Source organism: Scyliorhinus torazame, chromosome 9 (genome assembly GCF_047496885.1).
Source record: "Scyliorhinus torazame isolate Kashiwa2021f chromosome 9, sScyTor2.1, whole genome shotgun sequence".
Taxonomy (NCBI): domain Eukaryota; kingdom Metazoa; phylum Chordata; class Chondrichthyes; order Carcharhiniformes; family Scyliorhinidae; genus Scyliorhinus; species Scyliorhinus torazame.
Genome location: NC_092715.1, coordinates 54,982,082 through 55,126,260, shown reverse-complemented (window position 1 = coordinate 55,126,260; position 144,179 = coordinate 54,982,082). Strand labels below are relative to the sequence as shown.

General features: G+C 48.4%; 1 protein-coding gene across 4 annotated transcripts; it reads right to left on the bottom strand.

Moving 5' to 3' along the window:
* Positions 1-25,715: 25,715 nt before the first annotated feature.
* Positions 25,716-134,362, bottom strand: LOC140429212 (neurolysin, mitochondrial-like). 4 transcript variants are annotated; one of them, XM_072515930.1, is made up of 13 exons: positions 134,234-134,362; positions 131,000-131,242; positions 129,339-129,487; positions 121,796-121,903; positions 121,449-121,551; positions 119,962-120,122; positions 112,442-112,577; positions 105,350-105,716; positions 101,151-101,352; positions 82,796-82,982; positions 35,815-35,943; positions 33,734-33,870; positions 25,716-26,061 (listed from the first exon to the last, which is right to left on the bottom strand). In XM_072515930.1, exons 2-13 carry the CDS (start codon positions 131,172-131,174, stop codon positions 25,900-25,902), a joined length of 2,016 nt encoding a protein of 671 aa, XP_072372031.1. In that variant the 5' UTR covers positions 131,175-131,242; positions 134,234-134,362; the 3' UTR covers positions 25,716-25,899. The 4 variants fall into 4 exon arrangements, 3 of the variants coding, with proteins under 3 accessions (XP_072372031.1, XP_072372033.1, XP_072372032.1); XM_072515932.1 differs by having other exon boundaries at positions 33,823-33,870; XM_072515931.1 differs by lacking the exon at positions 134,234-134,362 and adding an exon at positions 133,798-133,967.
* Between the last annotated feature and the right edge of the window lie 9,817 nt (positions 134,363-144,179).

The following is a 144,179-nucleotide window of genomic DNA, read 5'->3' as shown; positions in this document are numbered from 1 at the left end:
TGGCTTCAGATGATGTCATTGTGTGGGTGGAGCTGGGCTGTGGCTCGGAGATGTTTTTTGGTTTCGCTTTCACATTTGGCTGCTGTGTACTCAAACGGAACAGAAGTGTTTTGGCTTGTCTCTCTATATTCATTTTAAAGAGTTGTTCAAAGAATAAAAACATTGATTATAGCGACCTGCTGTTTTGGTAACTTAAAAGATTCCGGAAGGGCTTAAACCTGCTGATGAAACGGGGTCAGAATCTCAGGAAAAGCTAGTCTTATTCAAATGAGAATGCAGAGTACTGGGCCACACCCTTAAAAAGGCTTTTTTTGGTTTATGGGATTTTGTTTTTGAATGGGAACAGTTAAGGGGGAATTCATTAAGTGTTATACATAGATTACTGCAGCTGTGTGGGGTCTTTATATTTGTAATTGATGAAAATTCTTGCTGTTTGTTTATATAGAAATGTTAACTAAGTTCTCAGAATAAAGCTTGTTTTTGATTAAAGTGTCGAGGGAGACTGTTGTATCACACCTCAAGTGATGGTTCTTTTGCTCATCTTAGCCAAATTCAACAAAAAGTTATAGGTCAGGTGAACTCCATAATATACTTTGGAGTTCTTAAACCGTCGACCATAACAGGGGCTTCCAGGCAGGGGTCTCTCATATGGGGAAGGCATGGTCTCTTGTGTGGGTCTCTGTAACTGGGGATCTGTGGTGGAGATCTCATGGAGTCTCTCATGGGGGTCATCGGATCACCCTTGTACTGTGGGGGGGAATTGCGTTTTGGGGGGAGGGGGGAGCCAGTCTCTGGACTTCACTATCAGGCTGCCCGTTCAAAATGGTTGCCCAATAGTGGGATTTGCAATGGAATACCTCACATTCCCAGTGCGAGCATAAATCAGTTGTGATTCATCTCTGGCGGGAGAACAGTCTGCCAAACAGAGAAATCCGGTCAGTAAATGAGAAACTAACAAATGAAAAAGAGAGACTGGACACCCTGTTTCCCGAGGGGGTTAGAGGATCAGCCAGAGGGCTGCCAAGGAAGCAGTGGCAGCGGACGTCAGTTTGGGCAGTGTCACGAGGAGGACCGCCGTCCAATGCAAGAAGCTCAATGACCTCCACTGGGCCACACGGGTGAGTTGATATCGCCCCCTGGCATTGGTCCCACCTGCCACCCTCAGACCCCCCCCCCCCAAAGCCCCTCCCACAGCACATCGCACCTGTGCACCGGCACACCCTGGCACCCACCACCACAAACCACCCATGCACAGGAGGGGTGCCCACACCTGCCGTCTGCCATAGAGCACCCCCCCCCCGATGCTCACACTGCACTCTCTTTGTCCCCATAGGAGAAGTTGGCACATAACAGTCGGGAAAAAGCCCAGAAGGGTGGCAGGGTGCCGGACATCACTGCCGAGAACCAATTCCTACATGGTGAAAAAGGTAGAAAAAGCTAAAGAAAAGGAGCATCAATCTCCTTCCCCTCCTCACCAAACTCCCCCACTCTCTCAAGTGTACACTCAGTTCCAAAGTTGCACGTTTGCCTTGGCTGCATGAAAACCCCCTGAATTTATAGTAAATTGAACTGGAGCTAGAGAACCACATTCAACCAGTTAGCTAAGTAGCTACTCAGTTCTCTCAGCAGTGTGTGTTTACCCTGCCGAAGGTTGGATGAAAGAAAGAAACTTAGTTTATTTACACAGTACTTTCCAATTACTGACTTAACTCATCAGCCAGAAAAGGTAGCTCATGCACCTGCACTGGACTAATGAAAGGTGTAAAAACTAAATGCGCATTGATGCCATGAGACTCAATATGATTAAATGTATTTATTTAATTCATTTTTTACGGGATGTGGGCTTCGCTGGCTAGGCCAGCATTTGTTGCCCTTCGCCTGATTGCCCCTGAGAAGGAGCTGTCTGCTTGAACCACTGCAGTCCATGTGATGTAGGTACACCTATGATATTGGGGTGGATTTACGGGCAGTACGGTGGCACAGTGGTTAGCACTTCTGCCTCACAGCTCCAGGGACCTGAGTTAAATTCTGGCCTTGGGTGATTGAGTGGAGTTTGTATGTTCTCCCCGTGTCTGCGTGGGTTTCTTCCAGGTGCTCTGGTTTCCTCCCACAGTCCAAAGATTTGCAGGTTAGGTGGATTGGCTATGCCAAATTGCCCCTTAGTACCCAAAAGGATCGGTGGGATTACTAGGTTACGGAGATAGGATGGTGGCGTGGGTTTAAGTAGGGTACTCTTTCCATGGGCTGGTGCAGACTCGATGGGCTGAATGGCCTCCTTCTGCACCGTAAATTCGATGATTCTATGATCAAGGAGGGAGTTCCATTATTTTGATCCACCGGCAGTGAAGGAACGGCGATATATTTCCAAGTGAGCATGATGAGTGACTTGGAGGGAAACTTCCAGGTGATGGTGTTCCCATCTGCTGCTCTCGTCAGATGGTAATGGTCATGGGTCTGGAAGGTGCTGTCTAAGGCAATGTTTTTCAAACTTTTTTTCTGGGGACTCATTTTTACCAACCGGCCAACCTTCGGGACCCAACCTGTCCGACCTTCGCGACCCACACCGGCCGACCTTCGCGACCCACGCCTGCCGACCTTCGCGACCCACGACTGCTAACCTTCGCGACCCACGACGGCCGACCGTTGCAGCCCACGCCGGCCGACCTTCGCGACCCACGCCGGCCGACTTTCGCGACCCACGATGGCTGACCTTTGCAGCCCACGCCGGCCGGCTTTTGCGGTCCACGCCGGCCGACCTTTGCAGCCCACGCCGACTGACCTTCGCGACCCACGCTGGCCGACTTTCGCGACCCACAACGGCTGACCTTTGCGGCACACGCCGGCCGACCTGTGCAACCCACCATTTTCTCTTACCTTGTTTGTTGCTGACAACAGTGAGGAAAATGGTTTTGGGTCCCTTTGGCCACCCCAAACTTGAAAAAAAAGGCCACGACCATATAAAAAAAATGCGGCCGCACTGCGCATGCGTGCCCGATCATCGGTGTGCATTCGCATAGTTTTGCACATGCGCACCGATGATCGGGCACGCATGTTATTATAAACAGAGTTATTATCTCTGGTTTGTTACCCGTGCCACATGATAACGAGACGAGGAATAGGGAGAGAGAGCAGTTGAACAAGTGTCTACAGGGATGGTGCAGGAGGGAGGGTTTCAGATTTCTGGATAATTGGGGCTCATTCTGGGGTCGGTGGGACCTCTACAAACGGGATGGTCTACACCTGGACCAGAGGAGTACAAATATCCTGGGGGGGAAATTTGCTAATGCTCTTCGGGAGGGTTTAAACTAGTTCAGCAGGGGCTTGGGAACCTGAATTGTAGCTCCAGTATACAGGAGGTTGAGAGTAGTGAGGTCATGAGTAAGGTTTCAAAGTTGCAGGAGTGTACCGGCAGGCAGGAAGGTGGTTTAAAGTGTGTCTTCTTCAATGCCAGGAGCATCCGGAATAAGGTGGGTGAACTTGCGGCATGGGTTGGTACCTGGGACTTCGATGTTGTGGCCATTTCAGAGACATGGATAGAGCAGGGACAGGAATGGTTGTTCAGGTGCCGGGGTTTAGATATTTCAGTAAGCTCAGGGAAGGTGGTAAAAGAGGGGGAGGGGTGGCATTGTTAGTCAAGGACAGTATTACGGCGGCAGAAAGGACGTTTGATGAGGACTCGTCTACTGAGGTAGTATGGGCTGAGGTTAGAAACAGGAAAGGAGAGGTCACCCTGTTAGGGGTTTTCTATAGGCCTCCGAAAAGTTCCAGATATGTAGAGAAAAGGACTGCAAAGATGATTCTGGATAGGAGCGAAAGCAACAGGGTAGTTGTTATGGGGGACTTTAACTTTCCAAATATTGACTGGAAATGCTATAGTTCGAGTACTTTAGATGGGTCTGTTCTTGTCCAATGTGTGCAGGAGGGTTTCCTGACACAGTATGTAGATAGGCCAACGAGAGGCGAGGCCATATTGTATTTGGTACTGGGTAATAAACCAGGACAGGTGTTAGATTTGGAGGTAGGTGAGCACTTTGGTGATAGTGTTGCTAACATTTGGTTGGTTCAATTGGCTCTGTTTTATAACCTTTGCTCTCGAGTCGCCAGGTATCTTTATACCGCCACGAGGTTCAAGTCCAAGTAATGATCAATAACTCAACACACCAGTTAGTAAGATTCAAATCAAAGCACATTTATTATACACAGTCAATCGCTACTCATGCATAAATTCTACTTCTAAGCTACTTCTACAACTAACAGGCCTATACTTAGCTTCGGACTGGCCCATCAGGTCAGGGGAACAAATGGCCTTTCGTTCGGATTCTGAAACTGCGGGATTCAAAGCCGGTATGGACTGGTAGCTAGGAGCGCCTATCTCGTAGCGAGCGTCGACTTGAGACTTACTTCAGTGATGAGGCAGCTTGTACAGTTCACTCTCAAGGGTTGGTTCACGTTGCTGAGTGACCCTGTCAAGAAGAACGATTTGAACTTGGGGGCTTATCTTTATAGTCCCCAGAGGCTTCCCGCCTTTCGGGGCGGACCCTGTACCTGGTTCCAGGTGATTGGACTTCGTTCCAATTGCTTGGTTTGATTTCTCCAATACTGGAGCGGTTCCCTGATCAATGGGCGGTCTTGAGGTGTTTGTTAACCTCTTTTGTATTGGCTTCTGCTGGCGCCGAGGAGTCTGGCTTAGCTTTGTTTGTCCCAAATGTTGCGATTGTTCCCGGGGATTGCTTATTAGTATGTAGATGGCTGCTACATTATTATGCAGATGACTGCTTGTATCGATGCTGTCTGGGCTTTTGCAGAGTTCAATACACAGTAACTTGCACCTGCTGGTTTCTGCCTGTGTTGGCTGAATTTCCCTGCAGCCTTTGATGTTCTCCATTTTAAATCGGGACTTGGCCAACTCAGGTGACTACAATAGTTTCCACAATTCCATTACGTTTACTTTTAGTGATGGAAAGGGATAGTTCTACACTGCAGGGCAAGAGTTATATCTGGGGGAAAGACAATTATGATGCGATGAGGCAAGACTTAGGATGCATCAGATGGAGAGGAATACTGCAGGGGATGGGCACAATGGAAATGAGCTTGTTCAAGGAACAGCTACTGCGTGTCCTTGATAAGTATGTACCTGTCTGGCAGGGAGGAAGTGGTCGAGCAAGGGAACCGTGGTTTACTAAAGCAATTGAAACACTTGTCAAGAGGAGACGGAGGCTTATGTAAAGATGAGACATGAAGGTTCAGTTAGGGCGCTTGAGAGTTACAAGTTAGCTAGGAAGGACCTAAAGAGAGAGCTAAGAAGAGCCAGGAGGGGACATGAGAAGGTAGGATCAAGATCAAGTGGGCAGCACGGTAGCATTGTGGATAGCACAATTGCTTCACAGCTCCAGGGTCCCAGGTTCGATTCCGGCTTGGGTCACTGTCTGTGCGGAGTCTGCACATCCTCCCCGTGTGTGCGTGGGTTTCCTCCGGGTGCTCCGGTTTCCTCCCACAGTCCAAAGATGTGCAGGTTAGGTGGATTGGCCATGCTAAATTGCCCTTAGTGTCCAAAATTGCCCTTAGTGTTGGGTGGGGTTACTGGGTTATGGGGATGGGGTGGAGATGTTGACCTTGGGTAAGGTGCTCTTTCCAAGAGCCGGTGCAGACTCGATGGGCCGAATGGCTCCCTTCTGCACTGTAAATTCTATGAAATAACCCTCAAGCTTTTGATAGATATGTCAGGAATAAACAAATGACTAGGGTAAGAGTAGGGCCAGTCAAGGACAGTAGTGGGAAGTTGTGCTTGGAGTCCGAGGAGATAGGAGAGGTGCTAAATGAATATTTTTCGTCAGTATTCATACAGGAAAAAGACAATGTTGTCGAGGAGAATACTGAGATTCAGGCTACTAGACTAGAAGGGCTTGAGGTTCATAAGGAGGAGGTGTTAGCAATTCTGGAAAGTGTGAAAATAGATATGTCCCCTGGGCCGGATGGGATTTATCCTAGGATTCTCTGGGAAGCTAGGGAGGAGATTGCTGCGCCTTTGGCTTTGATATTTAAGTCATCGTTGTCTACAGGAATAGTGCCAGAAGACTGGAGGATAGCAAATGTTGTCCCATTGTTCAAGAAGGGGAGTAGAGACAATCCCGGTAACTATAGACCAGTGAGCCTTACTTCTGTGGTAGGCAAAATCTTGGAAAGGTTTATAAGAGATAGGATGTATAATAATCTGGAAAGGAATAATTTGATTAGAGATAGTCAACACGGTTTTGTGAAGGGTAGGTCGTGCCTCACAAACCTTATTGAGTGATTTGAGAAGGTGACCAAACAGGTGGATGAGGGTAAAGCAGTTAATGTGGTGTATATGGATTTCAGTAAAGCGTTTGATAAGGTTACCCATGGTAGGCTACTGCAGAAAATACGGAGGCATGGGATTCAGGGTGATTTAGCAGTTTGGATCAGAAATTGGCTAGCTGGAAGAAGACAAAGGGTGTCACATGACACATCTTTCCATATTTTCAATAACACCCATCTTGACATTTGAAACATGGAAGTCTGGCAATATCTGGCCTGAGAGAAACATGAGAGGATACAGGAAAAGATCCCACAAAGGGTTAACAGCAGCTGCAAAGAGCAGGATTGTAAAATGCAGATATCCTTGGTCAAGCAGGCTTAGCAAACAAGACAAACAGGATTTTGAATGAAGCCAACAACAATGGCTCACACCTTCATTGAAAGTAACTATCTTAGTAAGCAGCTGGAAAGGAAAGGACAAGGTTCAGTTAAATTTGGTGACAATTCTAGGTGTGAAATTTTGCTAATACCAGGTAAATTAAAAAAAAACTGGAGACTATCAGTCCACGAGAATCATAATTCAAAGCCAAAATCAAAGTCAGAATTATGAGCTGAGGACACAATTGGAAAATAAAACTATAGAAATCACAGGAATTAAAAGTAACGCCTCTTGAAACCAAAGCGTTTTTGAATATCACAAAGAAACTTTGAACATCACAAAGGAAACAATGTAATCAGATCTATGAAGTCATGTCAAAATGAATACTTAGTTGGATTAGAATGTTTAGATCAAAGATACTTTTACAATCAAAGAAAATAAGAGTTACTTTACAATAAAGTCATAAAAACTTAATAACTGTTAGAAAGAGAATATAAACCTAGAGACCAGAGCAGGAACTACCAGAACCAGAACTCAGAGGGAGAGAGAGAGAAGCAGAGAAGGAACAAGCAGCTCAGAGTTAGATTACAGTCATCTCGGTCATGGGAAAGATAAGCAGCCGAGCTAAAATAGCTAATACATCTTAGGAAGACTAGAATTTAAAGAGTAGGCAGAGTCAGCCAGCAGAGCCAGCTCTCACAGCTCGGTACATGGGAAGGTAGGACACAGCAACCGAGCTCATCAGCGAATACATCTAAAGACCAGATTTTAAAAAGAAGATTGATTGTCAAGTTGGGGCTGAAGGTCCCTTCAACCAACCAGAGGGATCCAGAAGCAAAATCTTTTTACCTTTCTGTAAAGGCAGTAATTGCAGATTTTAAAAGAAAAAATATAATAAAATAACTTAATTTAACCTGAAATAGCGGCTATTCCAAAGTCTACTTTACTTACTTAGCAATGCGAGGCCCAGGATCGATGCTACTAGGTGGTAAGTAGATGAAACCTTTGGTGAAGGTATGGGTTATACCGGGGGATAACTTGAAAATATAGTTTGACCTGAATAGCACCCACGGAAGCCTGCATCGAAGTCAGGGAGTGAGAATCCCTGTTCACCATTTAGAATGTCGGCCCTTTTTGGTATAGGGGGACTCCTAAGAATAGTGGTGAGTTTTCAACAACAGTAGTTGCCAGTATTGTAACTGTACTGGAACAGCTTGGGCCACGGGATATTCTGGAGCACAAGACTTCATATTGTCAGGGCCCATAGCCTTTGCTGTTTCCAGTGCCTTCAGTGATATCACGTGGGGTAAAACGGCTTGGCTGAAGACTGACATCTGTGATGCTGGGGGGCATAGGTTTAAGGTGAGAGGGGCAAGGTTTAGAGTAGATGTACGAGGCAAGTTTTTTACGCAGAGGGTAGTGGGTGCCTGGAACTCGCTACCGGAGGAGGTGGTAGAAGCAGGGACGATAGTGACATTTAAGGGGCATCTTGACAAATACATGAATAGGATGGGAATAGAGGGATACGGACCCAGGAAGTGGAGAAGATTGTAGTTTAGTCGGGCAGCATGGTCGGCACGGGCTTGGAGGGCCGAAGGGCCTGTTCCTGTGCTGTACATTTCTTTGTTCTTTTACATCTGAAGGAGACCAAAATGGATCATCCACTCAGCACTTCAGGCTGAAGATTATTGTGAATGCTTCAGCCTTGACGTTTGTATTGATGTGCTGAGCTCCTCCATCATTCAGGATAGGGATATGTGTGGAGCCTCCTCCTCCAGTGAGTTGTTCACTTGTCCATCTATATTCACGACTGGGTGTAGCAGGACTGCAGAGCATAGATCTGATTGGTTGGTTGTGGGATCTCTTAGCTCTGTCTATCACTTGCTGCTTATGTTGTTTGGAATGAAACCAGTCCTGTGTTGTAACTTTGCCAGGTTGACGTCTCAGTTTTTAGTATTCCCGGTGTTGCTCCTAGCATGCCCTCCTGCAGTCTTCATTGAACCGGGGTTGATCCCCTGGCTTAGTGGTAATGATAGAGTGGGGGTTATGCTGGACAATCAAGTTACAGATTGTGGCTGAGAAAAATTCTGCTGCTGCTGATGGTCCACATCATTTCATGGATGTCCAGTCTTGAGTTGCTAGATCTGTTCTGAATTTATCCCATTTAGCACGGTGATAGTGCCACAACACGGTGGAGGGTATCCTCAATGTGAAGATGGGACTTTGTCTCCACAAGGACTGTGCAGTGGTCACTCCTACCGATACTGTCATGACACCTGTCATGGGTGGCATGATAGCACAGTGGTTAGCACTGTTGCTTCACAGCGCCAGGGTCCCTGGTTCGATTCCCGGCTTGGGTCACTGTCTGTGTGGAGTCTGCACGTTCTCCCCGTGTCTGTGTGGGCTTCCTCCGAGTGCTCCGGTTTCCTCCCAAAAGTCGCGAAAGATGTGCTGTTAGGTAAATTGGACACTCTGAATTCTCCCTCTGTGTACCCGAACAGGCGCCGGAGTGTGGCGACTCGGGGATTTTGACAGCAACTTCATTGCAGTGTTAATGTAAGCCTACTTGTGACAATAATAAGGATTATTATAAAATTGACTTCACTTCATGAATCGCAGAATGTCGGTTTGCAGGATAATCATAATAATATTTATTAGTGGCATTGAAGGCAATTCAAGAGGTTCACAGGATTGATTCCAGGGATGAAAGGGTTGACGTATGAGGAGAGATTAAACTGTTTGGGCTTATACTCGCTGGAGTTTAGAAGGATGAGAGGGGATCTGATCGAGTAATATAAAATACTAAAAGGGATTGAGAAAGTAAACGTAGACCAAATGCTCCCCCTTGCAGGACAATCTAGAATGAGAGGTCACGTATATAGGTTAAGTGGTGGTAGATTGAGAACTGAGATAATGAGGAACTACTTCTCGCAAAGGTGGTGAATTTGTGGAACTCGCTGCCCCATAGTGTGGCGGAATCGGAGTCATTAAATGGTTTCAAGAGGGAGATAGATATATTTCTGGTAAAAGACGGGGTAAAGGGATATGGGGAACAGGCAGGGAGATGGATTTGATACCAGGAAGAGATCAGCCATGATCTGATTGAATGGCGGAGCAGGCTCGAGGGGCTGAATTGCCTGCTTATGCTCCTAATTCCTATGTTCTCATGTCACTGACACAAAAGCAGATGATCGGAGGATGATGTGTGTGTTAGTCTCTGTCCTGCTCTCCAGTTGTTTTGGATTTCCCTGCCACTGGACCAAGATCACGCTCCACTGGGTGGTTGGTAATCCACGCCCGCTGGAAGGGATCAAGGCAAAGTGGGAGGAAGAGTTGGGAGAGGGTATGGAGGAGGGGTTCTGGTGTGAGGTGCTCCGGAGGGTGAATGCCTCCACCTCGAGTGCGAGGTTGGGGCTGATTTCATAGAATTTACAGTGCAGAAGAAGGCCATTCAGCCCATCGAGTCTGCACCAGCTCTTGGAAAGAGTACCCTACCCAAGCCCACACCTCCACCCTATCCCCATAACCCAGTAACCACACCCAACACTAAGGGCAATTTTGGACACTAAGGGCAATTTAGCATGGCTAATCCACCTAACCTGCACATCTTTGGACTGTGGGAGGAAACCGGAGAACCCGGAGGAAACCCACGCACACACGGGGAGAACGTGCAGACTCCGCACAGACAGTGACCCAAGCCAGGAGTCGAACCTGGGACCCTGGAGCTGTGAAGCAATTGTGCTATCCACTATGCTACCTTGCTGATACAGCTGAAGATGGTGTATAGAGCACACCTTACAAGGGTGAGGATGAGCTGGCTCTTTGAGGGGATAGAAGATGTGTGTGAACATTGCGGGCGGGGGGGGGAAGGAACCCTGCAAACCACGTTCATATGTTTTGGTCCTGTCCAAAGGTGGAGAATTACTGGAAGGAGGTTTTTAGTGTTGCACGTGAAACTGGAAATGGGCCCTTGGGAGGCCATATTCGGGCGCTGGGATGGTTGGGGGGAGGGGGGACTGTGTGTGTTAATGGGGACTATGGGTGATTCCCGATTCCTCTTTGTCATTTGTTTATGTTAACATGCGGGCTAATATCTGGGGTTTGGTGGGAGGATGGGATCGTTGTTATTGATATGGGGATTGACAATGCATTCATTACTGATTATTGTTTATTGGGTGTAAATTTGGGAGAAAATGTGAAAAAGGAGAATAAAAATATTTTAAAAAAAGAATACATGCACAGGCAGAACCCACCCAACCCCACCCCCCAAATTAATTTTGTGATCTACAAAATCAGGACACTTATGGACAACACCAACAGCAACAGACACATCGCCACCATATCCTGCGAACGCAGATGCCGCACACTTCAACATCACCACCCTGAGCGAGACACGACTGGCAGGAGAAGGCCAGCTTAAAGAACAAGGCGGTGGATACATCTTTCTCTGGAATGGAAAACCAGGCGAAGAATGCCGTCTTTCCAGGATCAGCTTTGCCGTAAAAATGTGAAAAAGGAGAATAAAAATATTTTAAAAAAAGAATACACGCACAGGCAGAACCCACCCAACCCCACCCCCCAAATTAATTTTGTGATCTACAAAATCAGGACACTTATGGACAACACCAACAGCAACAGACACATCGCCACCATATCCTGCGAACGCAGATGCCGCACACTTCAACATCACCACCCTGAGCGAGACACGACTGGCAGGAGAAGGCCAGCTTAAAGAACAAGGCGGTGGATACATCTTTCTCTGGAATGGAAAACCAGGCGAAGAATGCCGTCTTTCCAGGATCAGCTTTGCCGTAAAAACAAATTCATCTGACATCTCAATGAACCTCACTATGGGGCGAGAAAACATCTCATGACCCTATGACTCACCCTGGCCCAGAAGCAGCGCATCACAGCCGTCGGTGCCTACACCCCAACCTTAGATGCAATAGGCGAGGCAAAAGAGGCATTCTACTCCAGCCTCGACCAATCGCTGTCCCTCATCCCAAAGGGAGACAAGTTTATTCTCCTTAGCGACCTCAATGCGAGATTGGGAAGGATACAAACCTTTGGAAAGGTGTGTAGGGCAGGGAAGGTGTGGGAAAAACAAACGTAAACTGAGTTCTCCTCCTGACAAAATGTTTAGAACATGACCTAGTCATCACAAACACCCTGATCCGTCAGAGGGACAAGCAAAAGACCTCATGGCAACACCCCCATTCCAAGCACTGGCATCTAACAGACTATTTCATCGTCCAAGCAAGGGGCTGCAAAGGTGTCCACATAACCCCCGCCACGACCGGAGCCGACGACTGTTGGACTGACCACTGGCTAATCCGCTCTACCATCTCCATCATCCTGGCTCAAAACCAGCACAGGCAGAAAAAACTCTGCCGCAGGAGACTCAATGTTGTTGGACTCAAAGACCTGAGAAGAGCTACTCAGTCGGCGCCTCACAGCTAACCTGGCGATGACCAATGAGCCAGAGCCACAGACTGCCCACAGCACCTAGTCTGCCTTAAAAGCCACCATATTCAGCACCTGCGAGGAGACGCTCGAACTCTCGACCAAGAAACACCAAGACTGGTTAGACCAGAACGATCAGGCGATCCAGTATCTCCTTGACTGCAAACAGCTCCATCAAAACCCGAGTGAGAGGAAACAAGCCTATAGGAACATCCTCCCCAAATTCGGCTGATTGCAGAAATTGGTCACAATTTTCTGGCTGCTACATGACGACATGCAAGCCGCAATCCTCACCAACCGAACCATCACAGACCCAATACGTGTGCAAACTAGGGTCAAACAGGGCTGCGCCATCGCACCAATGCTCTTCTTCTCCAAATGTGGCTGGTTTAGCACAGTGGGCTAAACAGCTGTCTTGTAATGCAGAACAAGGCCAGCAGCGCGAGTTCAATTCCCGTACCGGCCTCCCCGAACAGGCGGCGGAAGATGGCAACTAGGGGCTTTTCACTGTAACTTCTTTGAAGCCTACTTGTGACAATAAGCGATTATTATTATCTTCCTCAGAGCAACATTCAACCCCATCATGCTGAAGCTCCTTGCTGGAGTGGAGCTAACCTACTGGACAAGCGGCCAACTGTTCAACCTCTGATGCCTCCAGGCCAGAACCAAGGCCACATAACCTCTGTCACAAGCTGCAGTACGCAGACGACACCTTTGTGTGCGCATACTCAGAGGCCAAGCTACAAACCGCTGTTGACACATTCACCGAGGCATATGAGAGAATAGGCCTCAGATTAAACATCTGGAAAACAAAGGCCCTCGACCAGCCCGCTCCTTCCACACAAAACCGCCCCCCGACCATCAAGACCTACAGTGAGCCCCTGGAAAATGTGGATCATTTCCGTCCATAGGGCGGCACAGTAGCACAGTGGAGGGTGGCAAGGTAACACTGTGATTAGCACTGTTGCTTCACAGGGCCAGGGTCCCAGGTTCGATTCCCGACTTGGGTCACTGTCTGTGCGCAGTCTGCATGTTCTCCCTGTGTCTGTGTGGGTTTCCCCCGGGTTCTCCTTCCACAAGTCCCAAAAGACGTGCTGTTAGATCAAATGGACATTCTGAATTCTCCCTCTGTGCACCCGAACAGGCGCCATAGTGTGGCGACACGGAGATTTTCACAGTAACTTCATTGCATTGTTAATGCAAGCCTACTTGTGACAATAATAAAGATTAAAACAAAGATTAAAAAATTCTCACTATGAAAGCTAAAATAAATTTGCCATCTTTACTGTCTGCTGTACCTGTGCGCTTACTTTCAGCGACTGATTCACGAGGACACGGTCTTGCTGAGTGTCCACCTCTCTCAATTTACACCCATTCAAATAATAATCTGCTTCCCTATTTTTGCTACCGATGCAGATAACCTTACATTTATCCACATTATACTGCATCTGCCATTCATATGCCCACTCACTCAGCCTGTCCAAATCCCGCTGAAGCATCTCTGCATCCTCCTCACAGCTCACCCTCCTACCCAACTTTGTATCAGCTGCAAATTTGGAGATCATACATTTATCTCCCTCGTCCAAATCATTAACATATATTGTGAACAGTTGGGGTCCTAGCACAGATCCCTGCAGTACCCCACTTAACACTGCCTGCCAATCAGAAAAAGTCCCATTTGTTCCAACGTTTTGCTTCCTGCCTGCGAACCTATTTTTATCCATCTCAAGACACTACCTGAAATTAGATGTGCATTAACTTTACATATTAATCTGCTATGAGACCTGTCGAAAGTCTTCTGAAAGTCTAAATAAACTACATCCACCGGTTCTCCCTGGCCAACTCTACATCTTCAAAGAATTCTCGTAGACTTGTCAAGCTTGATTTTCCTTTCGTAAATCCATGCTGACTTTGTCTGAAAAATGCTTTCCAATGAAATTCTTGAAAATGGACTCCAGCAAGTTTGATTTGATTTGATTTTTTGTCACATGTATCGAAGTACAGTGGAAAGTATTTTTCTGCAGCCAAGGGAACGTACACAGTACGTACATAGTAGACAAAAAAGAATAATCGACAGTGTACATTGACAGATGGGACATCGACAAACAGTGATTGGTAACAGTGCAGAACAAGGGACCAAACAAAGCAAATACATGAGCAAGATCAGCATTGGGCGTCATGAATAGTGTTCTTACAGGGAACAGATCAATCCGAGGGAGAGTCGTTGAGGAGTCTCGTAGCTATAGGACGGAAGCTGTTCCTATGTCTGGATGTGCGGGTCTTCAGACTTCTGTGTCTTCTGTAGAAGAGCGCAAAGCTCTTTTGGATTTCGGCGGCAGCGGTGCGCAGGGGCCTTCTTGGAGGTGAGTAGTGAGTTTAAAACCACTTACCTTTACAGGAGCAGCCCTTTGGATTTCGGCGGCAGCGGTGCGCAGGGGCCTTCTTGGAGGTGAGTAGTGAGTTTAAAACCACTTACCTTTACAGGAGCAGCCCTTTGGATTTCGGCGGCAGCGGTGCGCAGGGGCCTTCTGGGAGGTGAGTAGTGAGTTTAAAACCACTTACCTTTACAGGAGCAGCCCTTTGGATTTCGGCGGCAGCGGTGCGCAGGGGCCTTCTGGGAGGTGAGTAGTGAGTTTAAAACCACTTACCTTTACAGGAGCAGCCCTTTGGATTTCGGCGGCAGCGGTGCGCAGGGGCCTTCTGGGAGGTGAGTAGTGAGTTTAAAACCACTTACCTTTACAGGAGCAGCCCTTTGGATTTCGGCGGCAGCGGTGCGCAGGGGCCTTCTGGGAGGTGAGTAGTGAGTTTAAAAACCTTACCTTTACAGGAGCAGCCCTTTGGATTTCGGCGGCAGCGGTGCGCAGGGGCCTTCTTGGAGGTGAGTAGTGAGTTTGAAACCACTTACCTTTACAGGAGCAGCCCTTTGGATTTCGGCGGCAGCGGTGCGCAGGGGCCTTCTGGGAGGTGAGTAGCGACTTTAAAACCACTTACCTTTACAGGAGCAGCCCTTTGGATTTCGGCGGCAGCGGTGCGCAGGGGCCTTCTGGGAGGTGAGTAGTGAGTTTAAAAACCTTACCTTTACAGGAGCAGCCCTTTGGATTTCGGCGGCAGCGGTGCGCAGGGGCCTTCTTGGAGGTGAGTAGTGAGTTTAAAACCACTTACCTTTACAGGAGCAGCCCTTTGGATTTCGGCGGCAGCGGTGCGCAGGGGCCTTCTGGGAGGTGAGTAGTTAGTTTAAAAGCTCTTACCTTTACAGGAGCAGCCCTTTGGATTTCGGCGGCAGCGGTGCGCAGGGGCCTTCTTGGAGGTGAGTAGTTAGTTTAAAAACCTTACCTTTACAGGAGCAGCCCTTTGGATTTCGGCGGCAGCGGTGCGCAGGGGCCTTCTGGGAGGTGAGTAGTTAGTTTAAAAGCTCTTACCTTTACAGGAGCAGCCCTTTGGATTTCGGCGGCAGCGGTGCGCAGGGGCCTTCTTGGAGGTGAGTAGTGAGTTTAAAAACCTTACCTTTACAGGAGTAGCCCTTTGGATTTCGGCGGGAACCGGAAGTTCGACCTCTGGCAAGTCCCCCCCCCCCCAATAAATTCTGGTGGAGAGGAAACCCGAGACACTACACGTGTAGTGTCTCCCACCCACCCTCCTCCTCTAACCTAATAATAAGACCCATTGGTGTAAGGTAAGTGCCATATTATATTATTAGCATTGTGCAGGTCAAGGATTGGAGGTGGAGGAGCAGTCTCTGTCAGCGAGAGAACCTGAGAACATCTCAGAAGGTAAGCAAGTGATTTTTACTTTTATACCTTTTTTTCAAATTGTGTGTGTCGGGGGGAAACTGAAGTGACATCACAGAAAAGCTGTGACCTGAGTGGCTAGTTGGGATTCTAACCTAAATTTTTTTGAGTATTTGGGAACTAATTAAACATAATAACTTAATTATAATTTAGAGGATATCTAAGCCAGAGATCGGAGAATATTATAGTTAGCTATCGCATTTCTATTAGAAATCTAGTGCTAGGAAACAGATAGTTGACAGTAACTTTGTAATTTAAAAAAAAAAAGTATTTATATAAAAAAAAAAGACAAATTTTAATTTTAATTAATTGACGCAATGTCAGTTAGAGGGGTGCTGTGCTCTGACTGTGAGATGTGGCAGGTCCGGGAGGCTTCCAGCGTCCCGGATGGCTTCATCTGCAGAAAGTGCACCCAACTGCAGCTCCTCACAGACCGCATGGTTCGGTTGGAGCAGCAATTGGATGCACTTAGGAGCATGCAGGTGGCGGAAAGCGTCATAGATCGCAGTTATGTAAGTGTGGTCACACCCAAGGTGCAGGCAGAGAAATGGGTGACCACCAGAAAGGGCAGGCAGTCAGTGCAGGAATCCCCTGTGTTTGTCCCCCTCTCGAACAGATATACCCCTTTGGATACTGTCGGGGGGGATAGCCTATCAGGGGAAAACAGCAGCAGCCAGAGCAGTGGCACCACGGCTGGCTCTGATGTTCAGAAGGGAGGGTCAAAGCGCAGAAGAGTAATAGTTATAGGGGACTCTATAGTCAGGGGAACAGATAGGCGCTTCTGTGGACGTGAAAGAGACTCCAGGATGGTATGTTGCCTCCCTGGTGCCAGGGTCCAGGATGTCTCCGAACGGGTAGAGGGAATCCTGAAGGGGGAGGGCAAACAGGTAGAGGTTGTTGTACATATTGGTACTAACGACATAGGCAGGAAGGGGCATGAGGTCCTGCAGCAGGAGTTCAGGGAGCTAGGCAGAAAGTTAAAAGACAGGACCTCGAGGGTTGTAATCTCGGGATTACTCCCTGTGCCACGTGCCAGTGAGGCTAGAAATAGGAAGATAGAGCAGACAAACACGTGGCTAAACAGCTGGTGTAGGAGGGAGGGTTTCTGTTATCTGGACCACTGGGAGCTCTTCCGGGGCAGGTGTGACCTGTATAAGATGGACGGGTTGCATCTAAACCGGAGAGGCATAAATATCCTGGCCGCGAGATTTGCTAGTGTCACACGGGAGGGTTTAAACTAGTATGGCAGGGGGGTGGGCACGGGAGCATTAGGTCAGAAGGTGAGAGGGTTGAGGGAGAACTAGGGAATAGGGACAGTGTGGCTCTGAGGCAGAGCAGACGGGGAGGAGTTGCTGAACACAGCGGGTCTGGTGGCCTGAAGTGCATATGTTTTAATGCAAGGAGCATTACGGGTAAGGCAGATGAACTTAGAGCTTGGATTACTACTTGGAACTATGATGTTGTTGCCATTACAGAGACCTGGTTGAGGGAAGGGCAGGATTGGCAGCTAAACGTTCCAGGATTTAGATGTTTCAGGCGGGATAGAGGGGGATGTAAAAGGGGAGGCGGAGTTGCGCTACTTGTTCAGGAGAGTATCACAGCTATACAGCGAGAGGACACCTCAGAGGGCAGTGAGGCTATATGGGTAGAGATCAGGAATAAGAAGGGTGCAGTCACAATGTTGGGGGTATACTACAGGCCTCCCAACAGCCAGCGGGAGATAGAGGAGCAGATAGGTAGACAGATTTTGGAAAAGAGTAAAAACAACAGGGTTGTGGTGATGGGAGACTTCAACTTCCCCAATATTGACTGGGACTCACTTAGTGCCAGGGGCTTAGACGGGGCAGAGTTTGTAAGGAGCATCCAGGAGGGCTTCTTAAAACAATATGTAAACAGTCCAACTAGGGAAGAGGCGGTACTGGACCTGGTATTGGGGAATGAGCCCGGCCAGGTGGTAGATGTTTCAGTAGGGGAGCATTTCGGTAACAGTGACCACAATTCAGTAAGTTTTAAAGTACTGGTGGACAAGGATAAGAGTGGTCCGAGGATGAATGTGCTAAATTGGGGGAAGGCTAATTATAACAATATTAGGCGGGAACTGAAGAACATAGATTGGGGGCGGATGTTTGAGGGCAAATCAACATCTGACATGTGGGAGGCTTTCAAGTGTCAGTTGATAGGAATACAGGACAGGCATGTTCCTGTGAGGAAGAAAGATAAATACGGCAATTTTCGGGAACCTTGGATGACGAATGATATTGTAGGCCTCGTCAAAAAGAAAAAGGAGGCATTTGTCAGGGCTAAAAGGCTGGGAACAGACGAAGCCTGTGTGGCATATAAGGAAAGTAGGAAGGAACTTAAGCAGGGAGTCAGGAGGGCTAGAAGGGGTCATGAAAAGTCATTGGCAAATAGGGTTAAGGAAAATCCCAAGGCTTTTTACACTTACATAAAAAGCAAGAGGGTAGCCAGGGAAAGGGTTGGCCCACTGAAGGATAGGCAAGGGAATCTATGTGTGGAGCCAGAGGAAATGGGCGAGGTACTAAATGAATACTTTGCATCAGTATTCACCAAAGAGAAGGAATTGGTAGATGTTGAGTCTGGAGAAGGGGGTGTAGATAGCCTGGGTCACATTGTGATCCAAAAAGACGAGGTGTTGGGTGTCTTAAAAAATATTAAGGTAGATAAGTCCCCAGGGCCGGATGGGATCTACCCCAGAATACTGAAGGAGGCTGGAGAGGAAATTGCTGAGGCCTTGACAGAAATCTTTGGATCCTCGCTGTCTTCAGGGGATGTCCCGGAGGACTGGAGAATAGCCAATGTTGTTCCTCTGTTTAAGAAGGGTGGCAGGGATAATCCCGGGAACTACAGGCCGGTGAGCCTTACTTCAGTGGTAGGGAAATTACTGGAGAGAATTCTTCGAGACAGGATCTACTCCCATTTGGAAGCAAATGGACGTATTAGTGAGAGGCAGCATGGTTTTGTGAAGGGGAGGTCGTGTCTCACTAACTTGATAGAGTTTTTCGAGGAGGTCACTAAGATGATTGATGCAGGTAGGGCAGTAGATGTTGTCTATATGGACTTCAGTAAGGCCTTTGACAAGGTCCCTCATGGTAGACTAGTACAAAAGGTGAAGTCACACGGGATCAGGGGTGAACTGGCAAGGTGGATACAGAACTGGCTAGGCCATAGAAGGCAGAGGGTAGCAATGGAGGGATGCTTTTCTAATTGGAGGGCTGTGACCAGTGGTGTTCCACAGGGATCAGTGCTGGGACCTTTGCTCTTTGTAGTATATATAAATGATTTGGAGGAAAATGTAACTGGTCTGATTAGTAAGTTTGCAGACGACACAAAGGTTGGTGGAATTGCGGATAGCGATGAGGACTGTCTGAGGATACAGCAGGATTTAGATTGTCTGGAGACTTGGGCGGAGAGATGGCAGATGGAGTTTAACCTGGACAAATGTGAGGTAATGCATTTTGGAAGGGCTAATGCAGGTAGGGAATATACAGTGAATGGTAGAACCCTCAAGAGTATTGAAAGTCAAAGAGATCTAGGAGTACAGGTCCACAGATCACTGAAAGGGGCTACACAGGTGGAGAAGGCAGTCAAGAAGGCATACGGCATGCTTGCCTTCATTGGCCGGGGCATTGAGTATAAGAATTGGCAAGTCATGTTGCAGCTGTATAGAACCTTAGTTAGGCCACACTTGGAGTATAGTGTTCAATTCTGGTCGCCACACTACCAGAAGGATGTGGAGGCTTTAGAGAGGGTGCAGAAGAGATTTACCAGAATGTTGCCTGGTATGGAGGGCATTAGCTATGAGGAGCGATTGAATAAACTCGGTTTGTTCTCACTGGAACGAAGGAGGTTGAGGGGCGACCTGATAGAGGTATACAAAATTATGAGGGGCATAGACAGAGTGGATAGTCAGAGGCTTTTCCCCAGGGTAGAGGGGTCAATTACTAGGGGGCATAGGTTTAAGGTGAGAGGGGCAAAGTTTAGAGTAGATGTACGAGGCAAGTTTTTTACGCAGAGGGTAGTGGGTGCCTGGAACTCACTACCGGAGGAGGTAGTGGAGGCAGGTACGATAGGGACATTTAAGGGGCATCTTGACAAATATATGAATAGGATGGGAATAGAAGGATACGGACCCAGGAAGTGTAGAAGATTGTAGCTTAGTCGGGCAGTATGGTCGGCACGGGCTTGGAGGGCCGAAGGGCCTGTTCCTGTGCTGTACATTTCTTTGTTCTTTGTTCTTTGTTAAAGCCTGGGTGGGATTGGTCTCTGATAATGCTGTCTGCCTTCCTGAGGCAGCAGGAGTTGTAGACAGAATCAATGTGCGGGTGGCAAGCTTGTGTGATGCCTTGGGCTGAGTTCACCACACTCTGCAGTTTCTTGCGATCTTGTGCCGAGCAGTTGCCATACCAAGCTGTGATGCAACCAGATGGGATGCTCACTATGGCACATCTATAGAAGTTTGAGAGAGTTGATGCAGACATGCCAAATTTCTTTAGCTTCCGCAGGAAGCAGAGACGTTTCTGGGCTTTCTTAACTGTTGCATCAACGTGAGTGGACCAGGACACTGTTGGTGATGGTGACCCTCAGGAACCTAAAGCTGTCAATCATCTCCACTTCAGAGCCATTGATACAGACGGGGGGGGGGGGGGGGGGGGGGGGTCGTGCTATGCTTCCTGAAGTCGATGATCAGTTCCTTGGTCTTTCCAACATTTAGAGAGAGAGATTGTTTTCAGTACACCATACAACCAAGTGATTTATCTCCCTCCCATAGTCTGATTCGTCGTTGTTTGAGATAAGACCCACCAGTCGTATCATCCGCAAACTTAATAGATTGAGTTGGAGTTAAATCTTGCTATACAGTCGTGTGTGTATAGGGGGTACAGTAGAGGACTGAGCACACATCCTTGCGGGGCCCCGGTGTTGAGGACTACTGTGGAGGAGGTGCTGTTGCCTATCCTGACAGATTGCGGTCTGTTGCTGAAGAAGTCAAGGGTCCAGCTGCATAGGGAGGAATCAAGTCCAAGATTGCAGAGTTTGGTGAAACGTCTTGTCAGGATAATGGTGTTGAAGATGGAGCTGTAGTCTATGAACAGCAGTCTCACGTAGGTGTCCTTGTCGAGGTGTTCGAGTGTTGATTGTAGAGCCAGGGAGAAAGCATCTGCTGTCGACCGGTTAAGGTGATAGGCGAATTGCAATGGATCGAGACCGTCTAGGAGGCTGGCGTTGATCCGTCTCATGACTAGCCGATCAAAGCATTTCATGATAACAGACGTCAGGGCCACCGTTCGGTAGTCGTTGAGGCAGGCTACCTTGTTCTTCTTTGGCACTGGTATTATGGTGGTCTTCTTGAAGGAGGCGGGGGCCTCAGAGCAGATGGGTGAGGTGGTGAAGATATCTGCAAATATACTCACCAGCTGGTCTGCGCAGGGACTCTGTCGGGGCCTGTCGCTTTCCGCGGATTCACTTTCAAGAAGGCAGCTCTTACCTCTGAGGCTATACTAGTGGGTGTGTATATATCCAGGGCTGTTGGGGCGGGTGGCACTGATGCATTGGCTGAATGCTCAAAGCGGGCACAGAATTTGTTCAGTTCACCAGAGGGATGCTCCACCCCCAGATATTCCACCTGACCTTGCTTTGTGGCCTGTGATCTCGTGTAAGCCCTGTCATTGTCGTTGTGGGTTTGTGTCGTTAGCCTAGGACTCTAGTTTGATGCGGTATTGTCTTTTGGCGTCCCTGATGGCTTTCCGTTTGTCGTACCTGGATTTCTTATATAGGTCAGAGTCGTCAGACTTCAACGCCTAACCCGGAACTTCAGGAGGGAGTGAACCCTTTGGTTGAGCCAGGATTTCCGATTAGGGAATACCCGTATTGTCTTCTTTGGTACACAGTCCTCGACACACTTACTGATGAAGTCTGTAACGGTGGTTGCATACTCGTCCAGGTTAGCTGCCACGGCCTTGAACGTGAACCAGTCCACAGACTCAAAGCAGCTGCGAAGGATGTCCTCAGATGCCTCGGTTTTCTTGACTGGCTCAGCACGCTTGAATTGCTGTTTGTAAGCTGGAAGTAGGAGTACCGACTTGTGGTCGGATTTGCCAAAGTGTGGTTGGGGAATGGAGCGGTAGGCACCTTTGATGCGCGTGTAGCTGTGGTCCAGGGTGTTTGTACCTCTGGTGAAGCAGGAGATATGTTGATGGAGTTTGGGTAGAACCTTCTTGAGGTTCCCTACTACCAACGTTAGGCTCGGCTCACTGGTCGATCGTTCCGTTTTCTCTCAACATCCCTTTTTGAACAGTGGTGTTACATTCACTACCCCTCCAATCTGTAGGAACCATTCCAGAGTCCAAAGAATTTTGGAAAATGACCACCAATGGATTTACTATTTCTAGGGCCACTTCCTTAAGCGCCCTGGGATGAAGATTATCAGGCCCTGGAGATTTGTCTGCCTTCAACCCCATTAATTTCTCCAAAACTGTTTCTTTATTAATTCCTTCTGTTCCTCATTAAAATTTGTGCTTCTCAGAACTTCTGGTACATTATTCATGTCTTCCTTTGTGAAGACAGAAGCAATTCGTATTATTTTTTTTCTCTTTACATTCCTGTGGAAACCTTTACAGTCAAGTTTTTATGTTTCTCGCTAGTTTACTTTCAAATTGTATTATCCCCGTCTTAATCAATCCATCGTCTGCCCTTGCTGAATTTTAAACTGTTCCCAATCCTCAGGTTATATTGCTTTTACTTGCTAATTTGTATGCCTTCTCTTTGAATCTAATACTATCTCTAATTTCCCTTGCAAGCCTTGGTTTGGCCACAGTTCCCTTTCTACTCTTGCGCCAAACAGGAATAAACAACTTTTGGAGTTCACCTATTCGTTTCTTGAATTCTTGCCATTGCCTGTCCACTGTCTTTCCTTTCAGTAATGTTTCCCAGACATCATTGCCAGCTCATGCCTCATACCATCATAGCCACTTTTATTGAGGTTCAAGACCTTGGTCTCAGAATCAACTACCTCATTATTCGCCATGATAAAGAATTCTAACATATTATGGTCACTCATCCCCAAGGGTTCTCACAACTAGATTGCCAACTAATTCTTTCTCATTGCACAGCACCCAGTGCAAGATGGCCCGTTCCCTTGTTGGTTCCAGAAAACCATCATGTATACACTCCAGACATTTCTGCTGTATTGTACTGTGACTAATTTGAGTCACCCAATCTGTATGCAGATTAAAGTCACACATAATAGATGTTCTTTTATCACATGCATCTCTGATTTCCTGTCTAATGCTATTCCCAATATAATCACTACAGTTTGGTGGTCTATATACCACCCCTACGAATGATTTTTTCCCCCTTGATGTATCTTAATTCCACCCAGACAGATTCCACATCATCTGTACTAATATCTTTCCTCAATATTGCATCAATATCTTCATTAATCAATAATGCAACTCCAACACCTTTTCCTTCCTGGCTGTCCTTCCTAAAAACTGAATAGCCCTCAATATATATTTTCCATCCGTGTCTCTGTAATCCCAACTATATATCCCTTTACATCTATCTGCGCAAATAATACATCCATTTTATTTTGAATGCTCCGCGCGTTCAGGTATTAAACCGTAAAGCTAGTCCTTTTAATGTACCCTGTGCCTTCCATATTTCTCTGCATCCTCCTCACAGCTCACCCTCCCACCCAACTTCAGATTATCTGCAAATTTAAGATCATACATTTAGCTCCATCGTCCAAAGTAATATATAATGTGAACAGTTTGGGTCCTAGCCCAGATCCCTGTGGTACACCACTAGTTACTGCCTGCCAATCAGAAAATGAACAATTTGTTCCAACTTTTAGCTTCCTGTCTGCGAGAGGAGCCTCCTCTCGCCGCGAGCAGACATTTACAATGAAGTCCAGCATCGACTCCCGTGACTGAAGTACAGAGCGTTCGAAGACCAAGACCTCAAATCCAGCACCACGCTCATGGTCTACAGAACAATCGTGGTCCCTGAGCTTTGTATGCATCAGAAACATTGACAATATACAGCAGACACCTCAAATCCCTGGAGCGTTATCACCAACATTGCCTTTGCAAAATCCACTGGCAGGATAGGTGTACCAACGTGAGCATCCTCTCCCAGGCCAACTTCCCCAGTATTGAGGCACTGGTCACGGTCAACCAGCTACGATGGGCCGGCCACATTGCCCGCATGCCCGAAACAAGACTCCCAAAACAAGTTGTATTCCGAGTTCTGCAATTGCAAGTGATCACTCGGAGGGCAGAGGAAACGCTAAAAAGACACTCTGAAAGCCTCCCTAAATAAATACAACAACCCCATCGACATATGGGAACTGCTTGCCTAAGAACACACAAACTGGAGAAGCATCCGTGAAGGCGCTAATCAGCTCGAGTGTAGTAAGATGGAGCTCGGGGGTGGCTAATCGTAAACAGTGGAAAGAGAGCGCAGAATGCAGAGGTTCCCACCCATCTCATCAAATACCATCTGCCTAATCTGTGGCAGGGTCTGCGGATCCAGGATTAGACTATTCAGCCATCGCAGAACCCACCTCCCCGGAGTGGAAGCAAGTCAACCTCAATCCTGAGGGACTGCCCAAGGAGCAGGAGAGGTGCACCTGCGGCAGACAGGTGAAGATGAGGTCTAGTATGTTTTTCCCTCTTGTTGGTTCACTCACCACCTGTCGCAGACCCAGCCTAGCAGTTAAGCCCTTTAGAACTTGAACAGCATGGCCAATAGTGGTGCTACCGAGCCACTCATGGTGATGGACATTGAAATCCCCTATCCAGATTATATTTTGTGCCCTTGCCACTCTCAGTGCTTCCTCCAAGTGATGTTCAACATGGAGGAATTCTGATTCATCAGCTGATGGTGGATGGTACATGGGAATCAACAGGAGGTTTCCTTGCCGATGTTTGACCTGAAGCCACTTCTTAGGGTCCGGAGTCAATGTTGAGTACACCCAGGGCAACTCCTTCCCAACTGTGCAGCCACTTCTGTTGGTGGGACAGGACATACCCAGGGATGGTGCCAATGGTGTCCAGGACGTTATCTGTAAGATATGATTCTGTCAGGCTGTTGCTTGACTAGTGTGAGAGACTGCTCTCTAAATTTTGGATCTGGAGTCACATGTAAGCTTGACCAGGTGAGGACTGAAGATTTCCTTCCCTCAAGGACATTAGTGAACCAGCTGTGTTTTTTTACAACAATCAACATCATTAGACTTTGAATTCTAGATATTTTTGGATTCAATGTCCACTCTGCTGTGGTGGGATTTGAACCTGGGTCCCCAGAATATTACTCTGGGTGTCTGGATCCCCAGTCCAGTGACAATACCACTCAGCCACTGCCTCCCCCAGTGGTAATCTTCTTAAAACCTTAAGTACCATAAATCTGCAACAATATGTGAAAAATTTCAAAAGATAGTCTACGTTCAAAGTCTATCTTAATACTATCAGAATAAAATACATTCCCACATGGTGGATTTCTCGTAGAATATTTGTGTGATACACACTGACTGAACTTGTAATCAACAGTTAATCACTCAATAGACATGTAGCGATGGAGGTCACAACTATTAACCTTTCTGTCTGGCTTTTCCCATCAGCAACATGATCTTTATTGACTGCTGCATATGCCAGGATGCTTGCTGCAGGCCAAGAAACGATTAAACAGAACAGAAACGACTGCATGAAAATCAAATGCTGTGTGTGTGATTACATGGCTATAACTATAGTTTTTAAAATCTGAGTGAACGTTATAACAAAATCAAGCGTTGCTATTTGTGATCTTTTTATTTTAGTTCCACTGACTACTCAATACAGAGGTCGCAGTTACCCATTATTCTTTGCAGAAAATGAACAGATATTGGTATAATACAGTTAAAGGGTAAACTTGTATAATAGGATCAGTAAACTGTGACTCAATTCATCTGCACATTTATCTTACTTTTGGTGCGTACATTTAGCTTTTGCCAGGAGAGCACTGTTTTTTATTGACCAACAATCCTTTGCTTAGAAGGAAAGCCTGTTGATTCGGTTCACGTCCAAGGAAGCTTTTGAGCATGTCCATGCCATCTAAAGTTCCCCCCGGTTTGAGGATAGAGTCTCTGTAATTCATACCAACCTATTAACAGAAAAAGTAAATATTAGTATACTTCAGCAAGTATTACTTTTTAAAGTGGAGCAACAATTAACTATCATTTAAAGCCTGCCACCTTTACATATTACCCTTACAGTTGGCTGCTCCCTTTAATTCTTTTTTTAAAAATATATATTTTATTCAAGATTTTTTGGCCAAACATAACAGTACGTAGTGTTTCTTTTAAACACAATAAAGCAATATAAATAACAGTGGCCAGTTTTAAACAAATAAATAAATAATATATGAACAGAAACAAAAACAAAACTAAATGGCAACTGCCTTGTCAAAAATAGATACTCTCCAAAGATACAATCCAACAGTCCAATATACATTACCGAAAACAAATGCCTTTACATATACAATAACATCCCTGAGAGTCTGTCCGATTCCTCCCCCCCTCCCCCCTGGGTTGCTGCTGTTGTCTTCTTCTTTTCCATTCCCTCTATCTTTCTGTGAGGTAGTCGACGAACGGTTGCCACCGCCTGGTGAACCTTTGAGCCGAACCCCTTAGTACGAACTTAATCCGTTCTAACTTTATAAACCCTGCCATGTCGTTTATCCAGGTCTCCACACCCGGGGGTTTGGCTTCCTTCCACATTAACAATATCCTGCGCCGGGCTACGAGGGACGCAAAGGCCAAAACATCAGCCTCTCTCGCCTCCTGCACTCCCGGCTCTTCTGCAACCCCAAATATAGCCAACCCCCAGCTTGGTTCGACCTGGACCCTCACCACCTTCGAAAGCACCTTTGCACCCCCACCCAAAACCCCTGCAGTGCCGGGCATGACCAGAACATGTGGGTGTGATTCGCTGGGCTTCTCGAGCATCTCGCACACATATCCTCTAAACCCAAAAATTTACTGAGCCGCGCTCCAGTCATATGCGCCCTGTGTAACACCTTAAATTGTATCAGGCTTAGCCTGGCACACGAGGACGATGAGTTTACCCTGCGTAGGGCATCAGCCCACAGCCCCTCCTCAATCTCCTCCCCCAGCTCTTCTTCCCATTTCCCTTTCAGCTCATCTACCATGATCCCCCCTCGTCCCTCATTTCCCTATACATGCCCGACACCTTACCATCCCCCACCCATGTCTCTGAGATCACTCTGTCCTGCACCTCCTGCGTCGGGAGCTGCGGGAATTCCCTCACCTGTTGCCTCGCAAAAGCCCTCAGTTGCATATACCGAAATGCATTCCCTTGGGGCAACCCATATTTTTCTGTCAGCGCTCCCAGACTCGCAAACGTCCCATCTACGAACAGATCTCACAATTGTGCTACCCCTGCTCTTTGCCATGCTCCAAATCCCCCATCCATTCTCCCCAGAACAAACCTATGGTTATTTCTTATCGGGGACCGCACCGAGGCTCCCGTCTTTCCCCTATGCCGTCTCCACTGCCCCCAAATTTTCAATGTAGCCACCACCACCGGGCTTGTGGTGTATTTCTTTGGTGAGAACGGCAACGGTGCAGTCACCATAGCTTGTAGGCTAGTCCCCCTGCAGGACGCCCTCTCCAATCTCTTCCACGCCGCTCCCTCCCCTTCTCCCATCCACTTACACACCATTGAAATATTGGCGGCCCAGTAGTACTCACTTAGGCTTGGAAATGCCAGCCCCCCCCCCCCCCCCACCCCTGTCCCTACTACGCTGCAAAAATCCCCTCCTCACTCTCGGGGTCTTCCCGGCCCACACAATGCTCATAATACTCTTCTTGATTCTTTTGAAAAAAGCCTTCATGACCACCACCGGGAGGCACTGAAACACAAAAAGGAATTTCGGGAGGACCACCATTTTAACCGCCTGCACCCTACCTGCCAGTGACAGGGACACCATGTCCCATCTCTTAAAGTCCTCCTCCATCTGTTCCACCAACCGCGTTAAATTAAGCCTATGTAATGTACCCCAATTCTTGGCTATCTGGATCCCCAAGTACCGGAAGTCCCTTGTTACCTTCCTCAACGGTAAATCCTCTATTTCTCTGCTCTGCTCCCCTCGATGCACCACAAACAACTCACTTTTCCCCATGTTCAATTTATACCCTGAAAAATCCCCAAACTCCCCAAGTATCCGCATTATCTCTGGCATCCCCTCCGCCGGGTCCGCCACATATAGCAACAAATCATCCGCATACAGAGATATCCGGTGTTCTTCTCCTCCCCTCCACTTCCTGGAACCCCTCAATGCTATGGCCAGGGGCTCAATCGCCAGTGCAAACAATAACGGGGACAGAGGACATCCCTGCCTCGTCCCTCTATGGAGCCGAAAATAATCAGACCCCCGTCCATTCGTGACCACGCTCGCCATCAGGGCCCTATACAGCAACTGTACCCATCTGATATACCCATCTCCAAAGCCAAATCTCCTCAGCACCTCCCACAAATAATCCCACTCCACTCTATCAAATGCTTTCTCGGCATCCATCGCCACCACTATCTCCGCTTCCCCCTCTGGTGGGGGCATCATCATTACCCCTAGCAGCCTCCGTATATTTGTATTCAGCTGTCTCCCCTTCACAAGCCCAGTTTGGTCCTCATGAACCACCCCCGGGACACAATCCTCTATCCTCGTTGCCATTACCTTGGCCAGAATCTTAGCGTCCACATTCAGGAGGGAAATGGGCCTATAGGACCCGCATTGCAGCGGGTCTTTTTCCTTCTTTAGGAGGAGCGATATCGTTGCCTCTGACATAGTCGGGGGCAGCTGCCCCCTTTCCCTCGCCTCATTAAAGGTTCTCATCAGTAGCAGGGCCAGCAAGTCCATATATTTCCTATAGAATTCAACTGGGAATCCGTCTGGTCCCGAGGCCTTCCCCGCCTGCATGCTCCCAATCTCTTTCACTACTTCCTCCGTCTCAATCTGTGCTCCCAGTCCCGCCCTCTCCTGCTCCTCCACCGTAGGAAATTCCAGCTGATCCAGAAAGCACATCATTCTCTCCTTCCCATCCGGGGGCTGAGCTTCATATAATCTTTCATAAAATGCCTTGAACACTCCATTCACTCTCTCCGCTCCCCGCTCCATCTCTCCCTCCTCATCTCTCACCCCCCCTATCTCCCTCGCTGCTCCCCTTTTCCTCAGTTGGTGGGCCAGCAACCTGCTCGCCTTCTCCCCATATTCATACTGTACACCCTGTGCCTTCCTCCATTGTGCCTCTGCATTACCCGTAGTCAACAAGTCAAATTCTACATGTAGCCTTTGCCGTTCCCTGTACAGTCCCTCCTCCGGTGTCTCCGCATATTGTCTGTCCACCCTCAGAAGTTCTTTCAACAACCGCTCCCTTTCCCTACCCTCCTACTTTCCTTTATGTGCCCTAATAGATATCAGCCCCCCTCTAACCACTGCCTTTAGCGCCTCCCAGACCACTCCCACCTGAACCTCCCCATTATCATTGAGTTCCAAGTACCTTTCAATTCACCCCCTCACCCTTAAACACACACCCTCATCTGCCAATAATCCCATGTCCATTCTCCAGGGTGGATGCTGTTCTTTTTCCTCTCCTATCTCCAGGTCCACCCAATGTGGAGCGTGATCCGAAATAGCTATAGCCGTGTACTCCGTCCCCATCACCTTCGGGATCAGTGCCCTTCCCAAAACAAAAAAGTCTATCCGTGAATAAACTTTGTGGACATAGGAGAAAAACGAAAACTCCTTACTCCTAGGTCTACTAAATCTCCAGGGGTCTACTCCTCCCATCTGCTCCATAAAGTCCTTAAGCACCCTAGCTGCAGCCGGCCTCCTTCCGGTCCTGGACCTCGATCTGTCCAGCCCTGGGTCCAGCACCGTATTAAAATCTCCACCCATTACCAACTTCCCCACCTCTAGGTCCGGGATACGTCCTACCATACGCCTCATAAAGTTGGCATCATCCCAGTTCGGGGCATATACGTTCACTAAGACCACCGCCTCCCCTTGCAATCTGCCACTCACCATCACGTATCTGCCCCCACTATCCGCCACTCTGGTCTTTGCCTCAAACATTACCCGCTTCCCCACTAGTATAGCCACCCCCCTGTTTTTTGCGCCTAGCCCCGAATGAAACACCTGCCCCACCCATCCTTTGCGTAGTCTGACCTGGTCTATCAGTTTCAGATGCGTCTCCTGCAGCATAACCACATCTGCCTTAAGTTTCTTTAGGTGTGCGAGTACCTGTGCCCTCTTTATTGGCCCGTTCAGCCCTCTCACATTCCACGTGATCAGCCGGGTTGGGGGGCTCTTTAGCCCCCCCCCCCCCCCCACTTGTCGACTAGCCATCTCCCCCCCCCCCCGCTTGTCGACTAGCCATCTCCTTTTTCAATCCAGCTCCTCACCCGGTTCCCACGTAGCCATATCTCCCCCAACGGCGCCCTCCCGCCCCATACCAGCTCCCCCTTCTCCCCAGCAGCAGCAACCCAGTTAACCCCCCCCCCCGCTAGATCCCTCACTAGCGCAATTGCACGCTCCATGTTGCTCCCAGAAGTCAGCAAACTCTGGCTGACCTCGGCTTCCCCCCGTGACCTCGGCTCCCACTGTGCGAGGGTCCTTCCTTCCTGCTTCCCTGTTCCCGCCATGATTACCATAGCGCGGGAACAAAGCCCACGCTTCCCATTTGGCCCTGCCCCCAATGGCCGGTGCCCCCAGCTCCTCATCCTCCCTCCCCCCCTCCCCCACGACATGGGGAAGAGAGAAAAGTTACAGGGTCGCAGGATTAACAACTTGGGAAATCATCTCTTCCCCCTTTTCCCCCTCTTCACCCCACATATTCACCCCACCACTTTGTCCCAAACGTTCTTTTTCTAGCCCGCTTATTCCAGTTTCTCCTTGACAATAAATGTCCATTCCTCTTCTGCCGTTTCAAAGTAGTGGTGTTTCCCTTGATGTGTGACCCACAGTCTTGCCGGCTGTAGCATTCCAAATTTAACTTTCCTTTTGTGCAGCACCGCCTTGGCCCGATTAAAGCTTGCCCTCCTTCTCGCCACCTCCGCACTCCAATCTTGATATACGCGGATCACCGCGTTCTCCCACCTACTGCTCCGAGTTTTCTTTGCCCATCTGAGGACCATCTCTCTGTCCTTATATCGGAGAAATCTCACCACTATGGCTCGAGGAATTTCTCCAGCCCTCGGTCTTCGCGCCATAACTCGAAGGGCTCCCTCCACCTCCAACGGGCCCGTCGGGGCCTCCGATCCCATTAACGAGTGCAGCATCGTGCTCACATATGCCCCGACGTCCGCCCCTTCTGCACGACCAAGAATCCTTAAATTCTTCTTCCTCGCATTATTCTCCAGCACCTCCAGCCTTTCCACACACCTTTTGTGTTGTGCCTCGTGCATCTCTGTCTTCACCACCAGGCCCTGTATGTCGTCCTCATTCTCAGCAGCCTTTGCCTTCACGACCCGAAGCGCCTGCTCCTGGGTCTTTTGCCTCTCCTTTAGCCCTTCAATCGCCTGTAATATCGGGGCCAACAGCTCCTTCTTCATCTCCTTTTTAAGTTCTTCCACGCAACGCCGCAGGAACTCTTGTTGGTCAGGGCCCCATATTAAACTGCCTCCTTCTGACGCCATCTTGCTTTGTGCCTGCCTTCCTGGCCGCTGCTCTAGAGGATCCACCGCAATCCGGCCACTTTCCTCTCCTTTTTCCATCCGTGTCCAGGGGGGATTCTCTTCTGGTTTACCGCACAGTGTTTTTAGCTGTTAAAATTGCCGTTGGGGCTCCTATTAAGAGCCCAAAAGTCCTTTCCACCGGGAGCTGCCGAAACGTACGACTTAGCTGGTCATCGCCGCACCCGGAAGCCCGCTCCCTTTAATTCTTGCACACAAAGAGGCAGAGAGCAGTTTCTATTGTTAAGAATTGGAGGAAATCAATATTAAAAAATAAAATTGGGATAAAATTTTAAAGAGTTGATAAGGGCAAATGTCTGGAAAACATTTTGATATGTAAATAACATATCAGAGAGAAAAGCAAGTGTTTACCTATACTACTAGGGTTAAACAATTGAGTATAGAAGAGGTAACTTTAAAGTGGAGAGGAAATTGACAGTATATGATAATAGCTGGAGCTAAAGGGTAGGTAACATCAAAGGAAAAGAATGATATGTCAATAGCACAATAACTGGGCAGCATGGTAGCACAGGTGAATGGCACGGTAGCATAGTGGTTAGCACAGTGGTTAGCTAAGTTCGATTCCTGGCTTGAGTCACTGTCTGTGTAGAGTCTGCACGTTCCCCCTGTGTCTGCGTGGGTTTCCTCCGGGTGCTCCGGTTTCCTCCCACAAGTCCCGAAAGATATGCTTGTTAGGAGAATTGGATATTCTGAATTCTCCCTCAGTGTACCAGAACAGGCGCCGTACTGTTGCGACTAGGGGATTTTCAGTTTCATTGCAGTGTTCATGTAAGCCAACTTGTGACACTAATTTAAAATTTTTTTTTTTAAAGGAGTACCCAATTATTTTTTTTTCCCAATTAAGGGGCAATTTTGTGTGGTCAATCCACCTAACCTACACATCTTTGGGTTGTGGGGGTGAAACCCACGCAGACCCGGGGAGAATGTGCAAACTCCACACTGAAGTGACCTAGGGCCGGGATTCGAACCCGGGTCCTCAGCACCGTAGGCTGCAGTGCTAACCACTAGGCCACATGCCACTCCTACTTGTGACACTAATAAAGATTATTATTAACTGGAGAATGGGACATAGTAGCAGCTACCATTACAGCCTCATCGAGCTGCAGCAACAGTCTCCTGAAAAAAGTTATTGCTAAACGGGCAGCCAGTTAAGACCAAAAACTCAAACCGAGAAGATTTTGCTTTCTCCAAAATTGTGTGTGGTAATTATCTGCTGAATTTAGCTCAAAGTTATATAATATTGAATGCTGTTTAGCAACAAAGGGACATCTCAGAGTATAGGAAATACAGGTAGTTGGGAGTCAAAGGGTAATTTCATGTAATACTGTGTGTGTATGCTCATCAGTGCAATGAAGTGTTCTGGTGCATTAAAGTCCTTGCTGGGAAATTAAGTAAGTAGCGATTGTCATTTGAAATGATAAACAAAGTAGATAATCTATCTTAATTTTATTATCGTCCACCGGCTTCAAACAGGATACTGTCAACCACTAACCTCCTTGCAGACATCAAGGCTGGCAATAGCATCATTTTTTAAACTGGATCTCCCTTGGTGTTAATCAAGATAGGTCAGAGATTACGTTGTTTCGTATGAACAGCAGTACTTAATCATGTGACATAATAATTTTATTGCTAGGGTTGAAACTTTATACAATGGCCATTTGAGGATTAACATTCCCCATATAACTTTTCTTTAAAAACTTTGCAAGACTTTGATATATATACTTAGACGTATCTTGGAATACGTCTTGCATTTTGTTTTTAACATTGATAAGCTCTGCTTGGCTTAAATCTAACCAACTCACAAGATGCTGTGGAGGAATTGTAATGTGAGAAGAGTCATCCACATGGAGAGCTTGGGCATAAAAACCTAAAAGGTGCAGTCTCTTACCATCTTTAACCTGTTTACCTCGGGCGATTCAAATATTATATTTGCAGCATAACCAATTAAGGGAAGTAACCACTAAATGATATACAGTATTTTAAAAATACGACTGACAATGTAAAATTAGCAAATACTACTTCAACAGGATGCCAGTGTAAACCGCAGAGCTGCAATGTTTTACCATTGGATCCATTATATGATTATTTTTGAAGCGGCTGTAGAACATGTCCATTGAAAAAACTTCACTGTATAGGTACCCATAGTACTGACCATCATAACCATCTGCCAGGTGCTCAAAAGTAGCAGGCATATTCGTTCCTGCAAAACAAATCAAGGAACCAAAAAAACTCATGATTCTTACCATGATAATGTGCATGTAAATATAATAGCTTAGTCTCTCATACTTTTCATTCTGTGAATTAGTGCATTATCTATTCTGTGTTACAAGAATCAATTTAAGAATACTTGGAGACTTGATAAGCCAGATTGAGTTGGATGACACAGGAGCTCTTTAAAAACGATAGATGCAACCCAATTCCGGGATTCCTGACTCCATTCCCAGGGTTTCTGATTTCCAGGAGTGCCTGTTAAGGTTGCGGTCTAGTCTGGGTCAAAAGCCAGCATCCTGCATTCCCAACTTGGCTAGCTCCATTGTGGGCTGAGCATGCCTCAATCGTTCACAGTCTTCATGGGGTAGGGAAGGTTTTTCAAAGTGTGATGACTCATGGTACCTCAGTGATGTTGTGAACTATAATCTGCATGAGTGGCCCCACTATGCTAGGCTGTATCCCTGTCCCCCCAAATAACCCAATGCCCCCATGCCAAAATGTTCCTTGCAAACATTATCTTAAGGGCTATCATTATTATTAATGTTGGTGGCTGCTTTCCACAATCTATTATTACCTTAGTAGGGCATCCTAAATTCAGTTTGACTGACACTTCAAAGATGTTATTAAAGGATTAGCTATTTAGTTGTAGATTTACAAATAGAAATCTGTTTGTTGTTATAAGGGGTTGAGTGCTTGAGGGAATTATACGTTTTGAATGGGCTTTCAAAAAATGATTTTTAAAAAACGATATTTAAGGTTGTAATAGATGCTTGGACTATTATTTAATTTCATCTCAACCCAGCTCCTAAGTCTTCCCCTGGTGGATACTGAGTGAAATGACACATACAAATACGTCACAGTAGACCATTTGGCATTTCAAGTCTTCTCTACCACTCAATAATATCATGTTTGATCTGATTGTGATCCACAAATCCACATTCCCTAATCCCCGGTAACCTTTAATTCCCTTGCCTCTGCCTTCACCAGTACCCTGTGAAGAGAGTATTAAAGACTCACGACTCTCAGAGAAAACAAATCTCATTTCTTTCTTAAATGAGATACCCCTTATTTTTAAATTGTGTCTCCTAGTTCTAGTCCATCCCACAAGGGGAAGCGCCCTTTCAGCCTTAACCCTGTCACGTCCTCTCAGGTCTTATATGTTTAATTCTTCTAATTGATTAGAGGGGCTGTTTAGCACAGGGCTAAATCGCTGGCTTTGAAAGCAGACCAAGGCAGGCCAGCAGCACAGTTCAATTCCCGTGCCAGGCTCCCCGAAAAGGCGCCGGAATGTGGCGACTAGGGGCTTTTCACAGTAACTTCATTGAAGCCTACTTGTGACAATAAGCAATTTTCATTTCATTTCATTTTCATTGTCAATGGATACAGGCCCAGCCTGTCCAACATCTCCTCATAAGATAACTCTTGCATCCCAGATTTCAGTTGAGTGGGGTCATAAAGGCAAAGGGTGATGGGTGGGTTGCAATCTATTGGCATTATTTTGGCATGGCTTTAAGGGACCATGAAGGTGTTTGGGAAAAGATGGGTTGTCATGGAGGATATGAGGGGCCATTCCGGTGGATGGTGTTGGGTTGGCATCAGTTAACATGGAGGAGTGCGAGCTAGAGGGCCTAATATTTAACAGAATAACTAGGAGTAAGTCCCAGAGAAAGCCCACCGTGGCATTTCGTAGCCCCTGTGGCCACCACTACTCAGTGTCTGGGGGCAGCGGGCCTGACTCTATCCCGCATCTGGCACCCCACCCCCAGAGGGGAGATTCTGCTATTTAGTTGAGTTTCTCCTGAGGCGGCTCAATGAGTCTTCACGGGGAAGGAATAAACTAAGAATGGGATGGTGATGTATTAGCCTAAGGACTTTTCCGTTCCATGATGTATAAAATAAAATAGTTTTGAAATTTGTAATGCAGGGTATGTACCTGGTGGTGCTGGTATTCCCAGAATTTCTTCACGGAATTTGGCATATTCCTCTGCTGTATTAGCAGATGATTTTGTATGGATTGACTGGTCAACCTTACTCAAAACAATCTGCCGCAGATTTAGAAGACCTGTTTGGGAAGGAAAAAAGGTTAGTTGACTTGTTCCAAAATTAGATGGTAGCTGGTCGGGACTGTGAAAAAATGGGTTAATAGTCTGTATTACACAATTATAAATACTGCACCTTGATTAATATTGTAGAAGGATGGATGTTGTATTCCATTTTTTGTATCAGAATATTTAAAGAACCATTCAAAAAAAATTCTAATTGAGGACAATCTAGCATGGCCAATCCACCTACCCTGAACATCTTTGGGTTGTGGGGCTGAGACCCACGCAGACACGGGGAGAATGCGCAAATTCCACATGGACAGTGACCTGGGGCTGTGATTGAACCCTTGTCCTCGAAGGCATGAGGCAGCAGTGCTAACCACTGCGCCAACGTGGTGCCCTTTTAAGAACCATTTAGAGAACGGAATAAGTCCTGCTCTCAGATCAACAGAACATTCATTTGACTGCCTCATCTCCCTTATGCAGTTCCCATGCAGCAGTTACAATGCTGGAGGGCAGAGGAAAATGGAAAATATCAAGGGTAAAAAAAAATAAGGAGGTCAGAAAGGGAAGAGGACTAAAGGGAAGGTGAAAAATAAGCAGAGAAAGGGAAAAGCAAGTGTAGAGGACAACCTAAATGGTGAAAAGAGGAAAACAGAAATGAAAGGGGACAGAGAAAAGAAAAAAGGGGTGTCCTTCCCCCCACCACTTTCTGGAGGTTTAACTTAGGTGTACAGGTGCGTTTTGAGGTGTGACCTCAGCATGAAAAAATGTTTGACAAGAGTTTTGTTTGAAATCTATTAGCAATAATTAAGCAAGGCAAATTGGCATGCTTATGTTATTCCTGCTATAATTTTGGCAATGACATCCTGAATGATCAGGAAAAATCCTCAAGAAACTAACTTGTGTTTTGACACCATGGGTTGTATTTCCCCTTCAGGTACAATCAGAACAAAAAGTACAGAAGCATCTAGGTGCCTCATTGTTTTTGTGCTAGTGCTTTGCCGGAGCAATCCCAATCTAGTCCCATAGCCTGGGGGCGGGACTGTCCGCCAGCCAATGCTGGAATCGGGAGAGGCGATTAATAATAATAATAATAATAATAATAATAATCGCTTATTGTCACAAGTAGGCTTCAGTGAAGTTACTGTGAAAAGCCCCGAGTTGCCACATTCCGGCGCCTGTTCGGGGAGGCCGGTACAGGAACTGAACCCGCGCTGCTGCCTTGTTCTGCATTACAAGCCAGCTGTGCTAAACCAGTCCCTAGGTGGAGAATCAGTCGTGAGGCTAAAATCATGGCCGGCACTGGGTGCCCGCCAGAATGCCATGCTCTGGAGCCTTCACAGCGGCGTCAATGCATTCTACTCTGTACGTAAACGCCGTCTTGGTGGGACAGGGTGGGTATGCACCATACTAACATGTCTACCTTTCACCCCCAGTAGAAAATGGCCATCAGAATCTACATAGGAATAGTGGCCTTCATCCTGGCCGCTGGCTTGCCCCAGAGGAACAGCCCAACAGGCCAAGAAGAGGTGGGAAGGAGGCACTGCATCAGGCCTAGTGTATACCAGAAGTGCTCATCATTCGAGGACCTGCCAGACCAGGCGTGCAGTCGAAGACTCTGGCTGAGCAGGGGGACAGGAGGACCGAACAGCATATCTGCCGGATCATGGCATACCTGACACCGCGGGGGTATGGGGTAGGACACCCGCTCTCAGTGGTAATCAAGGTGACGGCTGCCCTGAACATTTACGCCACCAGGTCCATCCAGGCGGCGAATGGTGACTGAATCGCACAGACCTCGGTGCACAGCTGCATCTGCACCGTCACAGAGGCACGATGTACCCGGTCGGAACTATACATCAAATTCAATGTGGACGAGGCCACCAGGATGCTCGGGCAGCGGGGTTCGCTGTTATCGCCAAGATGCTTGGGGTTCAGGGGGTGAGCGACTGGACGCATGTCGCCCTACGAGCACTGGCCCATGACGGGCCATTCTTCACAAATCAATTGGGGTTCCACTCTATGAATGTGCCGGTGTGTGACCACAAGATACACATCATACATGTCTGTGCCTGATACCCGGTCAGCGTGCACGATGCCTTCATCTTGACACACTTAACGGTTCCTGACCTCTTTGAACCGAACCTTCAACTGAGGGGTTGGGTCCAGGGTGACAGGGGTTATCCACTGCGGTCGTGGCTGACGACGCCTATCAGAAGCCACAGACTGACGTGGAAACTTGCTACAATGATGCCCGTGCTGCGACTAGGGGCGTTTTCGAGCGAACCGTGCTTCAGCGTCCCGAAGATGCGGTTCAGGTGGTGGCCAGCTGTGTCCTCCACAACATCGTGCAGCAGAGGGGCGACGTGCTAGAAGAGGAGGATGAACACCAGGCCTCATCCGATGAGGTGGGGAGGGCAAGGGCGGGCAGGACATGGGGCCCAGGAAGGCCCTCAACGTGCGCGCCGGAGTCGATGCGCACGGGTCACTCTAACGGCATGGACAGCCCATCCCACCCTCCCATGAACACCCTCCCTGCACCACATCCACCCCATTGCAAACCCCTCCGTGATTCCTACCTGCCTCACTATGGGGTTCAAGTGGGTTGACAATAACAGTGGGTATGGTCCAAAGGAAGAAGGATGATGACGACAACAACTCGCTCCGTACCATTTGACAACGTCTGACTCCTGCCCAGCGAAGCATGTTCCACCGTCCACCTGGGTGATCCCAGCATGCGAGTTAGCCATCCCATCAGAGTCCACAGGAGGTGGGAACGGTGGAAGTTGGGGTGGAGAGGGGTGGAGGTGGAGAACCGGAGCGATGGGTGCTAACTGAACTGGGGTCCCTGGGCCAAGCCCACCCCCAATATCTGCCCATTTCCCCCCCCCCCCCCCCCACCGCGCAGCGCCCCCTCTGCAGCCAGCCCAGCCCAGACAATCCCTCACACGCTTCTGACAGAGCACCTCGGCAGATTGAAACTTTGTGAACAGGTGTTTAATGTTTTTTGTAAGGGCCACGAAGAATCCAGCACGAGTTTTAAGGATACAAAGTAATAACATTTATTTACAATAACATATATATATATATATGTATAAAACAGCAGCAGCAACTTCCCTTGCTGCACACTCCTTCTTGCTGGTTCCAAACTGGCCAGCTTTATTTATACATGGAGTTTACTAATGGTTTCTCCGCCCCCCCTCATTGGGAAAGCTCATACTGGGATTGTCATTAGTCCCCAACCAATGGTAAGCAGGCAGGTTATAACATCCCTCCCCCCCAAAGTCCAAGGAATCCACCGAAGACCCTGGCGAAGGAGGGCATCGGACTCGTTTTGCCGCAGGCCGGACACCATTTGCCCGCGGCGCTGGATCAGGCGGCATGTAACGAGACGGAGACCGGCGCTTCCATGATGAACGGCGTAACGGTTGTACATCCACGGCCCGTGGACCCGAGGATTCCCCCTCTGATGCGTCCGGTGTCTCCATCTCGGAGTCAGAGTCTGCTGCCTCCGTCATGTCAGCGTCTCTATCTCCATTCGGTGCTGTAACGACCTGCGCAGGCATTGAGTGAGGCACCAGCGGAAGATTGTGAGAACTACCTTCCATTGTCTTTGGTCTCTGCGGCTGTAGAAATGAGCTCCGTGGGCGGGAAATCTTTTGAGGGGATAGTCTTCTGGACCGAACGTGGTCTACTTGTTTGCGCTGGAGACGACCCTGGGCTTGCACCTGGTAAAATATAGGGCCCGTTTGGCGAAAGATTACGTCAGGAACCCACTGGGCCCCACCAGCAAAATTCCGAACGAACACTGGGTCACCGGGCGCAAACTGTCGAATCGGCCGATGCCGAGAAAATCTCTGTCCCTGCCGTTCTTGTGTGCGGCGTACTTTTGCGCCAATGTCCGGGAAAACCATACTAAGGCGGGTGCGAAGTCTCTGGCCCATTAGGAGTTCTGCGAGAGCTACCCCAGTCACCGCATGGGGGGTGGTCCTATACGTAAACAAAAAGCGAGCCAGTCTCGTGTCCATTGATCCGGAAGACTGCTTCTTTAGGCCTCTTTTGAATGTCTGCACTGCGCGCTCTGCCAACCCATTTGAAGCCGGGTGGTAAGGGGCAGTGCGGATATGGCGTATGCCGTTCAGCTTTATGAACCTCGCAAACTCCTCACTCGTGAATGGAGTGCCGTCATCCGTGACCAGCACCTCGGGGAGGCCATGCGTACTAAAAGACAAACGCATCTTTTCAATTGTTGCGCAGGACGTTGTCCCCTGCATCTTATGCACCTCTAGCCATTTAGACTGGGTGTCAATTAATAGAAGGAACATGGATCCTTGAAAAGGGCCTGCGAAATCTGCATGCAAGCGCGCCCAAGGCCGCCCTGGCCATTCCGCGGCCGGCGGAAGCTTCTGATGCTCCTGGCAAATGGAGCAGTTTTGGGCCTCCTTCTCAATGTCGGTGTCGAGGCCTGGCCACCAGACATAACTCCGGGCCAACATTTTCATTTTGGTCACACCTGGATGCCCATTGTGCAAGTCTCTTAGTATCAGCTCCTGGCCTTTTTCCGGGACAATCACACGCGTACCCCACAAGAGGATGCCGTCTTCCACGCTGAATTCTGACAGCTTGGAGGAAAATGCCCGCATCTCGCCTGGGAGCTGTCTATGCTGCCCACCATACAGGACTATGTGCCGAACCTTTGACAGGACAGGCTCCGTCTGGGTCCACTCACGGATCTGTGATGCCGTGACAGGCAAGGTGTCCATAAAACTTAGAGTTGCAACCACCTCACCGGTCGTGGGGGTCGACATGGGGCCGGTCGATAAAGGCAATCGGCTCAGTGCGTCGGCATTTGCTATCTGCGTTCCTGGTTTGTGCTCCAGAGAATACTCGTATGGAGCAAGCAACAAAGCCCAGCGCTGGATCCGTGCGGAAGCAATGGGCGGTATTGGCTTATCCTCTCTGAAAAGTCCCAACAGAGGCTTATGATGAGTCACGATAGTGAAATGGCGGCCATACACGTACTGGTGGAAGCGTTTCACCGCAAAAACCACTGCCAGGCCCTCCTTCTCGATCTGCGCATACTTTTTCTCCGCTGCAGTCAATGTGCGGGAGGCGAAAGCTATCGGTCGCTCGGCCCCATTCTCCATCTTGTGGGACAGGATGGCCCCAATACCATACGGGGATGCATCACATGTGACGAGCAAAGGCTTTCCAGGATCATAGTGGGTTAGTAACCCAGACGACGACAATTGTTGCTTTACCCGCCGGAAAGCGGTTTCTTGCGGCTGACCCCAAACCCAGGTGTGATTTTTCTTTAGCCGAAGGTGCAACGGGGCCAGCGTAGTTGCCAGATTGGGGAGGAACTTCCCGTAATAGTTTACGAGACCGAGAATCGAGACCGAGAAAAGAACGAAGATGCGAAGTATCAGTCGGGGCGGGGGCCTGTTGAATCGCACGCACCTTCTCTGCGACGGGGTGCAAACCTTCGCGGTCCACCCGATAACCTAGGTAGACTACTTCCTTTGCCTGAAATACGCACTTTGTGCGACGTAAACGGACTCTAGCCTCCGAAAAGCGTCTAAGGACAGCCTCCAGATTTTCCAAATGTTCCTGCTCCGACATCCCTGAAATCAAAACGTCATCTAAGTAGACAGCGACACGTGGTAAACCTCTCATAATGCCCTCCATAACACGTTGAAAAATAGGCAGGCAGAGGATACTCCAAAGGGCAACCGTGTATATTCATACAGGCCCCGGTGTGTATTAATCGTTACATATGGTCGGGAGGCAAGGTCCAGCTCCAACTGTAGGTAGGCGTGACTCATATCTAAGTTTGTGAACGAGAGTCCGCCTGCAAGCTTCGCGTAGAGATCCTCTATGCGAGGCATTAGATAACGGTCGAGTCGGGAAGCCGTATTCACTGTAAGTTTATAGTCGCCACACAAGCGAACTGTGGCATCTGGCTTCATTACAGGTACAATTGGTGCTGCCCAGTCAGCAAAACGGACGGGCCTGATAATACCCAAACGAGTGAGCTCCCCTTCTACCTTCTCGAGCAAGGCGTAAGGCACAGGGCGCACCCGGAAATAGCGTGGCGTGGCTCCTGGTTCAACTTGGATACGGGCTACGGCCCCTTTTATTTTCCCCAAACCAGGCTGGAATACATCTGGGTATCGTCCTAGCACCTCAGTCAACCCTCCAGAAACTGTTTGGAGGATGTGCTGCCATTGCAACCGCAAATGGCGCAACCAGTTCCGACCCAACAGGCTGGGCCCCTGGCCGCGCACCACGATAAGTGGGAAACGCCCCTCCTGGCGTCCATAAACAACAGGGGTCATTGTAGTTCCTGCAATGTCCAGTGGTTCCCCCGTGTAGGTGGCCAACGTGGCCTGTGAGTCGGTTAATGTAAGGGTCTGTATACCCTGCTTGATGCGGTCGAATGTCCTCTGGGCGATCACGGAGACCGCTGCGCCAGTGTCCAACTCCATCTCAAGCGGGTGACCATTGACCCGTACTGTCACCTTTATGGGGGCCACATGGGGAGCTGCCACACAATGCAGCTGCAGGCAGTCGTCCTCCGTCTCCACGTCCTCAGGAGTAGTCGCTGCAGGTTCATCCACATGGAAGGTACGGCCCCTGGGCTGGTCCCAGTTTCGGTCGGAACGATGGCGCCTCTGGCGCCCCCAGGACCGGTGTCCGCGACGGAGTCGGCGCCTACAAGTCTGACAGGGACATGGCTCCTCATCCATTGGTTTTGGAGAAGGCTCCATTCGCGGAGGAATGTCCGACGGCCACTGGCGTCGGTCCGGACGTCGCCTCGCCCAAGGTACCACAGGAGTGCGGCGGGATGTTTTCGGACGGAAGGGGTTGCGCCCCAAGGCATGCACTTCCATTCCCTGTAGCTCCTGCACTCCTCGTTCTGCGCTCTCTCGGGACAATACTATTTGAATGGCCTGTTGAAAAGTCAATGTTGGCTCAGCTAACAACTTTCTCTGGGTGGCCGCATTGTTAATACCGCAAACCAAACGGTCGCGTAACATTTCTGACAAGGTCCCACCATAGTCACAGTACTCCGCAATCGTGCGTAGCCTGGATAGAAAGTCGGCAAGGGATTCTCCTGGGGTCCTCTCAGCGGTATTAAACCGGTAACGCTGGACTATCGTGGACGGGGTTGGGTTAAAATGTTGCCCCACTATATTCACAAGTTCATCAAACGTCTTGGTGTCCGGCGCATCTGGGTACGTAAGGCTCCTAATCACCCCAAACGTATGCGGGCCGCAGGCGGTGAGCAATACGACCACCTGGCGCTCGTTTACGGTGATATTGTTTGCCCGGAAATAGTAACTCATCCGTTGTGCGTACTGGTTCCAGCTTTCCAGCGCAGCATCAAAACATCCAAACGTCTGTAGGGGCATGGTATAATAGAAAACAACTTCCAACCTGCATCCAACAAAAATCCAGGGAGGTGGCTTCAGCAATGTAGACAGCTATTCACTTTAACCCTCGTCGCCAGTTTTGTAAGGGCCACGAAGAATCCAGCACGAGTTTTAAGGATACAAAGTAATAACATTTATTTACAATAACATATATATATATATGCAGCAGCAACTTCCCTTGCTGCACACTTCTTCCTGCTGGTTCCAAACTGGCCAGCTTTATTTATACATGGAGTTTACTAATGGTTTCTCTGCCCCCCTCGTTGGGGAAGCTCATACTCCCACAGGATTGTGGGATTGTCATTAGTCCCCAGCCAATGGTAAGCAGGCAGGTTATAACAAATGTGCAAAGGTAAATATAAATATATACACAGGTCTGTGCCCTAGCCCCTATCGCGATACTGTGTGCTGCATCTGTGCCAACTTAGCTGGTCTCTACCTTTCAGGCCTCACGGACCCTAACGCTATGTCTAGGTGGATTCCCAGGCGGTACATCAAGAGTGGAGGCAGCCTGCTACGATTCCCACCCTGTGAACTGGGTCCCCTTTGGCGGCTGTCTTCTGTAGCGACCAGGCCTGGATGGGCCTGACTGTTGCTCATGTCTCCCAGGTGGAGTGGTGGCGCCCAGTTCTGGCCGCCGCCCATCAGATGCGCCAGGGACAGAAAGGGGTGGGGAGAGTCAGATACTGGGGTGTTCAGGCACCTCCCCTGCGGGTGTCACTGGCACGGGCCCATCACCTTCTCCTCCCCGGGGTGCCTGATGGTCACCGGGCTAGTCATTGGGATGGGGGTGTGAGTAGAGCTAACCCCTGATGCTGTCCTGCCACCTGGTGCTGCCAGTCCTGGAGGCTCCTGTCACAACCAGGGTCTTAATGCTCAAGGCGATGGCACACAGGGAGTGGCCCACCTCCCTCTAGGACTATGCCACATCAGCCAGTGATTGTGCCACCTCCATCATGCCTGGCTCAGATCAGCCAGCACCGGGCATTGCCACCAATACCCTCAGTGGCTAGAGCACGACTGCACAAAATGCCCCAGGCCTTGGACATCCAGACCCATCGCCCCCAAGGCCTCCACAACGGACGCCAGCCGTATGGTGTTGGTTTGGGTGGCAGGCACTGTCAGCACCACCTCCTGCACCTGCAGGCGGTTGGACTCCTCCAAATCACTTGCAGGCGGATGGTTGCTGACAAGCCCGCATGCAGTCCCTGGCTGTGTGACCTCATCTCCACTACTGATGGGACCGCCCTTTCCAGAAGCCCAAAACTCGTCCGGACGGCAGTTAGTCTCTGGAGTCGGGCCGCCTTCCGACCGTCCGCCCCTTCGGGGGTTTCTACCACGACCTGCTGTACCACATCGCATGTGTTGTGTGCACCAGATAGTACCTCAGGAGCCTCCTCGCTAAAGTGCCCAACCAAGGTGAGTGTCTCTGGGATGGTGGAGGGTGTTGGGAGACAGCGGTGTCGGGGAGTCAGTGTCATTACCGTACTGGTGCTCCAGGTGTCTTGGGTTGCAGTTCTCGGCTTCTGTCACTGTCCATGTCCTCCTCCTCGCTGCTACCTGCTTGGGGTTAGGGGACACCAGAAGAGCCCCCCTCATCGCCAAGTAATCCTACAAGACACAAGACATGGTGCATGATTAGGTCGCAGGTTAGGGTGTGGTAGAGGGTGTGGAGTGGAGTGGCATGTGGGGGTGGTGGTGACACATGTGCAATGGGGAACCCCAACTCAACAGGGTCTCACTTCATCCATCGATGCTGACCTCTGCCTCTGCAACTACCCACTCTTCGGGCACACCAATCAGTTCCAGGGCCCGCTGCTCCGCTCCGGTGAGGGGCCCCAGGTCCAATGGTCCCCCTCCGGTCTTTTCCCTCTCCTGGCAGTTGTGGGCTGCCTTCTCTTGGGGGCAGAGCGGGTAGAAACAGTGTTCGGCAGTCACATCTGGTGGCCTGTGTCCAGGGCAACCGGCATGGCAGCCGATATGGGTGCTGGGTAGGGAGTGTCTCCCAGGTGGTGCCCGGTAGGTGGGGTCTGGTTGTCCTCTGGGTGAAGGGGACAGGTTATGGATGTATGGCACAGTGCTTGCTACTCACCCTGACCGCCCTGAGGAGGTCATACAGTTTTTTACAAGATTGCTGTCCGGTCTTGGTGGTGGTGCCCATATGATCTGCCACCTGCACCCAGGTCTGGTGTATGGCAGCGAGTGACAGGCTCCTTCCCACCCCAAGGTACAGGATGGCCCGCCTCTCCTCCACCAGCTCCGCGTCTGCAAACTGGGGTGCCGCTCTCTGTGCCGCCATCTTTTTTTAAAAAATGTTCTTTATTCCAAACGTGTAAAAAGCAACATATACAAAAACACACTCCACAAACTCACAATCCACAGTTTGTACAATTGCCCCCCTTTTTACACCCCCCCCCCCCCAAACGACAACAGTTCCTCAAACATCATCATGACCAACCCCCACCGTGTCTCGAAGCCCTTCACTGACCCGCTCAACTCAAATATAATCTTTTCCAACCGGAGAAAATCGCAAAATCGAAAAAGTCCCCCAGCCAGGCCGCCACCCCCGGCGGCGTTTCTGACCTCCAATTTAGCAAGATACTTCGCCGGTCAATTAGAAGGGCGGAGGCCACAACATCAGCCCCTTTCCTTCCAGCAGCTCCAGCACTTCCGATACCTTAAAGATCACCACCATTGGGTCCGGCCAGACGTCCATCCCCACAATTTTAGATAACGTCCCAAACACCACTTCCCAGTATCTCTTCAACCTCTCAAAACCCCAGAACATGTGCACATGATTCGCTGGCCCTCGCTCAGACCTCTCGCACTCGGCCACCCCTTAGAAGAACCCACTCATCCTCGGTTATACGTACCAGGTCATATGTACACTGTGCACCACCTTGAACTGAATAAAGCTCATTCTCGTGCAAGGCGGTTGAACTCACCCTATTTACCGCCTCGCACCACAGCCCCCAGCAGATCTCCCCCCCCCCCCCCCCCCACGCAACTCCTCCTCCCATTTGTTCTTGATTCTCAACACCTGTGCCCTGCTCCCCCATATGACCCATAACCCATCCCCCCCACCCATATATATCCGCCATCCTGCACTCTCCCAATTTATCGGGGAGCAGCAATTGCTCCAATAAGGTGTACTCCGGCAACCTGGGAAACGTCCTCTACTCCTTTTGTGCAAAGCCCCTGCATATATCTAAATTCACTCCCCCTTGGCAACTCAAATCTCTCCCGCAACTCATCCAGACCGAGAAACTTCCCTTCCAAGTACAAGTCCCTCGCCCTCTCCAGCCCCGCTTCCCTCCACTTACCGTACATCCCAACCTCCCCCGGCTTAAACCTGTGGCTCCCACATAGCGGTGTCAACACCGACATGCCCGCCTACTTTTTTAAAAATTGTATTTTATTCCAATTTTATATAAAAGGTCACAAAGCAAACAATTTGGGAAACAAACACCCCAACACACAACTATACAGTTTGTACAAATTTTTCCCCTTTTCCAGCCCCCCCACCATGAGAACAACTCCTCAAACAGGGCCATGAACAACCCCCACCTTGCCTCAAAGTCCTCTGCTGACCCCCTTAATTTGTATTTGATCTTTTCCAGCCGGAGAAAGTCATATAAGTCACCCAGCCAGGCCGCTCCCTGGTGGCGTTGCTCAGTGCCCTTCCAATAAATTTCTTCGCCAGGCAATCAGAGAGGCGAAGGCCACAACATCGGCCTTCCTCCCCTACATCAGCTCCGGCATCTCCGATATCCCAAATATCGCCACCAAAGGGTCCGGCTCAACCTTCTCCTCGTTAGCACCGCAAACACTCCTGCCCAGAATCTCTCCAACTTTTCGCAGCCCCAGAACACGTGTTTGATTTGCTGGTTCCCGCCCACACTCATCTGCCACCCCAGAAGACCCCACTCATTCTTGCCCAGGTCATATGTACCGTGTACCACCATGAACTGTATCAGGCTCATACTTGCGCACAAGGAGGTCGCACTTACCCTTTGTAGTGCCTCACTTCAGTTTATCTCCCCTTCCAACTCCCCCTCCCACCTCTCCTTAATCTTCACCACCTGCTCACCTCCCTGGTCTCCCAGCCACCTGGATATGTCCCCGATCCTACCCTCCTCTTCCACGTCCGGGAGCAGCAATCGCTCCAAGAGGGTGTACCTCGGTAACCTGGGGAACTCTTTCCAAACCTTCCGCGCGAAATCCTTTACCTGCAGGTATCTAAACTCGTTCACCGGGAACACTTCACTTTTCCCTACATTTAGCAGATATCCCGAGAATGCTCCGAACTTCCCCAACAGATCCATAATCCTCTCCATGCTCTCCAGCGGGTCCGATACATACAATAGCAGGTTGTCCGCGTGTAGCGACACCCGATGTTCCCTACGTCCCCTTGTAATCCCTTGCGACTCTGTCGACCCTCTAAGTGCCATCGCCAGAGGCTCCATAGCTAGCGCAAACAACAACAGCGACAGCGGGCACCCCTGTGCGGTTCAAAGTTTCCTGAACCCATATCATTGGACCATACACTCGCCACAGGTGCCACATATAACAGGCGTACCTATGTCTCAAACTTCGGCCCAAACCCGAATCTTTCTCGGACCTAAAACAGATACCGCCACTCCACCCAGTCGAGTGCCTTCTCCACATCCATTGACACCACTACTTCCGGTACCTGAACTCTCAACGGGGCCTTGATCACGTTTAAGAGCCTCCCTATATTACTAGAAAGCTGCCTGCCTATTTGATCCTTGATGTACCGTCAATTACCACGAGACGAGAATGGTGAAACAATCGAGACTTTATTGCACAAGATGTTGTGCCCCCTGCAGCTGGAACCAAAATGGGAGCAGCGCAGGAGAGCACACACTTTTATACGCCACCTGCTAGGAGCCAGCAGGCTGGGTTTTACTGTTATACCTGTAATAGAGTGGCAGTACCGTAATACACGCAATGTGTTACCAGTGGTGTTTACCACAGTCCTCCACAACTACCCATGAGACACAGCCTTCCATCCTTCCTGCCACCAACTTAACCAACACTTTCAGATGCGTATATGACCGACATTCCAACAGATCGTTCCACTCGTTTGGTATCAGTGTGATCGTTGCCTGTGTCATCATCTCCGGCAGCTCCCCCTTCTCCAGCACCTCATTAAACATTCCCAAGAGATGTGGTGCCAGGTCCGTCGCAAACTACTTATAAAATTCCGTTGGGTAACCATCGGACCTTCCCCATTCTCCCACAGTTTATGGTCCCTTTTAAATTCAATGGCCTCTTCTGGCATTTTGAAATAATACTCAGTGCCTTCAAATGTGACCCACAGTTTCACCGGTATGGCCATCTAAAATGGCCACCCGCAAAAGATAATGGGAATTGTGGTCAGGTTGGGACACATACGGTACACAGCCCCTGTGTATTGTGTAAAGATAAACCAGACCTAACTGAAAACTCACACCTGCTAAAGGTCAATCATCGATTTCCCCAGGACAATGGGACACAGATCGAAACGTAGCAACAGTAGAAGACTTGGGGGCGCCTATTTTCCTTATACGGGAGTGCATACATGCCTTGGACAACAGCAGCTAGGACCCGCCCAAGCCATCGAGGTACCTGCCCTTAATTGGCCAGAATCGATTAGGGTGATCAAAACCCCCTCGATCCATTGGATCCCGAGTTGGGACCGCCCAAAAGAGCACGAAGGATTGGGGGGATAAGAATTACGCAACCAGTATTCGGTCTCTTTTGGGACAGGCCTCTGCTCCGACCAACTGCAGCATATCGACCAGCCAAGTTCAAGGACCCGTGATCGCTACCTGAAGGACGAGCCGCAGCCGAGATGAACCTAAAGACTTCCAGCTGGCACATGTGAGGATCCAGATAAAGGCCTTATCTAACCTGCACAGAGCCGGTCACTTGGAAGTTAAGTAAAGGTCATTTTAGTTGTTTGGTGTAGTTTAATAAGTAGCCGCGTGTAGATTATTACGCATAGAAACAAGCCTGTGTTTAATAATAAATTATAGTTGAACTAACAAACTGGTTGTGTGGTCATTTGTCCAATACAAAAAACATACTCGCGGCTTGTGGTTCAGGTAAATGAGCAACACCGGGTACAGCACCCCAAACCAAATCTTCCTTCACTTCAACACTGCCTTGGCCCTGTTGAATCCAGCACGCCTCTTCACCAGCTCCGCACCAAGGTCCTGGTATAGTCAGACACGATTCTCCTCCAATTCACAGTCTCGCTTCGCACTGGCCCACTGCAGGATCTTCTCCTTTTCCACGAACTTGTGCAACAGCACAATCACCACCTGGTGGCTGCCCTGCTCTCGGCTTCTGCCTTCGAGACCTGTGGGCCCTGTCCACCTCTGGGACCTTGTCCAACACCCTCTCCTCCACCAACCGGGACAGCATCCTCGACACATATTTTATGCCGCTCGTTCCTTCCACACTCTCTGGCAGACCCAGGTTCTGAGCCTGGACCTGTTCTCCTGCTCCTCACTCTCAGTGACTTGCATAGAGGTCCCCCAGGAACCCGACCCCACCTCCAGGGACATATCTGATCGATCGGGTCGGACACCACCTTCTCCACCTCACGTATCGTCGCCCCTTGTGCCTCAAGGCACTTCTTTACACAGTGCATCAGTCCTCGTAGAGGTGCATCTGCGCCCTCAATGGTCTTCAACCAGTCGCCATGCATCTCCTTCCTTTGCTGACAAAATTCGGCTTTGATAAAGGCCATCAAATGCTCCATCTAGGACTTTCCCATGGGCGACGATGCTTCCCCCTCCGCCATTCTCGCAATTGTTTCTGCGCCACAGGTCTCCTCCAATTCCATAGCCAGGTCTTTAACTGTTTTTTGCTGGGTCTGGTAGCCATTAGGCATGCCAACCTTGGGGAGAACCTCTCCCTCTACACCTTCTGTACCACTTTCCTGTCGGAGCTACCCCACTAGTGGGTATAAAGTGCCCAAACCAACACCTTCAAACCGGAGCAGCCCATTCACTACATGGCTGCCGCCGGAAGTCCCCTCCATGCTGCCATCTTGTTTGCTGGGATGAATGTGTGTGTGGGGAGCAGAGTGTTAATAGGTGGCTACATCTTGTCAGCCTCGAGTGTCAATCCCTATTCCGGAGTATCCAACACCATTTCTGATTAGAGTCCATCGTGTTCCACGTGGCACCAGTGCTAGTCTTGGTATTATTTATGCAATTTTGCACTTGAGCAAATTTCTTTCGAAGGGATTAAGACATACTAATCAGAATATAGAATCATATGAAAATGAAATGAAATGAAAATCACTTATTGTCACAAGTAGGCTTCAAATGAAGTTACTGTGTAAAGCCCCTAGTCGCCACATTCCGGCGCCTGTTCGGAGAGGCTGGTACGGGAATTAAACCGTGCCGCTGGCCTGCCTTGGTCTGCTTTAAAAGCCAGCTCTTTAAGCTTTGTGCTAAACCAGCCCCTAAACATATCACTCATATCAGACTCCACACATGCCATCCGCACTCAGTCAAACTATTAAGGGATCCTATCTGAGACAATTTATCAGAGCCATTATCATCAAATTAATATTGATGAGGTTTCAACTCACCTCTGTCTCGAGAGGCAAAAAGCAATCCTTTTCAAAATTTTAACCATTTACGTTTACTGCACAGAAGGTGGCCTTCCATCATCTGTTTTGTTTCAGCAATTTTTAAAAAGTACAATGTCATTATACAAAGTCATGATGTTTCCTTAAAACCCTTCGCCTTACAAAGAACAAACAAAGAACAAAGAAATGTACAGCACAGGAACAGGCCCTTCGGCCCTCCAAGCCCGTGCCGACCATACTGCCCGACTCAACTACAATCTTCTACACTTCCTGGGTCCGTATCCTTCTATTCCCATCCTATTCATATATTTGTCAAGATGCCCCTTAAATGTCCCTATCGTCCCTGCTTCCACTACCTCCTCCGGTAGCGAGTTCCAGGCACCCACTACCCTCTGCGTAAAAAACTTGCCTTGTACATCTACTCTAAACCTTGCCCCTCTCACCTTAAACCTATGCCCCCTAGTAATTGACCCCTCTACCCTGGGGAAAAGCCTCTGACTATCCACTCTGTCTATGCCCCTCATAATTTTGTATACCTCTATCAGGTCGCCCCTCAACCTCCTTCCTCGACATCAAGTATCTGCTCCTGTAGAAAGAGTTCCGGTGAGCACGATCTACACAAATGGGAACTGAGTCCTGTAGCTGGGTGCTTCCTGGCATTCGGAGCACCGAAAAACACACTATTGAAGGCCCTTTCGGGGATATACGGGCCTCAGCGGGGAACGCCCGACGAGGCTGTACTTAGTCCCGTTTTCTGCACTGAAGAGCTCTGACCGCCGGAAATCATCAGTGCAGATTATTGGGACCCAATTTTTAAATGGTGGCCCGATCTTTCGACTCTCGAACCTCCTCCAAAGCCCCAACTCACCAATAAGGTGTGGGCCGCTTCATGTCAGAAGCCTGAATCTGGCAGTTCCGACCTGACTAGCTCCATTGCGGGGACAGGTATTTCAATAGAGTCAGATCAGGTTTTTAAAGAATCAAAGTTCACAGCTCCTTGTGAACCATAGTGTGCGTGAGGGGACCTTTTATTTAAGTCTTTCTGAGGGCCTATTATCATCTATTAGAATAACAGAACACCCGTGCCCCAAAGATAATGTTGTTTAATTGATAGCTATGGCTTTCTGATCTCTGCAGTCAATTTCACAATGCTTGCTGACATAATTCAAGCGGTTTTATGTGTTTGTGGCTTCTGAAATTTAAAAGATCCTAGATGATTGAAGCTTCCATTAGTTTTTCCAGACCTTTCATTTCCAAGCATAGAGGAAAGTGACCATGGGATCACATCTTTTCAAAGCTTTTTGTTAGACATACAGCTTTACACTGTGGTGTAAAGTGCACAGTGGTTCAATAGGCATGGAAGTGCAAGAACTTGGCATGGGGTTGAGCTGGAGGGCAGAGTTTGGCATAAAGGGGTATATAGGTGAAAGGGCAGAGCTTGGCATTGGAGGTGTGAAGCATCTGAGGAGGTGGGTGGAAGAGCAGAAACTGCAAACGGGGTATGAGGAAATATGGAGTGGTGGGGAAGATCTCACAGCACCGAGGCAAGTCTTTTAAACAGCCCACCTCTGCAATAGGCAAGTTCTGTGGCTGCCTCCGCACTTCTTCCCGGGTTGGCTGGCCCAACCCCAGCTCACACCCGGCCCCAGAAATGAAGATCCTGCCTTTCTGGGCACTTTTGCCGGAGGTGGGCAGGCCGAACCAGGAATTTCTCCAGCTCCCCTCTTTGCCTTGAGGATGTGAATACAGACATAAAATTCTAATCTAAGACCTGAAAGTCAGAGTATGAATTGACCTTTAAAAGATCATAATACCTATTCTAATAACAATTCACTCAAAACTGTTGTTTATTGGATTCATTATTCATTGCAATAGCTCATGTTCAAAATTTGAAAGATGCCCAGTTGTTAATCTACACAGGAGTTAAAATTCAGTTTAATCGGACAATAAGGTCTCACACTATTCAGTTACAAATGCTTATTTTATTATTTATTACTAGCAATTTAGTATTGCTAGGTTAATTCTGGAAAGTAGATCACACGGAACTGAAGGCATGTATAATGGGGTAGAAAACAAAAAACTGGTATCATAATGTAAAAATTAATTCCAGATCAATGCATGCCATATGACAATGCCTGCTTTCACAGCAAGAAAGAAATAATAAAAAGGACTTTATCTCAAAATATTGGTATGGGAAAACCTATTAAAATTTGTATTATGCAGCGTAGGATGAATTTTTAGTTGGCATATAAAACATATTAGATTGAAACTCTAGAGTAAAGTGACATGAATATGCAATTCAGTCCTACCCTTACACTGGAATTTCAATGGATTTATGCCGAAAATCCACCCCGTCTAACCATATCAGAAAAGTCACAAATTTAAGATGACTAGATTCTATCAAGTATTTGAACCTAGCTCTTGGCTGGTAGTTGGAGTTCAGAATGGAGCTTTCAGCATTTCCCACTTTGCTGAAAATATATTAGTGATAATGACCCAAAAGAGGTACCTACTTGGCTTCCTATCCTCAATTTGACAAACATCACAAAATTTCAACAGCTTACCTGAAGAATCTGCAAGATTGTATGAAGAATGAAGAGGAGATTCGAAAGCATGCACCAACAAATTAACATTCATCTATTTGGTTCTTCCTTTGGCACTTGTACAGGCGTCAGCTTCAATTATTTATTCGGAGCTTGCTGTGCAGTCTATCAAATTGCCACATGGTTCACAAATTGTTTATTTCTATTTTCATTTGATTCGTGAACAAACAAATTGCTCATGGATTACTTGTTTTTTGTGCCAACTTTTTCCCCTATTCCATTTCTATTTTAAAAAATATTTTAATTTGGTTTTTAACATTTTATACACGGAAAACACAAAAAAGGAATAACAGAAGAACCTCCCCACTCTACCAACCAACCCACACGACTCGAAGAATAACCCCCGCTTCCCCCTTACCAGCTGACGGTAACCAACTCTTCATCGTGAAGAATAACCAAATCCCACCTCTTATGGAACTCCTCAATTGACCCCATCCCCCCCTCAAGGTGAACTTCACTGTCTCAAGATACAGGATCTTCATCAGGACCACAGCCACATTGAGGCACAGGATGGACAAGCTGACCTCCACCTCAACAGGACCTGCCTGTGAACAATCAGCGAAGCGAAGATTAAAACATCCGCCTCTCCCCCGTCTGCAGATCCGGCAGGTCCGACACCCCAAATATGGCTTCCAGGGGACTGGGTTCCAAGTCCAAGATCGCTGACATGGTGCTGAAAAAGACCTCCAAAATGTCTCCAACTTCGGGCAGGATCAGAACATATGTACATGGTTGGCCAAGCCTCTCCCACACTGCTCGTAAGTAACCTCCACCCTCTCAAACAACTGGCTAATTGTTGAGAGTAGGATGGCGGAGCAAGCACAAAGGACCGAATGGCTTTCTCCTGCTCCTATTTTCCATGTTTCTATCTTTACCGCTTGGACCCGGCCTGCCAATGAGAGGGGAGGCTGTTCCACCTCAACAAATCATCCTTGACCCTGCCCACCAGGCTCGTAAAATTAAATTTATGGAGCCAGGCACAATCCTGAGCCACCTGCACCCCCAAATACATGAAGTGAATCGTCGCCACACGAAACGGCAATCCTCCAAAGCCAGCATCCGTCCCTGCCAGGGAGACAAAAAAGCACTTGCTCTTTCCAAATTCCATTTGTAACCCAAAAAAGCCCAAATCGCTTAAGCAGCCCCTTTATATTTCTCACTGTCATAAGCTGCCTGAATACTATTGGCTGGGGACAATTGGGTATCCCATATTTGTTAGGGAGCATGAGCTTCCCCAACGAGGGGGCGGGAAATCATTAGCAGTTTCACCTGCATAAATAGAGCTGGCCAATGTGGTACCAGCTGGAGTAGGAAGCAGTGGTGAAGTACTACTGCTGCTGTATATAATTATAAATAAAGTTCTTTTCTTTTGACTCTACAAACTCGTGCTGGATTCTTCATGGCCTCACAAAACCCACTGTGGGAACCGTGTTGAAAATATACAACAAAGTCATCAGCATACAGAGACACCCTACACTCCCCACTCTTCACTGTCCACCTTCATTTATCGAAGCCCCTTAGTGCAATGACCAAGGGCTCTATCACCAACGCAAACAAAAGGGAGGACGTGGGACACGCCTGCCTCGTTCCCCTATGCAGCTTAAAATATCCCGAGTTCCCTGTTCCATTTCTGATGGCTTGGTTAGCATAGAATTTACAGTGCAGAAGGAGGCCATTCGGCCCACCCAGTCTGCACCGGCCTTTGGAAAGAACACACTACCTACGCCCATACCTCCACTCTATCCCTACACCTCCACCCGGTCCCCGTAACCCCACCTAACCTTTTTTTTTTGGACACCAAGGGCAATTCAGCATAGCCAATGAACCTAACCTGCACATCTTTGGACTGTGGGAGGAAACCGGAGCACCCGCAGGAAACCCATGCAAACACGGGGAGAACCATCCACACATATAGTGACCTAAGCCGGGAATTGAAACTGGGACCGTGGAGCCGTGAAGCATTTGTGCTAACCACTATGCTACCGTGGTTCTCCTGTTGGTTTATAATTTTGTGGCATCAGTTTCCCTTTGCCACCTGTCCCGAGAGGCTAAACATCATGTGGGTTCCAGAAGATTGATATGCAAAAACTGTTCAATGGGAAGTGGGAGGGGCGAGGTACAACCCCAAATCTTACCCATTCATCTTGATGTGTTATCTGTGTTGGATTAACACGGACTGCAACTCGATGCAGTATCACTTGAAAACAGGCTTCCAACGCTGTAGATGGTTCAACACTGCTTTATTGAACTTGCCGAGTAATGTACATAGTTCGCTGTGAGTCGACACTCTACCAATCTAAGCTTGCTAACCTTGGTCTGGCTTGCCCAGACTTGCCCTGTGCCATGTTGTAGTGGGTGCTGACTGTACATTGCACCCTGACTGCTGCAACAGCTATCAACAGTACGAAGAGGCCGGGCCTTCCTGCCTCGTGTGTTTTATACTGGTAATGTCCCCTGTAGTGTCCTGCCTGCTGATTGGTTGTTCTGTATTCTGTATGGTGATTGGTTCCTGTGTGTGTCCATCACTGCCCGTCTGTATCTCATTATGAACACGAGTGCATATTATGACCTCTCCCTTTTAAAATAAATTTTGGATGCTTGTGGCTGTGTGCTTGTATTTACATGTGTGACTATGTGCAAAATGGTGAGTGAGTGAACATATATACATGGGAAGGTGTCTATCGTGCATTTACAGAACAAGGTGAACAAAAGTAACAGTTAAAGTCTATAAGTCCAGTCTTTGTGATGGGCGGTGGATTCGTGTCGACCGCCTTAGAGGTGGGGGGGGGACGATGGCGCCGGCGTCTCGACAGGCGGGATTGCTGCCAGATTGGCGGGCTCATAGTTTGAAATGTCCGGAGGAGGCGCCTCGACATACGGAGGGGTGTGGTCAGGTGGTGGTGGCAGGCAACTTTGCGCAGTGCCCTTCTGTTGCGCCTGAGAATGGAGCCATCAGCCATGCGAACAATGAAAGACCTGGGGGCAGCCTGTCGTACAACAGCTGGGGTTGACCAATCTCCCTCAGGCAGCTTGATGCGAACAACATCTTCTGGAGCCAGCACAGGCAAATCAGTTGCATGTGCATGATACGTGATCTTCTGCTGGTTCCTGAGTCGCTGCACTTTTCTTAGCACCGGGAGGTGATCAAGGACTGGAACGTGGATGGCTGGAACAGTTGTCCGCAGGTTGTGATTCAGGAGTAGTTGAGCCCGAGACAGACCAGTCGACAGAGGGGTTGCCCTACATGCCAACAGTGCAAGGTTGAAATCAGATGCAGTCTGTAGCCTTGCAGAGCAGCTGCTTGACAATGTGGACCCCTTTTTCCACCTTCCCGTTTGACTGCGGGTAGTGGGGACCGGATGTGACATGTTTGAAGTGGTAGGATTGTGCAAAGTTGGACCACTCTTGGCTGTGGAAATATGGACCGTTGTCGCTCATCACTGTGAGTGGTATACCGTGCCTGGCAAACGTCTCCTTGCAGGCCTTGATGACTGATCATAGAATTTACAGTGCAGAAGGCCATTCGGCCCATCGAGTCTGCACCGGCTCTTGGAAAGAGCACCCTACCCAAGGTCAACACCTCCACCCTATCCCCATAACCCAGTAACCCCACCCAACACTAAGGGCAATTTTGGACACTAAGGGCAAATTTATCATGGCCACTCCACCTAACCTGCACATCTTTGGACTGTGGGAGGAAACCGGAGCACCCGGAGGAAACCCACGCACACACGGGGAGGATGTGCAGACTCCGCACAGACAGTGACCCAAGCCGGAATCGAACCTGGGACCCTGGAGCTGTGAAGCAATTGTGCTATCCACAATGCTACCGTGCTGCCCACAATTTTGATTTTGACATGAGGTCCGACAGCTTCACAACTTCTGGGTAGTTCGAAAAGTAATCGATCAGAAGTACATAGTCACGCCTATTTGCGTGAAAGAGGTCTATTCCCACCTTGGACCACGGAGAGGTCACGAGCTTGTGTTGTTGGAGCGTCTCCTTGGGCTGAGATGGTTGGAATCTCTGGCATGTGGCGCAATTGAGGACCATGTTGGAGATGTCCTGGCTGATCCCAGGCCAGTAAACTGCCAGTCGAGCTCTGCGTTGGCATGTCTCGACTCCAAGGTGACCCTCATGGATCTGCTTGAGCACCGTGGCCTGCATGCTGTGGGGGATAACAATTCGATCCAGTTTCAACCACCGTCAAATCATCCTTGACATTAAAAAACTGGGGGCATTGCCCCTTGCGCCACCCATTTGCAAGGTGGTGCATTACCCTTTGCAGCAGAGGGTTTTTGGCAGTTTCTGCTCGTATCTGGACAACACGTTCATCAGTGGTCGGGAAGTTGCTGGCGCACATCTGCACCTGTGCCTCAATTTGGCAAATGAAGTCTACATGTTCGCATGTAGTGATGGATCTGGATAGGGCATCTGCGATTATCAGCTCCTTGCCCGGTGTGTAGACAAGGTCAAAATCATATCGGCGGAGTCGCAGAAGAATGCGCTGTAGCCAGGGCGTTATGTAATTTAAGTCCTTCTGGATGATGTGGACTAAGGGTCTGTGGCCTGTTTCCACCGTGAACTTTAGCAGACCGTATATGTAATTGTGGAATTTAACGATTCCTGTTAGGAGACCCAGGCACTCCTTCTCAATTTGTGCGTACCTTTGCTCGGTTGGAGTCATGGCCCTGGATGAGTATGCCACTGGAGCCCAGGACAAGGAGTCATCTTTCTGGAGGAGCACCGCACCAAAGTGCTCCTTGCACGGCTTGCGTCCGTGGATATTTTCGTTTCATTGGTCGGGTCAAAGAACGCCAGGACTGGGGCCGTGTTGAGCTTTGCCTTAAGCTCCACCCACTCCGCTTGATATGTTGTTGTCCACTGGAATACTGTGGTCTTTTCTACTCGGTGCCGGAGGGCTGTGGTGTGGGATGCCATGTTAGGAATGAATTTTCCCAGAAAATTCACCACCCCCAGGAAGCGTAGTTCTTGTCCTCTGGGGTCTTAATGCCATTGATTTCCGTTACTTTGTCGGAATCAGGTTGCACACCCTGCTGGGATATTTGGTCGCCCAAGAATTTGATTGAAGACAGACCAAATGAGCATTTGGCCCTGTTCAGCTTGAGGCCATTCTCGTGGACCCTTTTAAGTACCTGTTTGAGCCGATGTATGTGCTCCTCGGGGGTCGTGGACCAGATTATCACGTCATCCACATAGACTCGCACACCCTCGATGCCCTCCATCATTTGCTCCATTATGCGGTGAAAGGCTTCGGAGGCTGAAATGATACCGAAGGCATGCGGTTGTAACAGCACCTGCCGAACGGAGTGTTAAACGTGCAGAGCTTCCTGCTGGAGTCGTCCAGTTGTATTTGTCAGAATCCACGTGAGGCGTCCAGCTTGGTAAAGAATATGGCGTGTGCCATCTCAGGTTATTTCTTCCTGCTTCGGGATCGGGTAGTGCTCCCTCATGATGTTGTGATTGAGGTCTTTGGGATCAATGCAGATTGGTATTTCGCCTGAGGGCTTCTTCACGCAGACCATGGAGCTGACCCAGTCTGTTGGTTCAGTGACCCTTGAGATGATGCCCTGGCTTTGGAGCTCTTGCAGCTGCGCTTTTAAACGATCCTTTAGAGGAGCTGGCACCCGGCGTGGTGCATGAATGACTGGGGTGACATCCGGCTTGAGTAGTATTTTGTAGCGATACGGGAACGTGCCCATCCCATCGAACACATCGGGATATTGCACGAGGATGTCATCGATATCAGCATGAAGATTCACATGAGATGAGGTAGTCGGAGGTGCAGAGGACGTGGCATGGATTCGCTGTACCAGATTAAGGAGTTTACATGCACAGGCACCGAGCAGGGATGCCTTGTCAGGCCTGACAATCTCGAATCTTAACGTCACCGTGATTGCCTTATGGGATACAACTAGATGACATGATCCACTAGCAGCTATGGCATTGCCATTCTAATCAAGGAGCTGGCAGGCTTGTGGAAGAATTTTGGGTTGCTCTCGGATGCTGTTGAGGTCTGCCCGGGATATGAGGTTTACAGACGCACCAGTGTCCAGTTTAAATATGATTCTGCACTGATTCACTTTAACGACAGCGCGCCATTCGTCACCAGAATCCACACTTAGGATTGAGAGGCGCTTTGAATTAGTGGAGGAGACATTCTCACGCGTGGTGATAATGCCCACCTGATATGGAGACTCGAGGCACTCATCATTTGGGTCTGTTGGGCTTTCGGGATCGGAATCCTGCATGCCTTGCTGTATGCAGTAGACAGGTCTGTGTTGCTGCTGGGATCGCTGGCTTCTGACTGGTGGAGTGGATCTGCATAAGGCCGCATAATGCCCAGGCTTTCCACATTGTAGACATCGCCTTCCTTTGGCTGGGCATTGCCGCTTTAAGTGGGCGGAGCCACAATTTCGGCACGTCATGACGCTGACGTCAGTGCGTTCCGTGCGCCTTCGCGTCTGCGCAGTGCGGTCGGCCGACGTTCGCATATGCGCAGTAGGGTTTTCGGCCGCATTGTCCTCCCAGTCGCGGTGCACCTGCGCGGGGCCCCGTGGAAAGCCCGCGAAACGGCCACTCTCTTCAATGTTCGGGCCCTGCAGCCTAGCGATGGCCTGTACAGTTTCTGCCTCGTGGGAGGCTAGTTTTGCCGTTTCTGCCGCCATGATGTGCGAGTAACGATTTCTGGCATGTTCATGGGCAACGCACGTTCCGATGGCGATTGGGAGGGTCATACGTTTGATTTTAAGGAGCTGCTCCCGCAGGGAGTTGAAATGGATCCCGAAAACGATCTGATCCCGGATCATGGAGTCAGCAGTTGAGTCATAGTTACATGACTGCGCTAGGATGCGGAGATGGGTCAAAAAGGAGTGAAAAGGTTTGTCCTTACCCTGAAGCCTCTGTTGGAAGATGTACCGTTCAAAGCTCTCATTCACCTCGACTTCACAGTGGCTGTCGAATTTTTGCAGAATGGTCTGAACTTTGATTTATCTTCTCCTTGGGAAAACGTGAGCGAGTTAAAGATGTGGATGGCGTGATCCCCCGCCGTCGACAAGAGCAGCGCGATTTTCCTGGCATCTGATGCTTCCTCAAGGTCGGATGCCGCAAGGTGTAGGAGGAACTACTATCTGAAGACCCTCTTATTGGCGCCGAGGTTGCCGGAGATCCGGAGCTGTGGAGGGGCCTGGACCTTTTCCATACCGCTGGCTGTTTGCTACTTGCTTTCCGGTCGTTTCAGATTTATTCGAGGTAGGTCCATTAGAGTTGATAGTTTCCTGGTACCATGTGTTATCTGTGTTGGATTAACATGGACTTCAACTCGATGCAGTATCACTTGAAAACAGGCTTCCAACGCTGTAGATGGTTCAACACTGCCTTATTGAACTTGCCGAGTAGTGTACACAATTCGCTGTGAGTCGACACTCTATCAATCTAAGCTCGCTAACCTTGGTCTGGCTTGCCCAGACTTGCCCTGTGCCATGTGTAGTAGGTGCTGACTGTACACTGCACCCTGACTGCTGCTACAGCTATCACCAGTACGAAGAGGCCGAGCGGTCTTGCCTCGTGTGTTTTTTACTGGTAATGTCCCCTGTAGTGTCCTGCCTGGTGATTGGTTGTTCTGTATTCTGTGTGGTGATTGGTTCCTGTGTGTGTCCATCACTGCCTGTCTGTATCTCATGATGAACATGAGTGCATATCATGACACATCTCTTAACATTCACGCACATCAATGAGCAGGGGATCACTAGATGGTGAACAGGCACAGCAATCCTTGCTTGGTCTATTGTGCTGCTTTCAGGAGACAACAATCTCCTTTGTTGGGGGTTCTTAAACTGTTTTATGAACTGAGCTAGTAACACCATGGGTATTAACCGATTTTAACTTAATTAGTAGCACTCTCATCTTTGAGTCAAGTGTGTGTTCAAGCCCATTATCAAGTCTCTAGCACATAATCAAAGCTGTTTCTCCAGGGCAGTACCGAGGACGTGCTGCACTTGTGGAAGTGTATCAATTGGATGAAAAATTAAATCAAGATTGTGGTGAATGTATTATGCCAATAATCCACCATTGTATTTGTATCTGTGCTGTTGCCCTTGTAGGCTCCTCCTATGGGCCTTTGTATGGCATTATCCATAGGGGAACATGTTGGGGCCTGTATGGGCTCCGCCCATGGCTCCTCCCCTTGAAGGGAGGTATAAAGAGCAGTCGGCCTGTAGGCGGTTCTCAGTATTGGATCAGTCGCAGGCAGGCACTGTTCTAAGTTGATTAAAGCCACAGTTTACTTCTACTCGCGCCTCAAGTGAATTGATGGTCGCATCAATTTAATTAACTTAAACGCATCTATGGAATCGGCCCTCAAACCTGACCGACTGGAACTCGATCCGCAGGCCGCGGGGGCTAAATAAATTTTTTCGCACTGGCTGCGCTGCTTCAAGGCCTGTCTCGCAGCCTCCTCCATGCCTTCCGTCATCGACGAACAGAAGCTGAGCCTCCTCCACATACAGGTGAGCCATCGAATCTCTGTTCAACTTGACGAGGCCTCCTCCTACGCAGACGCCCTTGCGATGCTCGAACACCTCTCTGTACGGCCCGTGAACGAAGTCTACACGCGACACATCCTCACCACTCACCGCCAGCGCCCCGGGGAATTGCTAGAAGACTACCTACGCGACCTCAAAGCCCTCGCACGCAGCTGCAACTGCCAGGCCATTACGGCCACTCAACATATGGAACTCGCCGCCTGAGACGTCTACGTGGCGGGAGTCCGGTCCAACTACGTGAGACAGCGCCTATTTGAAAAGGGGGCCCTGGACCTGGATCAGATGGTAACGTTAGCCTCCTCTCTGGAAGTAGCGTTCCAGAGCCTTAACGCGTTCCCGGCTGACCACGCGACCCCTCGTGGATCCCCGACCAAAGACTACCCCAGGCCTGTGCCGCACGGCCGCCCGCCCACCATGGGGGTAACCCTGCTATTTCTGCAGCCAGTCCCAACACCCCCGGTAGCATTGCCCGGCCCGTAACGCGAACTGCAGCAGCTGCGGGAGAAAAGGACATTTCGCCAAAGTTTGCCTGGCAAGGTCCAAGAACTCTAACTCACAGGCTCAATCCTCAGACTCACAGGCCCGCAGACCCTGCTGTTTGGCAGCGTGTCTGCCGACTCCACCCCCTGTAGACGCTTCATCAGCCTCGTGCTATCCGTGGGGGCAGCCATCTTCCAGCCCTCACAGCACGTGCGACTCACGGGGGCCGCCATCTTGACCATCCTTCCCCACGTGGCTGGCCATGTGCGATCCATGGAGGCCGCCATCTTCCTCACCGCCGGCCACGCTCGACCAATGGGGGCCGCCATCTGCTACGCCGCTCGACGCGTACGATCAACAAGGGCAGCCATCGCGGAACCGCCCCAGCACCTCCGACCACGCCGGCTACCCGCAACTCAGCGCGGTCACCCTGGACCAGTCGCGACCCAAGCACCTCCGGAGCTCCATGATGACTGTCCGGGTAAATGGGCATGAGACGCCTTGCCTTTTCGACTCCGGGAGCACAGAGAGCTTCATTCACCCGGACATGGTAAGACGCTGCTCGCTCCCAACCTTCCCGGCACACCAAACCATCTCCCTCGCCTCTGGGTCGCACTCGGTGCAAATCAGAGGGTGCACTACCGCAACCCTAGCAATACAGGGCGCCGAGTATGCCAATTTTAAATTATATGTGCTCCCAGACCTCTGCGCTCCTCTCCTATTGGGATTAGATTTCCAATGAAAGCTCAGGAGCCTAACTCTGAAGTTCGGGGGGCCCTTACCCCCACTCACCATATGCAGTCTCGCGACCTCCCCCACTCTTCGCAAACCTCACCGCCGACTGCAAACCAGTCGCCACCAGAAGGAGGCGGTATAGCATCCAGGACAGGACTTTTATCAGGTCCGAGGTCCAGCGACTCTTGCGGGAGTGAGTCATCGAGGCCAGCAATAGCCCCTGGAGAGCTCAGGTGGTGGTCGACAAGACCGGGGAAAAGAACCAGATGGTTGTAGATTACAGCCAAACCATAAACCGGTACACTCAACTCGATGCGTACCCCCTTCCCTGGATTGCAGACATGGTAAACCAGATCGCACACTACTGGGTGTTCTCCACGGTGGATCTGAAGTCTGTATACCACCAGCTCCCAATCCGCCCGGAGAACCGCCACTACACGTCTTTTGAGGCAGACGGGTGCCTTTTCCACTTCCTCCGGGTCCCCTTTGGCGTCACGAACAGGGTTTTGGTGTTCCAAAGGACAATGGACCGAATGGTGGACTGGTACGGGCTGAGGGTCACATTTCCGTATGCATCTGCGACCATGATCAGCAGGACCATGACGCCAACCTCCACAGATTTCTCCAAACCGCCCAAACCCTAAACCTCACGTACAAGAAGGAGAAATGCGTTTTCCGCACAACCAGATTAGCCATCCTCGGCTACGTCGTGGAAAACGGGGTTCTAGGACCCGACCCTGACTGTATGCGCCCCCTCCTGCAACTCCCCCTCACCCACTGCCCCAAGGCCCTGAAGAGGTGCCTCGGCTTCTTTTCATATTATGCCCCAACTATGCGGACAAAGCCCGCCCACTAATCAAGGCCACCATCTTTCCACTGGCAACTGAGGCCCGCCAGGCCTTCAGCTGCATCAAGGCGGACATCGCCAAAGCCGCAATGCGCGCGGTGGACGAGTCGTCCCCTTCCAGGTGTAGAGCAATGCATCAGAGGTCGCTCTCGCCGCTACCCTCAATCAAGCAGGCAGACTGGTAGCGTTTTTTTCACGCACCCTCACCACCTCCGAAATTCGGCACTCCTCAGTCGAAAAAGAGGCCCAAGCCATCGTGGAAGCCGGCACTGGAGGCACTACCTCTCTGGTAGGAGGTTTACCCTCGTCACCGACCAACGATCGGTAGCCTTCATGTTCGATAATACGCAGCGAGGCAAAATCAAGAACGATAAGATCTTGAGGTGGAGGATCAAACTCTCCACCTATAATTACGATATAGTATATTGTCCTGGGAAGCTCAACGAGCCCCCAGATGCCCTGTCCCGCGGCACATGCGCCAGCGCGCAAGATGACCGACTACAGGCTATCCACGATGACCTCTGCCACCCAGGGGTCACCCAGCTTATCCACTATATCAAGGCCAGCAACCTGCCTTACTCCACCGAGGAGGTCAGAGCCAAGACCAGGGACTGCCAGATCTGTGCGGAGTGTAAACTGCACTTCTATCGACCAGATAAGGCCCACCTGGTAAAGGCAACCCGGCCCTTTGAGCGCCTCAGTATCGATTTCAAAGAGCCACTCCCCTCCAATAACCGCAATACATATTTCCTCAACACTATTGATGAGTTCTCCCACTTCCCCTTTGCAATCCCTTGCCCGGACATGACCACGTCCACCGTCATTAAAGCCCTACATAGTGTCTTCACCCTGTTTGGTTTCCCCAATTTTGTCCACAGTGACCGGGGCTCGTCGTTCATGAGCGACAAACTGCGTCAATACCTGCTCAGTAAGGGCATCGCCTCGAGCAGGACTACCAGTTATAACCCCAGGGGAAACTGACAGGTGGAGAGGGAGAACGCAACTGTCTGGAAGACCGTTCTACTGACCCTGCGGTTCACGAATCTCCCAGTATCTCACTGGCAGGAGGTCCTCCTCGAATGGTGGACCGATGCGCTCCACTCTATTAGGTCCTTACTTTGCACGGCCACAAACGAGACCCCTCATGGCCGCCTATTTGTTTTCCTTAGGAGATCCACCTCAGGGGCCTCGCTTCCGTCCTGGCTGAAGACACCGGGGCCAGTCATTCTCAGAAAACACGACAGGAGCCATAAGTCCGATCCTCTGGTAGAGAGGGTCCAGCTCCTACACTCCAACCCCCAGTACGCTTATATCGAACACCCCGATGGCCGACAAGATACGGTCTCCCTCCGGGACCTGGCGCCCGCCGGTTCCACCACCACCACCGCCCCTCCACCATATCTCGCCCAACCTACCATGACCAGCGCCCCTGGCCCTATATGGCTCCCGCGCTCCCTCCTGCCCGCCATCCCCCCTTCACCGATCCACAGGAATGAAGCACCAGAAGAGACGCTCCCGGAGTCCACTGCTGTACCTGCACAGGCGCCCTCACTACCGATGCCAGCACGGACGAGCTCGACACCAGGGCCAGCAACAACGCCAGAGCTTCAGCGATCACAGCGCACAATCCGTGCGCCGGACCGGCTGAACCTATGAACCAGTCACCCCCGTTGGACTTCATTTTTTAACAGGGGGTGAATGTATTATGCCAATAATCCACCATTGTATTTGTATCTGTGCTGTTGCCTTTGTATTTGTATCTGTGCTATGCTGTTGCCCTTGTGGACTCCTCCTATGGGCCATTACATAAATAGATAGAATTTACAGTGCAGAAGGAGGCCATTCGGCCCATCGAGTCTGCACCAGCTCTTGGAAAGAGCACCCTACCCAAGTCCACACTTCCACCCTATCCCCATAACCCAGTAACCCCACCCAGCACTAAGGGCAATTTTGGACACTAAGGGCAATTTAGCATGGCCAATCCACCTAACCTGCACATCTTTGGACTGTGGGAGGAAACCGGAGCACCCGGAGGAAACCCCGCACACACCCATAGGGGAACATGTTGGGGCCTGTATGGGGTCCGCCCATGCCTCATCCCCTTGAAGGGAGGTATAAAGAGCAGTCGACCTGTAGGCGGTTCCAGCATTGGATCAGTTGCAGACAGGCACTGTTCTAAGTTGATTAAAGCCGCAGTTTACTTCTACTCCCGTCTCGAGTGAATTGATGGTCGCATCAAAGATATATATTTAAGGTGCCATCCGTATTCAAAGAGGATAAAAGAGCATCGCAGCCAACATTTTTCTCCCAGCCAACACCACCAAAAACAGATCTATTAATCATTCACTGATGGAGAATGGCTGACACATTTGCAAATGTGCACTTTAAAAGTGTTTCTAAAATATGAGTTAATTTGACACTATATTAATATTATTAACAGGCAAATTAAGCAAATCAAAATATTGATATCCTGTAGAGGGTGTGAATGCAAATGTTATTTCCCACCTGTTTCTATATTCTTGTCTTGCCAATTATCTTTCCTCCTTCCCTGAAGGAGATGACTGCTTACCATAGGCATTAGGTACACCAAGTAATCTGCTCAAGCATCCAGTATTCATTCCCGATCCTTTTCTGACTGACACTTGCACACGTGTTTCAGTGAAGGGTCAGTACCGGGACCCCTTTTTGAGTCCTCAAACTGGGAAGTGGCCAGGCTATTGATAATTGTCATGCAAACTTGCATTATATCAGCTAACCTAGCAAAACCCAGGGACCAAACTCGAGATCTTTCTTGTCTATATAACTCACAAAAATAACCGATGAAGCCATCGAGGAAGCTCTAAAAACCACATTGTATGATGAACACACCAAGAGGAGCGGCACAATAGCACACTGGTTAGCACTGTTGCTTCACAGCTCCAGGGTCCCAGGTTCAATTCTAGCTTGGGTCATTGTCTGTGTGGGGTCTGCACATTCCCCCCATGTCTCTGTGGGTTTACTCCGGGTGCTCCGGTTTCCTCCCACAAGTCCCGAAAGACGTGCGGTTAGGTGAATTGGACATTCTGAATTCTCCCTCTGTGTACCCGAACATGCGCCGGAATGTGGTGACTAGGGGTTTTTCACAGTAACCTCATTTGCAGTGTTAATGTTAGCCTAATTGTGGCAATAAAGATGATTTTTTTAAAATTTGGAGAGTGACAAAGTGCTGTTTGCCTGTAGCTACTATTCTACACAGAGAAGTGTGGTGATGTGCATCAATGTAAATGCATGTAGGCTAGTTAGACACTAGAGGGAGCACCAGTGACATCACACACACACACCCAACCAATAGATCAGTTAGATAGGACATGACCAATGGACATTCACGATACACAGAGGTGACACCACCACAGGAGGGCATCACATCAACCCATATATAAAGGCCACCACACATATGATCTGCCTCTTTCCAGTGGAGACAGTCAGTGAGTAGAGACACAGGGTTGATTCAATATTACACCCACCACGTGGATTGCAGCAACTGGTTAGTCAGTCTGGGTAGCCATAGTAGGATTAGCAGTAGTGTCGAACCCGAGTAATAGAAGTGTAAACAGTTTAATAAACGTGTTGAAGTTATCTCCACGTCTGAACCTTCCTTTGTCAAGTGCACCACAAGGAAGTCGCTTATGTTACACCTAGAACATAACAAATCAAGAAGTATTATTTATTTAATTATACCCCCCCCCCCCCCAAACCCTTTCAATTGTTTGTTCCCTGTTTTCATAAAGGTGCTGCCTCTTCCATAAATGTCTCATTTTCATATGTAAGCCTAAACAGAGAGTGGAGGGCATCACAACTGAGTCGAATCTTGACCTCTCTCAAAATATACAAATATGTACCTTTCCATCAAAAAATCACTGGAAACAATTCTGACTAACTTTATCACCCCAACCCAGAGGCATTGTGACCAACTTTAGGAACATAATCTTTGTTCTGGCTGAGATTACCTAACCCTTTACTGGCTGATTATTAAACCTGGGATCTGATGCTCTGCATAGCTTTGAATCATAACATCAAGTGAAATTACCAATTAAGACTGTCTTTAATGCTAAAAAATTCTCCAAGCAGGGAATTGAATTTGTAGTAAGAACCTGAGGGTGGATTTATTTTAGTAAAGGGTTGACGATCTGGAGAAGATATATTTCTTAAAATTATGATATTCCAAATACTAACACACCGAAATGATCCTAGCCCATGGTAATATAGTGGCTATGGTACTGTGCTACTAACTCAGAAGGCACGAGTTCAAATCATCAAAAATATTTGAGAAAGCTGTTGGAATTGCATAAAACAAATTGTTTCATTAATATTTTTCAGTCTAGCCTCCACAATGTAGTTAATTTTTAAACTTACTCAAAAATGGTCTGGCATGCCACTTAGAACAAAGAACAGTACAGCACAGGGACAGGCCCGTTAGCCTTCACGCCAGTGCCGATCATGATGCCTATCTAAACTAAAACCTTCTGCAATTCCAGGGTCCGTATCCCTCTATTCCCATCCTATTCATGTATTCGTCAAGATCCGCTTCAACGTCGGCATCTTATTTGCTTCCACCATCTCTGGTGGCAGCACATTCCACGCATTCACCACCCTGTGTGTAAAAAACCTGCCTCGCACATCTCCTCTAAACTTTCCGCTTTGCACCGTAAACCTATGTCCCCTAGTAATTGACTTTTCTACCTGGGAAAAAGCGTCCAACTATCCACTCTGTCCATGTCACTTATAATTTTGTAAATCTCTATCAGGTTTCCCCTCAACCTCTGTTGTTCCAGTGAAACAATCCAGTTTATTCAACCTCGCCTCACATCTAACCCAGACCAGGCAACATTTCGATAAACCTGTTCTGTATCCTCTCCAAAGCATCCACATCCTTCTGGTAGTGTTGCTGTAGAATCTAACAGGAAAAACAAGACGTACGCACAGAAGGGTAGAAAAGGACAAAAGGTTTATTATGGTATATAGAAGTAACAAAACTAGGACTCCGCTCCCTGGAGGACCACCTTCCCTGACCTGCACCCAGGTCAGGGTTTTTATACTGAGTGGGTCCCTCATTTTTAGGGGAAGCCCTGCCCCTAATTATCGGGGACCTCATAATCAGCTGTGTGTGTGTGTGTATGGGGGGGGGGGGGGGGGGGGGGGGGGGGAGGGGAGAAGAGAGAGAGCGAGAGAGAGAGAGATCGTACAGAGCACAGTGCTTGGACCCAAAGAGATCACCTCCCACAAGTCTGGAGAAACATCCATATCTACAGGCCGAGGCCCTCTTACTCGTTTGGGGAGCGGCTGACAGTTCGGCGTTGATGAGATGTCTCCGGAAGGCGTGTAATGCACTGGTGACCGACATTTTTGAGAGGAGCACCGAGGGGAAAGTGGAGCAGCTGGCAATGGTGCCGGGGTTGAAGGCGGCTGGATGACTACAGCAGGCGGGCCTGTGTCCATGTCCGAATCAGTGTCAAGAGTCTTCTGATCAAGTGTCTGGCATCTCGGCTTCCTGGGCTTCAACTGGCTGTAGCGATGGCGATTGGCGTGGTGACCTAGGCAGCGATGGGGACCTCAGGCAGACCTAGACTGGCGCATTTGGAGCCTTTCAGGAGGCTCCCGCATGAGGCAGTGAATGTGATCCAGGTGGTGCTGGCTTCACGTCCGTGTCCAGCCCGAACAGGAAACTGGACCAGTTGTCATGATTACTACTCCAGGGTCCCATGTGGTGCCAGCTCTGAAATTGCGCACGTACAGCGACCCTGGCTTGAAGTAGCACAGCTGTGAGCGTTGACCAGTGTCTATCTTGGAGTGGTCCTGTCGCTGACGGATCTGAGCACCAATGTCTGGAATAACGAGACTGAGTTGGGTCCTGAACCGACATCCTATTAGCAACTCTGCTGGTGCCATGAGAGGCCGTCTGATATCTGAAGAGAAAATGGACCAGTTGCCAGATCCCAAGACCCTGTGGCTAGTTTTGTCAATGCACTTTTGAAGGTTTGGACGCTTACTCGGCCAACTGATCGAGGCTGGGTGATACGGGGTGGTCCCCGAACTACGTGAATGCCTAGAACCACATCTAGAACCACTTCAATTTGCATACTGCCGCAACTGATCTACAGTGGACACTATCTCCCTGGCTCTACTCTCATCCCTGCGCATCACGACAACAAGGACTCCTACATCGGACTCCTATTTATTGACTGCAGCTCCGTCTTCAACACCATAATCCCAGCCAAGCTCATATCAAAGATCCAAAACCTAGGACTTGGCTCCTCACTCTGCAACTGGATCCTCGATATTCTGACCCATAAACCACAATCCAAGATAGCCTTCAATACCAGGGCCCCTCAAAGCTACGTACTTAGCCCCCTACTATACTCCCTATACACACACGACTGCGTGGCAAAATTTGGCTCCAACTCCATCTACAAGTTTGGTGACGACATGACCGTAGTAGGTCAGATCTTGAACAACGATGTGTCTGAATACAGGAGGGAGATAGAGAACCTAGTGGAGTGGTGCAACGACAACAATCTCTCCCTCAATGTCAGCAAAACGAAACAGCTGGTCATTGACTTCAGGAAGCAAAGCATCATACACAGCCCTGTTTGCATCAATGGGGCCGAGGTGGAGATGGTTGACAGCTTCAAATTCCAAGGTGTACACATCACCAACAACCTGTCCTGGTCCACCCACGTCGGCACTATGACCAAGAAAGCACAACAGCGGCAATACTTTCTCAGGAAATTCGGCATGTCATATTGACTCTTCCCAACTTTTACAGATGCACCACAGAAAACATCCTATCTGGCTGCATCACAGCCTGGTATTGCAACTGCTCGACCCAAGATCGCAAGAAACGTCAGAGTCGTAAACCTAGCCCAGTCCATCACGCAAACCTGCCTCCCATCCATTGACTGTCTACACCTCCCGTTGCCTGGGGAAAGCGGGCAGCATAATCAAATACCCCTCCCACCCGGCTTACTAACTCTTCCAACTTCTTCCATCAGCAGGAGATACAAAAGTCTGAGAACCCGCACTAACAGATTCAAAAACAGCTTCTTCCCTGCTGTTACCAGACTCCTAAACAACCCTCTTATGGACTGACACATCACACATCTTCTCTACTGAGTAGTACTACACTCCTGTACAATAATGATAATAATCTTTATTGTCACAAGTAGGCTTACATTAACACTGCAATGAAGTTACTGTGAAAAGAACCTAGTCGCCACATTCCAGCACCTGTTTGAGTACACGGAGAGAGAATTCAGAATATTCAAATTACGTAACAGCATGTCTTTTGGGACTTGTGGGAGGAAACTGGAGCACATGGAGGAAACCCATGCAGACACGGGAAAAATATGCAGACTCCACACAGATAATGACCCAAGCCGTGAATTAAACTTGGGACCCTGGCGCTGTGAAGCAACAGTGCTAATCAATGTGCTACCATGCTTCACCCGATGCCTGTGCTTTTGTATGTACATTGTGTATTTTATGTTAGCCCTATGTATTTTCGTTTCATGTACGGAATGATCTGTCTGAGCTGCACGCAGAATAATACATTTCACTATACCTTGGTATACGTGACAATAAACAAATCCAATCCAGTCCAAACATGCCGAATTCTGTTCGAGGCCATGAACGACCCAAACTCCTTCCTGGTGAACGTTGTTCCGTTGTCCGACACCAACACTTTGGGTATTCCATGGGTGCCGAATGTGTGCCGCAGCCTATCCATGGTTGTCTTTGTGGTCTTATTTGGCACCTTGTGGACCTCAAGCCACTTCAAGTGCGCGTCTACCATAATGATGAATGTTGCCCCCTGAAATTGGCCTGCGAAGTCCATGTGGATGCGGAACCAAGGTTTTCCCGGCCATTCCCAAGGGTGCATTGCAAAGCCAGTGGGGCCTTCTGGTTCTCCTGGAAATGGCCGCCGCGCTGGGCCACCTTCCCAGTGTCCGAGTCTATCCCGGACCACGAAACCTAGCTGTGGGCAAGCATCTTCATCTTGGATACTCCCGGGTGTCCACTGTGGAGGTCTTGCAGTAAGAGCACATGACCATGTTCCAGGACGACCACCTAGGTCCCCCACAAAAATACGCCATCCTCTATGCTCAGCTCCAGGAGCTTCGTCGTATAGACCGCAGATTGTTGGGCAAAACTCTGTGCTCGCCCCCACTAGACCATGTGCCGGACCCGAGATAGCGGTGTGTCCGTCTGGGTCCACTCTTTTATGTGAGCCGCCGTGACCGGCAATGAAACCATGAAGTGTAGGGCCACGACTACGTCTGTGGCTGAAGCGGGTGCAGGCTGTCTCATGGAGAAGGGGAGGCGGCTCAATGCGTCAGCATGTGGGATCGGTGTTCCAGTGTGTACTCGCACTCTGCTAGGAGTAACCCAAGTGCAACCCTGGCGGACGCGATCAGGGGAAATCACTCGATCCTCTTTGAATAGCCCAAGTAAAAGTTTTTGGTCAGTATAGACCATAAATGCACTGAGTGCTGAATTTGGTGATTTTTGAGTGCGATAGTGAGAGTTTGGTGACCGAGGGAGTATAAGGCTTCATTTTTATCTAAAGTTTAGTCTTTCTTTTATTTAGTTAATTAACTTAAAAGTTGCTGTTTGGTTTAGAAGAAGGTGAATTTTCAATCAGCTTTAAACAGGCTTCTACTTGTAGGCACTTGCAGCTGGAGCTTGTTAATTAGTTAATTGGATTAGGCCAGTTTTCAGAGGCTAGATTCACAGTATAAAAGTGATCCCCTACAGTGCAGACTTTGTTTGCACTGAGTGCTGAATTTGGTGCTTTTTGAGTGCTATAGTAAGAGTTTGGTGACCGAGGGAGTGCTGAATTTGGTGCTTTTTGAGTGCAATAGTGAGAGTTTGGTGACCGAGGGAGTGCTGAATTTGGTGCTTTTTGAGTGCAATAGTGAGAGTTTGGTGACTGAGGGAGTGCTGAATTTGGTGCTTTTTGAGTGCGATAGTGAGAGTTTGGTGACTGAGGGAGTTAGGTGAGGAGGGAGTAAGGTGCTCCTTTCATTTTGTTTCCGACATTTCCGCAAAGAGTGCGAAGAGAGCCAGGAGTTTACAGGAAGTGTAGCTGACTGGGAGCAGAGTCGGAGGGCGGAGATCTAGTTAGTCCACACAGCAGCTATATTCTGTAAGGTAAGAGGGGATGGAGGCTAGGCCAGTTACATGCTCCTCCTGTAGGATGTGGGTGGTGAGGGATACCACCGGTGTCCCCACTGACTATACCTGCGGGAAGTGCACCCAACTTCAGCTCCTCAAAGACCGTGTTAGGGAACTGGAGCTGAAGCTGGATGAACTTCGGATCATCCGGGAGGCAGAGGGGGTGATTGAGAAGAGTTACAGGGAGGTAACCACACCCAAGGTACAGGACAAGAATAGCTGGGTTACAGTCAGGGGGAAAAAAACAAACAGGCAGACAGTGCAGGGATCCCTCGTGGCCGTTCCCCTTCAAAACAAGTATACCGTTTTGGATGCTGTTGGGGGAGATGACCTACCGGGGGAAGGCCCTAGCGGCCAGGTCTCTGGCACTGAGTCTGGCTCTGGGGCTCAGAAGGGAAGGGGGGAGAATAGAAAAGCAATAGTTGTAGGAGATTCAATGGTTAGGGGAATAGATAGGAGATTCTGTGGTCGCGAGCGAGACTCCCGGAAGGTATGTTGCCTCCCGGGTGCCAGGGCCAGGGATGTCTCGGATCGTGTCTTCAGGATCCTTAAGGGGGAGGGGGAGCAGCCAGAAGTCGTGGTGCACATTGGTACCAACGACATAGGTAGGAAAAGGGGTGTGGAGGTAATAAACAAGTTTAGGGAGTTAGGCTGGAAGTTGAAAGCCAGGACAGACAGAGTTGTCATCTCTGGTTTGTTGCCGGTGCCACGTGATAGCGAGGCTAGGAATAGAGAGAGAGTGCAGTTGAACACGTGGCTGCAGGAATGGTGTAGGAGGGAGGGCTTCAGGTATTTGGATAATTGGAGCGCATTCTGGGGAAGGTGGGACCTGTACAAGCAGGACGGGTTGCACCTGAACCAGAGGGGCACCAATATCCTGGGAGGGAGGTTTGCTAGTACTCTTCGGGAGGGTTTAAACTAATTTGGCAGGGGAATGGGAACCGGATTTGTAGTCCAGCAACTAAGGTAGCCGATATTCAGGACGCCAAAGCTTGTAATGAGGCAGTGGGGAAGGGAACACTGACAAAGGAGAGTATTTGCAGGCACGGAGATGGGTTGAAGTGTGTATACTTCAACGCAAGAAGCATCAGGAATAAGGTGGGTGAACTTAAGGCATGGATCGGTACTTGGGACTACGATGTGGTGGCCATCACGGAAACTTGGATAGAAGAGGGGCAGAAATGGTTGTTGGAGGTCCCTGGTTATAGATGTTTCAATAAGATTAGGGAGGGTGGTAAAAGAGGTGGGGGGGTGGCATTATTAATTAGAGATAGTATAACAGCTGCAGAAAGGCAGTTTGAGGAGTATCACCCTATTGAGGTAGTATGGGTTGAAGTCAGAAATAGGAAAGGAGCAGTCACCTTGTTAGGAGTTTTCTATAGGCCCCCCAATAGTAGCAGAGATGTGGAGGAACAGATTGGGAAACAGATTTTGGAAAGGTGCAGAAGTCATAGGGTAGTAGTCATGGGCGACTTTAACTTCCCAAATATTGAGTGGACACTCTTTAGATCAAATAGTTTGGATGGGGTGGTGTTTGTGCAGTGTGTCCAGGAAGCTTTTCTAACACAGTATGTAGATTGTCCAACCAGAGGAGGGGCAATATTGGATTTAGTACTGGGTAATGAACCAGGACAAGTGATAGATTTGTTAGTGGGGGAGCATTTTGGAGATAGTGACCACAATTCTGTGACTTTCACTTTAGTAATGGAGAGGGATAGGTACGTGCAACAGGGCAAGGTTTACAATTGGGGGAAGGGTAAATACGATGTTGTCAGACAAGAATTGAAGTGCATAAGTTGGGAACATAGGCTGGCAGGGAAGGACACAAGTGAAATGTGGAACTTGTTCAAGGAACAGGTGCTACGTGTCCTTGATATGTATGTCCCTGTCAGGCAGGGAAGAGATGGTCGAGTGAGGGAACCATGGTTGACAAGAGAGGTTGAATGTCTTGTTAAGAGGAAAAAGGTGACTTATGTAAGGCTGAGGAAACAAGGTTCAGACAGGGCATTGGAGGGATACAAGATAGCCAGGAGGGAACTGAAGAAAGGGATTAGGAGAGCTAAGAGAGGGCATGAACAATCTTTGGCGGGTAGGATCAAGGAAAACCCCAAGGCCTTTTACACATATGTGAGAAATATGAGAATGACTAGAGCGAGGGTAGGTCCGATCAAGGACGGTAGCGGGAGATTGTGTATTGAGTCTGAAGAGATAGGAGAGGTCTTGAATGAGTACTTTTCTTCTGTATTTACAAATGAGAGGGGCGATATTGTTGGAGAGGACAGTGTGAAACAGATTGGTAAGCTCGAGGAAATACTTGTTAGGAAGGAAGATGTGTTGGGCATTTTGAAAAACTTGAGGATAGACAAGTCCCCCGGGCCTGACGGGATATATCCAAGGATTCTATGGGAAGCAAGAGATGAAATTGCAGAGCCGTTGGCAATTATCTTTTCGTCCTCACTGTCAACAGGGGTGGTACCAGGGGATTGGAGAGTGGCGAATGTCGTGCCCCTGTTCAAAAAAGGAACTAGGGATAACCCTGGGAATTACAGGCCAGTTAGTCTTACTTCGGTGGTAGGCAAAGTAATGGAAAGGGTACTGAAGGATAGGATTTCTGAGCATCTGGAAAGACACTGCTTGATTAGGGATAGTCAGCACGGATTTGTGAGGGGTAGGTCTTGCCTTACAAATCTTATTGAATTCTTTGAGGAGGTGACCAAGCATGTGGATGAAGGTAAAGCAGTGGATGTAGTGTACATGGATTTTAGTAAGGCATTTGATAAAGTTCCCCATGGTAGGCTTCTGCACAAAGTAAGGAGGCATGGGATAGTGGGAAATTTGGCCAGTTGGATAACGAACTGGCTAACCGATAGAAGTCAGAGAGTGGTGGTGGATGGCAAATATTCAGCCTGGATCCCAGTTACCAGTGGTGTACCGCAGGGATCAGTTCTGGGTCCTCTGCTGTTTGTGATTTTCATTAATGACTTGGATGAGGGAGTTGAAGGGTGGGTCAGTAAATTTGCAGACGATACGAAGATTGGTGGAGTTGTGGATAGTAAGGAGGGCTGTTGTCGGCTGCAAAGAGACATAGATAGGATGCAGAGCTGGGCTGAGAAGTGGCAGATGGAGTTTAACCCTGAAAAGTGTGAGGTTGTCCATTTTGGAAGGACAAATATGAATGCGGAATACAGGGTTAACGGTAGAGTTCTTGGCATTGTGGAGGAGCAGAGAGACCTTGGGGTCTATGTTCATACATCTTTGAAAGTTGCCACTCAAGTGGATAGAGCTGTGAAGAAGGCCTATGGTGTGCTCGCGTTCATTAACAGAGGGATTGAATTTAAGAGCCATGAGATAATGATGCAGCTGTACAAAACCTTGGTAAGGCCACATTTGGAGTACTGTGTACAGTTCTGGTCGCCTCATTTTAGGAAGGATGTGGAAGCTCTGGAAAAGGTGCAAAGAAGATTTACCAGGATGTTGCCTGGAATGGAGAGTAGGTCTTACGAGGAAAGGTTGAGGGTGCTAGGCCTTTTCTCATTAGAGCGGAGAAGGATGAGGGGCGACTTGATAGAGGTTTATAAGATGATCAGGGGAATAGATAGAGTAGACAGTCAGAGACTTTTTCCCCAGGTGGAACACACCGTTACAAGTGGACATAAATTTAAGGTGAAAGGTGGAAGATATAGGAGGGATATCAGAGGTAGGTTCTTTACCCAGAGAGTAGTGGGGGCATGGAATGCACTGCCTGTGGAAGTAGTTGAGTCGGAAACATTAGGGACCTTCAAGCAGCTGTTGGATAGGTACATGGATTACGGTAAAATGATATAGTGTAGATTTATTTGTTCTTAAGGGCAGCACGGTAGCATTGTGGATAGCACAATTGCTTCACAGATCCATGGTCCCAGGTTCGATTCCGGCTTGGGTCATTGTCTGTGCGGAGTCTGCACGTCCTCCCCGTGTCTGCGTGGGTTTCCTCCGGGTGCTCCGGTTTCCTCCCACAGTCCAAAGATGTGCGGGTTAGGTGAATTGGCCAATGATAAATTGCCCTTAATGTCCAAATTGCCCTTGGTGTTGGGTGGAGGTGTTGAGTTTGGGTAGGGTGCTCTTTCCAAGAGCTGGTGCAGACTCAAGGGGCCGAATGGCCTCCTTCTGCACTGTAAATTCAATGATAATCTATGATTAATCTAGGACAAAGGTTCGGCACAACATCGTGGGCCGAAGGGCCTGTTCTGTGCTGTATTTTCTATGTTCTATGTTCTATGTTCTAAATGCGTGGCCATAGCAGACTTGTGGAACTTCTTCACACCAAATACAACAGCCAGACCCCCACCCTCGATTTGGATATAGTTACGTTTAGCGTCGGCTAGTGTGCGCGATGCGAAAGTTGTCGGCTGCTCGACCCGTTGGGAACGGCTCCTACACCATAAGGGGAAGCATTGCACGTGAGAAGTGTTTTTTCTGGGTCGAAGTGTGCAGCAGCTTCTCAGATGACAACTGCTGCTTGGCCTCTTGGAATCCTTCTGATGTGGGGGGTTGCATTCCCACTGGTGTCCTTTCATTAAACAATTGGTGGAGCGGGCTAACCAACATTGCCAAGAAGGGATGAACTTACCGTAGTAGTTGAGTCCTAAAAAGGAGTGTTTGGTTGTGCCTTGTGGGATAGGACCTGCCGGATGGCCCGCACCACGTCTTTAGGGCAGCACGGTAGCACTGTGGTTAGCACAGTTCCTTCACAGCTCCAGGGTCCCAGGTTCAATTCCCGGCTTGGGTCACTTGTCTGTGCGGAGTCTGCATGGTCTCCGTGTGTCTGCATGGGTTTCCTCCGGGTGCTCCGGTTTCCTCCCACAGTCCAAAGATGTGCAGGTTAGGTGGATTGGCCATGATAAATTGCCCTTAAGTGTCCAAAAAGGTTGGGTAGGGTTATTGGGTTAGGGTAGACGTGTGGGCTTAAGTGGGGTGATGGTACAGGCTCGATGGGCCGAATGGCCTTCTTCGGCACTGTAATTTCTATGATTCTATGATTCCCCCAGGTGAAGCTTTCTCCTGTCAATCCGGTACCCTAACTAGGTGACTGTGAGGCGTTAAAAACGCACTTCTCACTGCAGAGGCAGACACCGACTTGTTCAAAACACCAGAGGACTTTGGCCCGGTTCTCCTAATGTTCTTTGCCCGGGACCCCAGTGATGAATACGTCATCCAGGTATACAGCCTCTGGTTGGGCCCCGCAGGATGTTTTCCATCACGCGTTGGAAAATCGCACATGGCCAATGAAACCCCGAAGGCAGTCGGATGTATTCGTATAACCCTCTGTGGTTGCTAACTTTAACGTTCCTCCGAGAGTCAGGATCCATAACCAGCTGTAGGTACGTGTGGTTCATGCCAAGATCCGTGAACGTTGTCGCTGGGTTTGGAATAAAGATCCTCGATGGATGGGACTGGGTAATGGTCAAGGCGTGAAACCCGGTTCACTGTCATCTTGTAGTCTCCACAGACGTATGGACCCGTTGGGTTTTAGCACCGGGACCACTCGCGCAGCCCAATCGGTGAAGTGGACGGAGAGGATAATGCCCAAGTGTTCCAAAAGATCCAGCTCTGTGTCGAGCTGTGGCCGCAGAGCGTACGACACTCATCCACAATGATTTCGGCCATTGCGCCTTTTATCGTCCCGAGGCCTTTAGCGAAAACTCCTGGAAACTTGGCAGGCACTCCCTCTGGGTTATGGGGGTACATACGGCAGATGCGTTGCCAGTCCAACTTCAGGTCGCATAGCCAATTGCAGCAGAGTAAGCTGGGTCCTCCTCCGTAGACTACCACCAAGGGCAAACATGCCGATTGGTCCCCGTCTGTCACAGTCAACTGTGATGCCTTCAATGGCCAAAGGCTGTCCAGTGTATGTAGCCAATCGGGCACCCGTGTCCTGAAGATCCAAGGTCTAGAGACTGGACTTGATCACGAATGTCCAGCGTCTGACCACGAGACAGCCGCTTCAGTATCGAGCTCCATTTCAGTGGGGTGTCTATTCACCTTTAATGCAATCTGGATGGTTGCGACCCTGGGGGCTATAACGCAGTTATCATCCTCTTGGTCTTCAACATAGTAAGCTTGGCCTATGGGGGTTATTTGCGGCGTCCAGCCCGCGACTTGTGGCCGCCATCTTGCTGCTCCAGTTCAGGGAAATCATACCGGTTGCGCCCGGGTGCCCCACAGCGATGGCCTTGGGTCCCTTGGTTGGTCGCACTTTGTGAAGTTCGCGCCTTTCGGGCCTGGGAGCAGTCGCTTCGGCAACTGAGGTTCAGGACCGACAGACCCTGCAACTCTTGGACCGTGTCCTCCGCGTTCTTCCAGGAACTGCCGATGTCCACTGGAGTTTCCTTTGGGTATATGCGTCTCGGAGTCCACAAGCGGAACGGATTCAGACAGCGCGGTCCCGAACTCACGTGAGGCGGTGAGCGTTCTTAAGTGCATCAAAAATTCACAATATTATTCTCCTTGGGCCGGCGAAGCCGTGTAAAAGCAGAACTGGTAGACCATTATCGGGGGCTGCGGGTTAACATGCGCCTCGACCAGGGCCACCAATGTGGTGAGGTTTGGAATTCATCCTGTACGGGCGTGTGCGGCTTTTGATGAGCGCATAGTTGGGTCCCCCAACTGCAGTCCGCAGGATAACGGTCATCCCCAATGATTGCATTTGATTGAAAAACATACGGCACCCGCTCTACATACTGGGTCCAGTCATCAGTACCAGGATTGAATGGGTTGCTGGTATAAAGCACGGTGGCTGTTGCAGCTCCACTTCACCCTCATCGCCAGTATAGAATCCGACGGGAGAAACGCACGGTAGGATAGAAACGAACAAAAAATTTATTACGTTCACAAATAACAAAACTACAATTCTCCCTGAAGGGCCACCTTCCCTGACCTTCACCCAGGTTAGGGTTTTTATGCCGAGTGGTTACCGCTTGTTTAGGGGAAACCTACCCCCAATTACCGGGAGCTCATACTCACCTGTGTAAGGGGGCATCACATAGAGCACAATCCTTGACCCCCAAAGGGGTCATAACAGTGGCGACCAAAATTGTATGCAATATTCCAAGCGTGGCCTAACACTTGTGGGCACAGTGGTTAGCACAGTGCATTCACAGCACCAGGGTCCCAGGTTTGATTCCCGGCTTGGGTCACTGTCTGTGCGGAGTCTGCACGTTCTCCCTGTGTCAGCATGGGTTTCCTCCAGGTGCTCCGGTTTCCTCACAACAGTCCAAAGATGTGCAGGTTAGGTGGATTGGCCATGCTAAATTGCCATTAGCATCCGAAAAGGTAAGGTGGGGTGACTGGGATAGGGCGGACGTGTGGGCTTAGGTAGGGTGATCTTTCCAAGGGCCGGTGCAGACTCGAAGAGCCGAATGGCCTCCTTCTGCACTGTAAATTCTATGATTCTAACGAAGGTTCTGCACAGCTGCAGCATGACTTGCCAATTTTTATACTCAATGCCCCAACCAATGTAGGAAAGCATGCCATATGCCTTCTTGACTACCTTACCATCTGCTTTGCCACTTTCAGTGATCTGTGGACCTGTAAGCCCAGGTCTCTCTGCCTGTCAATACTCCTAAGGGTTCTGCCATTTACTGCATAATTCCTACCTATTAGACTTTCCAAAGTGCATTATCTCACAATTATCCGGATTAAACTCCATCTGCCATTTCTCTGCCCAAGTCTCCAACCGATCTATGTCCTGCTGTATTCTCTCACAATTCTCTTCACTATCTGCAACTCCACCAATCTTACTGCCACCTGGAAACTTACTAATCAGACCAGCTACATTTTCCTCCAAATCATTTACATATTCTCCAAACAAAGGTCCCAGCACTGATCCCTGCAAAACACCACAAGTCACAGTCTTCCATTCAGAAAATCACCGTCCACTGCTACCCTCAGTCTTCTATGACCGAGCCAGTTCTGTGTCCATCTTGCCGGCTCACCTCTGATCCCGAGTGACTTCACCTTTTGTATCAGTCTGCCACGAGGGACCCTTGTCAAAGGTTTTACTGAAGTCCATGTAGACATCCACTGCCCTTCCTTCATCGCTCATCTCAGTCACTTCCTTAAAAAACTCGATCAAGTTAGTGAGGCAAGACCTCCCCTTCACAAAACCATGCCGCCTATCGCTGATAAGTCCATTGTTTCCAAATGCGAGTAAATCCTGTCCTAAGAATCTTGTCCAATAATTTCCCTACCACTGACATAAGGCTCACCAGCCTGTAATTTCCTGAATTATCCTTGCTACCCTTTTTAAACAAAGAAACAACATTGGCTATTCTCCAGTCCTCTGGGACTTCACCTGGAGCCAATGTGAATACAAGATTGTTGTCAAGGCCCCAGCAATTTCCTCCCTTGCCTCCCTCAGTATTTTCTGGGATAGATCCCATCAGGCCCTGGGGACTTATCTACCTTAATGCTTTTTAAAATGCCCAACACCTCCTCTTTTTTGATATCGACGTGACCCAGACTATCTGCACACCCTTCCCGAGACTCATAATCCACCAAGTCCTTCTCTTTGGTGAGCACTGATGCAAAGTACTCATTTAGTACCTCACCCATTTCCTCTGGCTCCACGCATAGATTTCCTCCTCTATCCTGGAGTGGGCCAACCCTTTCCCAGGCTATCCTCTTGCTCTTTATATACGTATAAAATGCCTTGGGATTATCCTTAATCCAAGAATTTTTCATGACCGCGTTTAGCCCTCCTGACTCTTTGCTTAAGTTCCTTCTTACTTTCTTTATATTTTTCAAGAAAGAGCTTCATCTGTTCTCAGCCTTCTAGACCTTACGAATACTTCCTTTTCCTTTTTCACGAGGCTCACAATATCCCTCGTTATCCAAGGTTCCTGAAACTTGCCATCCTTGATATCCTTCATCCTCACAGGAACTCTAATTCTAATCAACATACTTTTGAAAGACTCCCACATGTCAAAAGTTGATTTACCCTCAAACAGCAGCCCCCAATCTAAATTCTTCAGTTCCTGCTTAATACTGTTGCAGTTAGCCTTTCCCCAATTTAGCAGCTTCACCGAGGACTACTCTTATCCTTATTCACAAATATCTTAAAACGTAGGGAATTATGGTCACTGTTCCCGAAATGCTCCCCTCCGGAAACTTCAACCATCTGGCCAGGCTCAGAAATAAGAAATAACCACTACAAGCTCGGCAGGCAACAGTTCAAGAAGGCAGACCACATTCCTGAGGTAACTGGTGATGGACGATCAATGCAGCATTTCTATATTCTGAGAAAATATTATTTTACCTCATACCAATCAAGTATCACCGCTGCTTGGAAAAGCATTCGAATACTATTGGCCGTTATAGTTCACCTTTGTATAACTCACTTCTTACCAGCATTAGCTTGTCTGGAATTAATAAGTTGCTCAAGTAAATCATCCGGAATAGGAGACCCATCTTTATAATGACGTGACATTCTCTTGAGTGGTTCCTTCTCCCAAACCCAGTTCTCTAACATCTGGGAAGGGGCCTCCACAAAATCTGTCTCCACATTAGTTCCACTGAACATGGCAAAATCAGCCTGCAAAATAAACAGAGTTATCAACATGTTAAATTATGTTTCTTTTGAAAAAATATTTTTATTCTCCTCCTTTCACATTTTCTCCCAAATTTACACACAATAAACAATAATCAGTAACAAATGTAATGTCAATCCCCATATCAATAACACGATCCCATTCTCCCACCAAACATTAGCCCGCATGTTAAGATAAACAAATGACAAAAAAGAATCAGGAATCACCCGTAGTGACCATTAACACATACAGTCCATCTCCCCATAACCCTCCCAGCACCCCCACCCCCAATTTTCGATGTAATCCAATTCTCGAAAGTGCATAATGAATAACGCCCTTGAATTGTAGAACCCCTTCATCCTTCCCCTCAGTTCAAATTTGACCTTTTCAAGCGTCAAGAATTCCAGCAGGTCCACCTGCCACGCCAGGGCACAGGGTGGAGAGGTTGATCTCCACCCTAACAGGATCCGCCTTTGGGCGATAAACGAAGCGAAGGCTACAACATCTGCCTCCGTGCCCGTTTCCAACCCCGGCTGGTCCGACACCCCGAATATGCCCTCTGGAGGGCCCTGGTCCAGTTTACACCACTTTAGAGATTATCCTAAAAATCTCCTTCCAGTAATTCTCCAGCTTTCGACAGGACCAAAACATATGAACGTGGTTTGCGGGGAACCCTCCCCACAACGTTCACACACATCATCTACCCCCTCAAAGAGCCAACTCATCCTCGCCCTTGTAAGATCTATACACCACCTTCAGCTCTATCAGCCCCGACCGCGCACACAAAGAGGAGGCGTTCACCCTCCGGAGCACCTCACACCAGAACCCCTCCTCCATAACCTCTCCCAACTCTTCCTGCCACTTTGCCTTGATCCCTTCCAGTGGCGCCTTCTCCTCCTCCAAAGCAGCCCGGTGAACCGTCGATACTACCCCATTCTCTAGTCCCCATCGTCAGCACCACCTCCAGCATTGTGGAAGCTGGCTCTACTGGGAAGCTCTGTATCTCCTTTCTGGTAAAGTCTCGAACCTGCATGTATCTAAAGATTTCCCCCTGCTCCAACCCGTGTTAAATAATGTTGGATTCTGAAATAGTTTATAGAACAACACTACATTTAAAAAAATATTTAAAGTGAAAATAGCTTGAAACAAATAAACAAAACAAGCAAGCTTTGGAACAATGAACCCAGATATCGAACAGATATCTCGGCAGATAGTCTAGAAGGTGGTATTCACAATGTCACTTTTTATTTTTGAACTTACATAATGGTATTGTTTCGGAGGCTTTGCTGATGCATTTAGAGCAATGTTTTTCAAACTTTTTTCTAGGGACCCATTTTTACCAACTGGCCAACGTTCGCAGCCCACGCCGGCCGACCTTCACGACCCACGCTGGCCGACCTTCGCGGCCCACGCCGGCCGACCTTCGCAGCCCACGCTGGCCGACCTTCGTGAACCACGCCGGCCGACCTTCGCGACCCACGCCGGCCGACCTTCGCGACCCACCATTTTCTCTTACCTTGTTTGTTGCTGACAAAAATGGAGGAATGGTTTAGGGATCCTTTGGCCCCAATGGTCCCTTTGGCTCCCTGAACTTGAAAAAAAAAAGACTGCGACCATATAAAAAAAAATTTGGCCACACTACGCTTGCGTGTCCGATCATCGGTGCGCAATCGCATAGTTTTGCGCATGCGCACCGATGATCGGGCACGCATGCGCAGTGCGGCCAAATTTTATAAATCTGTTCCTGGCCATTTTGAAGGCCGCTTGCAGCTGGCATTATTAAAAGCCAGCTGCTGCGGATTTGCACGATTGGGAGCGCCGCGACGGACTACTCCTCGACCCTCCCGACACCCGCCCGCGACCCACCTGCGGGTCGCGCCCCTGAGTTTGACAATGCCTGATTTAGAGGTTGTTCAGTTTCTCACTTCACAGAATGTTCCCATTTTGGGGGAGATGATTCCTCCTCGATTAAAGCTTGAGCCTACGATCCCATCCGTCAGAGTCGCACATGTCTGGTAGCCCTCACTTGATCAGACAAAGATAGGTGATGCCACATGGTTCAAATGCAAACAGCAACTGCCCCAACTCTTCCGTTGAGCAGAGAAGCAAAGCATTTATGATAACACTCAAATTGGAGGTACCATCCCACTGGACAGAAGTTACTAGGTGCTAATATAACCAAAACTAACCACACAGCTACCACTGTCCTACAGAAACAGCTAAAAATGGAGGACAGATGAAGAAGGACTTGCATTTATACATTCAATATGCAAATTAATGCATCATCCCAAAATACTTTACAAAAAATGGAATTTTGTTCCCCAACTGCAATCACCGTTAACATGACAGCAATTCTGGACTTCCGGTGGCAGCCATGGAGTGAGAAGTCACACGTTTGGTGATTCCCGCTCAAGGTGGATTCCTTCAGTCTTTCCCCCGCCCGAAGGGCAAAGTATTTGAGGGCAAAAGGTGCAGAAGTGCTTGGGGAAGGTAGTACTCTTCTTGTGTGGCTGGTGGATGGATCTACGGACAAGCAGTGGTGGAAGGAGGAAAGAGCTGCTGGAGCGGGAGAGTCTTTGTGATGCACCACAGGAAAAGATGGCGGAAGGCAATGGGCTGTGCTGCCCGTCCAGTGGTCTACAGAGTTGGTAAGAGTTCTTGAACTACAACTTTCGGCAGCAAAGGAAAGAGGCCCTGGAAGACCTAGCTGAGGTGGTGGAGCCCTGAGATCTGGGATCGAGCGAGCGGAGCAGAGGCTGGAGTCCCAGGGCCTGGCAATCCAAGAGTGGAAGAGGCGGTGGGGGAGCACTTGGCCTTGTTGGTGGCTGAGGCACGAGTGATGCGGAAGAGCCAGAAAAAGCTGAGGGAGAAGGTGGTTGATTTGGAGAATGGCTCCAGAAGGCAAAACCTTAGGACTGTCGGGATGCTTGAAGGCATTGAAGGCGCGGAGGCCGCAGTGCATGTGACAAGGATGCTGGAGAAATTGACGAGGTCGAACAGGGCGCTGAGGAGGAGGCCGTAGGCGGGTCAGCCGCCGAGGGCGATAATAGTGCGGTTGCACAGGTTTCTGGACAAGGAGATAATATTTCAATGGGCGAGGCAAACCAGGAAATTTACCTAGGAAGGGAATGAGCTGAGGGTGTACCAGGACCTGGATGCGGAGCTGGCGAAGAGGAGGGCTGGGTTTAACCAGATTAAGGCTCCCCTCATGAAAAAGGGGTTGAGGTTTGGGGTATTGTACCCGGCCCACCTGTTTGTGACTTTCCAAAAGCCGCGAGCTTTATTTTGACATGCTGAGGGGACCATATTGCTAGCTGGGCGAGCTGGTTAATGGTAGTGAGGTGGGGGTTAGTCAGGAGGAAAGCGTGTGTGTGTGGGGAGGTGGGGTTTGGTTCTTTGTTTCTGGCGCAGTTGGGAAAAGATTGACGACGGTGGACATCCGAGGGCGGGCCTAGAGAGTTGCTCGACGCAGGCCGGCTCAAAAAGGGATATGGCTAATCGGCAGGGGAAGGGGGCAGGGAGCCCTCTGACCAGACTGGTCACATGGAATGTTGAATGGGCCAGTTAAATGGTCATGTGTGTTCACACATTTGAGGAGTTTAAAGGCGGACGGGCATTTTTGCTGGAGACTGAGAAAGGGATGGGTGGGGCAGGTTTTTAAATTCGGGGCTGGATAAGAGGACGAGGGGGGTGACGGTGTTGGTTAATAAGCGGGTTGCTTTAAAGTTGGGGGGTCCTGTGGCCGATCCCGGGAGGGGGGGGGATGAGTGATTTGTGATTGGCTGTGGAAAATTGAAGGGGATGATGGTGGTCCTGGTAAATGTCTATGCCCTGAATTGGGAAGATGTGGATTTTATGAGGCGGGTGTTGGGGTAAGATTCCGGACCTGGGCTTGCATCGGCTGCTGACACAGAGGGATATTAATACGGCCATAGATCTGACCTTGGACCGGTCGAGACCCAAGTCATCAACGGTGTCAGCAGGCTGAGGACGAAGGAGTTTTCATACTTCTCACATGTGCACCGGGTGTACTCCTGGATTGATTTTTTTTGTGCTAGACAAGACGTTGTTGGATAGGGTGGCCGACCCGGGGTATTCGGCAATTGTGGTTTCTGACCACGCGGCACACTGGGTGGATTTGTGTGTGGCCTGGGAGAGGGGAGGGCCCAGCGTCTGCAGTGAAGGTTGGATGCGGGGTTGTTGGCAGATGAGCAGATGTGTGAGTGGATATGGGCAGCCATTCGGGGCTACGTGGAGCTAAACAACACGGGGTCAAGCTGTAGATTTGGAGGGGGTGAATGGGGTGTTTGAGGCGTTTTATAGAAGGCTCGACAGGTCCGACCCCCAGCCGGGGAGGGGAGGGTGTCACGGTTCCTGGATGGGCTAGAGTTTCCCAAAGTAGAGGAGGGGTGGTTCAGGAACGGGGGCCCTTCTTGGGCTGAGGGAGGTGACAGAGAGTATAGGGTTGATGCAGGCAGGGAAGGCCACGGGGACAGATGGGTTCCCGATAGAGTTCTTTAAGAAGTTTGAGGCGGACCTGGGGCCACTCCTGGTGAGGGCATATAATGAAACAAGGGAGAGGGGGGAACTCCCCCTTACATTACTGCAGGCCTCCATCTCCCTGACTTTGAAAAGGGATAAGGATCCAAAGCAGTTCGATAATACCGCTCAATATCAGTATTGAACGTGGACATCAAGATGGTGGCGAAGGTGTTGGCATCACGGATTGAGGACCATGTCCCGGGAGCGATAGGCGAAAATCAAATAGGTTTTGTGAAGGGGAGGCAGTTGTCGGCGAATGTGAGGAGGCTACTCGATTTGGATTCAGGCAGGGGATTGTAGATTAGGTCCAGTTGCTGTAAAAGGCGCCAGTTGTGAGTGAGTTTGGGGTATTTCGGGTTGCATTGTGTGACGAGTCAGGGGTGCCTGCTCTGCCCGTTGCTTTTGGCTTGGTGATAGAGCCGCTGGAAATAGGTTGAGCGCATGTATGTGGACGACCTGCTACTGTATGTTTCCGACCCGGTTAGCATCGGAGGCATCATGAGATCCTAAGGGAATTTGTCCAGTTCGTGTGATACAAATTGAATATGGGAAAAAGCGAGGTGTTCCCAATTGAGACTAGAGGGCAGGAGAGGAGATTAGGGAGTATCCATTTAGGGTGATGAGGACGAGTTTTAGATATTTGGGCATCCAGGTGGAGCGGAACTGGGCGCAGTTGCACAAGCTGAACGTGGTTCGGTTGGTGGAGCAGGTGAGGGTGGACTTTAAGAGGTGGAATGTGCTGCGGCTGCCGCTGGCAGGACAGGTGCAGACAGTAAAAATAATGGTGCTGCCAAGGTTTATGTTTATGTTTCAGAACCTCCCAATCTTCGTCCCCAAGTCGTTTATTTAGGCAGGTCAATGGGTTGATCTCTGGATTTCTGTGGGCGGGAAAGACCCTGCAGGTTAGGAGGGCTTTCTTGGATTGGGGGCGAAGGGGGCAGTAGCTGGCTTTGCCAAATATGATGAATTACTACTGGGCGGCGAATATTGCTATGGTTAGAAATGGACCGGGGAAGAGGTCTGTGTGCGGACGGATGGAGACGGCTTCATGTAGATATGTGTTGTTTTGTTGTTACTGCTTTTATCGTTCTCACCGACCAGGTACTCTGTGAATCTGGTGGTGGTGTCGTTACTAAGGGTGTGGTGTCAGGGGCAGCAGTATCAGGGGCTGGTGGACGCCGATTTGTAATAACCATAGGTTTGCACCGGCAGGGCTGGATGCGAGGTTTCGCGGGTGGCGGTAGGCAAGGATTGAGTGCTTTGGCGATCTGTTTACAGGGGGCAAATTTGCGAAGTTGTAGGACCTGGAGGAAGATTATGAGTTGCCCAGGGGGAATGGCTATAGGTACCTGCAGGTTCAGAACTTTGTAAGGAGAGAGATGCAGTCCTTTCCTGGGCTGCCGCCCCTCGGGTTGCAGGGCAAGGTGCTAAGAACAAAATAATTTTAAGACTAGGGAGGTTATGCTGCAATTGTATAAGGTGTTAGTGAGGCCACACCTGGAGTATTGTGTTCAGTTTTGGTCTCCTTACTTGAGATGGGATGTACTGGCATTGGAGGGTGTGCAGAGGAGATTCACTGGGTTAATCCCAGAGCTGAAGGGGTTGGATTACGAGGAGAGATTGAGTAGACTGGGACTGTACTCGTTGGAATTTAGAAGGATGAGGGGGGATCTTATAGAAATATATAAAATTATGAACGGAATAGATAGGATAGATGTGGGCAGGTTGTTTCCACTGGCCGGTGAAAGCAGAACTAGGGGGCATAGCCTCAAAATAAGGGGAAGTAGATTTAGGACTGAGTTTAGGAGGAACTTCTTCACCCAAAGGGTTGTGAATCTATGGAATTCCTTGCCCAGTGAAGCAGTAGAGGCTCCTTCATTAAATATTCTTAAAAACAAATCTTTATTAAGAATTTTTAACAGAATTTTCAACCATATAAATGAACCCCCCCCCCCCCGCAAAAGAAGGAAAACCTTGCATAGCAAGACATAAACATGGCAAATCAATATGATACAGAACTTTGTACATTGGATTCCTCCCGTACATATCAGTTTTCCGGATCGTTTATGTTTTTCTTGCTCAGATGCCCTCCCGGAAAAACCCCCCTCCCTATCCCTCCCTCTTCCCCTCCCCCCCAGAAAGAGAAGTCCCCCCCTCCTCCCCCAGAAAGAGATGTCCCCCCTCCCCCCACGTTGCTGCTGCTGTCGACCGAACTCCATCTCACGCTCCGCGAGATAGTCTAGGAACGGTTGCCACCGCCTGGCGAACCCCTGCACAGACCCTCTCAAGGCAAACTTTATCCTTTCCAACTTGAGAAACCCTGCCATATCATTTATCCAGGCTTCCACACTAGGGGGCTTCGCATCTTTCCACACTAACAAGATCCTTCGCCGGGCTACCAGGGACGCAAAGGCCAGAATGCCGGCCTCTTTCGCCTCCTGCACTCGCGGCTCGTCCGCTACTCCAAATAGTGCTAGCCCCCAGCTTGGCTTGACCTGGACCTTCACCACCACTGTTCTCGCAACTCCCCCCCAGAACCCATCCAGTGCCGGGCATGACCACAACATATGGACATGGTTTGCCGGGCTTCCTGAGCACCTCTCACATCTGTCCTCCACCCCAAAGAACCTACTCAGCCTCGCCCCCGTCATATGCGCTCGAAGAACCACCTTAAATTGGATAAGGCTAAGCATGGCACACGAGGAAGAGGAATTAACCCTGCTTAGAGCATCAGCCCATAGCCCCTCCTAAATCTCCTCCCCCAGCTCCTCTTCCCATTTACCCTTCAGCTCCTCTACCAAAGCCTCCCCCTATTCTTTCATCTCCTGGTATATCGCCGACACCTTGCCCTCTCCGACCGATACGCCCAAAATCACCCTGTCTTGAATCCCCTGTGTTGGGAGCAGCGGGAATTCCCTCACCTGCCGCCTCACAAACGCCCTCACTTGCATGTACCTGAAGGCATTTCCCGGGAGTAGTCCAAATTTCTCCTCCAGCGCCCCTAAGCTCGCAAACGTCCCATCAATGAACAGGTCCCCCATTCTTCTAATCCCTGCCCGATGCCAGCTCTGAAACCCCCCGTCCATCCTTCCTGGGACAAACCAATGGTTATCCCCGATCGGGGACCACACCGAGGCTCCCATCGCGCCCCTATGTCGTCTCCACTGCCCCCAGATCTTTAGCGTCGCCGCCACCACTGGGCTCGTGGTGTACCTTGTCGGTGAGAGCGGCAGTGGTGCCGTCACCAGCGCCCCCAGGCTCGTTCCTTTGCAGGGCGCCATCTCCAACCTCTTCCACGCCGCCCCCTCTCCCTCCATCACCCACTTACGGATCACCGCCACGTTGGCTGCCCAGTAGTAGCCAACCAGATTCGGCAACGCCAACCCTCCTCTATCTCTGCTACGCTCCAGGAACCCCCTCCTTACCCTTGGGGGTCTTGCTTGCCCACACAAATCCCATAATGCTCCTGCTTACCCTCTTAAAAAAGGCCTTGGTAATCACAATTGGGAGGCATTGGAATACAAAAAGAAACTTCGGGAGGACCACCATTTTAATCGACTGTATCCTGCCCGCCAGCGAGAGTGGCAACATGTCCCACCTTTTAAAGTCCTCCTCCATCTGTTCCACCAGCCGCGTCAAATTAAGTTTGTGCAGTGCCCCCCAGCTCCTAGCTACCTGGATCCCCAAGTATCGAAAGCTCCTTTCCGCCCTCCTCAACGGTAGGTCGTCTATCCCTCTTCCCTGATCCCCCAGATGCACCACAAAGAGCTCACTCTTTCCCACATTGGGCTTATAGCCCGAGAAGTCCCCAAACTCCCTTAGGGTCTGCATGACCTTAACCATCCCCTCCACTGGATCCGCCACATACAGCAACAGGTTTTCTGCGTGCAGCGACACTCGATGTTCCTCTCCCCCTTTGACCACCCCCTTCCATTTCCCCGACTCCCTTAACGCCATGGCCAAAGGTTCAATTGCTAATGCAAACAGCAGAGGGGACAGGGGGCACCCCTGCCTCGTCCCTCGATACAGCCGGAAATACTCCGACCTCCGCCGGTTCGTGACCACACTCGCCACCGGGGCTCTATACAGGAGCTTAACCCAACTAATAAACCCTCCCCCGAACCCAAACCTCCTCAACACTTCCCAGAGATACTCCCACTCTACTCGGTCAAAGGCCTTCTCCGTGTCCATGGCTGCCACTATCTCCGCCTCTCCCTCCACCGATGGCATCATAATCACATTCAGTAGCCTCCGCACATTGGTGTCTAGCTGCCTGCCCTTTACAAATCCCGTCTGGTCCTCATGAATCACCCCCGGGACACAGTCCTCAATCCTCGTAGCTAACACTTTTGCCAACAACTTAGCAGCTACGTTGAGGAGCGAGATCGGCCTATACGACCCGCATTGCAGTGGGTTCTTATCCCACTTCAGAATCAAAGAGATCGTCGCCTCCGACATTGTCGGGGGCAGGGTCCCCCCCTCCCTTGCCTCATTGAAACTCTTTGCCAGCAACGGGGCTAACAGGTCTACATACTTTCTATAGAACTCCACCGGGAACCCATCTGGTCCCGGGGGGGGGCCTTCCCTGCCTGCATGCTCCCCAGTCCTTTAACCGGCTCCTCCACCCCAATTGGCGCTCCAGACCAGCCACCTCCTGCTCCTCCACCCTCGGGAACCTCAGTTGGTCCAAGAATCGTCGCATCCCCTCTTTTCCCCCTGGGGGCTGGGACCTATACAGCTCCTCGTAGAAGGCCTTGAATACCTCATTCACTTTCAGCGCACTCCGCACCGTAGTTCCCCTTCCATCCTTGACTCCACCTATTTCCCTCTCTGCCATCCTCTTACGGAGCTGATGTGCCAGCATCCGGCTCGCCTTCTCCCCATATTCATACATCGCCCCTGTGCCTTCCTCCACTGTGCCTCTGCCTTCCCTGTGGTCAACAGGTCGAACTCCTTCTGGAGACTTCGCCTCTCCGAGTAGTCCCCCATCAGGGGCCTCTGCATATCTCCTGTCCACTCTTAAAATCTCCCCCACTAACCTCTCCCTTTCCCTGCTCTCTCTCTTCTCCCTATGAGCCCTGATGGAGATTAACTCTCCCCTAACCGCTGCCTTCAGCGCCTCCCATACTACTCCCACCTGCACCTCCCCATTGTCGTTGGCCTCCAGATACCTTTCGATGCACCCCCGCACCCTCCCGCACACTTCCTCGTCTGCCAGCAGTCCCACATCCAACCGCGACAGCGGGCGTTGGTCTCTCTCCTCCCCAGCTCTAATTCCACCCAGTGCGGGGCGTGGTCCGAGATGGCTAAGGCCGAATACACCGTCCGCTCCACTTTCGGCATCAATGCCCTGCCCAGAACAAAAAAATCTATCCGGGAGTAGGCCTTGTGTACATGGGAGAAAAAAGAGAATTCTCTGGCCAAAGGACTGGCAAATCTCCATGGATCTACTCCCCCCCATCTGGTCCATAAACCCCCTGAGCACCTTGGCCGCAGCCAGCCTCTTTCCGGTCCTGGATCTGGAGCGATCCAGTGCTGGGTCCAACAGCGTGTTGAAGTCCCCACCCATTATCAAACTTCCTACCTCCAAGTCCGGAATACGCCCCAACATACGTTTCATGAATCCAGCGTCGTCCCAATTCAGGGCGTATACATTTACCAATACCACCCCCATCCCCTGCAACCTACCACTCACCATCACGTATCGGCCTCCGTTGTCCACCACTATGTTCTTGGCCTCAAACGACACCCGCTTCCCCACCAGTATTGCCACCCCTCTATTCTTCGCATCCAGCCCCGAATGGAACACCTATCCCACCCATCCCTTTCTTTCTTAACCTGACCTGATCTGCCACCTTCAGATGTGTCTCCTGAAGCATGACCACGTCTTCCTTCAGTCCCTTTAAGTGCGCAAACACTCGGGCCCTCTTAACCGGCCCATTTAGGCCTCTCACATTCCACGTGATCAGCCGGTTTGGGGGGCTACCCCCCACCCCCCCCTGCCGACTAGCCATCTCCTATTTTAGGCCAGTCCCGTGCCCGCGTCTCCCACTCCCTCTAGTCCCCCAGACGGGGAACTTCCGCCCCGACCACCTCTTCCGTTTTCAGTTCCCCCTCGGCCATTGCAGCAGCAACCCAATGAAATGAAATGAAAATTGCTTATTGTCACAAGTAGGCTTCAAACGAAGTTACTGTGAAAAGCCCCTAGTCGCCACATTCCGGCGCCTTTTTGGGGAGGCTGTTACGGGAATTGAACCGTGCTGCTGGCTTGCCTTGGTCTGCTTTCAAAGCCAGCGATTTAGACCTGTGCTAAACAGCCCCTTATTGTCCCCCCCTCCCCGCTAGCTTCAAATCTATTTCTTTTGCTCCCCCCATAATACTTCCATAAGTCAGCTGACTCCTGCTGACCCCGGCTTCCCCCGCTTTCCCGTTGACCCCCCTCCCCCCGGGGTGTGGAAATCCCTCCTCCTCCTTGCGCTCCTTCATCTCCCCCCCCTCCCTAGCGCGGGATAAAGCTCGCGCTTTCCTAAGCCAGCCCCGCCCCCTGTGGCGCAGCTCATGTTGCGGCCTTATCCTAATTCCCCCAACCCCGAGTCTCACCTCCCTCCAGCACCGATGCCCACATTCAAAAACTCTTCCCCCATCCCCATCCATCGTCCCACCCGGAAAACATTCTTTACCCATATTTACAACCCTGTATACAGTCAACATCTCCCCCACTACCACAGCCCCTCAGTTCAAGTCCAATTTTTCCGTTTGGATAAAGGTCCAAGCCTCTTCTGGCATTTCAAAATAGTGGTGTCGGTCCTGGTACGTGACCCACAGTCGCGCTGGCTGTAGCATTCCGAATCTCACACTTTTTTTATGCAGCACCGCCTTGGCCCGATTGAAGCCAGCTCTCCTCTTTGCCACCTCCGCGCTCCAGTCCTGGTAGACTCAGATCACCGCATTCTCCCATCTACTGCTCCGCTCCTTCTTGGCCCATCTCAGGACACTCTCTCTGTCCGCGAAACGATGGAACCTCGCCACTATCGCCCTTGGCGGCTCACCAGCCTTGGGTCTCCTCGCCAGGACCCGGTGAGCCCCTTCTAGCTCCAGGGGGCTCAGAGAGGCATCCGCACCCATCAGCGAATGGAGCATCGTGCTCACATACGCCCCAACATCTGCCCCCTCCACTCCTTCGGGGAGACCCAGCATCCGGAGATTCTTCCTCCGCGACCTGTTCTCCAGGACTTCGAATCTCTCGGCCCACCGCTTGTGCAGCGCCTCGTGCGCCTCCATCTTCACCGCCAGGCCCAAGATCTCGTCTCGTTCTCATTAGTTTTTTCCTTCACCTCTCGGAGCTCTATCGCCTGGGCCTTCTGGGTCTCCTTCAGCCCCTCAATCGCCAACAGCATCGGCGCCAGCACCTCCTTTTTAAGCTCCTCCACACAGGGCCTGAGAAACTCCTGCTGGTCCGGCCCCCATGCTGCTCGATCTCCGCCCTCCGCCATCTTGTTTTCTCCCCCTCGTTTCTGCCGCTGCTCCAAAGCCTCTTTTTTTGTCCCTCCACTTCCAGTCCCCTCCATACACGATGGAAGGGGGACCTTACTTCACCTTCCCACACGGGATTGAATCAAAAGAAGTGCCGTTGGGGCTCCTCCGGAGAGCCCAAAAGTCCATTCTAGTGGGAGCTGCCGAAATGTGCGGCCGGAAGTCATTAAATGTTTTTCAGATAAAGATAGATAGTTTTTTGAAGAATAAAGGGATTAAGGGTTATAGTGTTTGGGCCGGAAAGTGGAGCTGAGTCCACAAAAGATCAGCCATGATCTAATTGAATGGTGGAGCAGGCTCGAGGGGCCAGATGGCCTAGTCCTGCTCCGTTCTTCTGAAATAGGGGAAGGGAAGGTGTAGCCATCTGGGATGGCCACTTTCAGCATATAAAATGGCCACTCGCAGAGCATACAGGGAAAAATGGACAATGCAAAGTAACTAGCAGGCACAGAGCCTGAATGTGTATTTAGAAGACAGACTGCAGACAGAACCAGAACTCTTGGCCGATTTGCACATTGATGGCCCATCTCCGATGAACAAAAGACTAGTGCTCAGGTAGCCGATACCGTCCCAGACATTCCGGCGCCACTACCTCAGCAAGAAGAAACAAACAAAGCAAGGCCAACAGCCACTTAGGACACGCCCAGCCATCAAGGCACCCGCCCATTTATTGGCTCAGATCGATGGCAGTGATCGAGGCGCTGCCCAATTAATTGGGACCAAGTTTAAGGCCCGCCGAAAAGCGCACAAAGCCCCCCCCCCCCCCCCCCCCCAGAGTATAAGAAGGAACCCCGCCATGTGTTCCCTCTTTTGGAATTGGCTCTCAACTGGAGAGACCCTTCCACCTGCACCACCAGAAGCAAGTAAGTTCAGGTTCAATGCTCGCTACCAGACGGACGACCATAGCTATACTCCTGCTACTTCTTCGAACCCAACAGCATCAGATCCGAACAACGACCACTGTTCCTCTGACCTAAGTGGGCACCCGAAGTTAAGTATACATGTTAGTGATAGACATAGTTTAGCCTATAGTGTTATTGTGCATGAGTAAATCATACTGTGTGTAAATAAAGTATCACTGACTTTGAACTAACTAACTGGTGTATTGGCTCTTTGATCGGTTGAACCTTGTGGCCTTATCAAGAGATACCTGGCGACTCTGAAAGCATATTCATAATTAAGATTAAGAAAGGCGACCTTATTAACCGCCATATTTATAGCCACAAAAGAGAGCAACATTACTGGCGACATCTGACGGGACCCGACCTAGAAGTGACTTTGTCACTCCGAGAGAACCCAACTTTGAATTAGAAACCCAATTGGAAAAAGTAAAAACCACAAGCGTAAGACCAGTATCGATCAAACCTCCAAGATTCGGAAGTGTGTAATTTGCATGCGTACAGGGGATATAAGGTAACCGCGATATATTTTGTTGCGTAAAACTGTCGGGAGTTTTGTAGACCGGAAATTAGCTTGAGCCGTACCCGTGTTTGCATCACTGCTTTATTCCCCCCTGTTCCAAATTTACGGTAGCAACCCAGAGATTACAGTAGAAATGGCAATGAAGGCAATGGAACGTCTTATGCATCCCCAGGAATTAGAGGTCGCAGCGACCAATAGAGCAGAGCAGTATCCCTTATGGGAAGAGGAAATTAGGAAGTATCTAAAAGGGAAAGGATGGCCCCTTTGGAACGAATTTTGCGCAAATGAGGAAACAGGTCCCGGAAGTATAGGACAGACGAAAAGTTCGGAAGCCGATGGCAATCGTGCCCTGCTTGGCACAATTGCGAGGCACAGAGGAGGTCGTGAAGACGCTCCGCAGAGAGATTCGAGACAGTGAGAAGAATAGTGAGGGAGACGTTAGCGAGTGCGAGAAACTTAATAAGCAACTCAGAGAGCAGTTAGCAGCGAAGGACAAGGAGATGGCTGATGTCAAACGGGCACACCAATCTTGTCTCGTTCACCTAAGCAGCTTTCAGTCCCAGTACGATAAGGCCTACCAAGACACGCAATGCGCGGTGTTGGTAAGAGAAGAGACAGAACTTCAAATCGAACAATTAAAGAAGCAATGTCAGGATTTAAAAGCAGCCCTACGAGCACTCCACAGTTCCACCACGGAACAAAGGCAGAGTTTGGTGGACCATGCCAAATGCCGAAAGCAAATTGCAGACCTGCAATCGCTGCTCTCAGTACAAAATGGTTTCCAAGATACATTCGGACCCCAGCTAGATCAGGAAAATGGCCCCGATTGGCAAGAGTTAAATGAAACTGCCCATCGCAATGTACATGGAACATGTACTCCAGATAAAACCCAGAAAAGGAAAGCACCCCCACCCCCGACTGCACAATCCCATGAACCCTGTCACCACACAGCGCAGGGCCACAACAGACAGAGACCCCGATTTTCTGTACACCACCCCATTAACCGTCACCCAATTAAGGGACGCGTGTGACAAAATCAAACCGTTCCAACCCACATCAGACCCACACCATTATTTTGCGAAAGTTAAACAGGCGACCATGTACGGCCTGGACGAAAATGAGCAAGTTAAGCTCACAGTTTTGAGCCTCAACCCCTCAGTCGTGGCAGCCCTTCCAGCCCCAAAAAATGTAGGAGGAGGCACCCTCCAAGAAATGCATGCAGCGATCCTAGATGCATTCGGCTACAATAAGGGAGATTCCATAGAAGGACTCAATAAATGCAGACAGAAAAATACCGAGCACCCAACAGCGTTTGCTGGATGCCTTTGGACCCACTTTACAGCAGTATTTGGAGAGTTAGTCCGCGCCCATTTGACACCAGAAAATATGGCCAAATGGACTTGTATCCTAGTCTCCCACGCGACCGAAGCAGGACAGAGAGCTTGCGCCAATTATGACCCCTCAGACGACACACATAATGAGAAATGGGTATTAAAGAGATTATCCCGAGCTTGGGAACAGTCCCTTCAGGGAAGGTCAGAACAAGGAAAAGCAGAGGAAGAGCAGGCAGATGCTAACATGCATCCAGTCAGGACACATCAAAACCCTGCATGGGTAAACGAGGGAAGAAGCAGTCCACAGCAGCCTAAATCACAAGAATGCTATAATTGTGGACAGTTAAGACATTACACCCAAGAGTGCAATGCCCCCCCCAGAAACAGCAGCGAAACCAGCAGGCAAATGCCCTAAATAAGAACAGAGCCAAGCCCATTCACAGTGTTAGCGCCCGTTCCGAGAACGCAAACATGAACGGCACCGATTGACGGTGTTCGGACTCCCCAACTTGGGTCTGCGACACCCTTTGGGACAAGTCCGGAAGACCGGTAGTAGTTGGCACAGTCTGGGGACATCCCGTAGAATTTCTCTGGGACACAGGAGGGTCCCGTACCACGTTAAATTCCTTCACAATGTTCCAACCGGATACATGGCCCACCACAGGCACCATTACCCTTAGCGGCTTCACAGGACACTTACAGCAGGGACACATTGCGGCCCCTGTGGCTATTCAGATAGGCAACATAAAGACAAAACATCCCGTTGTTCTAGTAGATCTATCCCAGACAGACGAACACATTTTGGGGATAGATTTCATGAACTCCCACAATCTTTCTTTCGACCCCGTCAATAGATGTGTGTGGAGAATGGCAAAGGCAGCACGAGCCCCCACCACGCTCACAGTTGGAGACTACGCACACAGGATTAGCGCAGTAGACTTCTGGTTTGATCCACGAACCATTAGTCAAGACAAAGAAGTTAGAGACGTTTTACAGAAACACAAAGCATCTTTTGCCCAGCACAAGCACGACTACGGCAGGATCGCAGGTGTAGTTAAGATCACAGGTTCCGATCCTAAACTCCAAAAACAGTTCGGTTTTCCCCAACAAGCAGAGGGAGAAATTGCAAAAGTCATCCAAAGTTTACTTGACCAAGTTCAGTAGCCTTAACTAACAATGCCCCAATTTGGCCTGTAAGGAAACCCGATAGCTCATGGTGACTGACCATCGATCATAGGGAACTAAACAAAGTGACCGCATTAGCAGCCCCCACTGTAGCCACGAGCCCCGAGACAATATTAAAACAGGGACCCCTGTCAAAATTTTTCACGGTTTTGGACATCAGCAACGGCTTTTGGTCCATTCCATTGGATAAAGCGTGCCAATACAAATTTGCTTTCATCTTCCAGGGACAGCAATACACGTGGACGTACCTACCACAAGGCTTCCACAACTCCCCCTCCATTTTCCACAGACAGTTGGCAAATGGATTAGCTAAACTTTCCCGGCCCGATTGACTGGTCCAGTATGTAGACTACTTACTTCTACAGACGGACACTAAGGGAGTGCACATTTCGCTTTTCACCAAATTATTAGGACTCCTCCACGAAATCGGATGTTAAGTTAACCCCAAAATGGCCCAGATTCTCCAGGAAAAGGTCATTTATTTAGGCACAGTAATCACCCATGGCACACACGAGATCGAGCAGAAATTCATTGACTCCATTGCTAAATTACCCTTGCCCCATAATGTTACAGCCCTCCGGTCATTTCTAGGACTGGTTGGCTACTGCAGGAACCACATAGACGGTTTTGCCACAAAGGCAGCCCCTCTTTCTGAGCTCCTAAAAAAGCAAGCCCCATCGAAATGGCTTCCACAGCACACGGATGCCGTGGATGCATCTGGTGCCCTGAGCACAGCTCCCGCTTTACAGGCACCAGACGCACTCCCCCCATACGCAATAGAGGTAGCAACCACGAACCAAACCCTTTTGGCCGTGCTCCCTCAGGAAAGACACGAACCTTTAGGCCCCGTCGTCTATGCATCACGAGTTCTCGATCCAGAAGAGCAAGGATTTTCTGCCTGCGAAAGGCACTTGCTCGCAGTTTTTTGGGCTGTTCAGCACTTTGCGTGCATAACAGACTCAACCCCGTAACCATTTAAACAGAGCACACCCCAACCCAACTTCTACTAGACGGTAGACTAAAGAACGGCACAGTCAGCCAAATTTGCGCAGCACGATGGACCCTACTCCTACAAGGACGGGACATTACGGTTAAAACGACTAAGACACACACGTTTCTAGCAGACAATTTACAGTATGCAGGCACCTCACATGAGTGCGAGATCATTACCACCAAGCACAATACAGGACCCTTTGTACCCAAATCAGCTCCCCCGAAACCAGGTACTACACCCCAGAGACCCCAGCCCACAGACACAGACGCAGCTCTTAGGATTTATGTGGGTGGCTCCTCCACAGTTTTAAATGGTTAAAGAATCACAGGTTGTGGCATTTATGTAGAGGACGCGCAGGAACACGCATTAGAAGAAATCTCACTGAAATTGCCTGGACATCTAGGTTCGCAGGCAGCCGAATTAGCAGCCGTAGCCTACATTGTACAGCACCCCGAATTGTTCCCAACCCCAGCCGACATATATTCTGACAACCTATACGTCTGCAATAGCTTAACTGAGTTCCTACCCTTCTGGGAATCTAGAGGTTTTGTTTCCGCAGATGGAAAACCCCTACCCTCAGCCCCATTACTCCAGCATATCCTCAAGACAGCTAAAGGCCGTAAATACGGTATCGTTAAGGTTCGCAGCCACCATTGTTCTTCCCCCCCTGGTAACGTTAAGGCAGACGCCCTAGCAAAAGCAGGTTCCAGACGTGGTCACTTTTGGAATCCCGAGAGTGCCCCAGTACACGCGGTCCAGGTCTCACAGACCAATATTCATGATTTAGCCCAAGCACAGAAGGAAGACGAAAAGCTCAGGGAAGTTTAAAAAGGTAACTTCCCAGCCCCCTATTAGGTTAAGTTCGCCTTGAGGGAGTCGGCGAATGGGTTCACCTGGAGGTGGAAGATGTTTATCGATTTCTTTAAGGAGGTTTGAGAGATCAGCAAGGGAGGTGGGCGGGGGGGGGGGGGGGGGGGGGGGGGGTAAAGGGGTTAAAATGGGGACGGTGGGATGTGAGGAGGGATTGGTGTCAGGGGAGCAGGGGATTGTTATTGAACTTTTGCAAGACAGCAGATGAGAAGTTACCAGATTATCAGTGATAAAAATTTCTGGCGGGTTGTGGAGAGCCAAACCCTAGATTGAAAACACTGTAAAGCAGGTACCTGGGCACAGATCTGGTGCATTACATGGCCAAATTCATGGAAGTACGTTCCAACTTCCTCATGCCAAAGAAGGGAGGGAGCATCATGTGTTGGTTTGGTAAAATTTGCTAACATAGCTGATATTGCCATCTGTCTGGTTCCATCAGGCAGTAAGCATCCAGGCTGAAGATCAAACAAAGCTGCATGCCCATACTTCCCGTCTCTGGAACAAAAATCAAGAGACACGGACTTTTCATTTTAATCTTATAATCATATCAGAATCTAATCAGACGAGACAGCTTGTAAGCATAACATCACCACTATGCATTATTGCAGTGGAATAAATATTATTGCCATTAATGCAACAATATGTCTTTATAATAGATCTTTAACATACATAAAAATCCTAAAACACTTCACAGAGGTATAATTAATTTTTCATTGCATAGTGAGCATAGGCAATAAGGTAATATAATGCAGAAGGACATAAATAACCTCATCTTAAAGACGTTGCAACAAAACTCGTCATATCTCTAAATTTTCTTTAACTGCACTAGATTTATTGAATATTGAAATAAAATGTGTGGGATTACATTCTTTCATGAATCACAGATATTTTCCTAATTACAATCTTCTGATTATAAGAAGTAGCTCTATTTTTAATTGTCATTACTTTGCTGAAATCTAAATATTGATCCAAGCAAATCTGATTATACTTTTTACATAAAATACATAGATTCTCATCATGTCTGCACTTTTGGTATGGGGGGGGGGGGGGGGGGGCGGCGAGGGAACGACTCCGGATGGTCCGGACATCAAATGAAGATTCTGCGAGAGAATGGACATGTGGTCAGTGAGAGGGAAGGATCATTTTGTCTGACATGAACAACCCACTTGGATCTTCACCTCTGTGGTGCAAGCCAATCTCACTGTTGGAGACTGCTCTGTCCTCGGACAACCTGGCGATTCCCAGGGCCCATTCCTCAGAGGGGGGGGGGGGGGGTGAGAAGTTGGATCTCTGGCACCCTGCCCCCCCAAAATCGGCTCTTTGCCGCTTATTATGGGCTAGCTTCTCCTGCAGGAACAAAGAGAGGGATTTGTGAGCCGCACGCTTGATGGGTCAGGGGGGGTCTATAGCAGGTGGCATTTATGGGCATTGCACCTGAACATGAAGGGTTGTGCTGGTGGGTTGCCAGTGGGCGCTGAGGAATAAGCACGAAGAATGGATGTGCGGAGGGTGCGAGGTGTGAGCTTGCGATTTGTGGGAGGGGGGATTTGAGGGGTGGCAGGTGGAACTGATGCCAGGAGATGGTAACTTGTAATTGCAGCTCATGGAATTTGTTTGTCTTCTTCCGACATTGGAAGGTGGTCCTCCTCGTCATGCTGCCCGCACTGACAGCTGCTGCCACTGCCTCCCAGGTGGCATTGCTGACCCTGCTGCTGGGCCTCCGACCAGCAGGGGAACAGGATGGCCCGTCTCTCATCGATGGCTTCGAGAAGCCTGAACAGGGAGGCATCGCCAAAGCGATGAGCAAGTCTGAGCACAGCTATGTGTTGACTGGGAGTGAGTGATGAGGGAGCGTATAAAAGCAGCTCCCTCTTGTTAGCGGTGAGAAGTTGAAGCGCGAGTCCAGCAAATCAGATGGCCAGGGGGCCTTTAACGACAAGAATCTCATTGCCGCTTAGTGCCAACAATGAGCCCCCTTGAATAAGGGCCGCGATCTTGCCAATGCGGCCATTGTGAAACATCCCGTCAAACATACCCAAAATGACTTAGAGATGTTTCCGTTGAATCACGCCCCTATTTTCCATACAGATGTGACAGTCAATGGTTTTTTGAATTTATTCATGCAATGAGAGTTTTCTTGGGAAGACCAGCCTTTATTGTCCATCCTTTCTACCCTCATGAAGACGAGTTCTTTCTTGAACCACTGCAATCCATTTGATGAAGATACCCTCACAGTCTTGTTTGTTCCAGGATTTTGACCCAGCAATAATGAATGATTGGCAACATACTTCCAAATCCTAGATGACGATGAGTGTTTTGAGTGCTGGAGTTGCATTCATCCAGGTGGAGCATTATCTATCACACACCCCACTTATTCCTTACGTGGCTAGCCCAGTTAAGTTTCTGGTTAATGGTGACCCCAGGATACTGAAAGTGGGGAATTCAACTATAATGTCATTGAGTGATGACAGATTCTCTCTTGTTGGAGATGGTCATTGCCAAGCACTTCTGCAGCACAAATGTTACTTATTAGCTCCATCCTGAATGTTGTCCAGATCTTGCTGCATATGGATTGCTTCATTTTCTGAGAAGGTGCGAATTAAACAAAACATTGTGCAATCATAAATGAATACCTCCATTTCTGACTTCATGACGGAGGAGTGGTTATTGATAAAGCAGCTAAAGATGGCTGGGCTTAGGACACTGTCTTAAGGAACATCTGAAATGCTGTCCTGGGACTGAGATGATCAGCCTCCAAAAGCCACAACCATTTATTTGCGCTAGATATGATCCCAACCAATGGAAAAGTTTTCTCCCTGATTCCGATTGAGTTCAATTTTACTGAGACTCTTTGATTCCGCAAATGTTCATTTTTATCTGACCTCTGGCATTCAGCTCTTTTGTCCATGTTTTAAATTTAGGCTGCAATAAGGTCTGGCAGACTCCAAAATGAGCATCATTAAGGAGGTGATTAGTGAGCAAGTGCTATTTGATAGCACCTTCCATCATTGTGTTGATGATTAAGATTTGACAGTAACTGGCCAAATTGGATTTCTCCTGCTTTATGTGGACAGAACTTTTGTTGGGTATTTGCTAGGTTATCGTTGTATTGAAAAAAAACTGCCTAAAGGACAAGCTTTCTTCACTGCAGCTGGATGCTGTTGGGATCCTTAGCCGTTGCAATATCCTATGAGCTCATCCGTTTCTTGATATCATGTGGAGTAAATTGAATTGGTCAAAGACTGGATTTTACAATTGCGACCACCTGGATCATCCACTCTGGACTTCTGACTGAAGATGGTTGCAAAAGCCTCAGCCTTGTCTCTTGCACTCACGTGGTGGGTTGTGCCCCCAGTGAAAACACAGATATCAATGGAGCCAATTCTTGTTGTTAATTATTACAGGGCTGGTTTAGCTCAATGGGCTAGGCAGCTGGTTTGTGATGCAGAACAAGACCAGCAGCGCGGGTTCAATTCCCGTACCAGCTGAGAATTCTGAATTCTCCCTCCGTGTACCCGAACAGGCGCCGGAATGTGGCGACTAGGGGCTTTTCACACTAAGTTCATTGCAGTGTAAATGTAAGCCTACTTGTGACGATAAAAAGATATTATAATTGTTCACCATCATTCACAGCTGCATGTAACTGGACTGCAAAGCTTCTATTTGATCCATTAGTTATGGGTCACGTATCTCTGTCAATAACATTCTGTTTCTGTTGCTTAGCATATATGTGATCTTTGTCTTGCAGCTTCACTAGGTTGGAACCTAATTTTCAGTTACGCTGACTGCAGCTCCTAGAATGCCAACCTGCACTCCTCATTGAACCAGGTTGTTCTCTTGTCCTGATACTAATGGTTGACTGAGGGGGTATGCTTGGTCATGAAGTTACAGCTTGTGCTGGAGTAGAATTCTGCTCTTTCTGATGGTCCGCAGTGGCTCCCGAATGCCCAGTTTTGAGCTGTTAGATAAGTTTTGAATCTAAGAGTTTCAGCACGATAGAGTGCCACTAAACACGATGTTCTTAGCATAAAGGTGGGTCTTTGCTTACACAGTGACCAATAATGTCATGGTGCTTTGGTGACAGATAGAAGGCAGTCATGTAGATTTTCATTCATGTTGGTTCTCTCACCACCTGTTGCAAGCTGGTAGATATGTCTTTCAGGACTTGGCTCAATCACTAGTGCTACTGAGTCACTCTTGGTGATGGACATTGAAGTTTCTCACCCAGAATACATGCTATACGCTTGCTAGTCTGTCTGTGTTTTTTCCAAGTGGCGTTTAACGTGGAGGAGTACTGAGACTTCAATATATTTGGAGTCAATGTCGACGACCCCATGGGCCATTTTCTCCTGACTGTACACCACTCTGCCGGCACCTCTCCTGGATCTGTCTTGCCAGTGGGACAGGACAAACCTCAGGGATGGTGATGGAGTTGGCTGAAATTACTCAGATTTCAACATGATTTAACATTTAAAGTTGTGAACTGACATACCTTGGGTAGAGATCGAGGTAAAACTGACCCAGAATATCACATGTGACAGCATCCCGGACAGTGTACAGAGTTACACTCTTATGCCAGGTGTGAGCGTTCTCTGATTGATAGAAAGTCAGTCCCAACAATTCCTGGTAAATGTCCATTAATGCTTCAGTTACTACTTCTATAGGAAAGAACTCCTTCAGGTAATTGTGGTCAACGGAATATTTGATTTTCTCAGTCTGTCTCATATAATAATCCATATCCCATGCATTTATTTTGTTATCATACTCAAATCCATGCTCTTCACATTCTTTCTTCTTTAAATCTAAAATGAATCGCCTTTCCTCCTCACCTAAAGGTTTCAATATCTGAAATAATTCACCTGTAGAGCAAAAGGGAACAAATTACAAGTTTGATTTCAGATTGCAAATTATACTGCACTGCAACCACTTTGCTTATTGCATCAAGAATAAATTTCACAGAACTGACATACTTTGTGCAGAGCACTGTGCAGTGGGAGCGTTTATCAGAGATGTGAAGATCATCATGCTAGATTCATAGTTTATACATAATTCCTCTCTATTAAAATGAATGGATGGAAATTATGTAGACTGTAAATCAGATGTGTGGACTATGATTTCTGAATTCCCACTTTGTGTTTCTGTTGTACGAAAACACTTCTAGCAAGATAAATGAAGCACAATACGCTAGCTGAAACAGCAATGTACAGAATTAGAAAGTTTTGAGACAATGCTCCAATAGATTCAAAAACAGCTTCTTCCCCGTTGTTACCAGACTCCTGAATGGCCCTCTTATGGACTGAACTGATCTTTTTATGCATCTTCTCTACAGTTGTAGCACTATATTCCGTGTGCTGCACCCGATGTCCATGTTTATGTATTTATCCTGTGTATTTATAGTACGTCCTATGTATTCATGTATGGAGCGATCTGCCTGGACTTTTTGCAGAACAATACTGTTCGCTGTACCTCAGTACACGTGACAATAAATCTAAATCTAATCGAGAAAATTCCAAAGCCCTCTCAGTTTTTTGGAAATATTACATGCCACAATTTAGTTGCCCTTTCATACTTTTTTCCAGGTAATTAGCCAACAATCAGCCTTCCTTACACTCACTGTCTGCTGCCGAGCAAAATTTTAACTTTCTTTTCACACTCCCCTTTGTTTTTGAGGTTGTGCATGTGTTGAACCTATGCTCAACAAATTCAGTCCATCCAATATTTAAAATTTGAATCCATTATGTTTAAATCCGTTCATAGCCTCATACCTCTGACCTATTGTAAGCCCATTTATTTCACACTGCCACTGCTGCCTGTACCTTCAGATCCCAAAGTCCCATTCATGTGTGTGTGCTCATAAACCTCTTTACCTCTCCAGCCTCCTCTTCCATAATTGTAAGATCCTCTTTAAAATCGATCTTTCAGACCAAACATTTGGTCCTCTTTCCTAATATATCCTTCTTTGGAGTGGTAACTATTTTCTGGATCATGCCTTTGTGATGTGCCTTAGAATGTTTTCCTACATTAAATGTATTTTGCAAGTGTAAAGTTATTGTTGTTAATCTTGTCTACACCCATTCGAAATTTTAATTCTTAGTAAAATAACCTGTAAGATTCCTCTTCTCCAACTTCTGCTGCCTGAATTTGTGACTTGGGTGCCGTATCTGTTATTCCTTTAGTTACCTTTCAGTGCACCCTCTCCAATCCCTGGATGTCTCGCTGACAATATGGTGACCAGAAACAATAGACAGCTAGGCTGGACTAGCACACTGGACAAACTAGAATTATTTCTCTGGATCTGTACTCTACTCATTTGACTTTACAGGCAGTGAGTCTAATTCCTCACTTTTTTTGTTTTTCCACATTGCGGCCTATCTGATATAACATAACATAGAAAATACAGCACAGAACAGGCCCTTCGGCCCACGATGTTGTGCCGAACCTTTGTCCTAGATTAATCATAGATTATCATTGAATTTACAGTGCAGAAGGAGGCCATTCGGCCCTTTGAGTCTGCACCGGCTCTTGGAAAGAGCACCCTACCCAAACTCAACACCTCCACCCAACACCAAGGGCAATTTGGACATTAAGGGCAATTTATCATTGGCCAATTCACATAACCCGCGCATCTTTGGACTGTGGGAGGAAACCGGAGCACCCGGAGGAAACCCACGCAGACACGGGGAGGACGTGCAGACTCCGCACAGACAATGACCCAAGCCGGAATCGAACCTGGGACCATGGAGCTGTGAAGAAATTGTGCTATCCACAATGCTACCGTGCTGCCCTTAAGAACAAATAAATCTACACTATATCATTTTACCGTAATCCATGTACCTATCCAATAGCTGCTTGAAGGTCCCTAATGTTTCCGACTCAGCTACTTCCACAGGCAGTGCATTCCATGCCCCCACTACTCTCTGGGTAAAGAACCTACCTCTGATATCCCTCCTATATCTTCCACCTTTCACCTTAAATTTATGTCCCCTTGTAATGGTGTGTTCCACCCGGGGAAAAAGTCTCTGACTGTCTACTCTATCTATTCCCCTGATCATCTTATAATCCTCTATCAAGTCGCCCCTCATCCTTCTCCGCTCTAATGAGAAAAGGCCTAGCACCCTCAACCTTTCCTCGTAAGACCTACTCTCCATTCCAGGCAACATCCTGGCAAATCTTCTTTGCACCTTTTCCAGAGCTTCCACATCCTTCCTAAAATGAGGCGACCAGAACTGTACACAGTACTCCAAATGTGGCCTTACCAAAGTTTTGTACAGCTGCATCATCACCTCACGGCTCTTAAATTCAATCCCTCTGTTAATGAACGCAAGCACACCATAGGCCTTCTTCACAGCTCTATCCACTTGAGTGGCAACTTTCAAAGATGTATGAACATAGACCCCAAGATCGCTCTGCTCCTCCACATTGCCAAGAACTCTACCGTTAACCCTGTATTCCGCATTCATATTTGTCCTTCCAAAATGGACAACCTCACACTTTTCAGAGTTAAACTCCATCTGCCACTTCTCAGCCCAGCTCTGCATCCTATCTATGTCTCTTTGCAGCCGACAACAGCCCTCCTTACTATCCACAACTCCACCAATCTTTGTATCGTCTGCAAATTTACTGACCCACCCTTCAACTCCCTCATCCAAGTCATTAATGAAAATCACAAACAGCAGAGGACCCAGAACTGATCCCTGCGGTACGCCACTGGTAACTGGGATCCAGGCTGAATATTTGCCATTCACCACCACTCTCTGACTTCTATCGGTTAGCCAGTTTGTTATCCAACTGGCCAAATTTCCCACTATCCCATGCCTCCTTACTTTCTGCATAAGCCTACCATGGGGAACTTTATCAAATGCCTTACTAAAATCCATGTACACTACATCCACTGCTTTACCTTCATCCACATGCTTGGTCACCTCCTCAAAGAATTCAATAAGATTTGTAAGGCAAGACCTACCCCTCACAAATCCGTGCTGACTATCCCTAATCAAGCAGTGTCTTTCCAGATGCTCAGAAATCCTATCCTTCAGTACCCTTTCCATTACTTTGCCTACCACCGAAGTAAGACTAACTGGCCTGTAATTCCCAGGGTTATCCCTAGTCCCTTTTTTGAACAGGGGCACGACATTCGCCACTCTCCAATCCCCTGGTACCACCCCTGTTGACAGTGAGGATGAAAAGATAATTGCCAACAGCTCTGCAATTTCATCTCTTGCTTCCCATAGAATCCTTGGATATATCCCGTCAGGCCCGGGGGACTTGTCTATCCTCAAGTTTTTCAAAATGCCCAACACATCTTCCTTCCTAACAAGTATTTCCTCGAGCTTACCAATCTGTTTCACACTGTCCTCTCCAACAATATCGCCCCTCTCATTTGTAAATACAGAAGAAAAGTACTCATTCAAGACCTCTCCTACCTCTTCAGACTCAATACACAATCTCCCGCTACTGTCCTTGATTGGACCTACCCTCGCTCTAGTCATTCTCATATTTCTCACATATGTGTAAAAGGCCTTGGGGTTTTCCTTGATCCTACCCGCCAAAGATTGTTCATGCCCTCTCTTAGCTCTCCTAATCCCTTTCTTCAGTTCCCTCCTGGCTATCTTGTATCCCTCCAATGCCCTGTCTGAACCTTGTTTCCTCAGCCTTACATAAGTCACCTTTTTCCTCTTAACAAGACATTCAACCTCTCTTGTCAACCATGGTTCCCTCACTCGACCATCTCTTCCCTGCCTGACAGGGACATACATATCAAGGACACGTAGCACCTGCTCCTTGAACAAGTTCCACATTTCACTTGTGTCCTTCCCTGCCAGCCTATGTTCCCAACTTATGCACTTCAATTCTTGTCTGACAACATCGTATTTACCCTTCCCCCAATTGTAAACCTTGCCCTGTTGCACGTACCTATCCCTCTCCATTACTAAAGTGAAAGTCACAGAATTGTGGTCACTATCTCCAAAATGCTCCCCCACTAACAAATCTATCACTTGCCCTGGTTCATTACCCAGTACTAAATCCAATATTGCCCCTCCTCTGGTCGGACAATCTACATACTGTGTTAGAAAAGCTTCCTGGACACACTGCACAAACACCACCCCATCCAAACTATTTGATCTAAAGAGTTTCCACTCAATATTTGGGGAGTTAAAGTCGCCCATGACTACTACCCTCTGACTTCTGTACCTTTCCAAAATCTGTTTCCCAATCTGTTCCTCCACATCTCTGTTACTACTGGGGGGGCCGAAAGAAAACTCCGAACAAGGTGACTGCTCCTTTCCTAGTTCTGACTTCAACCCATACTACCTCAATAGGGTGATACTCCTCGAACTGCCTTTCTGCAGCTGTTATACTATCTCTAATTAATAATGCCACCCCCCACCTCTTTTACCACCCTCCCTAATCTTATTGAAACATCTATAACCAGGGACCTCCAACAACCATTTCTGCCCCTCTTCTACCCAAGTTTCCGTGATGGCCACCACATCGTAGTCCCAAGTACCGATCCATGCCTTAAGTTCACCCACCTTATTCCTGATGCTTCTTGCGTTGAAGTATACACACTTCAACCCACCTCCGTGCCTGCAAATACTCTCCTTTGTCAGTGTTCCCTTCCCCACTCCCTCACTACACGCTTTGGCGTCCTGAATATCGGCTACCTTAGTTGCTGGACTACAAATCCGGTTCCCATTCCCCTGCCAAATTAGTTTAAACCCTCCCGAAGAGTACTAGCAAACCTCCCTCCCAGGATATTGGTGCCCCTCTGGTTCAGATGCAACCCGTCCTGCTTGTACAGGTCCCACCTTCCCCAGAATGCGCTCCAATTATCCAAATACCTGAAGCCCTCCCTCCTACACCATTCCTGCAGCCACGTGTTCAACTGCACTCTCTCCCTATTCCTAGCCTCGCTATCACGTGGCACCGGCAACAAACCAGAGATGACAACTCTGTCTGTCCTGGCTTTCAACTTCCAGCCTAACTCCCTAAACTTGTTTATTACCTCCACACCCCTTTTCCTACCTATGTCGTTGGTACCAATGTGCACCACGACTTCTGGCTGCTCATCCTCCCCCTTAAGGATCCTGAAGACACGATCGGAGACATCCCTGGCCCTGGCACCCGGGAGGCAACATACCTTCCGGGAGTCTCGCTGGCGACCACAGAATCTCCTATCTATTCCCCTAACCATTGAATCTCCTACAACTATTGCTTTTCTATTCTCCCCCCTTCCCTTCTGAGCCCCAGAGCCAGACTCCGCGCCAGAGACCTGACCGCTAGGGCCTTCCCCCGGTAGGTCATCCCCCCCAACAGCATCCAAAACGGTATACTTGTTTTGAAGGGGAACGGCCACGAGGGATCCCTACACTGTCTGCCTGTTTGTTTTTTTCCCCCTGACTGTAACCCAGCTATTCCTGTCCTGTACCTTAGGTGTGGTTACCTCCCTGTAACTCTTCTCAATCACCCCCTCTGCCTCCCGGATGATCTGAAGTTCATCCAGCTTCAGCTCCAGTTCCCTAACACGGTCTTTGAGGAGCTGAAGTTGGGTGCACTTCCCGCAGGTATAGTCAGTGGGGACACCGGAGGTATTTCTCACCACCCACATCCTACAGGAGGAGCATGTAACTGGCCTAGCCTCCATCTCCTCTTACCTTACAGAATATAGCTGCTGTGTGGACTAACTAGATCTCCACCCTCCGACTCTGCTCCCAGTCAGCTACATTTCCTGTAAACTCCTGGCTCTCTTCGCACTCTTTGCGGAAATGTCGGAAACAAAATGAAAGGAGCACCTTTCTCCCTCCTCACCTAACTCCCTCGGTCACCAAACTCTCACTATCACACTCAAAAAGCACCAAATTCAGCACTCCCTCGGTCACCAAACTCTCACTATTGCACTCAAAAAGCACCAAATTCAGCACTCCCTCGGTCACCAAACTCTTACTATAGCACTCAAAAAGCACCAAATTCAGCACTCCCTCGGTCACCAAACTCTCACTATTGCACTCAAAAAGCACCAAATTCAGCACTCCCTCGGTCACCAAACTCTTACTATAGCACTCAAAAAGCACCAAATTCAGCACTCAGTGCAAACAAAGTCTGCACTGTAGGGGATCACTTTTATACTGTGAATCTAGCCTCTGAAAACTGGCCTAATCCAATTAACTAATTAACAAGCTCCAGCTGCAAGTGCCTACAAGTAGAAGCCTGTTTAAAGCTGATTGAAAATTCACCTTCTTCTAAACCAAACAGCAACTTTTAAGTTAATTAACTAAATAAAAGAAAGACTAAACTTTAGATAAAAATGAAGCCTTATACTCCCTCGGTCACCAAACTCTCACTATCGCACTCAAAAAGCACCAAATTCAGCACTCAGTGCAAACCTGATATGAACTTTAAATCTAAAGCAAACACTTGTCACACCGGTATACACAATAGTAGGATTGAGAAGTTGTCAAACAGATTATCAACAAGACAGTGGGAAGCTGTGATATCTTAAATTCCATTTGCTTAATGATGAATATCTCTGAGAAAACAATCATAAATCTCAGTTGTCCATGAAATTTAAATTAAAGGAACACACCTAAGAATTTGGCAACATTTTGCACATTTTTGGCCATGTTCATCTCAAGTACAAAGCCAGCATGTGAACTAAAGCCCAGTAACTCTGCTGCCTTTGCTCGAAGTGGGATCATCTTTTCAAGAATTATTGTGTTTTCCTGCCAATAAAATATCATGAAAATTAATCCATTGATTTCACTTCATAGGTTTTACAAAAGCACATTAAAAAAATTTTTTTTAAATAAATATTTTATTGAAAATTTTTGGTCAACCAACACAGTACATTGTGCATCCTTTACACAATATTATAACAACACAAATAACAATGACCTATTTTATAAACAAAAAATGAATAAATAATAAATAACAAAAATAAAAACTAACCCTAATTGGCAACTGCCTTACCACAAGTAACACTCTCCAAAAATATAATTTAACAGTCCAATATATAATTATCTGTCGCAACAACCTATACATATTATACAGTATATATTAACAACCCTGAGAGTCCTTCTGGTTCCTCCTCTCCCCCCCCCTCCTCTCCCCCCCCCACTCTCTCCCCCCCCACTCTCTCCCCCCCCCCCCACCCCCCACTCTCTCCCCCCACCCCCCACTCTCTCCCCCACCCCCCCCGATCCTGGGCTGCTGCTGCTGCCTTCTTTTTTCCATTCCATCTATCTTTCTGCGAGGTATTCGACGAACGGTTGCCACCGCCTGGTGAACCCTTGAGCCGACCCCCTTAGAGCGAACTTAATCCGCTCTAGCTTTATAAACCCTGCCATGTCATTTATCCAGGTCTCCACCCCCGGGGCTTGGCTTCTTTCCACATTAACAATATCCTGCGCCGGGCTACTAGGGACGCAAAGGCCAAAACATCGGCCTCTCTCGCCTCCTGCACTCCCGGCTCTTGTGCAACTCCAAATATAGCCAACCCCCAGCTTGGTTCGACCCGGACCCCCACTACTTTTGAAAGCACCTTTGTCACCCCCATCCAAAACCCCTGTAGTGCCGGGCATGACCAAAACATATGGGTATGATTCGCTGGGCTTCTTGAGCACCTCGCACACCTATCCTCCACCCCAAAAAATTTACTGAGCCGTGCTCCAGTCATATGCGACCTGTGTAATACCTTAAACTGAATCAGGCTTAGCCTGGCACACGAGGACGACGAGTTTACCCTGCTTAGGGCATCTGCGCACAGCCCCTCCTCGATCTCCTCCCCCAGCTCTTCTTCCCATTTCCCTTTTAGTTCATCTACCATAGTCTCCCCCTCGTCCCTCATTTCCCTATATATATCTGACACCTTACCATCCCCCACCCATGTCTTTGAGACATTTAAATTTTTTGCCTCAATTTTAAGATGTTCAGTAGTAAATAATGCCTGCAATTAAAACATTTTACAATTTATTTAAAAAGCAAGAAGAATTTATTTCAATTTTCTTCTGAATCCCTCACAGATTTACAGTCATTGCAGACTGCCCATTTGAAATCAAATTACATTTATACAATACAGTTTATGTAGTAAAACATCCCAAGGTGCTTCAAAGCAGTGTTAAACAAATTCCAACACTGAGTCAATATCTCATAAGGAGATATTTGGACAGGCGACCAAAGGCTTGGTCAAAGGGTTAGGCTTGAAAGAGCATTATACACGAAGAGAGGAAGGTGAGGTCTACAGAGAGCGCAAAATTCCAGAGCATAGGGCAGAGGCTGGTTTAGCTCACTGGGCTAAATCGCTGACTTTTAAAGCAGACCAAGGCAGGCCAGCAGCACGGTTCAATTCCCGTACCAGCCTCCCCGAACAGGCGCCGGAATGTGGCGACTAGGGGCTTTTCACAGTAACTTCATTGAAACCTACTCGTGCCAATAAGCGATTTTCATTTCATTTCATTGGCGCTAATGGGTAGAGTGTTAAAAAGGGGGAGCACAAGAGGGCGAAATTGGAAGAATGTAAAGATCATGGACAATTGAAGGGTTTGGGGAGATTAGAGATAGGAACTTGTGGTTTAAACAAGAGGAGAGGTGGGAGAGAGAAGAGAAAGCCAGTCCAATATGTGGCATTATGACCACCATTGATGTTGAGAATAGATGCAATTACAGCAGGAACTAAAGTGTACGAGTCTGTTTCAAAATAGAAGGAAAGCATTTCAACCTGTAACATCAACTGAAACCTGTCCCAGTGATTTATAGCAACGGTCTTTAATCCTAATTTTATTCTTTTAATTTTATTATTTTCTATTGATTCTATGTAATCACAGCAGGAACTAAAGTGCATGAGTCTGCCATCCTGTTTCAAGATGGAGGGAAAGCACATGGAGATGCATGCAATGCCATGGTCTAACATGGGCTAAAGCCTGTCCCAGTAATTTATAGCAATAAATAATCTTTTATTTTAACATAGAACATACAGTGCAGAAGGAGGCCATTCGGCCCATCGAGTCTGCACCAACCCACTTAAACCCTCACTTCCACCCTATCTCCCTCACCAAATAACCCCATCTAACCTTTTTGGAAACCAAGGGAAATTTAGCCTGGTCAATCCACCTAACGTGCACGTCTTTGAACTGTGGGAGGAAACCGGAGCACCCGGAGGAAACCCACGCAGACACGGGGAGAACGTGCAGATGTGCAGACTCCGCACAGAGTGATCCAGCAGAGAATCGAACCTGGGACCCTGGTGTTGTGAAGCCACAGTGCTAGCCAATTCTCCTGCAGACTATTAGGCTAAGTAAAATTACACCATGTTAAATTCATCTTTGTGACCAGCTGCCACACTGGTAACAGCCATAAATAGATTAAGGCTAAGTATGAAATCTGTCAGATAAAATTCCATGAACTGGAAAACTTGTGACATCTGCATGTTACATAGACAGACGCTTAACAAAAGTTGGTGTATTATAAACAGCACCATCCCAAGCTTCACCATCTCATACAGATCTGCAATTTTTGGGAGAATTGTTATATTCACTCTTGCCCTTCTGATGTAGGTACACCTACAGTGCTGTTAGGTTGGGAATTCCAAGAATTTGACCCAGTAACTTTGATTTGATTTCTTATTGTCACATGTATTAGTATACAGTGAAAAGTATTGTTTCTTGCATGCTATACAGACAACGCATACCATACATAGGGAAGGAAGGAGAGACTACAAAATGTAATGTTACAGTCATAACTAGGATGTAGAGAAAAGATCAACGTAGGTCCATTCAAATGTCTGATGGCAGCAGGGAAGAAGCTGTTCTTGAGTCGGTTGGTACATGACCTCAAACTTTTGTATCTTTTTCCTGATGGAAGAAGGTGGAAGAGAGTATGTCCGGGGTGCGTGGGGTCCTAATTATGCTGGTTGCCTTTCCGAGGCAGCGGGAATTATAGTCAGAGTCAATGGATGGAAGGCTGGTTTGCGTGATGTACTGGGCTACATTCACGACTTTTTGTAGTTTCCTGCGGTCTTGGACAGAGCAGGAACCATACCAAGCTGTCATACAACCAGAAATAATGCTTTCAATGGTGCATCTGTAAAAGTTGGTGAGAGTCGTAGTTGACATGCCAAATTTCCTTAGTCTTCTGAGAAAGTAGAGTTGTTGGTGGGCTTTCTTTTTTTAAAATATAAATTTAGAGTACCCAATTCATTTTTTCCAAGGGGCAATTTAGTGTGGCCAATCCACCTAGCCTGCACATCTTTGGGTTGTGGGGGCGAAACCCACGCAAAGACGGGGAGAATGTACAAACTCCACACGGGCAGTGACCCAGAGCCGGGATCGAACCTGGGACCTCGGCGCCGTGAGGCTGCAGGGCTAACCCACTGCGCCACCATGCTGCCCATGTTGGTGGGCTTTCTTAACTATAGTGTCGGCATGGGGGGACCAGGACAGGTTGTTGGTAACCTGGACACTTAAAAACTTGAAGCTCTCGACCCTTTCTACTTCGTTCCCATTGATGTAGATAGAGGCATGTTCTCCTCTACGTTTCCTGAAGTCAATGACAATCTCCTTCATTTTGTTGACATTGAGGGAGAGATTGTCGTCGCACCAGTTCACCAGATTCTCTATCTCATTCCTGTACTCGTTCTCGTCATTGTTTGAAATCCGACCCACTGCAGGGGTGTCATCAGCAAATTTGAAAATCGAGTTGGAGGGGAATTTAGCCACAGTCATAGGTGTATAAGGAGTATAGTAGGGGCTGAGAGGACAGCCTTGTGGGGCACCGGTGTTGAGGATGATAGTGGAGGAGGTGTTGTTGTCTATCCTTACTGATTGTGGTCTGTGCGTTAGGAAGTTCAGGATCCAGTCGCAGAGGGAGGAGCCGAGGCCCAGGCCACGGAGTTTGGAGATGAGTTTCGTAGAAATAAGAGTGTTGAAGGCTGAGCTCAAATCGGAGTCTGACATAGGTGTCTTTGTTATCTAGGTGTTCCAGTGCTAAGTGCAGGGCCAGGGAGATGGCGTCTGCTGTTGACCTGTTGCAGCGAAAGGCGAACTGTAGTGGATCAAGGCAATCCGGGAGGCTGGAGTTGATTCGTGCCATGACTAACCTTTCGAAGCACTTCATAATGATGGATGTCAGAGACACTGGACGATAGTCATTAATACACGTTGCTTGGCTTTTCTTTGGTACAGGGATGATGGTCGTCTTCTTGAAGCACCAGGCCTGCCATTGAACACGTTGGTGGGGCCTTGGGTGAATTCTGTCCATTGTCTCGGTGTCATGGCCGCTTTCAAAATCTGGAAGAGCTCCATCTGGCCTCCCACTAACCTTTTTTCAAGAGAAAATCTCCAGGGCTAAATCGCTGGCTTTGAAAGCAGACCAAGGCAGGCCAGCAGCACGGTTCAATTCCCGTAACAGCCTTCCCGAACAGGCGCCGGAATGTGACGACTAGGGGCTTTTCACAGTAACTTCATTTGAAGCCTACTTGTGACAATAAGCGATTTTCATTTTCATTTTTCATTTCACTTGTTGCAGCGGTAGGCGAACTGTAGTGGATCAAGGCAATCTGGGAGGCTGGAGTTGACTCGTGCCATGACTAACCATTCGAAGCACTTCATAATGATGGATGTCAGAGCCACTGGACCATAGTCATTAAGGCACGCTGCTTGGCTTTTCTTTGGTACAGGGATGATGGTCGTCTTCTTGAAGCAGATAGGGACCTCAGATTGTTGTAAAGAGAGGTTGAAGGTGTCTGTGAATACCCCTGCCAGCTGATCTGTGCAAGGCCAGAGTGCTCGTCCGGGTACCCCATCCGGGTCAGTGGCTTTCCGTGAGTTGACCTTCGAGAAGGCTGCTGAAATCTGCAATGGTGACCTCAGATACAAGTCATCCGAGGCTTCCAGGGTGGAGGGCATGCTCTCGCTAACCTCTTGCTCAAAGCGGGCATAGAATGCGTTGAGCTCATCAGGGAGGGGTGCGTTGGAGCCGGCGATTTTACATGCCTTCATCCAGTAGCCTGTTATGTCTTGCAGACCTTGCCACAGTCGGCGGAAGTCCGTGTGGCTAGCCTGGGACTCGAGCTTGTTCCGGTACTGTCTTTTGGCATCTTTGATGGATTTCTTTAGATCATATCTGGCTTTCTTGTATAGGTCAGAGTCGCCCGACTTAAACGCCTCAGGCCTAGACTTTAGCAAGCAGTGGATATCCACGTTCATCTAGGGTTTCTGGTTGGAAAACACCCGGATTTGCTTCTTTGGCACAGTCTTCTACACACTTACTAATGAAGTCAGTTACTGTAGTGGCATACTCGTTCAGGCTGGTCACAGAGTTTTTAAAATACTGACCAGTTCACTGACTCGAAGCAGTCCCGTAGGAAATCATCTGATTCCTCAGACTAACAATGCACGACTTTCTTTGACGGATTCTCCCGCTTCAGTTTTTGCTTATAAGCCGGGAGCAGGAGCACAGCCGTGTGGTCAGATTTGCCAAAGTGTGGGCGGGCGATAGAGCGGTACGCATGTTTGATATTTGTGTAGCAGTGGTCCAAGATGTTTGGGCCTCTAGTGGAACAGGTGACATGCTAGTTGTAACTTGATAGTACTCTTGAGCTTGGCCTGATTGAAGTCGCCAGCTACGATGAACAAGGCCTCGGGATGTTTCGTTTCAAGGCTACTTGTGGTGGTATATATTTTGTCCAGCGCGATTTTCACGTCTGCATGGGGTGGGATGTAAACTTCCGTCAGGATAACGGAGCTAACTCCCGCGGAAGGTAGTAGGGGTGGCATTTTAGCGTCAGGTATTCTAGTCTGGGGAGCAGAAACGCTCCAGTGTTGCTACATCTTCACCAGGAGGTGTTGATTAGAAAGCAAACCCCTCCTTCCCTAGCCTTACCCGAGGCCGCTGTACAGTCCATTCGGTGGATTGAGAAGCCCTCTGGTTGAAGGGAACAGTCCAGTGAAGCAGGAGTGAGCCATGTCTCCCGACATGAAGGAACGGCAATATATTTCCAAGTCAGGATGGTGAGTGCCTTGGAGAACTTCCAGATATTGGTGTTCCCATGTGTTTGCTGCCCTTGTCCTTCGAGATGGTAATGGTTATGGATTTGGAAGGTGCTGTCGAAAATGTCTTGATGGGTTCCTGGAGTATATCCTGGAGATGGTACACACTGCAGCTACTGTGCATTGGTGGTGGAGGGAGTGAATGTTTGTGAAAGGTGTGCTAATCAAGCAGGTTGTTTTGTCCTGAATAGTAGTAAGCTTCTTGAATGTTGTTAGAGATGCACTCATCAGGTATGTGGAGAGTATTCCATTACACGCCAGGCTTGTGCCTTGGAGATGGAGGACAGACTTGGATGAGTCAGTAGGCAAGTTATTTGCTGCAGAATTCTTAGCGTCTGACCTGATCTTGCAGCCATGGTATTTATATGGTTGGTCCAGTTCAGTTTCTGCTAACCCCAGGATGTTGATGGTTGGGGATTTAGTGATGGTAATGTGATTGAATGTCAAGGCGAAATGGTCAGATCCTCACTTGTTGGAGATGGTGATTGTCTAGTACAAATGCTACTTGCCACTTGTTTGCCCAAGCCAGGATATTGTCCAGGTCTTGCTCTATTTATACATGTTGCTTCAGTATGGGAAAGGTCATGAATGATGCTGAACATTGTGCAATCATCAGTGAAAATCCCCACTTCTGACCTTATGGTGGAAGGAAGGTCATTGGTGAAGCAGCCGAAGGTGGTTGGGCCTCGGTTATCATCCTGAGGATCACTTGCAATGATGTCCTGGAATTGAAATCATTGACCTCCAGCCACCACAACCATCTTCCTTTGTGCCAAGTATTACAACAACCACAGTGCTGTTGGAGTCCAATCAATTGTCACTGCAGAAATCTAAAATATCACTAGATTCTAAAATCTATGAATTTTGCTTCACTTAAGTTCAAGCATTTTACTCCTAAAATGATCATTTACAAGCATCAGTTCAGTGACTGCAACACAGAACAACAACAATTTATATAGCACTTTGAACAAAATGAAACATCCCAAGGTGCATAGACACTAAAATAGGTTTCCGGAAATCAATATCCATTTAAACTTTTTGTAACATTGCAATCTCGTCTTACCTCTTTACATCTAGAATTAAAAGCTATGTCCATTTTTCTTCTAGTTTCAGGGACATAACACTCTTTACTGATGGGCTTGTAATCAGGGTACTTCAGGGTCACCTTGTATTTATTATCGCCATTTTTTTCCAAATCATCAAGAAAGTCATCTGCGAGCCCCCCTATGAGAAGCAGCCAAACTAATTTAATAGTTGTACATGGAAAAGCAGATTATCAGAACAAATTTAGATCTTAACGTAAATGAATAGAAAACATCATCATCAAGTGTGCTCTGCCAAAGGCAGGTTCTTGGCTTATTGTCTTTTGGCGCTTCATCCTGAGCTGTTTCCTTGGCCATTTTTGTCAGTGGTTTTCCATTGCCTTCTACTCTCAGACAGGGGAAAGAGGTAGGTCCTAAGTCTACCTCAGCTGGAAAGGAATCAAACCCATGCAGTTAGCGTCATTCTGAACCATCCTCCAGCCATCTAGCCAAGACGTGCTGTTAGGTGAATTGGACATTCTAAATTCTCCCTCAGTGTACCTGAACAGGCGCCGGAATGTGGCGACTAGGGGATTTTCATAGTAACTTCATTGCAGTGTTAATGTAAGCCTACTTGTGACACTAATAAAGATTTTATTATAACTGTGTTAACTGGCTCCAAATGAATAAAAAAGCAATTAAACCAAACTAACCCTTTAATCATGGACCTTTGTGGTATTTGGTCATGAGAGATGTGGTTACATGCACCTGTAATCATGTTAATAACAGATTAAAAATGTAGGTCATTATTCCCAAATTAATTTTGATTAATATATATTGATGTAACTTCATAGCTGCAAAGGTATCTTATGTTTTCCACCCCCTCACCGCCTCCCTGCTGGGTAACCATTTCAGTTACAATTTCTTCCCAGTCTGAAGCAACTCTTTAGGTGTAAGCCATATTGCACACGTTTCAATCATGAGTTTATCAGAGGTGAGCTTGATTCTGTCCACTCTTTACACGTGCAAACTGTCTCCTGGGGTTACTAAATAGCAATGAGGAGTAAAGAATTTCTCCTCTTCAACATCATGCCACTTAAAGCTGTTTCTGGAACTGATCAATCCTTTTAAAAACTTCAGCAAGTTAAATTTAGATACATTATATTGCAAAATCATGTGTAATAAAGTAACATTAGGCAAATATATTTTATTTACTTTTCGATTCTATTTGCTTTCTTTCTTTTACTATTTGATTTGTCCATTTATCGTTCTGCATTTCTTTAATTTCCTCCAAAAATGTCAAGGACAAGTTATTTTAAGAGTCCTTCTCAAATTTCCTTCTTATTTACTTCAGTACAAACCCTCAACAGAAGCATTAAATCAAGTGACCTTGAAAGCAATCTCAACATAAGCATCCAGTTACCATGTACCAGACAGATTTGTTACTCTAAGCAGAATAAGATTTTTCACCGCAAAGTATATACACACAAGAAAGTTACCCGCACATGTCAGGAATTATGGTTCATACCCAGTTCATCCCTGGTGAACAAAAGAATGGTAGTGTCCTCAATGAGATTGTTGTCAAAGTCAATACTAAGCTCAGTGATTTGCTTTCTGATGGTTTTGAGTTCCTGCGTCACATAGGAAGGATAAAATGTCAGTCGGTGTTATCCAGTACTGAGCAACAGTTTCTGCAATTATTACATTTATATCATAGATCTTCTGAATTCAGTAGCTGTCTATCCGTATAAAGCCAAGGCCCATGATTCCAGATGATTCTAGCGATTCAATGTTATGTTGCCAGTGGAATGTTAATATAATTATTACTCATTTATTTGTATTTAGTACAGAAGATAATCACACTACTGAACCTACCAATTGGATTTCTTCTGGAAGGTGTAATCCAGTTCTTCTACCCAGTTTCAGCAGTCTCTCCATGTACCTTCTGGCCTCTGGTTTCAGGACCTTGGGATTACATTTTTCCTGTAATTGTGCATAAAACAGGAATTAATTTCATATCTTGAAAACTAGGAAGGGTGAGAGTTGGGAGTTCAAACAAAATAATACAAGAAGTGCAGTTATATCAGAGTGGCACAGTGGGCGTAAATTGCACTTCCAAACAATAGTCCATTCTTTGAACTTCTATAATGTCCAGTGACAGGCTAGCTCTGCTTGTGCTTTTAAAAATGAATGCCACAAGTCCTGTTTGATCCAACCTGAGAAGAGTGCAAGCAGAAGGTGTAACTCTGCATCATATACTCGCACTACAGAAATCTTTGGATCCTCACTGTCTTCAGGTGATGTCCCAGAGGACTGGAGAATAGCCAATGTTGTTCCTTTGTTTAAGAAGGGTAGCAAGGATAATCCAGGGAACTACAGGTCTGTGAGCTTTACGTTAGTGCTAGGGAAATTACTGGAGAGAATTCTTCCAGACTGGATCTACTCCCATTTGGAAGCAAGTGGTTGTATTAGCAAGAGGCAGCACGGTTTTGTGAAGGGAAGGTTGTGGCTCACTAACTTGATAGAGTTTTTCGAGGAGGTCACAAAGATTATTGATGCAGGTAGGGCAGTGGATGTTGTCTATATGGTCCCTCATGGCAGACTGGTACAAAAGGTGAAGTCATACGGATCAGAGGTGAGCTGGCAAGATGGATACAGAACTGGCTAGGTCATAGAAGGCAGAGAGTAGCAATGGAAGGGTGCTTTTCTGATTGGAGGGCTGTGACTAGTGGTGTTCCGCAGGGATCAGTGCTGGGACCTTAGCTGTTCGTAGTACATATAAATGATTTGGAGGAAAATGTAACTGGTCTGATTAGCAAGTTTGCAGGCGACACAAAGGTTGGTGGAATTGCAGATAGCGATGAGGACTGTCAGAGGATATAGCAGGATTTAGATTGTTTGGAGACTTGGGCGGCGAGATGGCAGATGGAGTTTAATACGGACAAATGTGAGGTAATGCATTTTGGAAAGTCTAATACAGGTAGGGAATATACAATGAATGGTAGAACCCTAAAGAGTATTGACAGTCAGAGAGATCTTGGTGTACAGGTCCACAGGTCACTGAAAGGGGCAACACAGGTGGAGAAGGTAGTCAAGAAGGCATATGGCATGCTTGCCTTCATTGGCCGGGGCATTGAGTATAAAAATTGGCATGTCATGTTTCAGCTGTATAGAACCTTAGTTAGGCCACACTTGGAGTATAGTGTTCAATTCTGGTCGCCACACTACCAGAAGGATGTGGAGGCTGTAGAGAGGGTGCAGAAGAGATTTACGAGGATGTTGCCTGGTATGGAGGGCATTAGCTATGAGGAAAGGTTGAATAAACTTGGTTTGTTCTTACTGGAACGAAGGAGGTTGAGGGGCGACCTGATAGAGGTCTACAAAATTATGAGGGGCATAGACAGAATGGATAGTCAGAGACTTTTTCCTAGGGGAGAGGGGTCAATTATTAGGGGGCGTGGGTTTAAGGTGCAAGGGGCAAGGTTTAGAGGAGATGGACGAGGCAAGTTCTTTTTACACACAGGGTAGTGGGTGCCTGGAACTCGCTACCGAAGGAGGTGGCATGTTTAGCACAATGGGCTAAATAGCTGGCTTCTAAAGCAGACCAAGGCAGACCAGCAGCACGGGTACAATTCCCGTACCTCCCCGAACAGGCGCCAGAATGGGGCAACTAGGGGCTTTTCACAGTAACTTCATTGAAGCTTACTTGTGACAATAAGCGATTTTCATTTCATACGGATAAACACCACCAGCTCTGAATACTTACGGCTGCACAGAGGCAGGGATGTCCAATGTCCCCGCTGCTATTTGCCCCTGCAATTGAGCCACTGCTCTCAGATCAGCAGAGGGATGGAGAGGCATTCAGAGAAGAGACAGGAGCTCAGGGTCTCACTCTATGCTGATGACCTGCCCTTCAATGTCTCGAACCGCCTAGCCAGCATGAGAGGAATAATGGCACTCCTAAGGGAGTTTGGAGCCTTCAGAAGAGCAGTCTTCCCCATGAATTTGCGGCCGGGGGGGGGGGGGGAGAGAGGGAGGGAGAGAGAGAGGAGAGAGAAGCAGAGCTGGGGAGGTTTCCGTTCAGGTTGGTAAAAATCAAATTCTGATAACTGGGGATCCAAATAGCCCATGATGGGACAGGAACCTACAACTGGAACCTGTCGAGTATGATGTAAGAGGTAAGAGAGACCTACAGAGGTGGGACTCACTCCTGCTCTGCCTGGCAGGTAGAGTGCATATAATTAAGATGAACCTACTGCCTGGGTTCCTCTTCCTGCTCAGATCCATTCCGATCTTCATCCTCACGGCCTTCTTCACCAAAGTAGAAAAATTAGTCTTGGCGTTTGCGTGTGTGTCTGCATGTGGGTGTGTGTGGGTGAGGGGGGTTGGGGGGGGGCGAGGATCCATAAGATCGTCCTACACAGGAGGATGAATATGGGGCCCTGGACCTTCCAAACTTCCTATTCGAATACTGGGCAGCCACCGCAGAAAGAGTATGGGGATGGGTCAAAGGGCCGGTGCGGAATGGGTAAAAACAGAAGAGAGCTTCTGCCGGGGACATCCCTCTAAGCACTGGCCATGTCTTCACTCCCATTCCCCCCAGCCAAGTACTCAAGAGGCCCAGTGGTGGTGGCAACAACGAGAACATAGAACCAACTCAGGCACCACTTTGTTCTGGTCACAATGTCCGCCATGGCCCCCATCTGCAAGAGCCATAGATTTAACCCTGCGACAATGGACGCTTTGTTTAAAAGGTGGAGACAGAACGAAGGAGTTCTGACGGTAGGGGAGCTATAGACGGCAGAGTAGTGATACTGGGAAAACTGGCAGACAAGATCCAGCTCCGAAAGAAACGAGCTAAGATACAAACAGGTAAGGAACTTCCTCTGCAAGGAGACAGCAATGTTCTCCCAGCTACCAGGACACTCCCTATTGGACAGACTTCTGACTGTCGGTGAACTAGGGGAGACGGTCGCTGTGGCCACATGTACAGACGACTACTGTAAGAGATATGGTCACCGTTGGATGAGATACGGGAGATGTGGGAGGGAGAGCTGGGCATGGGGATAGGGGGAGGACTCTGGATCGAAGCATTCAGTAGAGCAAACTCCACCTTCTCAGGTTGAGGACAAGTGTGAAAGGTGCCAGGGAGGCCCGGCCAACCACATCCACATGTTCCGGTCTTGTCCCAGACTTGTTGGGTTCTGGAACGCCTTTTTCAAGGCCATGTCCAAGGCTGTGGAGGTAAGGGTGAAGCCATGCCCGCTAGTGGCGGTCTTTGGTGGTATCAGAACAGCCAGAATTCTTTACAGGAAGAGGGGCACATGCCCTAGCCTTTGCCTCCCTGATCGCCCGCGGGAGACTCCTGCTCAGCTGGAAATCAGCAGCGCCACCCAAGGCTGCGGACTGGCTGACCAATGTACCGGAATTCCTTAAATTGAAAAGGATAAAATTCTTGATTCCGGGATCAGAGGAAGGCTTCACCGCTCGTGGAAGCAATTTACCAACTTGTTCCAAGATTTGTTTGTGACCACCAACCAATAAGGGAAGGGGGGAGAGGAGGGAAGGCCATAACAACAAAACCTAACAATGGAGGAAGAGTAGATTGGGGTTGGGGGGGGGGGGGGGGGGGGGGGGGGAGCAGGGTCATCAACCAGGATACAAGGTGGCAAGCAGAGGTGCCGGAGGATGCTCAGGTAGCACCAAACACGTCCCTGGTATGTTTTAGTACCAAGAGGCAACATGTATAAAGTTAATGTGGCATGGTTGTGGCAACTGATCATCGGGGTCCGAAAGTATGGGCGCCCGCATTTGTACACGTCACCTGTATACATATCTGTTTATATTCTTATTTTTTTCTCGTCTTTCTACCTCATATACCCACTCTGTAAATATCTCATTATTATTGTGTGATGTTCCTTGCAATGTTATGTTATAAATGCAAAACCAATAAAAATACATTAAAAAAATAATTTTGTTCACATTTCCCACAGGCTATTATTATGTCACTATCAATGTTTTAATGAGTTTCAAAATCTACAACTATCTCATCAGGAGGTTCTGAGTTTACTGTTTGATCGATGTTTAAAGAAGCTATTAAAGAAATAGCTACTTTAATATTTATTCAGAAGCAGTTAGTTTTATAAGACATTGAAAACTTGAAGAGAGCTAAAGGTGTTTAAAGGGTTAATGAATGGGAGTTTATTTCCTATCAAATATGCAAGTGAGAGCTGCATTCCATTGTCAGAAGTTTAATTTTTCTTCATCCCCACATGGTTCCGAAGGCCTGGCGACAATGGATACTGGGTGAGTTGGTATGAAGGTGGCATGGAGTATAAGAGGCCATGGAGGATATGAGTGGGCATGTATATGGATGGAGGGACCATTGGGGTTGGCATGGGAGTGAAAAGGGGATATAAGGGGTGAGGACAAGAGAGCCCAACAGCTTCTAAAACAATTGCGATTAAGTCCCAGAGAACTGTGGCTAATCGGTTTAACCAGCCCACATTGGCACTCGCCCATCTTTGTGGCTGTCTATGATCTGCTTCTGGAGTTGGCAGGCCTGACTCAATTGCGATCTGGTCTCCTCAAAGTGAAAATTGGGTGGCACTGTTGAGTTAGGACATTTTCTGATTCAAGCAACTCCTTCGGTTGCAAAAAGGTATACCCCGTGCAGTGGTTCCCAACCAGTGGGCTGCTGTGAAGACTCCCCCCAAGTGTGGTGTGAAAAAAATACTCAAAATTAATGTAATTAAACTAAAACCAACCTTTGCCTTCAGGCTCTATGGTTGGTATCTCCAAGACCCGACAAATCACATGCGCCGGCTGGGAAGGAGCCGCATATATGATTTTTTTAATGTTGGTCGGGCCCATGTGCATGACCAATGGGACTTGGAGCTGAAGACAAAGGTCCATTGCGCTTTCACAAAAAGGAAAAACTCAAAAAGGGTGCAAAAAACCTGGGAGAAGTGAAAAAAGATGCCTTTTGTGCATTTGTAGATTTTAAAAGCTGATGATGAATTGGGACGTACTCTGGGTATAAGCTAAATTTGGGGAAAAGTGAGTACTTTTCGGTTTCCTCTACAGGGGCGGGAGCTGGGGTGGGGTGGGGGTTGCCATTCCATCTGGCAGCGTCTAACTTTCGGTATCTGGGGGTGCAGGTGGCCTGGGATTGGGCAGATCTTTGGAAGTTCAATTTCACTGGCTTGGTAGGGAAGGTGAAGGCAGATTTGTTGAAGTGGGATAATCTTCTGTCGTTGGCGGGCCGGGTACAGTAATCTCATATTTTACCACGATTTTTGCTTCTGTTTCAGTGCTTGCCAGTCTTTTTGCCTGAGGTGTGTTTCAAGTGGGTGGTAGGCAGATTTCTTTGTTTGTCTGGCCGGGGTAGGTGGCCAGGATAAGGAATAATAATAATAATCTTTATTAGTGTCACAAGTAGGCTTACATTAACACAGCAATGAAGTTACTGTGAAAATACCCTAGTCGCCACACTATGGCACCTGTTCGGCTACACTGAGGGAGAATTCAGAATGTCCAATTCACATAACAGGCACGTCTTTCGGAACTTGGGGGAGGAAACCGGAGCACCCGGAGGAAACCCACGCAGACACGGGGAGAACGTGCAGACTCGACAGACAGTGACCCAAGGTGGGAATCAAACCCGGGTCCCTGGCGCTGTGACGTAACAGTGCTAACTACTGTGTTACCGTGACGCACAAGTGATACTGTAGAGGGGATGGCAGTAGAGGGAGTGGGTGAGGGTGGTTAGTCCTCCCGAATTTGATGTACTTTACTGGGTGGCAAAGGCAGGGAAGGTTCAGGAGTGGAATAGAGAGGTTGGGGTTTTGTGGGTCAGGATGGGGGCAGGCTCATGTGGGGGGATTGGAGTTGCGGGTGCTGGCAAAGGCACCGCTCCCGATAGCCCCAGGGAACTATTCGGTGAGTCCAGTGGTGGTGACCATGCTGAAGATTTGGAGGCAGTTTTGGCAGCTTTTAGGTCAAGAGCATGGTGGTAGGGGGTTGCCGATCAGGGAAAATCAAGGGTTTGAGCAGGGAAGGATGGATGCGAGGGTCCGGGGATGGGAAGAAAACGGGATTAGGGAAATGAAGGATCTGTTTCTGGGAGGGAGGTTTGACAGCTTGGAGGAGCTGAATGAGAAGTTTGGGTTGGTGCAGACAGAGAGCTTCCAGTACATGCAGGTGCGGGACTTTGCGAGGAAGGTTTCCCCGATAGCGCCTACATTCTCGTTGCTGGAGGTGATGCTGTCAACATGGGCGGATGTTGGAGAGGGGGACTGTCTTGGCGATTTATGTGAGGATTTTGGATGGGGATAAGGTGTCTGTGGAGGGGGCTACGGCTAAGTGAGAGGAAGAGCTGTGGCGGTGCTGGAGGAGGGATTGTGGTGTGAGATGCTGCAGAGGGTGAATGTGACTTCATGTGCGAGGCTGGGGCTGATACAGCTGAAGGTAGTGTACAGGACGCACTTGCCAAAGGGGGTGGAGGATGTCTGTGAGCGATGTGGGAGGGGCCGTGCAAACCATGTGCATATGTTTTGATCTTGCTTGAAGCTGGAAAGGTTCTGGAGGCCACTTTTCAGCACCATTTCAGGGGTTTTGCATGTAGATATGGAGCCCTGTTCCTGGAAGTCATATTCGGGGTGTCAGACCGGGCAGAGTTGCAGATGGATACGGGGACAGATGTTTTAGCCTTCGCCTCCATGATAGCTCGCAGATGGGTCTTTTTAGCGTAGAGGTCAGCTTCTCCACCCTGTGCCTCGGCACAGTGGGCGGACCTGCTGGAATATTTAGGCCTGGAGGTCAAATTTGCTCTAAGGGGAGTGAGTGACAGGTTCTACAATAGTTGGGGCTTGTTTATTTTGCATTTTGGAGAGTTGGTTGCTGTTGACTGCTGAGGATCGTGGGGGGGGGGGTTTAAATGTGTTGGGTGGTTTTTGTTACTGTTGTAAATTGTAAAACTGTTGAAAATTTGGAATAAAAATACTTTTTTAAAAAAGTTTCTAACCGACCATTTTATGTCCATGCTTCTTGGCAGTAACATGATTCAGTGTTCCCACTGAGCAAGTGAATTCTTTTTACTTCAAGTCAGAAAATTATCACTTTCTCTCAGTTCATGAGAGTTCATGAGGGGGCTGTTTAGCACAGGGCTAAATCGCTGGCTTTGAAAGCAGACCAAGGCAGGCCAGCAGCACGGTTCAATTCCCGTAACAGCCTCCCCGAACAGGCGCCGGAATGTGGCGACTAGGGGCTTTTCACAGTAACTTCATTGAAGCCTACTTGTGACAATAAGCAATTTTCTTTTTATTTTTCATTTCATTTACTGAGATATAAGGTTGTGCCTTTCAACTGACATCTGGGACAGCTGTCACTGGGTTAAAATGTCAGTCAAAGCTTTCACCTGTAGAGCCACAATCCGTTGAAACACATCACATCTCATAGACATCTCCACATCAAAGTCTGAAAGCTTCTTGTCTGCCTCAGTGCTGGCAGCACGCACATCTTTGTGTGCAGAAACATGCTTTAGAAAAGTCAGATTGTTCTCAGCCACTGAAAGGGAAAGGAAACAAAGATGATGATGTTTTTGTATATATTGACAAAGATACTTGTAGTGTAACTTAGGAAGAAAGTTAGTGAAAAAATATGTTCTACAAACTAATCAAAACAAAAGTCATGTTGATCTAGTTCCTTATTATTCTCTCAGAAATATCTCAATGCACTTTACATTAAACTTTAAGTGTAATGAGTGGTGCTAGCCAGGAAAGGAAGTATCACTTTATCAAACTTACATTTAGTTTAATAGATGAAGTGAAAATTGAGACTTTGACAGCCCTTCCCACAAATTAATTCATTAACAGGAAGTTATAAAGGCCCAGATTAAGTAATATTAAGCCAAGTGCGTGATCGGAGCAATAAGTACAATTTAGCTGTAACTTCCACTTGTTTCGAAACTACCAAGATGCCGTGAGGCACTGTGACTAATTTACACCCTGGTTGCTCCCTTATATTTCTGGTAGCATCTCCTTCTCTGAGCACCTTGCTCTATTCCTCTCATCTTTCCTTTAAAAAAACCTTGTTCTCGACTGCCCAGCAAGCCCCACACTTAGAAAGAGAAAAGTATCCAATTTTCAACATAGACATTGGTAGACATTTCCCACTCCAATTGTTTTTATTCTGAACTGGTGGAGTAAAGTACTTAGATATGCATCATTACAGTTCCAACCTCCTTGTCCCTTACCCTACATCATATTTCAGGGGTGGCAAAGGTAGATTTGCTCATTTGTGGAAGTGTGTGTATCATTAATATAAAAATCGAGGGACTATGTCTTCTGACATGCTTTCATTAAAGTCTGCTGCAGGGGTTGTCTGCCAGACTCAGACAAAATGCATTTCCTAATGGAAATGGCACATTGCAGGATGGTATTAACATGTGCAAGCTTTTTTTTCTTTATTCTTTCATGGGATGAGGACTTCGTAGACAAGGCAAGCATTTGATGCCCATCCCCAATTGCTTTCGAACTGAGTGGCACTTTAAGAGTCAACCACATTGCTGTGGATGGAGTCATATAAAGGCCAGACCAGGTAAAGATGGCAGATTTCCTTCCCTCAAGGACATTAGTGAATGGGTTTTTATGACTAAATGATGCCATTATGACTGTTTGATAACACGTCACTGGACTAGTCATCCGAAGGCTTGAACTACAATGGCATCTAGGAATTTGAATTCAAATAAATAAATAAAAGTTGGGATAAAAATCTAGAGTCAGTAATAGTGACCACAGAACTACTGGTTTGTTGGAAAAAGTCATCTGGTTCACTTATAGAGATAGAAATCTCATATTCTTACCTGGTCAGGCTATATCCAAAGCAATTTGGTTGACTCTTTAGTACCCTCTCAAATGGCCTAACAAGTTGCATTCAAGAGGTGTTTCCTCGTCACCTTTTACGGATAAATAAGGGATCAGCAATAAATGCTATTACTAGCGATGCCCATATCCCGCGAATGAACAAAATACAGTCAAACTTAGCTACATCATTCTTCTTTATTTTCTGATGACTTACCAGCATACTCAACTTCCACATCTGCTAGAGCCTTCAATGTGTTTTCAATTGTGACTTCTTTAATATCTAATGCTCCAACTCTGTCATACACTCGCTTGGCCTTTTCAATGAGAGCATCGGTCTGAAATTTTATTTGATCTGGTGTTAGATCCCATCGTAACTTGTTAATGGCCATTACTTTTGATTAATTTGCTAGAGTCAAGAGGTTTCCGAAGGTACCATGGAGTAAATCTGTGAACACAACTTTTCAGAAAAAAAGAGTAATAAACATTTTGAACGGATAAGCATTTTGTATAGTTATGCCATAAAAATTAACACCTTGGGCTGCATAAATTTTCATGAATATTGTGCAACCATTCAGAAAAAAATAATTTCTTTTACATTCTAGTTAAACATATCTAGACTTTAATGCACTTTTGATAGCAGAAATGCGTTACTTTTTTGTTTGATCACAAGCAACTTTATATAAAGCAATGTTCCTTTAACGGTTCAGTAGGTAAATGAGGCGCACAATGTGATTCTGATCCCAACAGGTCATGAAGTTCCTAGTTTCTCGTAAGGCTCTGTGTTGATCGTGAATCTGGCTGCTAAAAAGCAGAGCCAATCAGGCCTCTCACTGTGACCCAGTGCTGTCGCCTGAAAACATGTACCAATGCGGGAAACTATGTGATCTGACTGATTCATGATAGTCATGTTTGCTTCTGCTCTGAACACTGACGAGGTTCAGGTCTGCTGCCCATGAATCCTTGTTTGATCACATAGCAAAGGGAAAGAGAAAGAACTCCTGTTGTTCAAAAACTTTCCATACTGGTGGCTTGCTGTTTGTAGTGTACATTAATGATCTGGACGTGAGTGTGGGAGTTCACAGATGACACAAAAATTAGTGGTGTGGTAAATAGTGAGAAGGAAAACCTTAGGATACAGGACAATATAGTTAAATGGGCAGATCAGTGGCAAATGGAATTTAACCCTGAAAAATTGAGGTAATGCATTTGGGAAGACTAACAAGGCAAGGAAATATACAATGAATTGCAGGACCCCAGGAAGTACAGAGGATCAGAGGGGCCTAGATGTACATGTCCATAGATCTCTGAAGACAGCAGGGCAGGTAATAATAATAATAATCTTTATTGTTGTCACAAGTAGATAAGGTGGTCCAGAAGGCATATGGGATACTTGCTTTTATTATCCAAGGCATAGAATATAAGAGCAAGGAAGTTATGCTGGAGCTGTATAAAACACTGGTTAGGCCACAGCTGGAGTACTGTGTACAGTTCTGGTTGCCACACCATCGGAAGGAAGTAATTGCACTAGAGAGGTTGCAGAGAAGGTTCACCAGGATGTTGCCTGGGCTGAAGTGTTTCAGCTATCAAGAGATTGGATTGGTTGGGCTTGTTTTGCTTGGAGCAGAGAAGGCAGAGGGGGACATGACTGAGTGTATAAAATTATGAGGGGCATAGACAGGGTGGATAGGAAGGAACTTTTCCCCTTAGTGGAAGGGTCAATAACCAGGGGATATTGATTTAAGATAAGGGGCTGGAGGTTTAGAGGTGTTTGAAATCTGGAACTCATTGCCCGAAAGGGTGGTAGAGGCAGAGACCCTCATAGCATTTAGATGAGCACTTGAAATGTCAGAACATGCACAGCTACGGGCCAAGTGTTGGAAAATGGGATTAGAAAGGTCCTTGATGCCAGTCTTGGACACGATGGGCCAAATGGGCCCTTTTTTGTGCTGTAAAAACTCTGTAGAAGGAGTCAGAAATAGTAGAGCCCATTAATTCAACTTGTGTCACAAAAAATGTTTCTTAATACACTAATTAGCCAAGTAGCACTGACAAATACTTGTAAAATCACCAATAACAAACTACAGCTCTAACCCCGAACAGGCACCGGAATGTGGCGACTAGGGCCTTTTCGCAGTAACTTCATTGAAGCCAACTTGTGACAATAAGCGATTATTAACTGATTTTTTCCCCCTAAAAATCTAAAACTAAATGGTAAAAAAAAATCCAAAATTTGTTCTACAAAAAAGGGACATGGAACAATGTAGTCATACTACGTAAAACCCTTCCTTTAAACAGTCAGGCTTGCATCTGTATCCAATAAAGTCATTTGGTAGTACAGAACTTGAATATTGCCAAAAAGCTGTTTGTCAAACATGTTCAACAGGACAAAAGCAAGAATGCCAAGTTTCAAATGATCACAACATAACATTACCAACGAGAAACTAAAGGCTCCACAAGCTCCTGGGTAATTCAAAAAGGAACAAGACTTGGTAATATTCCTTTTGGTTGCAGAGAACAGCATGGCAACGCGTCGGCCAATCAGAGTCAACTTGCCAACCAATCACCATCCTTTTCTCTTGTCGCACAAATGGCTCTGATCATATGAAATGTTTGTACTTCTGAGCGAAAGATGAAAAGCTTCGGCAACACCTAAATAAGTTTCAATTTCTCAGAGCACTGTCAAGGAGTGACTTGGTATGTATTAGGGGTATTAAGGTACCCTGTGATGCCGAGAGGCTATTGGTGGATAGACACTGGGTCCCGATTGGATCAGCCGCCTACTGGCTCCACCCAGTACAGCAGAGTATAAGAGCCCGGGTTCTCCCAGCAGCCGCATTCTGTAACTGTGCTGCTGGGGAACAAGTCTGCGTAATAAAGCCATCGTTCGACTCCTTCTCATCCCGTCTCGTGAGTGATTGATTGTGCTACATGTTTCTGGACATATGAACGTTACAAGCCATGTGGCTCAGCGTCACCCCCATTAAACCCCCCCCCCCCCCCCCTAATGCCCACCTCTTTGCTTTTGACCTCCCACCTCACTGATATCTCTGGCGAGGGGGGTCCAAGCCTACATTTTTAGCCTTCAGCCTTTGCGGATTTCCCAGTTCAAAAGGTGCTGGATATTATGCAGGCTGGTTGATGTCCATGGCAGCAAATGACGAACTCCTCCCAGGCGGGATGATGGGCTTGTAGTGGTGAAACAAGCTCAGAATTCCAATTTTGCAGTCTGGAACCCAAACCACGTTAATCCGCTGCTGGAGGAAAACACCTCCTCCTCTGCCCCGGGTAGTGAGTCCAGTGAGGAGTGAGTTTTGGACGCTTCACAACAACTCAAATCAGTTACCCTCTCTCTCTCTCCCCGCCCCCATCATCATCGTGTGTGGGCAGAAAAGTTTTTTTTCTCCTCACGATGCCACATTTTTCGCCCTCAAATAATACCCCCACTTACTGCAGCGACACGAATCCAGTTGCGCCTGTTAGCCATTACGCAGCCGCGCCGCACTAACCGGCTCGTCGCGCGCACGAAACGGCAACTCAGCTCGCCCCTCGCCCGAGCGGCAGTGCGCCTGCGCAGCTGCCACCGCTGAATGACGAGCCGCTGTGGAACGTTGTGCGAACGTCCGCGAGTGCGGCATCAACAGCAGCGGTTGTGCGCTTGCAGCTGCGCACACACACAGGAAACAACACAGCGAGGGAGACACACGCAGGCCGCCAGTGGAAAAAACATCTGACAATGATAACAGTGCAGAAGGAGACCATTCGGCCCGCCGTGCCTTTGCTGGCCCTTCCTGGTGCCAATTCCCTGGGTGGGATTCTCCGAATCGCGCCCAGTGCGGGGGTGGAGAATAGCTGTTCATGCTGGAAATCCGGCGTGACGGCACTTCCGCGATTCTCTGCGGACCCGCCAGTCCCGCGCACACGGTCAATGCGGCGCCGGTCGGGGGCCGTTGGAACAGGCCCCCGTGGCGATTCTCCACGGTCGACCGGCCGAACTCCCGCTGGCGTGGTTTACATGTGGTACCAACCGGCGGAGGCTGGGACCCGCGGCCACGGTGGCGGTCGTGGTGGGGGGCGGGGGCGCCCGACTCCGGGGGGGGGGGGGGGCCTCAGCGGTGGCCAGGCCGGCGATCGGGGGCCACCGATCTGTGGGCCATCGCGATCTGTGAGGATCTACCTTCCTCCACGTGGGCCCACTTTGTGGCTCCGCAATGCCGGCAGCGCCCACGCCAAGGTGGGCCGCCGTGCGCATGCGCAGACCCGCTTGCGGCCGCTGTACGCATGCGCGGCCGCGTAGTCTGGCTAGCAGGGCCCCGCCGGCAGCCAGAGCTGCGGGACGCATGCCGGCGCTCTGCTAGCCTGGAAAACGGAGAATCACCCCGGATCTTAGAGGAAAAAGTCCGGAGTGATTCTCACCCATTTTCCAGCGGGCGTGGGAATTTAGTCCCCAGAAGGGAGAATCCTGCCCCATGGCTTTTTCTACACCACTTTTCTCTTCACCCCCCCAGCAACCCCCCCCCCCCCCCGCCACCCCCGCAGCCTACTTCCAGCTCTTCCCCCTTCAGATAATGATCCGATTCTCCTTTGAAAGCCATGATTGAATCTTCATCCACCACGCTCGAATCTTCATCCACCACGCTCAGGCAAGTACGTTCCAGATTCCGCATGTCACCATTGTCAGAATTCGTACCTTAGTTGTAATACCAGTACCAGCCTCCCCGAACAAGCGCTGGAATGTGGCGATTAGGGTCTACATGTGACAATAAGCGATTTTCATTTCATAATTGGCGACGCTTATTGCAATGGACGGTGCTTTATTGAATGTACACAGAATACAGACACAAGCAAACAAGGTCTCCACAATGAAGGATTTGTCTCAAACAATATCGCCCCCACAGAGCAACACTCGAAAGAGACCAAAAGTTCCTATGACCTGGACATATTCCAACCATAAATTGGTGCCCTTTGGTTCTCGGTCCATCCACCAATGAGACCAATTTCTCCATCTACTCTGTCTAGATGCTGTCAGGATTTTGAACATCTCTTCTTAACTTTCTCCAAGGGGAACAGCCCCAGCTTCTCCAATCGATCAATGTAACTGAAGTTCCTGATCCCTGCGACTATTCGTTTTTAAAATAAATTTAGCGTACCCAATTAATTTTTTCCAATTAAGAGGCAATTTAGCGTGGCCAATCCATCTACCCTGCACATCTTTTGAGTTGTGGGGGCGAAACCCATGCAAACACGGGGAGAATGTGCAAACTCCACATGGACAGTGACCCAGAGCCGGGATCGAACCTGGGACTTCGGCGCCGTGAGGCAGCAGTGCTAACCACTGCGCCACCGTGCAACTATTCTTGTGAACCTTTTCTGCACCCTCTCTAAGTGTGTACAGAGAGGTTTAGGGAGGAAATTGCTGCATTAGGGTCGAGACAACTGAAAGCACCGTCACCAATGGTGGGGTGAATGGAGTTGTGGATGCACAAAAAGGTTAAAATTGGAGAGATACAGAATATTCCTGGAAGGCTGTAGAAGTGAAGGAGGTTACAGAGACAGGCAGGGCTGATTTGAACACAATCGTGGAAATTTCAAATTTGATGCACTCGTGGACTGGGAGACAATGTCAGAGAGTGAGAACGGGAATGATGAATTCATGGAGCATAAAGTCAGTGGGATAAGGGTGGAGGTTTGGGTGAGCTCAAGTTTGTGGACAATGGAAGATGAGGAGATGGCCAGGACAGAATTGCAGTGGTCAAGCCTGACGGTAACAAGAGAATGGGTGAGGGTTTTAACAGAACTGGACTGAGGCAGGGGCTGTGATGATCAATACTATGGAGGTGAAAGTAGGTCTCGCTGATAGAGCAGACATGGGATTGGAATCTCAGCTCAAGGTCAGAAAGGATATTGAGGTGGTGAATAGACCAATTCAGCCTAAGACAGTGGTCGGGGAGGGGAACATAATTAAGTTTGTGGATGAGACTGGGGACAATGGCCTTGGTCTTTCCCAGATTGAATTGGAGGAAATTTTGTCTTGTGGGGACTAGATGCCACAGAACAAGACCAGAATTCTCTGGCTGTTGGGATTCTCTTCTCCTGCCAGCAGCACACCCCTCCACCACCCCGCCCTCCCAAGCCCCGCCTAAGCATTTCCTGGCGTCTTGTGGTGATTTCAATTTGAAATCCCATTGACAAATGGCGGAGTAGAGAAGCAGTGAGTGGCATGCCGCTGATAAACACGTGGTCGAAGGACCAGAGAATACAGCCTCTAGTTTCACAATATGGAGTCAGTGGAGGAGGGAAGATGGTGGCAAGGCCAAGTGGGCTGCTGTCAGCATGCATGTGGAAGTTGACATACCTTCAGAAGACATCAACTGTGGGCAGCACATAATAATAATCTTTATTACTGTCACAAGTAGGCTTACATTAACACTGCAATGAAGTTACTGTGAAAATCCCCTGGTCTGGCCCTCGGTCACTGTCCGTGTGAAGTTTGCACATTCTCCCCGTGTCTGCGTGGGTTTAACCCCACAACTCAAAGATGTGCAGGTTAAGTGGATTGGCCACGCTAAATTGCCCCTTAATTGGAAAAAAATTGTATACTCTAAATTTTTTCAAAAAATCCCCTAGTCGCCAAAGTCCGCCGCCTGTTCGGCGGCATGGTAGCACAGTGGTTAGCACTGTTGCTTCACAGTGCGAGGGACCCGGGTTCGATTCCCGGCTTGGGTCACTATATGTGCAGAGTCTGCACGTTCTTCCCGTGTCTGCATGGGTTTCCTCTGGGTGCTCCGGTTTCCTCCCACAAGTCCCTAAAGACATGCTTGATTGGTGAATTGGACATTCTGAATTCTTCCTTAGTGCACACGTAGATGATAAATAAGAGGGCAAAAATTGATCGTTAAGGTCTCCTGCATGGGCAGGATGAAAAACAATTGCTGGGTGTTTCCTGGCCATGATTAGGAAGGTAGGAATTGAGCCAGGCTAATTTCTTTTGAAAATAGAAATTCCAGGAAAAACTCAGCAGGCCTGACAGCATCAATTTTGAATTCATTGGACAGTGCGGTCTAGGCCAAAATTTTTTGCCCATTGCTAATTACCCTTGAGAAGGTGGTAATGAGCAGTCTTCTTGAATAACTGCAGTCCATGTGTAGGTACACCCACTGTGCATTTAGGGAGGGAGTTCCAGGATTTTGACCCAGTGACAGTGAATGAACGGTGATATATTTCCTAGTCAGGATGGTGAGTGGCTTGGAGGACAACTTCCAGTCGGTGATGTTCCCATGTATCTGCTGACCTTGTCCTTTGGAAATGTAGTGGTCATGGGTTTGGAAGGTGCTGTCTCAGGAGCCTTGGTGAGTTCCTACAATGCATCTTGTATATGGTACACACTGCTGCTACTGTGCATTGGTGTTGGAGGGAATGAATGTTTGTGGGTGAAGTGCCAATCAAGTGGGTTGTTTTGTCCTGGAGTCAGTCCTGGGCAGCTGAACAACAGCAGAATAGAGACATTGGAGGAGTTGATTATGGCATAAGAACACAAGAACTAGAAGCCCCCTTGAGCCTGCTTGCCATTCAATAAGATCATGGCTGATCTTTTTGTGGACTCAGCTCCACTTACCCACCTGCTCACCGTAACCTTTTATTCCTTTACTGTTCAAAAATCTATCTATCTTTGCCTTAGAAACATTTAACGAGGTACCTCAACTGCTTCATTGGGCAGGGAATTTCACAGATTTACAACCCTTTGGGTGAAGCAGTCCTAAATCTGCTCCTCTTTATTTTGAAACTAGAAACTAGTTCTAGTTTCACCTGGCGGTGGAAACAACCTCCCTGCTTCTTTCTATCTTAACAATTCCCTTCATAATTTTATATGTTCCTATAAGATGACCCCTCATTCTTCTAAATTCCAATGAGTACAATCCCAGTCTACTTAGTCTCTCCTCATAAGCCAATCTTCTCAACTCTGGAATCAACCTAGTGAATCTCCTCTGCACACCCTCCAGTGCCAGCACATCCTTTCTCAAATAAGGAGACCAAAACTGCACACAGTACTCCAGTATGGCCTCCCCAGCACCCTATACAGCTGAAACATAACGTTCCTGCTTTTAAATTTCATCCCTCGAGCAATGAAGGACAAAATTCCATTTGCCTATTAATTACTTGCTGCACCTGCAAACCAACTTGTTGCGACTCATGCACAAGGGCACCCAGGTCCCTCTGCACAGCAGCGTGCTCCAATTTTTTACCACTTAAATAATAAAATTCTTGCCCACTCACTTAAACTATCTATATCCCTCTGCAGACTTTCAGTGTCCTCTGCACACTTGGCTCTACCACTCATCTTAGTGTCATCTGCAAACTTTGACACATTACACTTGGTCCCCAACTCCAGATCACCTCTGTAAATTGTGAACAATTGCAGACCCAACACTGATCCCTGACGCACACCACTAGCCACTGATCGCCAACCAGAAAAACATCCATTTATACGCACTCTTTGCTTTCTGTCAGTTAATCAATCCTCTATCCATGCTAATGCATTACCTGTAACACCATGCACCTTTATCGTATGCAGCAGTCTTTTTGCGGCACTGTCAAATGCCTTCTGGAAATCCAGATTCCCCATTGTCCACTGCGCTCGTAATGTCCTCAAAGAATTCCATTAAATTAGTCAATCATAACCTGCCTTTCATGAACCCATGCTGCATCTGCCCAATGGGACAATTTCTATCCAGACCAAAGAACCCAATGAATACAAAAAAACTCAGGACTGTGTGGTAGGCATTGAGCTGTGTACAAGGAGCTTTAAATCAGCTCAGCTCCAGGACATCACTGCAGGAGTTCCTCAGGGAAGTGTCCTAGGCTCAACCATCTTCAGCTGCTTCATCAATTACCTCCCTTCAATTAAAATGCTAGAAGTGGGGATGTTTGCGGATGACTACACAATGTTCAGCACCATTCGCGATTCCTCAGATAATGAAGCAGTCCATGTCCAAATACAGAAAGACCCGGACAATATCCAGGCTTATGCTGACAAGTTGCAAGTTACATTCTTGCCACACAAATTCTAGTCATTGATCATCTCCTACAAGAGAGGATCTAACCATCGACCCTTGACGTTCAATGGCGTTACCATCGCAGAATCCCCCACAATCAACATCCTGGGGGTTACCATTTATCAGAAACTGAACTGGACTAGCCAGAGTAATACTGTGGCTACCAAGGCAGGTCAAAGGCTAGGAATCCTGTGGCAATTAACTCACTTCCTGACCTCCCATAGCCTGTCCACCATCTACAAGGCACAATCAGGAGTGTAATGGAATACTCTCTACATACCTGGATGAGTACAGCTCCAACAACACTCAAGAAGCTCAACACCATCCAGGATAATGCAGCCCGCTTGATTGCTCCTACTTCCACAAAAATTCAAACCTTCCACCATCGATGAACAGTGGCAACCGGGTGTACCATCTACAAGATGCACTGGAGTAACTTACCAAGGATCCTTAGACAGCACCTTCCAAACACATGATCAGTGGATGTGGTTTATTTAGACTTTCAGAAGGCTTTCAACAGGTCTCACATAGCACATTAATTTGGAAAGTTAAAGCACATTGGATTATCTTGAGATATTTAGAAAGCTGGTAGCAGACAGGAAGCAAAAAGTTGGAATGAATGGGTTTCCAAATTTGCAGATTGTTATAACCTGCCTACTTACCATTGGCTGGGGACTAATGACAATCCCACAATCCTGTGGGAGTGATGAACTTGTGAATATAGTGGGGCAACATTTTAACCCAACCCCGTCCACGATAGTCCAGCGTTACCGGTTTAATACCGCTGAGAGGACCCCTGGAGAATCCCTTGCCGATTTTCTATCCAGGCTATGCAGGATTGCGGAGTACTGTGACTATGGTGAGACCTTGTCAGAAATGTTACACGACCGTTTGGTTTGCGGTATTAACAATGCGGCCACCCAGAGAAAGTTGTTAGCTGAGCCAACATTGACTTTTCAACAGGCCATTCAAATAGTATTATCCAGAGAGAGCGCAGAACGAGGAGTGCAGGAGCTATAGGGAATGGAAGTGCATGCCTTGGGGCGCAACCCCTTCCATCCAAAAACGTTCCCCTGCACACCTGCGGTACCTTGGGCGAGGCAACGTCCGGACCGACGCCAGTGGCCGTCGGACATTCCTCCCCGAAGGGAGCCTTCTCCAGAACCAATGGATGAGGAGCCATGTCCGTGTCAGACTTGTAGGCGCCGACCCCGTCGCGGACGGCGGTCCTGGGGGCGAGCCGTCGTTCCAACCGAAACTGGGACCAGCCCAGGGGCCGTAACTGGGACCAGCCCAGGGGCCGTACCTTCCATGTGGATGAACCTGCGGCGACTACTGAGGACGTGGAGACGGAGGACGACTGCCTGCAGCTGCATTGTGTGGCAGCTCCCCGTGTGGCCCCCATTAAGGTGACAGTACGGGTCAATGGCCACCCGCTTGAGATGGAGTTGGACACTGGCACAGCGTTGCCATGCTGTTCTCTGCAACCAAAAGGAATATTACCAAGTCTTGTTCCTTTTTGAATTACCCAGGAGCTTGTGGAGCCTTTAGTTTCTCGTTGGTAATGTTGCGGTGAAACGCTTCCACCAGTACGTGTATGGTCGCCATTTCACTATCGTGACTGATCATAAGCCTCTGCTGGGACTTTTCAGAGAGGATAAGCCAATACCGCCCATTGCTTCTGCACGGATCCAGCGCTGGACTTTGTTGCTTGCTGCATACGAGTATTCTCTGGAGCACAAACCAGGTACGCAGATAGCAAATGCCGACGCACTGAGCCGATTGCCTTTATTGACCGGCCCCCTGTCGACCCCCACAACCGGTGAGGTGGTTGCAACTCTAAATTTTATGGACAGCTTGCCTGTCACGGCATCACAGATCCGTGAGTGGACCCAGACGGAGCCTGTCCTGTCAAAGGTTCGGCACATAGTCCTGTATGGTGGGCAGCATAGACAGCTCCCAGGCGAGTTGCGGGCATTTTCCTCCAAGCTGTCAGAATTCAGCGTGGAAGACGGCATCCTCTTGTGGGGGACGCGTGTGATTGTCCCGGAAAAAGGACAGGAGCTGATACTAACAGACTTGCACAATGGGCATCCAGGTGTGACCAAAATGAAAATGTTGGCCCGGAGTTATGTCTGGTGGCCAGGCCTCGACACCGACATTGAGAAGGTGGCCCAAAACTGCTCCATTTGTCAGGAGCATCAGAAGCTTCCGCCGGCCACGCCCCTACATCACTGGGAATGGCCAGGGCGGCCTTGGGCACGCTTGCATGCAGATTTTGCAGGCCCTTTTCAAGGATCCATGTTCCTTCTATTAATTGACGCCCAGTCTAAATGGCTAGAGGTGCATAAGATGCAGGGGACAACGTCCTGCGCAACAATTGAAAAGATGCGTTTGTCGTTTAGTACGCATAGCCTCCCCGAGGTGCTGGTCACGGATAACGGCACTCCATTCACGAGTGAGGAGTTTGCGAGGTTCACGAAGATGAACGGCATACGCCATATCCGCACTGCCCCTTACCACCCGGCTTCAAATGGGTTGGCAGAGCGCGCAGTGCAGACATTCAAAAGAGGCGTAAAGAAGCAGTCTTCTGGATCAATGGACACGAGACTGGCTCGCTTTTTGTTTACGTATAGGACCACCCCCCATGCGGTGACTGGGGTAGCTCCCGCAGAACTCCTAATGGGCCGGAGACTTCGCACCCGCCTTAGTATGGTTTTCCCGGACATTGGCGCAAAAGTACGCCGCACACAAGAACGGCAGGGACAGGGATTTTATCGGCATCGGCCGATTCGGCAGTTTGCGCCCGGTGACCCAGTGTTCGTTCGGAATTTTGCTGGTGGTGCCCAATGGGTTCCTGGTGTAATCTTTTGCCAAACGGGCCCTATATCTTACCAGGTGCAAGCCCAGGGTCGTCTCCAGTGCAAACATGTAGACCACGTTCGGTCCAGAAGACTATCCCCTCAAAAGATTCCCCGCCCCCGGAGCTCATTTCTACAGCCGCAGAGATCAGAGACAAGCGAAGGTAGTCCTCACAATCTTCCACTGGTGCCTCACTCGAAGCCTGCGCAGGTCGTTACGGGACCGAATGGAGATAGAGACGCTGACATGACGGAGGCAGCAGACTCTGACTCCGAGATGGAGACACAGGATGCATCAGAGGGGGAATCCTCGGGTCCACGGGCCGTGGATGTACAACCGTTGCGCTGTTCATCACGGAAGCGCCGGTCTCCGTCTCGTTACACACCGCCTGATCCAGCGCCGCATGCTAATGGTGTCCGGCCTGCGGCCAAACGAGTCTGACGCCCTCCTTCGCCAGGGTCTTCGGTGGATTCCTTGGACTTTGGGGGGGGGGGGAGGGATGTTATAACCTGCCTACTTACCATTGGCTGGGGACTAATGACAATCCCACAATCCTGTGGGAGTATGAGCTTCCCCAATGAGGGGGGCGGAGAAACCACTAATAAACTCCTAGTATAAATAAAGCTGGCCAGTTCAGGAACCAGCAGGAAGGAGTGTGCAGCAAGGGAAGTTGCTGCTGCTGTTATATATATATATATGTTATTATAAATAAATGTTATTACTTTGTATCCTTAAAACTCGTGCTGGATTCTTTGTGGCCCTCACAAAACAGATGATACAAAATTGGGTGGGAGGATAAGCTGTGACAAGGATGCAGAGATACTTCAGTGGGATTTGGAAAGGTTGAGTGGGCACATGCAATATTAAGTGGATAAATGTGAGATTATAAAATAGGAAGGCAATTATTTAAATGGATGTAAATTGAGAGGTGGATACTCAGCAAAACCTTGGTGTCCTCGTGCAGCAGTCGCTGAAAGTTAGCATGTAGGTACAGCAGGCAGTAAAGAAGGCAAATGGTATGTTGGCCTACATAGCAAGAGGATTTGAGTATAGGAATAGAGATGTTTTACTGCAATTGTATAGGGCGTTGGTGAGGCCACACCTTGGGTATTGGGTATTGTGTGCAGTTTTGGTGTCCTGATCTGAGGAAGGATGTTCTTGCTAAAGCGGGAGTGCAGCGAAGGTTTGCCGGGCTGATTCCTGGGATGGCGGGGCTGTCATATGAGGAGAGACTAAGTCGGTTAGGATTATATTCATTGGAGTTTAGAAGAGTGAGAGGGGATCTCATAGAAAGTTACAAAATCCTAACAGGATTAGACAGGGTAGATTCAGAAAGAATGTTCCCGATAGTGGGGGAGTCCAGAACTAGGGATCATAGATTGAGGATAAAGGATTAATCTATTAGGACTGAGGGGAGGAGAAATTTCTTCACTTAGAGTGGTGAATCAATGGAATTCGCTCCCACAGAAAGTAGTCGAGGCC

Bases quoted from the DNA above. Each gene is read 5' to 3' on its own strand.
- LOC140429212 (XM_072515930.1), bottom strand. From the start codon at position 131,174: ATGGCCATTAACAAGTTACGATGGGATCTAACACCAGATCAAATAAAA. The intron at 129,488-130,999 runs GTAAGTCATCAG...TTTCCCTTTCAG, and splicing joins TGTGGAAGTTGAGTATGCTG to TGGCTGAGAACAATCTGACT. The intron at 33,871-35,814 runs GTACATACCCTG...TTTGTTTTGCAG, and splicing joins GGGAATACCAGCACCACCAG to GAACGAATATGCCTGCTACT.